This window comes from Denticeps clupeoides, chromosome 4 (assembly GCF_900700375.1).
Source record: "Denticeps clupeoides chromosome 4, fDenClu1.1, whole genome shotgun sequence".
Lineage (NCBI taxonomy): Eukaryota > Metazoa > Chordata > Actinopteri > Clupeiformes > Denticipitidae > Denticeps > Denticeps clupeoides.
Window position 1 is genome coordinate 23,400,425 of NC_041710.1, and position 110,997 is coordinate 23,511,421.

A 110,997-nucleotide genomic window follows, 5' to 3' on the forward strand; every position below is an offset into this window, starting at 1 on the left:
TAAAATATCTGCTGCTTTGAAGGTCCTAATGAGCACAGTGGCCTCTATCATCCATAAGAGGATGACGTTCAGTGAAGCCTGTATGGTAGAGTGGCCAGATGGAAGCCACTCCTTAGTAAAAGGCACCTGAAAGACTTTCAGATCATGAGAATACTGAGCTGAAATAAATATAATTTCTGTATGTCAATGAGTCCACTGTTAATAAAATACATTTTATTAATAAAATGTATTAATAAAATGTGCTCTGGCACATCAAGCAAGGCTGTACTAAAGAACGCAATTACAATTACCAATACATATCTGCTACCGTTTTGGAACATGTAAATCAGCTTTCTTCTTCTCAGAAAATGCAACATGCTTTAATGTTACTGCATTGTAAAATAATACAAGAGAGATTAAATGAACTTTTTTATTGTTTTTCATTCCATAAAGCCAATGAATCAGTTTTCTGCAGTTGAGTGACAATAATGGTTATCATTATTCATAACAAAATACTATAAAATTCATTCCCTTTATAAAAAAAATTATAATAAATAAATAAATATATGAATGAAAAATTCTAAATGAAATGTTTCTTTTGTTTTCTCTCTGGATCAAATTATGGTTGAAAGGTGTTGGAGACAGGAAAAAAGGAAGGACTTTCTTCTCCAGACACTTCCTGTCTCTTCCGGCAAACTATTCTTCATCTACACTAATCCATTTTATCCAGATACTTTACAAACATTCCAAAGAAGAGCAATACTACATAGTCACAACAGCATCAGGCAGAACCAATGAACAAACCATTACAAAAGCAACAATAATGAACAAACATGTACAACGGTGAAAGTAAACATCTTGTGTTCCTGTGTTGCTAAGTAAAAAAAAAACACTGTGGTGCCTTTATGTGGAAAACACATTCAAACTCAAGTCAGAGCAGCAAGTACTGCAGATGGTTATTCCATTTGACCTAATGCATATCATCAGATTTCCAATGATAATCAATTTCTTCTGGGAGCAGCTGACCTTTATGAAGCTAAACAAAATGCAAATTTTGAAAAAGCAATGAATGATGAAATTTGTTCACAGAGAATGTGTAAGGAAATTATGCTTGCTTTTTCTTATCTTGCCTCTGTATATCCTACATCAAAAACCTGCTCATCCTAATAAGTCACTTAACAGTAAATTCAGCCTCATTATCTAGCAAATCTGGGGATCTTTTTCTTCCACTGTACAGCGTGAAGAGGACTAAAATCAGGATGATAACATGAGTAAACCATGTGCCTTGTAAGAAGAATACAGAAGCAAATAAATGGCAACAGAAGCTGTTTGAGTTTTTGTATTAACCAGAGCAAAATACCAGTTTGTAGTTATGAGGACATGGTGCAAGCATTTCAAAGTTGGACTTGGTAAGATCTCATTTGGTCTCTTCCCCTTCCTCACTATGATTGTCACTGCCTTCCAAACTATGCTCATTTCTTCCACTAACTTCCATCCAACTTCTCCCCCCCCAGAGCCCATTTCTGTTCTCCAAAACAGGTTCTTCTTCTTCACTTGCCCTTTAAGACATTCTTCAAACCTTCCCTATACCCTGCCCCTACCCCCCCATTACCACTTTTCACTCCCAGAAGATATTGGTGATGTCTGAATCAAGACTGTAGATCCAGATCAGCAAGGGGGCGGAGATAAAGATGAAGGCCCAGGACACACCCCTCAGAGCCCGTCGCACAAACAAAATGACACTGTTGCCATGCTGCTCCTGCTCCTCCTCTTCCTGCACAAAGTCGTTCCCAGGCTCAATGTAGTTCCTTGCTAAAAACTTCAGAGCCTCATCCATCAAGATGACCGGCAGAGACATCTTCAGCACTGTCACCCACTGAGGCCAGGATAACGGCCGGATCTGGAAAATGACCTAGACAGAGGGAGCAGAAAATCAAAGAAAAAATGCTGATCCGTGTGATAATCTCTTAACCTTTATCTGCTGCATCTAAAATGTTTTTCAGACACTGACATGGATCAATCATTTGAGCATGCAGTTGCTTACAGGTAGTGGATCCACGTATAGAATGAGGAAGTGCAGTGCCATGGAAAGACAGATGGCCCCTACAAGCCAGGGATTGGACCATGGAGGCATTTTCAGAAGAGACTGGTTCTCTGACAAACTAAAGAAAAAGAAAAAATATATATATATATTATGTCAAACAATATATATGAACATTATTCAAATCACTAAAGTGAAGAACAAAGGTGAATTGTGTTAAACAAACTCTAATGTAGTACACCATAACTGAGTAATTGATTACTAAAAGAGGCTGCTCATTATGACCTAAAATACACATATATGAATTTTGTTGGATTACCTGTTTAGGGCATTGCACATTTCTATGGTGACGAGCACAGACAGGGCCATGGTCATAGGGTAGGGTGACTCAAAGACAGAACACTGCACCCCAGCAAAGTCTGCCCTGCCTTCACTGCACTGTAAGTAATGTGACTGAGAGAGGAGGAGGGAGAAAAGAGGAGATAAATACAGATAACTAGCAGTAATAACGAATAACTAGCAGCTCTTTTGTGTTTTCTCACCAGCTGGTAAAAGGACAGTTTGGGTCCATCGTGTGCTGCCATAAACCACCAAGCTGCAGCACCCACTGTAGCAGCACCCACATAACCTGCCAGATGTTATTGTGAGATCTGAATATTTTTTTACATAAGATAACAAAGAGCATAAAGTGCATCAGTTGTTCCAAATCCTGTTCCTTGATCTTTTTTCCCAATACGCCACTTGCCATCTTCGGCTGTTAAAGGTGTAGTTTATAGAAATTAAGGACATTTTTGCAAAAATGACATGATCGTAGATATAAAATTTTATTACTATACACACAGTGAGTGGCGGCAGCCCAATTCAGAAAAAAAACAGGAAGATCGAAACAAAGTTCCAGTGCGTGGGCAGACAACAAAGTTCTGTTCTCTTTGTGATTCTTTATGGTTGCCCGCCAGGTGCAAGGGTATGCTGAATGCTGATTTTTTTAACTCACCACCAATGATGAGGTATCTGAAGAACAGCCAACCAGATATTAAGGGTTCTTTGGGTGAGCGTGGGGGGCGGGCCATGATGTCTAGGTCAGGAGGATTGAATCCCAGGGCAGTGGCTGGGAAGCCATCGGTCACAAGGTTAACCCATAATAACTGTACTGGGATCAGAGCCTCCGGCATACCAAGAGCTGCTGTCAGGAAAATGCTGTGAGACAAATCCCAAGAAAGATATGTGGGAACGAGTGGAAGACACAACAAGGTCCATAATGAAGTTATAAATGCTGCATATGTTAGTAAAAAAGCAGCAGAAGGCTAATTTGTAGCTCTTACCAGACAACTTCCCCAATATTGGAAGAGATGAGGTATCGAATGAATTGTTTCATGTTGTTGTAGATGGCTCTGCCCTCTTCCACAGCAGCAACAATGGTGGAAAAATTGTCATCTGCAAGGATCATTTCAGAGGCCGACTTAGCGACGGCAGTGCCGGAGCCCATGGCAATGCCAATCTCTGCCTTCTTCAGTGCAGGAGCATCATTCACTCCATCACCAGTCTATCAAAGAGTTAGAGCACTATTATCTCCAAGAAAATGTGTTTGGACTTTCTGAGGCATTACTGTAACATAACATTGTGAGAGCTGATACAAGACATGTTCGCTATCATCACAGAAAGCACAGTTACCACACCAGGGCTGAGGGAAAACCAGAAGCCCCGCTAACTGCCAACGATCCGAAGCCCTGAGTTCTAACCACTGCAGCACCTCATAGTTAGCACAGCCCCAGGAGTGGAAAAAAATGTTTTTTAAGGGCAGAATTGTGTTTTGGGGGATCACACTGTACTGATCACATTAATGGACATTAATTTTGGAAGATTTTCAAATTGAGAAGTTACTCAGGAAAGCTTTGGACATACAAAATAAGTTACAAAATTCTGATGAACATTTTCTCAATAAACGCGTCAAAAATTGTAAAATTGCAAAATTGCATTGTAAAATTAGTGAACTCTCACACTCGCACATTCACTCGCTCACCATTGCAGTAATGTCACTCAGACTCTGTAGGTATTCCACAATGCGGCTTTTATGTGTGGGCTCCACACGAGCGAAGCAGCGGGCAGTGCGGCAGGCCTGCCTCTGGAGGTGAGGGGGCAACTCATCAAACTCCCGACCCGTCAAGCCGCCCCCGAATGGGCCGCCCTGACCATCCTCCTCCTCCTGCTCTGTAATGATGCCTACTTGACGACAGATGGAAAGGGCTGTGGCTTTGTTGTCCCCTGGAAGCAAAAAAAACTATTAGAACCTATTACCCTGGTAAGTACACCTTGAAAACATAAATGAAATGAAAAACACATTATGTAAATTACACACCAACATAATATAGATTCACACTTTCACAAGGAATACAAAGATGCCTGGCATCACCCAGCATCTGGCATCCAGTAGGATTTGAACATACAGTATCTATATTTTAGTGGAAAATCTAGATCCAGATCTAAAATTTAGGCACCACAGAAACTTAAATAGCATAAGCAATTGGCAGGTAGACATTTCTTCCTCAACCAGCGTCCTTAGTGGTACAACAGTGGTACTATGAAGGTTGGCATAACCCACCAGTTATCATGATGACTCGTATACCAGCTTGTCTGCACATGCGGACAGCGTTCAGCACCTCCTTCCGTGGCGGATCCAACATCCCAACACAGCCCACAAACGTCAGTTGTGACTATGGAGGAAGACCGTACTATGAGAAAACACTGGTTTAAGCTGCTTTTTTGTTTGCTGGAAATGTTGACATTGCATGAAGTGATTCTGTAATGATGGTCAACACAACCTAGAGGCAAGAATTTCTGAACATAATGAAATTCTCCCATTTTCTAAATGAGGATGACAGAACCCTACATATTACGATGCAACAAAAAATGTCCTACATAAATATTTAGTATATTTTAATGTAATCACCTCATATTCAGAAAAGCAGGAGCTGTTTTCCAAGTTGAGGGTCCTGGGTTCAGGTGGCGAGTCACGGGTGGCCATTGCAAGGCATCGCAGGGTGTCTCTTCCAGAGCCCCACTCCCGCACTGTGCCCAACAATTGCTCTCGTAACACCCCTGTCATGGGCACCCGGACACCTCCACTCACCCGGATCCAGTTGCAACGCTCCAGGACACTCTCTGGAGCACCCTGAAGGAAGAGGTTTTGAAGATGACTACAAAGGTCCTAATTTTATTGTTATACAATAGGACAATTTAAAACAATTCAGAAATAGATCAATATTTTAGAATATAATCAACTGGTGAACTTTCATGCATCTTACTCTAATTAATGTTCATTAATGTTCTTAACTTTCTCCTGTACCCCAAAAGATCTCTAAAATCTATATTTCACTTCCAACCTGAAAACATTCCGCATAACTTTTGACCAGAAGGTTGCCAACTCTCATGAGTTTGAGACACATGCATCTGACACAGGCTCTCACGCTGAAAATCTACTTTATCTATCTGATCGAGGCTTCCCATTGCGTTACGCCAATGAAATACACATTGAAAGACAGTACATTTTATAAGTGCTTTATTTAAATGAAAGTAAACAGCGAGAGCATTGGCTGTTTTGGATCGCCCTTGCTTCTGATGTTAGCGACCGCCTATGACCACACTTTCTGTCTCACCTCTGATGCTTGATCTGCCCCTGAAACTACCCAAGCTGATTACAGCCAACTACTGATTGTGGATAAGGGCGTCTGTAAATGTAAATGTAAATAATAGTATAGACTACTACACCCTCCCACCCCAATACTGGAAAAGTTGTCAGCCCTGTAAAAGAGAGAACAGCCAGAGCAGCTAACCTTCACAAACATCTTTGCTCCAGAGGCCGATCTGGTCAGCTTGTTGGATGAGCAGAAGACAGACATGGACTTTCTGTCTCTTGAGAACTCCAATGTCAGTTCCTTCCTCATCAACTGCTTAATGACCTGAGGGAGGGGAATCAGGCAAAATAATCTACTCACATACTGATACAGGAACGTAAATGCAGCACATATATAGAATAATAGTATGTCCTGTTACTTATTTTATATTCACGTACCGCGCAACATGCAGTTGCCCTCTCCACAGGGGTCAGGCCCCTCAGGTCAGTGTCAAACACATTCATCTTCTCCACTAGGCAACATAAAGCTGTCTCTGTGGCCTCCCCAACCTTCTCATAAACTCCTTTAGACTGCACAGAAAGAGTGAGAGCAGGATGGTTTGGAACGTAAGCGATTACGAAGATCTGCCCATAGGGACCTCTAGAGGATGCAGAGTGTAACACAGTGACAAGAACTTGGGTCTTTAAAAAGTACAAAGAGAAAATGTTTGTAGCTAATGCATACCTTTTGATGACAAAAATATCTGATCTCTGACCACTGATCTCAATAACAATTTTTGTTATTTATATGCAGTGATGGGAATAATGGTGTTACAATAATGGCATTACTGAAAAAAATGCATTTTTCAGTAATGGGTAATCTAATCAATTACTATTTGCATCATTACAATGCTGTTACCATTAATGACATGAACATGAGGCACATTACTGTGATTAAACTTTCCGACCAGCCACAGGAATGCCTTTTTCTTTTCTTTGGTGAGACAAGTGAGATAAGTGACAATAATTGGCTAAGAGTGAGTTAACCAAAGGCAGAGGTGGGCATATAATAATAATATGTAATAAACAGGTAATAATGTATATGTTAAATGTACATTATGCCCTGGAATTAAGTCTTTATCCATATCAGTAACAAGCAATTCAAATATGATGAAGCTTCTCTCATGCTTTATCAAAACTAGTAGCCCAGAATGTGGAAGTTGATAGCAACACAAACCCATGTGCAGCTAACATGAGCTCCGCTAATAAAGGTGGAGACAGAGCCGCACCACCACAAAACTAAAAGCCATACAATGCAATAAAAAACATATTAAATACAAAAATATTTACCATGAATATTGAAAAATAAATAAAATATCTTACAAGTGCATGCTCCAGTAACCTTCTACTGTAAATTTAAAACATTGCAGTAGCACATGGTGAATAATACAACTATAAAGCACTTTTGGCAAATGCGCCTGTCCACATTCATCTGGTGGAAATCTGAAATATTTCCAGACAGTGCTTTTGCTGTTTACATTTTTAGCAAGCTTGGTGCTGCAGAATCAAGGATGGAGCTGCTTTTTGGAGATTCCATGTTTAAAGCGTGACTCTCATATAAACATTTGGTCACGGGGAGGGGCTGCGTGCTGCAATGCCTGTTAAAAATTGCTGTAGTCTGCTGGTGATTTCTGTGAACCTTTAAGTATCGATACCAGTGCTAAGTGATATCGAAATCAACACTAAATTGTATTAACAATAAGTATCTGAAAAGCCATTTTTTGACATTACCAGGCAGTACAGAAAATGAAGCATGATTACAGAAAACCAAGTCTGAGAAATTAGGTTTTCATTCTCTGTAGTGAAGTAAGTCTCTTACACAACTCAAACCCATGCAAACCCACACACCAGCTCTCCGTCTCACCTCATTGAAGTCCAGAGAGGAGTCATTACACAGGGCACAAATGGTGGCCATTTCCACCAAGCCATCAAACTGACTGCAGCGCACCGGTACACCATCCTTATAGCTGAAATAAAGACAGGGAGTGAGAGAGAAATATATGAGAGGAAGACATTTTTCAAAAATTTCAGAACATGCTTCTCCAAGAAAAGATACACTGAGAGGCACTTTGCAAATTAGTTCATTAGCCATTCCTGTTATTAGTTAGGTTCAGATTAAGAGTAATGAGCAATCAAGCTTTCATGGGGTCAAATCTAAATGAGAATGTGTTTGACTGACTTTAGTGCTTGTTCTTGTTTATCTGGATGCGTGTACACAATTTCAGGAAGAACACATTAAAGGTCCTCTTTTATGAAAATTTCACTAGTGAAGTGACAGTGAAGTGATTGTCATTGTGGGTCACACCACAGCACAGAACACTAAGACACAATAAAATGTGTCCTCTGCTTTTAACCATCACCCTTGGTGAGCAGTGGGCAGCCATGACAAGCGCCCGGGGAGTAATGTGTGGGGACGGTGCTTTGCTCCGTGGCACCTCATGACACGCGAACCAGGACCAGAACGAGAGAGACGTGTAGGAGGAAACGAGAGACCTCGGTGCGGCGGGACGCAGGGAGGCAGGTAAGTTCGCGTTAATCAGCGAACGTGGACGGCGCGAGCTGCAACACCACACTGATGTTGTCGTTCGCGTTTTAAGACACAAGACAGGGCAGGACAGGGCGACAGGAAGGAGTTCGTGGATCAGGTGAACAGAGAGGACAGGTACGGTCTTACTGGGTTGAAGGTTTTCGGGGCCGAGTCGAATGGCGTGCGTCATTCAATGAACCTCGTTTCCGTGTTACTCCCGGTCACATGATGGAATCATGCGGCACCTAAGTGGCACTTTGGGATTTGAACTGGCAACCTTCCAATTACGGGTTTGTTACCTTACCTGCTACGCCACCACTGCCCACTGTGACATTATTTAACATTAATACAAGGTCCCCTAGCATGTCAATGGTCCTGCAGAGGATAGAAATTGTGATATGTATGAAAAGTGCTTTGGTCATTCTGCTTCACTGTTCAGAGAGCAGCAGCTCAGAGAGTCAAATCTGGAATTTGGAATTATGTTGTCATAAGGGGAAAGGTTACCTCCCCCTTCTCATGTTTTATCCGGCCAGAGAATTTCCCACCCCTCCCCTTAAAAAAGATATTCTACTGACCGACATGACTTCCAAACGTTTGGAGCATTGTAGTTGCTTGGTGATTGGACGTGAAAATGAGAATCAAATGTTTTTTAGTTCTGTCACATGAGAAGATGTAGAAACAGTGGGTTAATTTTTTTTTTATGGAAAAACAGAGACAAAACTTCCTGGTTGCACCAAACATTGTGGTTCCACAAATGCCTGCTCACCTCCTCATCCTGCCTGTTCCCCTCATTATCATTTATCTGATTTCGGGGCAGTGGTGGCCTAACGGTTAAGGAAGTGGCCCCGTAATCAGAAGGTTGCGTTTCGAATCTTGAGCCACCAAGTTGCCACTGAGCAAAGCATCATCCCCACACACTGCTCCCCGGGCGCCTTTCATGGCTGCTCACCAAGGGTGTTGGTTAAAAGCAGAGGACACATTTCGTTGTGTGCAACGTGTGCTGTGCTGCAGAGTATCACAATCACCTAACTTTAGCTTTTAACTTTTTAAAGTGACACACCGAAATGGCACATCCTGGGGAAATCTCATTGTGTGACAGGCTAAATGTGGCTGTAATTCTGCTCTACGGAAAGAGACTTTGGATATAGCATTAGGGGACCTATATAAAGCAGAAATGTACATTTCTTTATAGCTGGATATGCGATAATAAAAAGCACTCACACTTCACCCTCAGGGGCGTAAGTAGATCCAGTCACGTTAAATTCATTCAGGATGCAGCTTTCACTGGACACATTGTCCACAACAAACAGCTAAATACACACAGACACACACCAGGTTAGACCTGCACTGCATCTCTCAGTCCAGGATGCAAAGTTAACTTTTTAGGATTAGTACATTTTTAATTCTTTAAGCTATTTATGCAGTCATACAGCTCTGTTGTTTTCAGAGTTATTATCAGAGTCCAGTTTTTATGTTAGTAATCTAGACAAATATTAGTATTGTTATGTCGATTTTGCATTTCTTATCCAATCCCTTTTTCACTTGATACTGAGTGCTACAGATAGGAGATATTCTGATTGTACACTAGATCAAATCCAAAACATTGCTTTATTTCATAAGAATAACATCAATGATTCAAGTGATTCATTGCTGAATTTTTATGGTGTGAGTGTTATGAAGCACACCATTCAGTATGACAGAGGAACTGTGAAGCAATCTCCATATTTTTCAAAACCATTAGTGTTATTAAATATTTCAATCTTCCTCTCACAGAATCCCTCTCTTCATCCTATCTAACCTTCCACTGTGCTCCTTTCCTCTTTACCCAACTCTTACCCGGCAGACAGACATCTGGTTTGTGGTGAGGGTGCCTGTCTTGTCAGAGCAGATGACAGAAGTACAGCCGAGGGTCTCCACTGAGGGCAGCGAGCGCACAATGGCATTCTTGCGTGCCATGCGGCGGGTGCCCAGTGCCAAGCACGTGGTGATCACAGCCGGCAGGCCTGAAATTAGAGAAAAGATTTGAGAAATTAGGAGAGCCCAAACACCATCCAATCATATTGTGGCAGCACTTTGTTAATTATAATCAACATTAAATTCCCCACTAAAAGTCTCCAAAAGTTATTACTGCAGACTTAACTTTTACACTGCACATGGGCATCAAGGACACAACGTCTGAATGTATGTTAATAGGGTTGTGGGGTTGTGTGATCATAACCTACTGGTCAGACGGCCTCCAACAGCAAGACAAACCACTGTGATAATTCACAGGCAGAAATTATGTTCTTTAGCCCAACCTAAGACTGAAAGCACAAGGGTGTGATTTGAAATGAAACTTTTACAGTATGCAAACAGCATCTGAAAATATCAAAATGTGGTCCTTTTTTGATGCCCATGTTTTATTTGTTTTGTGCATCTTCTCTGTTTGTTGACGACACGCAAGAGCATGTTCTACAAGACCATTTATCATTGCTGAATATACAGTTTCAGATCATCATACCTTCTGGGATAGCAGCCACAGCCAGAGCCACGGCTATCTTAAAGTAGTAGACAGCCCCTCTCAGCCAACTCCCGCCATGCACAGGATCATTGAAATGGCCGATGTTTATACCCCACACTGCCACACAGATCACTGTGATAACCTACAGAAAGAGAGAAAGTAATGAGATCTAGATAGATCTAAAGCAGCATCTAAGATTTTTATCTCCCAACTCTGTCTGGAGGTCACTTTGGCACTATAAACAGTTGTGGATAGGGTATCAGCACCATTGTTTTTTTTACAAAATGGACCAGTGATGTGGACTGATGAATTACACTTGGCAAATGTAGGGAGAGCACCAGAGTAAAAAAAAACAAGAAAATAAATGTGAAAAAGTCTAGAACTGAATTCTGAGACAAGTAAGTAGGTGGGGTCATACCTTTGAGAGCTGCTCACCAAACTGGTCAAGTTTCTGTTGTAAAGGTGTCCTCTCAGGGTCAGTGGCTGCCATCTCATCTCTGATCTTGCCAATCTCTGTATGCACCCCTGTAGCTACAACCACACCAATAGCCCTGCCTGCAGCAATGTTGGTTCCCTTAGAATTGAAAATAGAAAGCCAGTCAGTATAGTCAAAAGAACAAGCCATTACTGGCTAATGAGCAAATGCCCAATTAATGTGCTCTGTCTTTGTGGGTATAATTAGTACCACCTTTGCTTCACACAAACACACTTACTGCAAACAGCATATTCTTCTTGTCCTGGTTGACAGCCCGTGGATCAGGCACTGGATCCGTATGCTTTAGCACAGACACAGACTCCCCTGTCAGAATGGACTGGTCCACTCGCAGTGTAGTGGAGCGGATTGAAGTTAGGCGGATGTCTGCTGGCACCTTATCACCAACTTGGTGAAACGGGGTGTAAATGTAAGAAACATTAGGCAGGTAAACTTCAGTCAGATTTATTTTTTTAATGGTTCACAGTATTTCAGAAGTACTACATATGAGCTGTTTCAACAAATATTATTTTATGTTTTTTGGCACAGAAAAAACATATTACCATGTTGACCCAAATACATGACAAAATAAAACGACCCCTTTTTCTCAAGACTAATTTTTGAGAAAACAGCTTTTTGTAGACCATGTCTTATTTCTTACAGAAAATTGTTTTAATTGAAGATAATGGTAATAATGTAGTCTTTTGTTTTTAACATGATTTACTGGAAATAATCTGACCAGTTTCATTTACATTTCTGATGTACTTTTTACATTTTGTTTATGTAAATAAAAAGTGCACACAAGCAGAATAATCCATTTTATTCCTGCCAGACAGTGGCCAGTTTATAGCAACACTTGCTACAAGATATTGTATTTGGCACAATCAACCAGTCTAAGCATCACACCACAAACTTCAACAGATCTCAGCTGTAGAGCATAGCTTTGACACAAGATTTAGGCAGGTATAGGCCACAACACTGTTTAAACACACATATTTGTAATATTACAAAACTAAATCACAATTAATATGTGACTCAATTATCAACAGTATTGATTAAAAGAATTTTACCTGCCACCTCCACTATGTCTCCAGGTACAATGTCCTTTGCTCGAACCCGCTGAACACTCTTCCTGTCCTGCCGATATACCTTTCCCATCTCTGGCTCATATTCCTTAAGTGCCTCAATGGCATTCTCAGCATTTCTCTCCTGTATATTCACATCCAACCACACAAACACACAGCAAGACATATGGACATAATGGACCATAATTAGAAACCTTTCATTCTAAAGCATAAAAAGTATCAATATATCTCAAAGCACACACAGACACTTTCCATTCCTCCATTGGCCAATTCTGTAATATGTTGTCCATTTATTGTATTGTCTTGTAACAATTTGCACTTTGTTGTATCATATGCGGCATTTCTGAATGGTGAAATCATTGTACCTCCTTATTGCACTGTGCACTAGGGCTGCAACTAACAATAATTTTGATAGTCACTGACTAGTCAGATTATAAAGTGCATGAACTTAAAATAGCTCCTATTCAGGTACCAGCTTTTTTGTGGAAAATAATTTTGCCGGCAAATAAAAGACAATAAAAAATACTTTTTCCCCAAAAAAAATTAAATCAAGAACTTTTTTTCTGTAAGCCAAGGACAGCACATTAGCAGCAGTAAAACATTGAAAACATTCTGTAACAAGTTAGAACATAAAGCTATTTCAATTACAGTATATGGAACAGTATAAATAAATAACATAATATTCACTGACAAATATCTTTACTTATGAGTAGTGAGATCAGCACCCTGCTTCTGGAACGTCCTAAACATCGGTGGCTTCAGAAAAATATATTGAGTTTGAGAAAAAATCGTATCTTGTGCTAAGTATCAGTGTGAAAAGTGTATTTTTTCATGCATTACATAATTACACAACTGGCCTGGTGATTATGGTGTCACCTGTTTGGAGCCAGAAGTAGTAAATGGGTGATGGGTACAGCGTACCATTGCTGACTGCTAGAATTTAGCAACTGATTTTTAAAGTTGGAATTTTGTTCACTTTGTTGGAAAGAGGTCACTTACAGTAACTGGGTGGTAGTAGCCTAGTGGGTAACACACTCGCCTATGAACCAGAAGACCCGGGTTCGAATCCCACTTACTACCATTGTGTCCCTGAGCAAGACACTTAACCCTAAGTTGCTCCAGGGAGACTGTCCCTGTAACTACTGACTGTAAGTCGCTCTGGATAAGGGCGTCTGATAAATGCTGTAAATGTAAATGTAAATGAAACTGACATGAACTACTCCTTTACAATCGAATGCATTGGGCAGGTCCATTTCCCCTATTCAGCCTACTCTGTGACTTCAAGGAAGATGATTTGTTCCAGAAAAACGAATTATGCAGTGTATTGCAGCCAATAGGGCTGGGAGAGTAGCATTCATTACTTCGTAGTTCGGGAATCTCGGAAAAGGGGGGGTTACCAGGGGTTCGGCTGATGGGCCAGTGATTGTGTGCTGGTTGAGATTAAGATAGGGTTGCTGCTGTTATCAATGTGACAGTTCACTCCTGTTCAACTAGTAATAGTCTATGGCTGACAAATGATTTGCCTTTCTTCGTACTTTATACCCCTACGCTACAACAGGTCTAGTGGCATTTATCGGCAATCAAATTAATCTGCAGCTATTTTATTTGTCGGTTCAAACTGACAAAGTCTAGACATTATTACACCCCCATTTTGCACCTTATGGTGTTTTTTTGAAGTTCAGTGTCATTATGAGCACCACAGAGAAACGGTGCCTCATCACACTTTGTACCATCATAAAGCTGTTGAACACCGTACCTGCCAAACCCCAACGATAGCATTGGCAATGAGGATCAGGAGGATGACAAAGGGCTCCACAAAGGCAGTGATGGTGCCCTCGCCTTCCTCAAACCAGGCCAGGGTCTGAAGAGATGAGATTTAGAGATGAGAATAGTCCAAGTTAATTAGAATGTGTAATATAAATATGACAAGGGGATCCAAGTGCTCACAAAGGAGATGCAGGCAGCCAGCAGCAGAATCCGCACCAGCAAATCTTCAAACTGTTCCAATACCAGCTCCCACAGTGACTTCCCTAAACACACGACACGGGAGATTCAAGGACACAGAAACTGGTCTTCTTCAGTGCACGTGATTCCATTTTCATGGAGGTTTTGGAGGTCCTTCGTGAGAGTCTTACCTTCCTCAGCTGGCAACTCTGCGCCATCATGCCGCCACATGGAAAAAAAAAACATTAAAACCCATCATCACGCGTACGTTACCACACTGCACCAGTAATTCTCATGCGACTGCAAGCTTTACCATTTGTGCCCCATCTCTCCCGACTCTTCCTCAGTTGCTCGGAGCTCAGTCCCGTCGACTCGTTCACGCAGAAGTACCCCAGCACCTCCTCCACGGTTTTAGTGTGGGCATTGTCCATCCCTGAGATCGGACGATCCAGACGGACTTCGATCACCAACAGTATCTGCAGATACGTGTATATATGTATGTGTAGGGTGTGCAAAGGCAGCAAACCCACAAGAGGGCCACAGCATAGACAGAGAGGGCCCTTCCCAAAATCCTCAGGCTTCTTTTTATTTCGAAAGACGTTTCTGTTTGTCACATCTTGATTACATCATATCTTGAATCATTATGTAAAACCAACTAAAGGAAAGGACGGAATAACGCGTTGTTGTATAAGGGGCGAGGAGACGGACGCGTCCTGAGGTAAATTACATCAGAACCTTTCTCTCCACAGGCTGCAGCTTATCGCCCCCAATAATCTTACTGTAGCAGGCTGCTAGTAAAAGTAGGTTACTTACCAGTGCAATCAATATTCCCTCGCTGTGCGAAAACCGCGGCGACCGTGTCGGAGGGAGGGTGCGAAATAAAAACCAAAGCCCGATGGCGGTCTAAAACGTGTGCTCGAAAGGGATCTAAAAACTTTATGGAATCCCGGAGAACACTACTGGTTTAGAGCTATGAACCTGATTCCCACGGAATTGTGCATGACCTGGATGAAATGTATAGCAAACTCGTGCAAAATGGGCGTTATCGCTTGAAAGTGTCCGCCGCTTCGGCTCAGCCAGACGCGCTCTCCTTTATTTAAAAATAACTAATCCGCGCCGACGCCGCGCTGTCTCCTATTCCGCTACCTACGATCCGCAATAGCTGCCGCACAGTTAATACTAGGCCACGGAATGATATTATCGTAGGACTGCAGTCGAAGGGATCGATGGGGTGCGGCTGGGCCAATGGGTGACTGCTGATTTGAAATGGCACCCGATTCGTCCAATCGGATGGCTTGGTTGTGTAAGACCCGCCCACGGACGCTTGTCGCAGGCGGGTGGGACGCAAAGTCCGCTGCTGTCGCCTTCGCCCGTCCAGTCACGGCGCCGTGCGACGGCGGTCCCTGCGATGACTGGCATCCGTATAAATCAACAGGCGCCGGGTAGCTGGTGACTGGCACAGCGCTTAACCAGTCGAGCGTGTGGTGCCGAACTGTAAACACAGAAGCCTCGTAACGTAATCAGAAGGAGAGAATTCTCTCCAGCTCTCGCCATCTGGCATTGTCGTAATGTAAGCAAGCTGCAGTGCTGCATACCCGGCCGATTAGGTCAGGCCAGTGGATGTAAAATGTGGCTTTCATCTTAAAGAATCTGTCCACAGGCCCCGCTTTCACTATCACAACTCGGGTTATTTTTATGATCTGCTTGTGCGTGGAGGGAGAGCTGGTGGCAAACTGACCCAGTTACAATTACATAAATATCTTTGTCCCCAATAATGATTCCTAATTAGGTAATAACCCTCAGGCCAGTTTGTCACTTTCTGGCACTTTCTGTATGTTACGTGTCTCTTTGCTTCATGCCGTTTAAATAACAAACGTACAAATGATCTATTATCAATCAATATCAATCAATAAATATTATCAATCAAATCATTCATATTATGTTTTTGCATTACATAAATTTGCAATATACATAGGTTGACATAAAGAATGAACACACAACACTATTCCTTGAAAAAAGCTTTTAATAATAAACATTATGTAGTGTCACAACAAAAGGTATTAAGGTATCAAAGAACTATGTACGATCATTGTACGTTCTGTTATTCATCACAGGGGATAGTCACGCCACAAGCTGAAATAGAGAAGGAAAAAAACAGTTCTATGTACTAGATTAACCAATAAACATAAACTTATGTACAGTGGGTTTCAAAAGTATTCGGCCCCATATTTTGTCACATTACAGCCACAAACATAAATCTATTTTATTGGAATTCCACGTGAAATACCAATACAAAGTGGTGAACACTTGAGAAGTGGAACAAAAATCATACATGATTCCAAACATTTTTTACAAATAAATAACTGAAAAGTGGGGTGTGCGTATTTATTCAGCTCACTTTGAGTCAGTTGCCCATAGACATGCCTGATGAGTTCTGATGACTAAACAGAGCACACCTGTGTGTAATGTCAGTACAAATACAGCTGCTCTGTGACGGCCTCAGAGGTTGTTTAAGAGAATATTGGGAGCAACAACACCATGAAGTCCAAAGAACACACGAGACAGGTCAGGGATAAAGAAATTTAAAGCAGGTTTAGGCTACAAAAAGATTTCCCAAGCCTTGAACATCCCATGGAGCACTGGTCAAGCGATCATTCAGAAATGGAAGGAGTATGGCACGACTGTAAACCTACCAAGACAAGGCCGTCCACCTAAACTCACAGGCCGAACAAGGACAGCGCTGATCAGAACTGCAGCCAAGAGGCCCGTGGTGACTCTGAATGAGCTGCAGAGACCTACAGCTCAGGTGGGGAAATCTGTCCATAGGACAACTATTAATTGTGCACTGCACAAAGTTGGCCATTATGGAAGAGTGGCAAGAAGAAAGCCATTGTTAAAAGAAAACCATATTAAGTCCCATTTGCAGTTTGCCACAAGCCATGTGGGCAAACATGTGGAAGAAGGTGCTCTGGTCAGATGAGACCAAAATGGAACTTTTTGGCCAAAATGCAAAATGCTATGTGTGGCGGAAAACTAACACCGCACATCACTCTGAACACACCATCCCCACCATCAAATATGGTGATGGCAGCATCATGTTCTGGGGGTGCTTCTCTTCAGCAGGGACAGGGAAGCTGGTCAGAGTTGATGGGAAGATGGATGGAGCCAAATACAGGGCAATCTTGGAAGAAAACCTCTTGGAGACTTGAGACTATGGCGGAGGTTCACCTTCCAGCAGTACAATGACCCTAAACATAAATCCAGGGCAACAATGTAATAGTTTAAAACAAAACATATCCATGTGTTAGAAGGGCCTAGTCAAAGTCCAGATCTAAATCCAATCAAGAATCTGTGACAGGATCTGAAAACCGCTGTTCACAAATGCTGTCCATCTAATCTGGCTGAGCTGAAGCTGTTTTGCAAAAGAAGAATGGGCAATTTCAGTCTCTAGATGTCCAAAGCTAGTAGAGACATACTCCAAAAGACTGGCAGCTGTATTTGCAGCAAAAGGTGGTTCTACAAAGTATTGACTCAGGGGGCTGAATAAATATGCACACCCCTCTTTTCAGTTATTTATTTGTAAAAAATGTTTGGAATCGTGTATGATTTTCCTTCCAATTCTCAAGAGTACACCACTTTGTATCTATCTTTCACGTGGAATTCCAATAAAACAGATTCATGTTTGTGGTTGTATGTGGAAAAGTTCAAGGGGGCCAAATACTTTTGCAACCCACTGTATTGTAGACATAAGTATATTTTGCCATGGACAATATTATTGGGGGAACGGTATGTACAGTGGAAAGTATTTTGCAGCCACCGATTGTGCAAGTTGTACAGCTTAACAAGATGAAGGAGGTCTGTCATTTTCATCATGGGCACACTTCAACGGTGAAATCACATTGTAGGTATGGCAATGTGATTGCTACTGACCAAATACTTATTTTCTGCACCATATACAAGTTCTTAAAATATCTTACAATATGATGTCCTGGATTTTCTACATTCTGTCTCACAGTTGAAGTGATAAAAATTACAGACTTTTATTCCACTTAAAAATTGAAGTGGAACAACTTGCACAATCGGTGGCTGACAAATACTTTTTTGACCCATGTATGGGTGGACACATTACCACTGGGTGTACTCAGGGTCATCCTCGTTGCTCTGCAGCAGCTCTTTGATCTCCCGAGGAGGGTCTAATCCATGCAGTGCTGCTCTTTCCCATCGCTGCAGCCGGCTTATGCCTAACAGACACAAACAAACTCTCAAAGACATGCAGAGGTCAGGTCAGGCCATTTACTCCCCAGGACATCAGTACAAGCACAAATACAAAGTAAAAACATCTGACCATCTAAATGAACAGACTGCCACAAATGTTGCAGGAATATTTGGTGAGCGTGACTCTTTTTGTCATTGTGATACACACCATAGCACAGCACCCGGTGCACACAGTGAAATGTGTCCTCTGCATTTAACCCATCACTCTTAGTAAGCAGTGGGCAGCCATGACAGGCGCTCGAGGAGCAGTGTGTGGGCATGGTACCTTGCTCAAGGGAACCTCTGTGGAATTCAATTCCATCTTTCCAAAAGCTCTGGTGGATAACAGTACCTATGCACGGTCCAAAGTGCCAGTCCAGGTCAAACGTCTTCAGCTCCTGTAGATCCCTTTCTCTTTCTGATATAACTGGGATTTCAGGCTCTGTTCAGAATAAGTAAAGTATAGTGTAAGCACACACCATGTGTATATTATTATACAAACAGTGAACTTATTATAACAATCTTGCACATAACATAGTTAACATTTCAGGGGTAACATTATTTCTCAATTATCAATGTTTGAACTACATGGTGTAATTATCCTAGCACTGCCATAATTACATAATAATTATCCGCACACAATTTGAAATTTATTTAGAATCACTTTACTTTTTACAGATTAGAAATACAGACTGCAAATGCATCTCCATGGAAACAATGTGACTGTAACCTAATGACATGTAATGACATGGTGTCTATGAAGACTGGATTCCCCAGCGTAGTCAGTGAAGCGCCTGATATCTGCATTTCGATTAGTAGGGTGGTTCTGACCTGACTCTGGCGGTGACGGGGGTTTTTGGTCTCGTGTACGTGCTCTTTTGACCACTTTAAAAGTGTCGGTAATCAAACCACGTTTTGCTGGCATGGCTGAAAAGCAAGACAAAAATATCAATATCAAACCATCCATTATCATCCACATAATTACATCATCATATTTTCTATTTTTATAGCATATGCCAACATTATGATTACTATGACGCATAATGAGGGAGACATCTGTAACAACTATGCACAGTTGTATTAACAGTTAATTACTTTTTTTTTAATGACAAGGTTTGTTTATTGATTTATTGTCGTGATTCTCTGAACGTTCAGAAGTAATATCACGCCCTATGTTAACCGTGGATGCCAAGTTTACCCTTCTTTACGGATTCGTTTGACTCTGTACACGACCGAAATTAATCGCATGGTTTCTGCACAACCCCCCAGCAGGAAACGCAGAACAGGACATCTGGTGTACAGGAAGCTTCACACCGCAACTTTGCCCGAAATAATGACAATCAACCCGACTACGACCGCAATCGGTCACGTTGGATGAGATATGCACAATGTATCCGCGCTGTATGCAATGTGCAACAAAACGTTCGAATGCAATTGTGCCCGACAAAAAACGTGCTTACGATATTAAGTCCAACACGCCCCGCGCGTCCCTGCAACTCAAAACACACAACGAGAATCCTATTTGCCTCCATACCTTATGGTCACAGTCAGATTAAAACAAGTGACAGCACAAACGGTCCGTATTTCGGACTCCGATCGACGACAAGACAACAAAAACAACACACTACCTACGCGGTGGGCGTGGCTACTGCGGGCTGCGTGATTACATCACGGGCTGCGCACTAATAACAGGCAGCGGACACGAAGACCTTCTAAAGAGCAACAGGACAAGATCAACAACACGACCTAATTTCCCTTTCAGTCACGTGATGTCGACCGAGCGTCCCAAGGGGGACAATTATTTTGTCTGTTTAGCGTTTTAAGGCAAGTAAGCTTTCATTCGAAAATGCGAATTGAGCAAAGCACAAAAACGAAACAGAAGAACCAAGGAAGTATCCACCCTTCAGCCATTCAACAATAAGGGCTCCATACGCAGATGCCGTTTGCTTTACTCCTTACTACCGTCGTATTGCATTGTCCTGCGACTGCATTTGCCAGTTTTTTTAATCAGAAAAAAAACTGTCTGCCTTTAAGTTGAAGTTGTTGCACCGTGAGGGCACCTTTAAACCCGTGGAGCGGTGGTCGTGACAGAGAGTCGTCCGTCTTGTACGGAGAGCGGCCCGGGCCAGTCGGCCAGTCTGCCTGACGGCCATCCTGACCACCAGTCCTCCTCCGGGCGCAGAAATGCTGTGTAACTCCGTCTGTAGTTAGGGTCCGTTGCCGCTGGCCATAATATTCTGATATCTAATGGTAATCCATGTCATGGCACGCATCCCGCGAATATCGACATGGAATATGCGTTTTGGAACGATATTTGTTTGTGCTATGCTACGTCCAGGGACTAGCAGGCACTAACTCGTAGGCTGCTACTGTTTGTATCTGTGACATATCTTGTGTATTATCCTTTATCTCCCTTTATGTTATTCCTTCAGCAAGTGAGGTGTTTCCATATCGGTTTTTATATCAGTGGTGTAAACTTTGTTTTGAAGGGATTGTCTCTGTAATTTTGTCCAGCGTCCAGTAAGCTGGTGAGTGTCTGCCATGACGGACACCCTCGAGTTTAATGACATTTACCAGGAGGTCAAAGGGTCTTGGGTGAGTGGCACTGTCTCATACGCATAAATCTCGGAGAGATTAAATTTCACACATGGTCTAGCAGCGCTTTATATATTCTACATATTGCCTAGCTGTGTATGATGTACTTTATAACCAAACTGACCAGGTTGCATTGCACAGCACATATTTTGGACAGGTTGCAGGCTTGTCGTGTTGTGGCTTCTTTCCGGGCTGGTGGTTGGTCTTAAATTAATGCTGGTGATGTTCGACTTGATTGTGCAGAACGATGGACGCTTGCGTTTCAGCAAGCAGACTGTGGTGTATAAGAGCAATAAGACTGGGAAGGTGGACAGCATCCCAGTCGCTGAGCTGACCCAAGCCCAGTGGAGGCGCGTGTGTCTGGGCCACGGCATCAAACTCGCCACCAGCACCAGCCATATCTTCAAGTATGATGGCTTCAAGGACTCTGTAAGTCGGGGATGGGGCTGTGGAGGGAAAAAACAATATATATATTTTTTATTATGTATTACCTCTTCTTTTTATGTTCAACACCCCAGGACTTTGAGAAGATCTCAGAGTACTTCAAAGCCAACTACAAAGTGGAGCTGACAGAGAAAGACATGTGTGTAAAAGGCTGGAACTGGGGAACAGCTAAGTTTGGTGGTAAGGCTGAAAGATCTGTGATGAGGATTATCAGTTCTTAGTAGCCATATTATTAGAGTTTCCTTTATGTTGTCTTGTAAATAAAATATATGGTAATTAGTTATTTATTGTGTAATTATTATTGTTGCTGTATTATAATTACTTAATACAGGTTGTTAATGTACTGATTATATAGATATTATAAATATTATAAAACATCACAACAGTTAATTGTTATGAAATATTTTCAGAAATTTAAGTGGCCATGCAAGGGTCAAACAAGCCAGTGAAAGAGTGGATTTTCTCATAGAGGATACCTTATAAGTACTACATGTACTACATCTATTAATAAATCTCAAATTAATTATTTTTGGATGACAGCAATCATCTATAGATAAAAGTTCAACAGGAGCAGCCGTAGTGGTTATGGATCGTCTAGATCTCTGACTTATGTTCGCTGCTACTTTGAGGCCCATGATCCTACAGAAGGCAGCAGCAGCAGGGTCAGTATAGTTGTTTTTTGCGACCTGTCTTAAGTTCTAGTCTAGGCTTTGCATCAAGCTGTCATTTTAGTCTTTATTAGTCACGTCCAGACTCATTTTACTCCAGTCAAGTTTCAGTTTCACTGTGTGTTCAAGAAACATTTCGACCAAAACAAGATCTAGAAAAACTGAACTGTCTGCATAAGGACTTTCTTGGTGAATCTACCACTGACCGGATCTCCAGAATATTTTGATGCAGAATACCCTATGGTGTTGCTGTTTTTTGGCACAAAAATATGATCTGCTGGTTAATGTGGTCAGACTGAATGTTGACTGGGCTATAGGAATTGAATTTAGGGGTAAAGATGAACATTTCTTGCTCTTCAATAGCTACACTTCTTATAAGTGTCCCGGGAATGAAGATTGGCTTATATTATGTCCTTTATCCTGGACAATACTTCCACCTGTGTCTATGTTGTGGGTGACATGAACGCGGATGTATCTGGTGGTAACACTTTTTATTTTTAAATCATTTATCGCAGTGCTGTTCTGACAATGGTCTGTTTCTGTGCAGTAAAACGCTCTTGCCTGACAACAGCTACACTTATATTAGTGAAGCATGGCACACAACATCATGGCTGGACCTGGTCACTTTCCATAGAGTCCATGAGGATTAATGATGATTATGTCAGGAACGACCATGTACCTCTAAATTGGGGTTATTTACCTGCAGTTATGTCGGTGAACACTGACATGTGTGGCGAAAATAGACTGGTCTAATTTATCTGATGTGGACTTTTTGGCATATCAAACGCACTGACAACCTGCTGGGTAAGACTGCACTACCAAAACAGGCAGCTGCCTGTTATCACATTCATTGCTAAAATCCCCAACATGGGGCTGAGCTGTGCTCAATGTATGAGGATGTAGTGGAGTCTTGTCTTGTCCCTGTGTAAGAGGTATAAAAGAAAAAAGTGAAAGTGAAGTGATTTTCATACACAGCACAGCATACGGTGACGCAACAAAATGTGTCCTCTATTTTTGACCCTTAGTGAGCAGTGGGCAGCCATGACAGGCGCCCGGGGAGCAGTGTGTGGGTACGGTACTTGGCTCAGTGGCACTAGAGGACACTGGGGCAGCGGTGGCCTAGCGGTTAAGGAAGTGGCCCCGTAATCAGAAAGTCGCCGGTTCGAATCCCGATCTGCCAAGCTGCCACTGAGCAAAGCACCATCCCCACACACTGCACACACTGATGGTTAAAAGCACTGATGTGCTGCAGTGTATCACACTGACAATCACTTCACTTCACTCGGTGGCACCTTGTTGAATCAGGATTCGAACGGGTAACCTTCTGATTATGGGGCCGCTTCTTTAACCGCTAGGCCACCACTACCCCTAAAAGCTAAACCAGGGTGGAATGATACATGGAATAGCTTGATGCTGAGGCTAGAGGGGCTTGATGTTTGATCATAAACGTTAAATTTTAAATGTTACATCTGCCGTACACTTTATTGAAAGGAATGAAGACACACTGAGGTCAAATGCAAGGAAGCTGCAAAATGACTGTGTAAATGTTTTCTGGGAGGAAATCAAAAGAGTGAGTAATTCTAAAACAGCCTTGCCAGCAAACATTAATGGTACAATTGGTTCCGAGAACATCACATTATTATGAGCTATTCAACTGTGTGAAAAGTAACCCCTTTGTAGTGGATAATATTAATGAGGAAGATGTGATGGTCTCTTCACAAGAGATCAATAATGCAGTTAAGAGCATAAAGGACAATAAGGCATGTGGTATGGATAATATTTCTGCAGAGCACTTAAAACACGTGATTAGGATACTCTTCCCTCTGCTTGCCATCTGTTTTACAGGGTTTTTAACTCATGCCATTTCACCTGACTCCATTTTATCTGTTATATTGGTGCCCATATTAAAGCTGGCAAAATAAGTAGTAGAGATAACTACCAGCCTACAGATCTGGCCAGTATTCTATGAAAGGTTCTGGAAATAACTTTCTCAAATAGAATAGAATGGACCGCTGTCAATCTGTTTGGTTATAAATCAAAGCATGGCACAGGCATGGACACAGATTTTAGATCTGTATAACTTACTTTCATAAGTTACAGTACAGTGGTTTCCTTCATTATGATCTTGTCCTTTTGGTACACTCACCAGTCTGTGTATGTTAATTGGAGTAATTGTGAACATGATGTGTCGGACAATAATCAACCACATGACGTATGCGGATGATTTAGGGCTCTTCTGTCCATACAGTGCTGGCCTTCAGCAGTTATTGAGGGTCTGCTCTGAGTACGGTTCAGAGTTTATAATGCTAGGAAGAGCCATCTTTTAATTCTAAGAAGTAAACTGGTATTTCCTGTCTTCTTTTTATCAGGTGGTATTCTTCAAGAAGTGTGTGGACAGTGTTGCTTACTGTATACATAAGCTAACATGCTGATACACAGATTTGGTATTTTCTTAAGCGTACTGTACCATTTACGGGAATGCTCCGAACAAAGCAGTATGAAGAAACTGACTGTGGCATACAGTGATGGATTGAGGTTGATGCTTAAAATGCCAAGATGGTGCAGTTTAATGTTTGTTAGTGTTGGTGTGCCCACAGGTAATTCTGTATTATGGAATCTCCGGTACAGTTTTATGTGGAGGGTAATGGACTCTAAAAACAGCATACCGGAAATCACAAAGCTCTGTCGTGTTTTATTCTGATATGAGGAATTACTGGTGTTCTAACCTCTATATAAGCCTGTAACACTTCCTTTTTTTACCACGCTTCTTCTAAACCTTTAGAAGAAACCTGTTAGTAAAGTATGTTTTAGATTAATTTGCATCCTGATTTTCTCTTCAGGACCTCTTTTATCCTTTGAGGTGAATGACAGCCCAGCATTTGAAATTCCTCTGTCCAGTGTCTCCCAGTGCGCCACTGGTAAAAATGAAGTAACAGTAGAGTTCCACCAGAATGATGACATGGAGGTCTCACTAATGGAAGTGCGTTTTTATGTGCCACCCAGCACAGGTGACGAGGGTGCAGACCCAGTGGAGGTAAAAAGAAATACAAGCCTGAATTGTTTGTTTTACTTTTATCCAGCAGGTGGCAGCAGATAAATGCAGAAGATAAAAGCACAGTACCTATAATATAATAAATGGGCATGACGACTTATTCTGGTCACTGTTCTATGCTCAAGATGTAAAATGCATTTTTATTGTACCTCAACTCATATCACCAAGCAAACATGTACGATGTGATCAACAGGCCTTTGCTCAGAATGTGCTGTCCAAGGCAGATGTGATTCAGGCAACTGGTGATGCTATCTGCATCTTCAGAGAACTGCAGTGTCTTACGCCTAGAGGGAGGTAAAATAATGTTTTGGGGTTTTTTTTTGGATTGCACATGATTTAGTTTAATGTCACACTGTCATTTTCTGTCTCATGGCGTTGTTGTTTTCTTAGGTATGACATTCGCATTTATCCCACCTTCCTTCATTTGCATGGCAAGACATTTGACTACAAGATCCCCTATACGACTGTGCTGCGCCTTTTCCTACTCCCTCACAAAGACCAGAGGCAGATGTTCTTTGTGGTAAGCTTTTTAGCTGACTCAGGCTACAATGACAATTAATTAAAATCGTTCATGCACTTTTATTTAAAAAAATACATTGAGCAATTTGTGCAATTCTCTTACTGGGCAATGGAACATGCCAGCGGTTCCCCGCCTTTCTACCCATGGTACTCACCTTCAATTTTCATCTGTCTTATTTTAATTCACTCTATTTGAATTTTTTTTATTACAGTATTACACACAGCTCCTCTTCTGTTTTGTTCCATTTGAGGGAAAATCCCAGTATGGCCAGCCCAGGACAATCTGTTCAATTACAGACAGCGAGTCTTTGTTTGTTTCATTAATCAGCATTTTCTGGCTTTTTCTTATAAGTTGTTTGTAACTCTTCAGCAGTCACTTTGGCATAAATGTATAACTCTGCAGACTCTAACGTGATCGTAAACATAAAATAACCTGTGCTTTTCCTTGTTCCATCATAGATCAGCCTGGATCCCCCCATTAAGCAGGGCCAGACCCGCTACCACTTCCTCATCCTCCTATTCTCCAAGGAGGAGGACATCAACCTCACTCTCAACATGAGCGAGTGAGTGCAGGGGTGGGGGTAATGCTCAAGGGAGAGGTAAATGAGAGACGAGAGAGGCAATGTATGAGGGAATGTTGCCATTAGGGACATGACTGAGTGCCCAGTATGATCGACTGAGAGAAATGAGACCTAGACTGCTAGTGCTGGTGAGATATTTCAAATGATTGAGATAAAAGAAAGGTGTAAATATTTGCAGTGGTAACAATGATTACTCTTAATCTATGTTTTCTTTTCATTTACACCATCTATCCTTTCACTCTTTTATTTCTATCATTTCTTTTATTCATTGCTTTGTCTACCCATGTACCCATTTCTTTCTGCACCTCATCTGTCTTTAACTCTAGGGAGGAGGTGGAGAAGCGTTTTGAAGGGAAGCTCAGTAAGAACATGTCAGGCTCCCTCTATGAAATGGTCAGCAGAGTCATGAAAGCTCTGGTCAACAGAAAAATAACAGTGCCTGGAAACTTCCAGGGGTAAAAAGCACAAGAACCCCCTACACTTTTTCCATCCAGTACTGTAGTAAAATTCACAGCTGCATTTCAGAATCACCTCTGTCTTTTTGTGTCTCTTATCAACATGATCTGCAGTCATTCTGGTTCCCAGTGCATCACCTGTTCATACAAGGCCAGCTCAGGTCTGCTGTATCCGCTAGAGAGGGGCTTCATCTATGTGCACAAGCCCCCTGTGCACCTGCGATTTGAAGAGATCACTTGTGTGAACTTTGCCCGTGGGACCACCACCACACGCTCATTTGACTTTGAGATTGAGGCCAAGCAGGGTTCACAATACACATTCAGCAGCATTGAAAGGTACGATTACATACAAGTCACTGTATCTACTCTATACCGATTACATGCTGTACAATCTCTGCATCACACTCATCACACACACAAGGCATTCCACAGCTCAAATGCAGCATTGACAAACCTTCATTGCCATGCTTCACATGCCACAAAGCTTAAAATGTAACTCTTTCAGGGAGGAATATGGCAAGCTGTTTGACTTTGTCAATGCTAAGAAGCTAAGCATTAAGAACAGAGGATTCAAGGAGGTAAAACTTTCTCTTGTTCTGATTTACAACATATTGCTAATCGTATTATTCTTCATGATTTCTGTACACTGTCGGTATTGTGACAATAACAAGAACCATGTTCTGTCTCTTTGTGTTGTCATCCTGTAGAAGAAGGTTGGTAATAGAGTGTGTGTGGTTTGGAGTGCCTTTGCTTTTTATTGGATTGCATGTATTGTCTGGGGGTCTGTGTGATGATTTCCCATTGAACAATACATTCACGCAGGAATCTGTCAGCTATGTGTGTTGATAAAACTGGACAATTTACTGCTGTTGAGATGACATTGGGCTGGAACTAAGAAAAATTAGCATATGATCTAATAAGCACATTTTTAAATGAATTGGAAAAGCATGCTTGCGTGTTGGTGAAATGATGGTGAATGTTCTAAAGGTTGTATGTACGAATCTCACTAACCACAGAGTGAAGTTCTGTTAAAAAAAAAACTTTTACAATACGCAAAGTCACAGAGCAACAAATATTTGTATGCCATATTTTGAATTATAATGTTTTTATGATTTACGGCACCCGCAGGGCATAAAATCAAATGATGACGTGTATAGTGACTCAGATGATGATCAACACGATGCCTACTTGGAACGCATGAAGCAAGAGGGGAAAATTCGTGAGGAGGCCAACAACAGCGACTCTGAGGGCGATAGCGGTTAGTTTGATTAAAGCACTTTTTACCATCAAAACCTGTTCCATCAGGTTTTGTATTTTGTAATCTGTATTAAATGTACATTTTGTATATAATATAAAAAAGAAAATACCTTTTCCCCTCAGATGAGTCCTTTAACCCTGGAGAAGAGGACGACGACATTGCTGAAGAGTTAGTTTTTGTCTTCTGTCCTCTCAGAATGTTCTCTTATTTATATTCAGCTTTTCTCCCATGCAATACTAAAATGGCCCTAAAAGTTTGTGTGGTTCATGTTATGGTCATATCTATAATGTGTGGGACAAGGGTTGGCCAGATAAATTAAATAAAGATGTGTGGCATTAATACCTTATTTACAACTCTTTTCACAAGTAAAATGTTAATTTGAAATCTGGTTTGTTTTCCAAAGATATGACAGTAAGGCTTCAGACAGTGAGAGCAGCAGAGATGGTGAAGATAGTGATGAGGAGAACAAGAAGAAATCTGCTAAGAGAGGAAAAATTGTGAAGGAGAAGAAAAGACGCAAGAAAGAGGTAAAAGACATGATTCAGCTACAGTGCATCTGTGCATCTTAATTTTATTTTTCCTCAGAATTCTACAAACAACACAAAAGCAAGTCTGGGCTCTGGCTGGGCCACCGAAGAACATTCACAGAGTTGTCCTGAAGCCACTGCCTTGATATCTTGGCTGTGTGTTTAGGGTCGTTGTCCTGCTGAAAGATGAACCGTCACCCCAGTCTGAGTTTAAGAGCGCTCTGGAGCAGGTTTTCACCCAGGATGTCTCTGCACATTGCTGCAGTCATCTTTCCTTCTATCCTGACTAGTCTCCCAGTTTGTGCAGCTGAAAAACATCCCCACAGCTGCCACCACCATGCTTTACTGTAGGGATGGTATTGGCCTGGTGATGAGCGGTGCCTGGTTTCCTCCGACCATGATCCTTGTGATTCACACCAGAGAGTTCAGTCTTTGTCTCATCAAACAAGAGAATTTCTTAGGTGCCTTTTGGCAAACTCCACGCGGGAGTTCATGTTAGCCAGTACGGAAACTGGTGCTACATGTAACATTTTAACAAAGTTACATACTGACATAAAGTGCATGTCTGCGTCATTGACAAGTCTGTAACACAACAAAATTTGGAAAAAGTGATGTACAGTGATTTCTTTCCAGATGCACTGTATATGCTTTATTGACAGGCAAAAAAAGAGATTGTATTAACTGTTGATGAAAAGCAGCAATATTCAATTTTTCCATGTACAAATAGTTGCACTGTTATCAGATCTTATTCATTCCTTATTTATGGGTGCTGACATCTTTAGAGTATGCAAACTTGTGTTTATCTTCAGAAGAAGTCCAAGAACAGCAGCGCTCCAAAGAGGCCGATGAGTGCGTACATGTTGTGGCTAAACTCTAGCCGTGAACACATTAAAGCAGAGAACCCTGGGATATCTGTCACTGAGATCTCAAAGAAGGCTGGTGAGATGTGGAAGCATTTGGGCAAGGACAAGAAAGAGGTTATTTTTCTCACCTTATTAGTCTCATTTGTTTTTTTCCTCTCCAGTTATTGGTACGGACAATTTTAGCTTGATGTTAGATATGCTTTAACTTGGAACTGTTTTATTCACTCTCAGGAGTGGGAAAGCAAAGCAGAACAAGCTAAGAAGGACTATGAGAAAGCAATGAAAGAATACAAAGAGCGTGGAGGGGGATCTTCTGGCTCTTCTAAAAAGTAATTCAGCCACACCACTGCTAATAAATTTAAAGCCAAATGCATATTATGTTTACCTCTAAAGCTGAGAATAGGTAGAATGGGTAGAATAGGTAGAATGGATACATTATTGTTTTTCGTCTTTCCCAGGAAGAGGAAGAGAAATCGTGATGAGAAGAAAAAGCGAAAGTCTACTGGCCGGGAGAGAGAATCTGAAAAGGCAACAGGCAATGACAGTTTCAAGAGCCGTGAGTTCATCTCTAGTGAGGAGAGCTCATCTCAGTCAGACCATGGCAAGAAGGGTCGGAAGCGCAAGGTAAGACTAACTCATCATTACAGCTGTGGAATCAGAATAGTCCTTTTATTGGCCAAGAATGTTCTCAATCGTAGCTAAATGACATGCCCTGCCTTCAAATCGTTACAAATCTGCATAACATATTCTGAATGACTGAACTCAATGTAACATACTTCTCTGTCTCTGTTTCATAGTTAAGCTTTTGTGTTCTCTCAGCTTCCATCAGCAGACCATGTCTACTTATTCATGGAATTCATTCTCATTCATGCTTTTCTCTTCTTTTTTTTCGTCTCATTCCACTCTCTCTGTCTATACCTTTCACAGAAGGGTTCAGATGATGAAGAGGAGGAGGTGGCCAGCACCCCTCTGAGCTCGGAAGAGCCTGGGTCTGACTGAAACACAGACGTGAGACAAATGAACAGAAAGACAAGAAGGAATGTCCTGTCTACATATGTTTGTGTAAAAGTTGTTTCCTTCATTAACGCTACCATTAACTGAATTGTGGAATGTGTTGTTCTTGCCTTTGCCTTTGTACTCTTGAGTGCAGTTTATAAAGAAATGGATTACAATAAATTGCTTCCATGGTTTTAAACACATGTCTTGGAATTATTCAAAATTTTATTTTACATTGATTTTTTTTTTTTTTCATTTTGAACATACAATAAAGTACAGATCTAAAGAAGGTCTTCTTCCATATGAAAGATCTAATTATCATGCAGACTGTGCATAGGACTGTGACTATCTGGATTGCCATATGTTTGATAGTGGGTTCCTCTGTAATAAAAATTTATAATAGGTATTTTGGTGATCTCACGCATCATTCTGTTCCTGTTGTCTGTAGTCACTCTCCACTTTGTACCAATTATGTTGTGATGATACTATTATAGATAAATAAAACATATAAATTATGGCTAATTGGTTTTTCCACACTTCTTCTATGTTTTCACATTAATGTATCAACTGAAACAGTGGACCGTTTTTGTAATTAGCTGAACATTGTGCACATTCTGAGTGCATGTGCCTTTAACCTGTCAATTTGTTTGTGGTGAAGTTATTATAATGAGAAGAAGGAGAATGTGATGGGGGATGGTTTCTCGGAGTGAATGATGGTAATTGTACACCAGAAGGACACATATTCGCAAAATACATTAACTCATCTGACTGCATACCCACTTTAGCAAGACAGTCAATTATGGCCTGTCTGTCTCCCCACCCTCTGGCTCTGTGGCTCTTAAAGTAGGGTCAGCAACATGGGGTGGCACGCAGTTCCACAAAAACAAAAAATATGAATACGATAACAAAATAAATAACATTAACACAAAAATAGAGTAATATTTTATGTTAACAATTTTAAGCCTGCAGTTTCAGTTTAGTATATACACACACACACTACCAGCTCAGGCAGTCGTGAACTAGTGAGGAATAAGCAGTGACGAAAATCGAGTGTATTTTGTGAGGTTGACCCAGTCAGAACAGATCAACGATGGATCCAAATTTTCTTTTCAAACAAGTACACAAGGTTGCAGTGAGCTAAACAAAATGGCTCCTCCCGTCTCCCTCGATTGGATCAAGAGTGCACAACTATCTTCCTCTAATGAGAAGTTTGTTTTCTAATTGAATGTGGCTTAAAAATGTCAGGTTCTAGACTTATAAAGTGAAGTCATTGTCACATGTGATAAACAGCAGCACAGCACATGGTGCACACAGTGAAATGTGTCCTCTGCTTTTAACCCATCACCCTGAGTGAGCAGTGGGCAGCCATGACAGGCGCCCGGGGAGCAGTGTGTTGCTCAGTGGCACCTTGATAGATCGGGATTCGAACCGGCAACCTTCTGATTACGGGGACCGCTAGGCCACCACTGCCTAGTTCATGACTGCCTGAGCTGGTAGACTTTTGCAGTATTGTACTAATTAATGCTTGTTGCTCATGGACAATAAAAAAAAAATTCCCCCAATAGCTTTCCCCCTTTACTTAGTAGTTATGTGCCGTCTTTTCATGACCTTTCACCTTCATAAGTCTTCATAACTGTGAGCATTTTTTTCTTTGCCATGAGGTGCTTAAACAGAAGGCAAGTAAGTGGAACCTTTAGAAGGGTCTACTTTAGACGGCCACAAATAGGCTCAGCTTAGAACAGCCGTGGTCTACATTTGTGAGACAATGTCTAGGACCCGAACATCTGATATACATGAGTTAGTATGCAACTGCAAAAAAAAAAAAAAAGAAGCGTTCTAATGCATATCCAAAAGCAATTAATTCATTGCACCAAAGTCGCAATCAGCATACAAGCGGAACCGCCTCAGTTCACGTTTTGGAGAACAATTCTGGCGCGCTCAGGATCAGGCGGGTTTTAATAAGGTGCTAATGGAAAGACAAGCTGCACCTGACACTCGTTCCATCAGGAGGATCACTATTCGTGTTGAAGGGCCCTACGAAGAGGACATGACAAGGAACCCACAACCCGGCAGTGAGAGAATTGTTACCGCCAAGTGTACACTCTGGAAGAAAACCCAGGGCACAACGGAATGCAATTCAGTGAATTGTTATTCTATTTTTTTTATTCAAAATACTTTGATATGAACCAAGGATTGGCCAATTGCCAATTGCAAAATGCAATATCAAATTACATTCTTGGAGTGAGTATTGAATTGACAATTGCCAAATGAATTTCTATTTGAATATTTGTGCTTAAACCAGGACTTACCGGGTCGGTGGAGGCCACACGACACGACACGACACGCAGACACGGACCCTGATACTCAGGAGAGGTGGCGCCGGCGCCGGCGTGACAACAGCATGTTAGCAATGAAAGAATACAAAGAGCGTGGCCATTGAGGCAAAATGAGAATGTTGCAGGTGGTGTCTCTATGGCCTCACCGAAATAGAGAAGAAGATACAACAACAGATGTCAAACATTCTTTTGCATCAGGATTTGCCCGCGGCTTCCACTGTTCCTTTTCCATCCACATTTTCCCGAGGGGCATCAGAGCCACTTTGTAGATGCTTACGTTCTGAGTGTGGATAATTTTATTTTATTAGTTGCAGCTATCTCCATCAATCCCACTATCTCTTTTTCTTTTCCGGGCTCTTGTTTCAAGCGGAATCTAATAAGACTTGAGACATGCCGTCTACACTCTCTAAGCACTTAGCTATTGAGTTTGGAGGTCACTTGGCTTAGACCTCCATTTTGTGTTTTAGTGGCCAGAGTTTGGACCACAGGCTCCATGGTTATGTTATCCTGCATTTTGTACAAGCGACCACAAATCCATACCGTCTACCTTCATTTAGGTTTAAAACACTTCTGCTTATGTTTGTGTGGTTAAAATTCGATTCAGGTAATCTGTGTACTTGTTGTTCATTGTGTGTCCCAATTCCTGAGCCCTTCAGTACACCTCTTTCATTGATCAGACATTGAGTCTTATATTGTATGTGTTTCCTGCATTGATTGACTTCTTGGACCAGATTAGTGGTCGGTCATGACTTCCTGTAATAAGTGTCCTCTGCCAACCAAGCAAGTCAATTGATTGAAAATGGGGATGTAAAATCTCTACTGACAGAGAAGAGAATTGGAGAACTGATGCTGGTTTAATTCATAATGTAATTTGTTATGAAAGAATTGTTCATCGTTTTAAATATTTGTATAATTATAGTTTTTATTTGTCCCTCTGTGCATGGTGAGCCTCTGTTTGCATCTTATTGGTTCGTGTGGTGCCATCAGAAGTGTCCACCGTTAAAAGGATGGAGAGAGCGAGGGGGCAGGGGGTGGAGCAATCTCTTGAAAGGGAATAAATGGAAGCGGGAAAATGTTTCATAATGCCTTGAAAAACACAACAACTACAGTACCTTCCTACTGATGGAACTAAGCAAGAAATCTCTCTACTTTGTTTTTGAGCAATTATCTTCTTTTTTTTTTTTTTTCAACTTTTTGAAGCTTTAAAAACATCATATTTTTTCAAATATACAAAGACTAGAAACATCTGAGCGCTTGGAACATTCGGCCGTGAATTTTAATTTTTGGATCTTTTTTGGACGCTGAATCAATTGATCTCGCAAAATGATGAACTGTATCACAGACTTCTTCACCTATGAGACCACCAAATCAGTTGTGGTCAAGAGTTGGACAATCGGCATCATTAATCGGGTCGTCCAGCTCCTCATCATTACCTACTTCATTGGGTCTGTATCAGCTGCTGCTCTATGAATTGAATGTTTTATGTACATATATTCTCTACTTCAGTAAATAGTATATAAATCTACTAACATCCCCCTGTCTCTTACTGTCTCACTTCTCCATCTCTCTCTTTGCCTAGCTGGGTGTTTGTGCATGAGAAGGCTTATCAGGTGAGAGACACTGCCATCGAATCATCGGTCATGACAAAGGTCAAGGGTTTTGGCGTGTACAATGACCGGATTATGGATGTGGCAGATTATGTCACCCCCACCCAGGTAATGCACAATATAAAGTAATGACATTATTTCTACTTAAATTATTATATAATCACTTGAATGCATGTTGTCTAAAACTGAGTGACTGTAATGTCACACTAGACATAATTTCATCATAGTATTTTTTTATTACTATTATTCAATTAGTAGGGCTAGTAGATTCAGCAAAAATCTGTCAGATAACAATCTAAAGATTGACTAATGGAGTTATAATTGATCATAGTTCTATAATGGCTAAAACACATTTTCATCCCCTCTCCTAGGGTGCTTCAGTGTTCTGCATCATCACCAAACTCATTACAACAGAGAACCAGATACAGAGCTCCTGCCCAGAGGTCAGTTCTGTGTTTGTTCATCTCGGAGTGAACCAAATATTTCTACTATCACTTTCTCTCCAAACTTGAGCCAATGGCAGGTTAAAAATTAATATGTTAATATGTATACACCGAATACTGTATCATTTTTGGGTGGTAGTAGCCTAGTGGGTAACACACTCGCCTATGAACCAGAAGACCCGGGTTCGAATCCCGCTTACTACCATTGTGTCCCTGAGCAAGACACTTAACCCTAACTTGCTCCAGGGAGACTGTCCCTGTAACTACTGATTGTAAGTCGCTCTGGATAAGGGCATCTGATAAATGCTGTAAATGTAATGTAAATGTAAATTTTTAAATTAACTGCTTTTAAGGATTATTAATTGCTATTAAGGATTAGTTACAGATTTTCTATGAATGACCATAATAAATTTCAGATAAATTATGACATTGAGTGTGTTATTTTTCTCAGAGTGAGCTGAAGTTTCAGTGCAAGTCTGATGATAGCTGCAAAGATATGATTGAGAGGCAAAAGCCAGGAGGAAATGGTAAGTGTGTGTGTGTATTCTCTTTCTCATTGTCTCATTTTTCTGCAGATTTTTTTTCGAGCAAGCTCTCTGTACTCCTTTGAGACCTCCACTCATGCTCCCTAATGGACATTAAGTGAATATCTGTGTTCAGTGTGTGTGTTTCAGCACATGACACTATATGTAATTATCCACCCTTGTGGTTGTGACACACGAAGCCAGGAAGGAGAGGACATTTCATGCTAATTGATGCAAATAAAATTCTAAGCAGATTCTATATCTTTCAAATTGTGTGTATATACAGGTCTCATGACAGGTAAATGTGTGCCTTTCAACGCAACTCTGAAGACATGTGAGATCAAAGGCTGGTGCCCTGCAGAAATCGATTCAATCAAGATGTGAGTAGTGTATGCTCGATTAATTACTTTAATTATCCCCTGTTTTAACATACAGATGACTGAGAGTAGATCAGGATATTGTCCTTTTTATTGTATTGTTTTATTTTTAACAAGTTTCTTACAGATCATTCATGAATTGACCATGAAACAAAGATGTTTGTATCATTGGTGTGTATATTAATAAACTTGCAATGCTCTATGTCTTACAGGAATCCTATGATGGAAGTGGAGAACTTCACTATTTTCATCAAAAACAGCATTCGATTCCCCCTCTTCAATTTCACCAAGTAAATGATTTACAGACTAACAATCTGGTTTATTCACACAATCTGCATTCACTGTTGTCATATGTCATATGGTTTCATATATTTCTGTCACTGATGGTCTTAGTTTTTGATACCCAGGGGAAACTTCTTACCCACAATCACCAGTGACTACATCAAAAAATGTAACTTTAACCCAGTGAGCGACAGATACTGCCCTATATTCAAGGTGGGGGATGTGCTCAAATTTGCTCATCAGAACTTCTCCACCCTGGCCAACAAAGTAAGCATTCTCTTTAAAATACCATTCTTCCTGCTTTCAAACTTCTTCTTGACTATGTGAGAGAACTGGACTGACTTTTTCACTGCTAGGGAAGAGATGACTGAGTAAACATTCAGAGGAGAAAGAAGCAATGTTTAGATGTTCGATGCAATTGCCTTGTCTTGTATGTCTCTTACTTCTTGAAATTAAAAGCAACTTGAATATCCTATTGTTACAGAAATGTGTACTTTTTATCAACTTTGGTTCAGGGGGGAGTTATTGGTATAAAGATTGGTTGGGTGTGTGACCTGGACAAGTCAGAAGATGAGTGTAACCCATCCTACTCCTTCACTCGTCTGGATGCTGTATCAGAGAAGAACAGTGTGTCTCCAGGTTACAACTTCAGGTACAGTCCAATGTTCTGTTCCCTTAAATCAACACTCTCTATTGTCCATTCTTAAGGAGATTTATCAAAATGTTTTCCATTTCATACTTTTAGGTATTCACTGCCCTTACCTTTTCACTGATCCTATTTGAGGACTGTGTTAAAGCTTATAGTACATCAATATAATAAATAAATGAATTTAATTACATTTCCTGTACGATAAGGTATGCTAAGTATTACAAAATGGAAAATGGGACGGAGTACCGCACCCTGCTGAAGGCCTACGCAATCAGATTTGATGTGCTGGTCAATGGAAATGTGAGTTATTACATGCAGAATAAAAGAGCCAGTCGCAGGGATAGAATATGGATTTTTAACTCTTATGTTCACTCTTGCAGGCTGGAAAGTTTGACATGATCCCAACACTCATTAACATGGTGGCCGCATTTACATCTGTTGGTGTGGTAAGTGCAGTATGCTTTCTAGTTTTTGAGATATTTTAGTACTTATATTTAGTAAGAGCTGTTTTGCCTCCCATTGTCATTTATCGTATATTAATTTCTGTGTCATTCTGATTTGTTGTAGGGAACAGTTCTTTGTGACATTATTCTTTTGAACTTCCTGAAGGGTGCTGATCAATATAAGGCAAAGAAATTTGAAGAGGTAAGTTTTACCTCTTGTGATTTATCGGAAACATTTTTTCATAACATGCCATTCAAATTGCAATGAATATTGAACAACTGGAACAATTGGACAAGCCCCAGGAGTGAAAAAACTTGTGCTGGGCTGTATAGTGGAGTGGTGGTCAGCGATCCAACATCCAGCTTTGTTTGTGGGGAGCTTACATTCTCTCCTTGTGTGGGAGCATCACTAAATTGTCCATAAGTATGGGTATGTGAGTATTCATTGTGTGCCCCCTGTGGTGGCCTGGTCCCCTGCCCTGTGCCTAATGTCCCAAGATGTGCTCCGGCAGTTGCAAATACTGATTAGGAATAGATGGTTATTGAAAGTGAGTGAACACGGATGAATATTTAGTGACATTATTAGAGGATGTTACTGGCTGATACAGAGAAAAAAATGATATGGTGATTATTTGGATAAAGCGAACTATTCATTAGCATCACCTATTTACCGTCTTTCCTTATAGTATTTTCTCTCAATGGTCTTTTTATGTGCTTTCTCTGTTATACAGGTGTCTGAAGTACAGGTTGACAAGTCTACCTCTTACTTCAATGGAATGTACAGGAGCAGAGACCACAGCCAGACATCAATTAAACATGATGAGAAGCAGTCCAGCGACTCTGGGGCCTTTTCCATGGGGCAGTATGGCTAATATTGAGATAATATTGAGGGGTATGGATACAGTTCAGCTTATGCTCACATTAATAAATTTGAATGGAGGAGCAACCACTATCAACGCCGTATCACATTGACAATTGGTTTGTATTAAGTAAAATGTAGGATTACATTAATTCAGCTGTCAAGTCTGTATTTAGGCCAGAACAATAAATATAAATGCCTCATACACTGGTAGCAATAAACATAATTAAAATATTTATTTTTTAGTTTTGCATGCACTGCATAGTGCATTGCATTGTGTGCATGTAGGCTTGTGGCTCTAACACATATTATTTATAATCCATTGCATGCTATCTTTATAATTGCTCTCGATGTATATTAAGCATCAACAGCAATATGTTAGTGCTGTGTAATGCTGTACGTGTTTACAAAAGACCGGCATTATACATAACTTTATTGGTTTGAAAAAAATCACCCTGTAGTTCAGCATAATATTTCTTCATTTGCATATGAGTTCAGACTCATATAAAAAAACCTGAGAAAAAATGTACAAATTGTCGTCAACCAATAAATCTGGCTATAATATGTATTTCTTCAGATTCGAAGACAATTTACACGTAAATAAACCAATAAACAAAAGAAACTATAACTAATGCTTTCTTTCGCGCAGATTTTTTCTAGATGGGTCACGTCTTCCAATGTTCATACTGCGACCGCTCGCTGTCACCTGTGCGGACCAATGAAATACGCCGCACATTGTCACGTGACCGATCTGACCCGGAAGAGCGTGTTGTAAACAGCGCGTAGCGTCGCGGCGTCCTTTGCCGGCCTTTAGTTCGTCAGCGAGTCCCCTCCTGCGCCGCCGCGATGCAGTCCGCGGCGCTGCACGTCCTCCTCCCGGCGTGTCTGTGCGCCGCGGTCGCGAACAGCGCGCTGTTTGACGAGGTTTCGGTGGACCTGACCTACGAGCACTACGCGGAGGCCAGAGACGAGCGGCTCCCCGCGTTCCTGGCCATGCCGTTCAACTGCCTCGTCAACCTGGGATACGTCGTTCTCGGCGTCGCGTGGCTGCTGAAGGACCGGGACCGACGTGGAACGGCGGCCGGTTATTCGAAGGACGTGTTCGCCTCGATGGCCGTCGCCTACGGGCCGGTGCAGTGGCTCCGCCTCGCGTCCCTGCGACGCGCGCCCGGCGTCCTGGACCAGTGGTTCACGCTGCCCATCTTCGCGTGGGTGCCGGCTTGGTGCCGCGTGGTGGAGCGCGGCTGGCGGACGCGCTACGCGCTGCTGGTGGAGGGCGCGTCCCTGCTCAGCTACGCCCTGGCCCTCCTGCACCGCCGCGGCTTCGAGGCCGCCCTGGCCGGCCACGTGGCCTTCGCGGTGGCGGAGGGATTCGCGCTCCAGCGGAGGCGCGGCGACGGACGCTCGCTGCGCTACCTGCTGCTGGCCGTGCTGTGCTGCGGCGGCTTCGTGCTTCTGAAGGTGCTGGACCACGCGTTGGCGCGCCACTGGGCCTTCCAGCATCTCACAGGCCATTTCTGGTCCAAGGTGTGTGACATCCTGCAGTTCCACTACAGCCTCAGCTTCCTGTCCTACCTGCACCAGAAAAAGACTGAGGACGAAGGGAAGGACTCCTGAGGTTCCCGGGACACATTTTACATTTACAGCATTTATCAGACGCCCTTATCCAGAGGGACTTACAATCAGTAGTTACAGGGACAGTCCCCCCCTGGAGCAAATTAAGTGTCCTGCTCAGGGACACAATGGTAGGAAGTGGGGTTGGAACTTTTGGTTCATAGGCGAGTCTGTTACCCACTAGGCTACTAAACACCACAATCTTGTTAACCAAGGGCGACTTTTATTCAAACGTCAGCAGAATTTGACCTCATTTTTAGTCTAACAATTGATTACTAGATTTTTTTCGCTGTTTAACACCTGATTTCATTGTGCTAAAGATTAATACTAGTTTGTAATCTTGAATCAGTCTTGTTGCATTGACGCCGTGGTGTTTAATTTCAATATAATTTACGACACGCCGTGCATCGCCGTCTTCACGCTTCCAGCTTTCTGATGTTTGTCAGCACGGGCTCAGACGGGCTCAACTGCCGACGGCTCCACAGAAGTGTGAGCGCTGCCTGCCGAAAGTCCTGGTTGGTGCAGTAAATGAGAGGGTTCAAACCACAGTTCATGTATGCCATCATCGATGCCAGCGTACGGAGCCATTCAGGAGACGGTGACATGTCCACCTTGCCAAGCAGAAGCAGCTGGCGGGACGAGACGGGTTGAAAGGCTTCATTATTGTACGCACCTATTTAATCCGTGTCTGTCCAAATCTAGGAAGCAAACTTACCTCAGATGCTGCAAAAGGGCTGTAACAGAGCAGGTAGAAAAAAACCAGCAGTGGAGCTACAGAGGACAAGTCATCTTGGCTGAAGGCAAAAAAGAAAGATTCATATTTTCTCAGAAATGATTTGTAGTGCGTGTCCTTAAATATGAATGCCTACTTGTTGCACTTGCGTCCATAACCCGCAACGAAGAGGAGCGAGCACAGAAGGATGAGCAGGAAGGGTGGGAATATGGTGACCGAGAAGGCGCACAGGATGTAGGTAAGCATGTCGGAGTAGGTGCTCTCCCAAAACACCGCACACAGCATCTCTGCGTGGTCGTACCTGGGGATGGAGCGTTGCTGTTCACATCCTTGGTCATTTCACCACTAGCGCCGTTCCTCAGCACGTTACCGTCTACGCAGACACCGTGCTCTTTGGCGTCACTTAACCGTTGATCGGTGGACGTGTACAATTACACTCGATTTGTTGGCACGTTAAAGGAAGGAAAGCGTCACGGGACTCACTTGATCCAGTAGTGAGCCACTGGCACAATCCCGAAGACCACGCCCGTGATCCAGGAAGCCAGGCAAGCGAGTGCCGTGACGACGGACCAGGAACTTCCACTGGACGCTATGCCAGTGACCCGCTGAACACAGAGAACAGCTGACATACAAAGAAATGCAATGTCATTACAAAACGCGCCTTTCATCTCTTCATTTCAGATGTGTTTTTTTTTTATTACGTTTTGTCCTCTGAATGATCACATTTAGAGAGAACAAAGAATGAACGACTGATTCTCCCATTTGCACTTAAACGGTCCAATGAAACCTTACAATCAACATCAAAATCATTTTAACGTTTCATTGAAATCTTACATGCCAAATAATCTATTTAAATGGCATCTGAACATTATTAAAAACGTGCGTCATGCATATCATTTCTGTATTAAACCAGCCGGCAGGTCTGTTATTTCCAGCTCATGCGTGGCCTGTGGTTAATAGGATCAGGTTTATTTTGTCCATAAAGAATTTCCCTATGCAACTTTGATAAACCGGTTAATCTCATCATAGTGTTACTTTCATGGGCAGACCAGGCATAGGCTGAGCGAGAGAGAGAGAGAGCTGCTGGTTTTAGGTGCATGATGAGAGACTCGGGGTAATTTTTGTATACAATATTCACCCAAAATAAAGGACCTACTTTATAAGCTCCTACCTATACTTCCAAGGGATGAAGTGATGAAGGCAAATTTGAGCAAGCTGACCACTTCACACCATGGCGATTGCTGACCCTCTGTCACCATGGCAAACAGTGAGCCGGAGATGATGAGGGCAGAGCAGCAGAGGTCCGACAGAGTGAGGCTCACCAGGGGGATCCAGTGAACACACTGAAAATGAGCCTTGCACTACAAACACAGTGGATTCCGATCAGAAATGTCTGCCTGTGACCATTTTGGACTGAAGGGGGACAAATAGCTTAGAATGAATTACTGTACTCACCATGGCTTTCACGGTGAGAACCAGACTGTTTCCTGTAATTCCTAAAACCATTTCAATGCTGAGAATAGTCATTATCAGGGACTTCTCAGTGCTGGACTGCAGACTTGACTCCAAATTTGTAGTGTTTTCTGTCTCATTCACTGATTTAAAAAAAAAAAAAAACTGCTGCAGTCATAGAAAATTGTGTGCTTTTTAAAAAATAAAAACACCTATTAACCTTGTTCATTAATATACTTAAGCTGTTTTGTTATAAGGAATTACACATTTAACTGAAATGCACTTGTAAATGTAGTCTTGATTTCATGATAATTCTGTTTAACCACGACATTATTTTTGTGTAGAAAGTAAAGTTTTACTCACTGTTAAGATCTGTGATCTAGAGTAGAATCCACATCCTGGAGATCAGACTCAATGTAAGAATCAGGTTGAGCTCATTTACTGCTCTTCCAGTGCAGATGCGTCACTGCCTTCGTAATTAAATGTACTCTGCTTCAATGATTCTTAATTAGTAAGACCTTAGTAAGCAGTGGCTAATGATGAAGCACAAATAGATTAAATGCGCACTTAAGGGTTAACAAACGTAAGCATTGTACATGCATATTTGATTGTGATTGCAAAGACAATCTATAAATGTATTCACAGTTATTCCGATCAAGCTAATTTCATTGTTAAGTCATGCGAATGTTTCGTGGGTGGTCATCACTCTGTCTCCTCCAGTGGTGCCCATTACCTTTTTAACTACCTGTGGCTTTGGTGAGTATTTATTTATTTATTTATTAATGCTTTGACTACTGACCTATAACTGCGCAGCTATGTACGTCTCAAATCAACTGTGCGCAACTGTGGTGGGTTTACTCAGCGGAAACAACAAGGCAGCATGCAGAAAGGAGGTGCAATGGATGACGGACTGGTACAGGACCCTCACGTGGACCCCCAACACAAGCTCCATCACCACTTGTCTTGTTTAGTTGGATCGTGGGTTTTGTTTTCTTCTGTCCCACTTGTGTTCCGTTTTGTGCTGTTCTCTTGTGCTCTTGTCCTACTTTTGTTCTATTCTGTTCTTGTGTTCACCATCACGTCACCATCTAGGGGTTGGGAGATGTGACAACAAAGGAGAGGGATGTGTGAGGCGGGAATACACACATGCCAGGCCGAGGTGAAGTATTGTGCTTTTATTTACAGTGAGGAGTGAACAACCAAAACCTAGAGTGCTGTACACAATAACAACAACAACAACCAACAGGAGGAACAACACATCATAAAAAGAGAGACTATACAGTTAACACAACAAAAACACTTAAACAGGCAACAAAGGCTTTTCTCTAATTCTTCAACACTCCAAAACTCCTCTCCATCCTCCTCCAGCTCCAGTTGGTGATTTGATTGGCTGACTGATGATGAGGGAATAGGTAGGCAGAACCATCAATTCCAATCTGCACCCAGCAAACAGCCTAAAAGGGAAACACACACCAAACACAGAGCACCCCCAAAACCACTCTCCGGCCCAAAGGACATAACATCACCCATGGCCTCGGAGGAACGTTGTTTCTCTATGTACTGTGTACATGGGATAGAATATAGAAGAACTACTTCTACTTTCACATTTAGCATTCCATTCATAATGTAGCATTGCATTGGATATGGATTGGATTTGAATTTACTGCACATAAATGAAGGTATTATGTGCTGCCTTTGCACATATTTTTATGCTACTCAACAGGACTCGAGTGGTGCCTTTATTGACCGACAACAACATTTATGACAAGACAAAATGTCTCAGTGGGTTTTGACAGATCCTACATCTGACACATTTTAACACTTAACACTTGGGAAGGAGTGAGTGAGAAAGGGACCCTCCTCCAGGGCATGCTGTTAAATAACCTTATAACATTCTGGAATATTGCAAAACAAATCAACAAGAACGGTCCGATCACAAGACACAAATGCAGACATACGAACAAAACTATTTACTATTGACGCTAGAATTGGAAACATCATTACTCCAGCCTGTTGGCGGCGACAACGCATCGTCAGGCAGTGGGCGCTGCACAAGACCCAAAACGTCACTTCCGGTCGGTGAAACGCGAATTTCCTAAACCGTCCGCTGTTGTGGTTCAGAAGGCCGGGCGGCGTAAGTCAGGTGAGTCGAGGCATTTTATTATTTTTTACGAGATTGTAAACCTCTATACGTCGAGTGAGCGTGTGTGACCACTTGTCTTTCGTGCAGCCCGAAAGACCGCTTCGTTAAAAATGTCCGAATGAGCGGCGCCGCGCCGGTCGTTGAAAGTCCTTGAGAAACTGGCTAGCCGGAAAAAGGCTAATGCGGCGCCGTCCTCCGCCTTGACTCCACGCTGGTGGTAGTATCTTAGTGGGTAACACACTCGCCTATGAACCAGAAGACCCAGGTTCAAATCCCACTTACTTCCATTGTGTCCCTGAGCAAGACACTTAACCCAGGGACTGTCCCTGTAACTACTGTTTGTAAGTCGCTCTGGATAAGGACGGCTGATACATGCTGCAAATGTGAAATGTAATCGTGTAAATATACCTTTTCGAAACGCATCACTGTGGTTTAGGTGGATTTTGTGGAGTCAGTCATCTTTGCGTTGAGCTTCTTTGCAATTTTTTGTACTGTACTTTTTAAGACCTGCACACGTTCTTGTGAGGTCTGTTGCCTGTTTTGTTCTGTAAGAGGATCTTTCAGGACCTTCTTCAGCTCCTCCTGCTTTATTTGGCGTATTTCATGCATGTGCATCATCTTGTTTACCACTCTTTTTATTTTATGGTGCTTTTCAGGTGTGATGTCTGCAGCATTACGTGTTCTATATTCTGCATCTAGGTCAGGTAAGGTACTAGATTTAAAAGCAAGAGAGGAAAGATGATTTTTTTTAATATAATCTAATTTAATTATAATATGAAATTGGACCAGTAATTACATTTCATTGTCATCTTTGCTGCTTGCTTTCAGGCTCTTTTGGAGCCAGCCACTGCCTGGTGCGTCCCATCAGCTTATCTGCACAAAGAGATGGATTCAGTAAGTGTGGTTTTGTTCATTAAATTTCACGTTGTCCCCTTTAGCCAGATGTGCTGAAATGAGATCTTTTCCGTTGTAGAGTATGTCAATGCTCAGGAGTTGCCCACAGACATGAAGTCCATCACAGACCGAGCTGCCCAGACACTTCTTTGGACTGAGCTCTTCAGGGGTCTGGGTATGACTATGAGCTACCTCTTCAGAGAGCCAGCTACAATAAACTACCCATTTGAGAAAGGCCCTCTTTCGCCACGTTTCCGTGGTGAGCATGCCCTCCGCAGGTATCCCTCCGGGGAGGAGCGCTGCATTGCCTGCAAGCTCTGTGAAGCCATCTGCCCTGCACAGGTAACTAACGTTGTCAGAATGTTTTCTTTAAGCTCTCGTGTGTGAAGTGCATATTTATTGGTTTTCTCCACCCCAAGGCAATCACAATTGAGGCAGAGCCCCGTGCAGATGGCAGCCGCCGAACAACACGTTATGACATTGACATGACTAAATGCATCTACTGCGGCTTCTGCCAGGAAGCTTGTCCAGTGGATGCCATTGTGGAGGTAAGTCATTATTTGATAAATGTGATTATTTGTTGAAACAGCTGCTAAGATCTGTGTGTGTGTGTGTATATAATTTTTTAGTGTTATAATTTTGTCCTCGCAAACCTTTTCTTTCTTGCAATGAAAACGCTATCTTTCCAATCATACACAGTAATTAATTCTTACACACTGCCCCCCGGGCGCCTTTCATGGCTGCCCACTGCTCACCAAGAGTGATGGTTAAAAGCAGAGGGCACATTTTTTATGTCACTGTGTGCTGTGCTGCAGTGTATCATAATGACAATCAATTCACTTTCACTTTTCAGCACACATACACACGTGTTGCCCTAAAGAAGTACTTATTCATCTCATTAGTGTAACCTGTTACTCTAATGAAAAGTGCACTGTGTTTAGGTGGAGCTGTTAGAGCTTTGAATCCATGGTATAGTAGTCTTGCTTGAGGGAGTCTTGTTTTTCTTTTTTTCTCTTTTAAATGATTGAATTTCAGTTTTTACTCATTTTCTTTTTGTCAGGGCCCAAACTTTGAATTCTCTACAGAAACGCATGAAGAATTGCTCTACAACAAGGAAAAGTTGCTCAACAACGGAGACAAGTGGGAAGCAGAAATTGCTGCCAACATCCAGGCTGACTACCTTTACAGATAGACCAGGTCACACCGGAACACCTGCAGGCTGCCTTGACGTATGGACTAAACATTCAGGAAAGGAGTCTTGATTTTGAATCTGATTGTGTAAAGTTTGGATTACACCCTGATTGAGAAAGGTGCACAGATCGGTTGTCAGATCAGAATGTTGACAATACAAGCACTTAATATTTAGGTGCACATGTTATACACATTTAAATAAAGTGAGTCACAGTTAATGCTCTGTGCACCGATTATGTAAAGACTATTAGGTTTATTTAACTCTCATTGGTGAACTTTCATCCATAAAGACTTACTAAAAAGGAACCAAAACTGCCCTCGTGTATCTTAACTGTACAAACTGGTGAGTTGTCCATCACATCAAGGCAGCCAGATCTCCCAAGCCTGTACTGATCATTTTTATTATTTCGCTCTCAGCCTGTCTGGAAATTGTATTATTGTACATTGCATCACAGTTGGTGGTGTTCTTAAAACCCTGCAGGTAAGCAAAGCTGGTTTGTCATAAGTGTATAAAGTGTAAGTACTTGTGGGCCATAATAAATTAATGAAACAATGCTCTGCCTTAAGTATATTGTCAATGATTTCTGCCTGTTTAAAAATGACAGGTGTCTGTGTGTCCTTAGTTTATAACTGATGATCGTTCTTTTCAAAATGCAAAACGGTATCAATGTTATGGAAAACCCTTGGCACCCTGGTGGCGCATGTGAGAAGAAGGCCACAGCATGGAGATATATTGGGTGTTTTCATGGACCTGGAATTTCCCATCCTACACTCGTGTTTTTTTTTTTTTTTTTTTTAATGATTGAATTAAGGCAGAATTGATCTGAAATGTTTCTCCACACCTATCTCTATAACCAGAAAAAAGTAATTAACTGTATCAGGGGACGCTACCACTAATGCTCCACTGATGAAAAAGACAGTAAAGTTGTAATATGAGAATAAATTCATGACGAGCTCTAATAGGCGACAGTGGGGTGAGTTGTGTAACTTGTTACTGTAAAGCGAGACCATGACCGTAATGCTTACAATGGAAAATGGTACAAATAAAACTCCCCTGAGGACCCTGAAACTGCAAGAACCACATCCCCCAGTTCAAAAGGCTGCCAATCCGGGTACAGATAATGGGCATGACAGGAAAATGCAGATATTCCTGTGCAGCGACCACTTGGACCAAAACACAGGAAAGAAAACTTTAATGTATAGAATCATGGTGGAGTATAGAATAAATAAAGTGGCCCAGTGACCCAATAATTACATCATAATATTTTTAAATAAATATTTTATCATTATAATACATATTTGAATTATATTATTATTGTTAATGCTGTTATTGTAACAAAAATTTAACCTATTTGCATGTAGGATAAACTAGATGAAGTTGTCAACCATGGGTTGACCAAGGAGATCTTGGAGGACGCCCAGTTCTGATGTTCTGTGTGCCGCATTTATATGATGCAGGTGAAGACCAACTCAAACCTATTGTCCCAGAAGAGGTGGTTATATGCAGAGTGGATTGTACCCCAACATTCTGGTACCCCTGCAATGAAACTTCAACTTTGTGCCTTTCTTATAGATGAAAATGGCTGGGATGCTCCTGCCAATGCATATTATGCAGGCCTCGGCTCGCGGTACAAGTTCTTCAGTACTGAAAGGGATCTCCCTCCATGTTATTTCCCTGCAGTGATTAGTGACAAATATTGTTTTGTCTGCAGTTTCATCAGAAGCTCTACTCTGGCATTCACTGGAATTAAGAATTTCCAAAAGATTTTCACAGTACTGTATTCATCCAATGCCTGTCTTAGGCCATCCGTTCACTACACACACTGTGAGTTACGGGCCCTGCCTGTGTGCTGGCGCGGCCGCGGTCTGCCCTGTGTGTCATTCTTGCCGTACGGCTGCACGGTGGAGTCTGTCAAGCCATCTGCGTTTGCCTGTGCATGTTAACCCTTGTCACTTTTTGGCCATGTCCCATTGTCTGTGTCTAGCCCCCCCCCCCTTCTCGAAGCACTGACCCCTCAAAGATGATTTTTTCATAATTTCCCTGCTTATACAGGGAGTGCAGAATTATTAGGCAAATGAGTATTTTGTCCACATCATCCTCTTCATGCATGTTGTCTTACTCCAAGCTGGAGTCAAGCTCAACTCCCAGTCCTACTGCCAGTTTCTGGAAGACACCTTCTTCAAGCAGTGGTCTGCATCCTTCAAGAAAAACATGATTTTCATGCAGGACAATGCTCCATCACACGCGTCCAAGTACTCCACAGCATGGCTGGCAAGAAAGGGTATAAAAGAAGAAAGATTAATGACATGGCCTCCTTGTTCACCTGATCTGAACCCCATTGAGAACCTGTGGTCCATCATCAAATGTGAGATTTACAAGGAGGGAAAACAGTACACCTCTCTGAACAGTGTCTGGGAGGCTGTGGTTGCTGCTGCACGCAATGTTGATGGTGAACAGATCAAAACACTGACAGAATCCATGGATGGCAGGCTTTTGAGTGTCCTTGCAAAGAAAGGTGGCTATATTGGTCGCTGATTTGTTTTGTTTTTGAATGTCAGAAATGTATATTTGTGAATGTGGAGATGTTATATTGGTTTCACTGGTAAAAATAAATAATTGAAATGGGTATATATTTGTTTTTTGTTAAGTTGCCTAATAATTATGCACAGTAATAGTCACCTGCACACACAGATATCCCCCTAAAATAGCTAAAAATAAAACAAACTAAAAACTACTTCCAAAAACATTCAGCTTTGATATGAATGAGTTTTTTGGGTTCATTGAGAACATGGTTGTTGTTCAATAATAAAATTGTTCCTCAAAAATACAACTTGCCTAATAATTCTGCACTCCCTGTATTGTCAAGTTTCCCTGGAATTACATCTGTGCCTGGATGGTAACCCTCCTGTCGTGTTGCGAGGTTACGTTTAGTCGATGGCATCTTTCTCCTACAGTATTTTTATAATATGAAGGAAGGCAGTTAGTTGAGTTTGAGGACATTACTGTCATGTTGGGAAAAGTAGACAAACTGTTTGTTTTGAGCAAACTACATAACGTGTCTGATAGGTCTCCTTAGGAATATGTTTACTATTGTTTTAAATCTTTATGAAATCTTTAAAAAACATAATTCGTGAACATATTTAGACACGAGGTCATTCAAATAAATTATCTGAAGAATGTTTAATCAGCCTCAAAATAAAACCGCTGATCACGAGGTTAAACGCCACACTATTACGAGAATAAAGTCGTAAAATTGCCAGGTTAAATTCATTCGAAGGAAAGTCATGTTTCTGTGCGCTGGTTTAGATTGTCGCGTATTAAAACGGAGTCATGCGAGCAAAACCTTCATCCCGAAGTGGTTTCCCAAATTCAGTAATCAGCATGAATACGATCCAGTGTGAGAGAGAGAGAGAGAGAGAGAGAGAGAGAGAGAGATTAACCGAGCCGCACACAACTGTTGTTTTAATCTACTTGAGAGGATGAGCTTAGTAAAACTCCAGGTCCGAATTGGCGCAGCCATATTGCACGACCGTTATGATGAAGAGCGCCATTAACACGTTCATTTGGCGGCCTTGCAGACCGTGACCCGTGGCGCCGTCGGTTTCGGTGATCGTGCTGATCTTCCACGGGCTTCGCCGTTCGGACCCTGCAGCCAGGTTCAGCCTGGTTCCTTCTGCCGACTTTGAACAGGCGACGACCCAGACTCGACCATGAAGGATCGGCTGGAACAGCTCAAGGCGGTAAGAACGCGTTTTTTTTTTTTTTTTTTTACCGTAAAACGCACCTGAAATGTTCGTCCTCGGCCCTGTGCCGAGTTAAATCGAGTTAAAAACTGCACGCGCATAACGGGACTTATTTCTGCATCTGAAGCAATGGCGCTGTCACCTTCAAAACGATCCCAGGGGCCCTGAAGGATGCCCACCGCCAGGCTGGGGAGTGGCATTCTTATTAATACGATTTTAATCAATTCAGTTCCACCACGCAGTTAAATCCAGGACACACACACACACACACACTCATGTTGTGCAGTCAGAGGTTGTCATATTGTTACTTTTTATATTCAGCTGCAAAGATGCACATAAATGAATGAATGGACACATTGATCTGTGGAGTTCACCATAGTCTGGGATCGATAACTGTCTTGGGCTTTTGCATCTGCATTTTAAACAGCATTTTTAACAATATGATGGTGACATATCTTTTCATATGTAATTATTTTACCATTTTACCACCTTTGATTAATATGCTATAATTAGAAAAGCTTGAAGTAACATAATGTTGTTGTAGTTGTTATATTAAAGCTAATACTGCAAATTGTAATGACCAACCTTTGACAAGGTGGCATTTGTGTTGAATAACACAAAAACAGACAAAATGTCTGATTTATTAAGCTTTATTGAGTTTGTAGACAGTCAATATTCCTTTCTTTAGTATTTTATTTTATATTTTAAGATAGATTGTTATGAATAATATTTTACAATGGTGACTCTCACAACTCTCTGCAGAAAGCCGATCAGGGCCCCGATGATGTCGAGGTTCCTGTAGAAAACCAAGAGTTTATGGATGAATTTTTTGCCCAGGTAACCCCTTCAGAATGGAATTGGCTTACAGACGTCCATGTGATCATAAACATTCACTGTAAACCATTCGGACATTTTGTCTGTTTTTGCCATTTTCATTCATGATCTGTGTCACCTTGTGTCACCCAGATTGAGGACATCCGCACCAGTATTGATAAAATAGATGAGAACGTGGTGGAGATTAAGAAGCTGTATTCAGTCATCCTCTCAGCTCCCACATCTGACCAGAGTAAACGCTACTGTGACCTTGCGTTCTTCTTTCCGTCTCCTCCTTTACTTCATTCCTCTTCTCTCTCACCTGTCATCATCACATCATATTTTGTTCTTTCATCATCCTATATCATTCTCAGATTCCTGCCTATTAAGTATTATTTTCTCTTTCCCCTACAGAGACACAAGATGATATAGAAGCTGTAACCAACGAGATCAAGAAGTTGGCAAACAATGCTCGCAACAAACTTAAGAGTAAGCGTTTTACATTTACATTTAAGGCCTGTTTAGCTCTGGTCTTATTTCATCCTCTGCATCTGAAAAAAACAACTAGTAGATTTCTTGACATATGTGGCAATTGCATCTATAACTAGATGCAATTTTTGTTCTAACCACAAGATGCCCCAATTCTCTTCTCTTATGGCAAGTGGGGTTGAGCATTTTTATGTCTGATAAGCCCTTTTCATAATCACTATGTATTGTCATGTAAGTCTGCATTAATGAATGAATCTTTCATGTTTTCTCTTAAAGGCATTGAACGGAGCCTGGAGTCAAACCCAGACGAGAGAGTGTCAGCTGATTTGCGGATCAAAAAGTCACAGGTAATGTGCACTGAAGATATCATTTCAGGTACAGTTCACCCTCCTGCTTGAACCAACAAATTATGAGCAATGCAGTACGTTTTCAGCATGCAATTTTGGCCAAGAAATTTGTGGAGGTGATGACCAAGTACAACGAGGCCCAGATGGATTTCAGAGACAAAAGCAAAGGACGCATCGCCAGGCAGCTGGAAATCAGTGAGTAGTCAATTCTGTCTTCTGACTTGCAGTCTGTAAACTCGATCAACTTAACAACGGAACAAATATTTTAAGTATCACACATAAATCAACGCAGATTTATGTGAACTGTGCCGACACTCACCTCTAACTCCTCAACACAGCTGGCAAAGCTACAACTGATGAGGAGCTGGAAGAAATGCTGGAAGGAGGAAATGCAGCAGTCTTTACAGCCGGGGTAATTACTTATATACAGTACAGGCCAAAAGTTTGGACACACCTTCTCATTCAATGCGTTTCAATGCGTTTTCTCTATTTTCATGACCATTTACATTCTCACTGAAGGCATCAAAACTATGAATTAACACATGTGTAGTTATGTACTTAACAAAAAAAAGGTGAAATAACTGAAAACATGTTTTATATTCTAGTTTCTTCAAAATAGCCGCTGCCCTTTGCTCTATTTACTGCTTTACACACTCTTGGCATTCTCTCGATGAGCTGCAATGGTTTTCCAACAGTCTTGAAGGAGTTCCCAGAGGTGTTTAGCACTCGATTGAGTTCAGGTCCGGTGACTGTGGAGGCCAGGTCTCCACTTTTTGTTAAGTACATAACTCCACATGTGTTCATTAATAGTTTTGATGCCTTCAGTGAGAATCTACCAACGTAAATGGTCATGAAAATAAAGAAAACACATTGAATGAGAAGGTGTGTCCAAACCTTTGGCCTGTACTGTTCATATATTATTTATGAGAGCATGTGTTTTGTATTTAATATAATCCTCTCTTTTGTGCAATGGTAGATCATGGACTCTGGCATCTCAAAAGAGCAGCTGGGAGAGATTGAGGCACGGCACAAAGATATCATGCGCTTGGAGAGCAGCATCAAAGAGCTGCATGACATGTTCGTTGACATTGCCATGCTGGTGGAGAACCAGGTAACACTATGAGAATTTAGTTTTATATTTCTCTGCAAGATTTCTCCTTCTGCATCACCTCTTTACACACTGTGCTTTCTAACAGGGCAGCATGATTGATAGGATCGAGAGCAACATGGACCAGTCAGTCGGTTTTGTAGAAAGGGCAGTTGCTGACACCAAGAAAGCAGCCAAGTTTCAGCAGGAAGCACGCAGGGTGAGTTCAAGTGTAATAATAATAATAATAATTAATCTAGGGACATGGCTTCTTATTCCCTCCTTTCATTGTTTACCTTCTGTTCTGTCTTTCTGTATATGTTTATATCATACATGCCTTTTCCTCTCTTTGTTTCCTTCTCTTTGGCTCTGCAGAAGAAAATGATGATTGTGTTGTGCTGCACAATTCTTGCAGTTATTGGAGGCTCTCTTGTGTATAGCTGGTTAACATAGGAATAACTGAAATTGAACTTGTTATATGTGCTTTTTGTTATGACAGTATTTTACAGTTTTTATTTTAGGACTTCATAGATTTAGGTAATAATCTAAATTTTGTCATTATCTGGTAGTGTTTGTGTATAATTATTAGGTTTTGATGCTGTATTACTGTAATGATTCGTTATGCGTGTAAAGAGAAGATACATTTAAGATGTGTTCATGATCGTTTGATAATTTGGGGGATTATTAGTCCAAATCTGTTGGTTTACTGTGTAATAAACTGTAGATGTATAACTAGGAAACTAGAAAACATCCCAGAAGTATCTTTAGTAAAATAAGCCAAAAATTTATTTGAAAAAAAAGAAACGTGGGTATTATTGTTTCATGCATTGTATTTTGTATAAAAATGTAAAAAAAAAAAAAATTATCCCCCAAATTTAGATTCCAATGTTTGCCTTGTGTTACCTGTATTTTTATCAATTTTTAATAACTTTGTTTTCCATGTAATCTAATGAAGTACATGAATAGCACGACTATAGCTTTATATTTATTACAATAAAATGTATTAATGTATGGTGGTTTTGTTGTTTATTATTACCCCTAATAGTACAACCAATATACTAACTTATGGAGATGTGATTTCTGAATTTACAGGTGGACGTTGCGCTGTTCAGTTGTTAAAAAATCATTTTCATGATTTTTATCGACTCTTGTGTAATGAAAATATGTTCAGGCGGGTTATTATTTGGCGCTGCAGGGTTTTGACATTGCAGAGAAGCTGCAACATTCGCAAATCATTGGTGGTTTATCCTGTCCTTCCTGGACTGGCCAACTGGGTTGGTCGTTTTTTTTTTTTTTTTTTGATTGCCTATCGAGTCCACCAATAATACATATCCTGAATAAATAATCGGCGCTCCAATTGGTTCATTCTTTTCTATGCCAGTTTTCCGGTCTCCCCAATCGTCCACAGTCGAGGCACGGGCAGATTGACATGGCTTGCGACCAATGGGAACATTGATCCTTGGTTACAGCTTCTAGCTATTGGTGGAAGCGGCCTCTGTAGGCGGGTCGTGGTGAGAGGCCCAGTGGTGTTTTGTGACGAGATGAAAATGGCGGCGCATGGTCGATTATATTAACTTTATCGGATATTAACACACAGAAGAGCGGTTCGAGAAATCCCGGGCTGCATTTTAAGGCGTCCTTCCTATTCTGAAGAGTCTAAGAGCTATAATTAGGATTTCCGGAGTGCATTTAGGTGACTACATGGCGGAAGTTTACCACTGGACACGGGAAAGTTCTTTGAATATAATAGCCACCTTTCAGTCTTAAACTTGGGTGTTTTGTCGGCGAACAGTTGCGCGAGTGGAAACGGAAACGCTCCGTCGGCCTCCAGTTTGGCACGGGGACGTTCGTGCCTTTCGCGAACTTGGCGGGCGTCGCGACAACCGGAGCGGCCACGCTTGCGTGAACGGTGCGCGTTGCCGCTCCGCGGAGCTAGCCAGCCAGCCAGCCAGCTAGCGCGCTCCCTCGCTAGCTGCGTTACGGCGCGATCGGGCTTCCCTTCTGGACACAGGATGCTGCTGTTCAGTGGCGGCTAGCTGCATGTGCTAGCCGCCAGTGGTCTAGGGGGTTAAATGGTCCTTATCGGGAGAGAGTGCATTCATTATGTACATAAATAATAATAATAATAAGGAAGGAAAGTTGGAAGAAATTGGCAGCCAAGCCTTTGTTCGTTAAAAGCAGTTTTCTTTTGTAGCCGTACAGTGTCGCGTGTAATTTCCCCGCGTAGAACCGCGGGACACGGATTTTGCGCGGCGTCGCGTTGTCGCACTTGTGCCCCAAGTTTCCCGTGTGAGCCGCAGCGCCCGTTCGCGACCGTCTGGGAAACATGGATGATTCTCGGCCACGATACAGCAAGCGGCTGGTAAGTTGTCACTACGCCCCCGTACAGTTGAACTCTCGATTCTTGTAGGTTTTGCCGCGATGTTGGCCAAATGTCCGCTAGCGCGACTTACCTCCCTGGCGTGATGCGTTATTGTGGCGACACTTCTGTCACTACATGAAAACGAATGCAATGCAGTTTTATTATTTTTTTTTAGATGAAATGGACTTCCGTTAAAGAACATTTAGTATTTAAGACGTATGTACCTCAACCCGTATATGCTCTTTTTATATTTAAATATAAATGTTGGCTTTTTCATAATGTAACTTCCCATGCAACTCTGTATGGTCTTTGATTATTGCTTGTAGTGGTGGTGGAGATGGATAGTATGGCCATCATGTGTAACACCTTCCCAACTTTCTTTTCCGTTCTCCTGCTGAGGAAGTAGCCGAACATTACTTATGGTATTTGGAAAAAGGCGGAACGGAACATCTATGCAATCTGTCTGCCAAAAGTATCATTGTATCGGTTTGCGAGAGATGTAATACCTAAATTAAACATAGATAGGTTGTACAGAGGTATTTTCAGGACCTTGATGGTGAATGAATGGAGATTCCTTCTATAGATCGGTTCATTTTTGATGCCGAGTGTTTATCAGTAATTTGCTTCCAGGTTGGGTTCGCCGAATTGTAGATGGAAAATGTTTTTGTTTTTTTTTCCCCCCATGAAACAATGTTCCAGACAATTAGATGCTTTATAACAGACAAGATACAAATTATACATTTTAATATATAATGTGTATCTTTTCATTTGAGTTTGGGTGTAATTTGAATGGTCAGCAGGCAGACGGAGGGTAGATATGAGGAGAATGAAGCGATGCCAGCATAGATGTGGTTTGGTGGGGGCTGAGAGCGAGGGGAAACGGAGCGAGCCGGGAGGGGCGGAGCCACTGCAGTGCCATCAGGAATGACAGCAGTGGGAAGGGAGCAGTGCTTCCCGTTTTCTTTTTGTAATGAGAACGGAACAAGGGAAGGATGCAGAGTGGTGGAGGTCTGGTACCGCTGCGACCAAGGCATGGAGAGCCCTGGATGTGGAGGAAAGAGAAAAAGGAGAGCATAAGAGGGAGAGATGGAGTTTTGACACTGAAGGTGCGAGGTGTGTAGTGTCTCTTCTTCTCTCTCCACAGGGATGCTGCAGGCTCTTCAAGGGAAAGGCTGAATGATAATGTGTGAATTAGTGAGCTATTGTGGTACCTCTGCATAGAGAGAGTAAGAGCTGTCCTGTGACCTTCCACTGCTTCTTGTTTTTTTTATATATATATATATATATATATATATATATATATGTATGTGTGTGTGTGTGTGTGTGTGTGTGTGTATATATATGTATAATCTACCTGCTCCCATATTGTCAATGTTGTATCGTACAATTTTGATGATTGTTGATTTAATTTCTGTAAAATTGTGATCAATTTAGGTAAAGACAGACTATAGTTTGCTATTGTGAAGGATGTTTTCATTGCAGCTGTCTCGGTTGCATTTTGTATGTTGAGTTGTGCAGAGTGTCTGTGCTTCATGCTGTGTCACGGCTTGTGCACAGGCCCAGGGTTTGGGATGACTGGCGCACCACCAAGTGCGCTCTCCTCAGCTGCCCCCTCCCCATGAAGGATGTTAGATATGTAGTTCATGTAAAGGGGTATAAAGTTAATCTTTTTGGCTGCATTGTGGAATTATTATCAAATTGTAACGGAATGGTGCTGTCACTGAAGATGGTGCCTAGTCACGCTGAGCATTTAACATTGATTTTCTCCTCACCCCACCTCTGCATTGTAGGCTGATAGATGTGCAGTCTTGTCATTGGCTCTGGGTCGAGGAAAGTAAATGAAGGATTTGTGAAGACACTGGCTAAGAAAGGCAATATGTTTTAGGGTTTGTTTTAAGATGTTTGTAAGTCCTCCAAGGCAGCATGTGTTTGTTTTTCTTTGTCCTTCTCTCTCTCTCTCTCTCCCCCCTCCATTTCTTCCACCTTGAATTGTGTGGGTCAGTCCATTGCTATGGCAACAGTGTGGTCCAGTGCCTGTAAGGAAGGAATTGCCCTGTGGTGATGCTGAAATGAACAGGCTGTTCAGCATGATGCTTATCAAATTTCACCAGGGGGGATAGTATGTCTGTGCCCGTATTCTACATATAAACCATTCTTAAAGCAATAATGGAAAACAATTGGTATGCTGTTAATTCCATACAGGAAAAGCCATTATCTTATTTTTTTTTTTTCAGCCATCTTGTTCTCTGCAAATAATATTTGTACAAGATTGTGTTTGTTCACCTTTTCATTTAATGTGACATTCTTTCAATTCAAATATCTATCTCCTGTTTTCTTTTGATTTAGCGCTCTGGTACACGGCGGAGGTATCACGATGATGGCATCTCTGATGATGAGATTGATGGGAAGAGAACATTTGACCTGGAAGATAAACTACATTGTGAGCGGTTCAGCTCAGACCGTGTCAAACGCATGGAAGGCAAAGGTAATTTTGTCAGACAAATTAGACAGCACGTCAGTACATTCTGTGTTGAAATGTGTGTCTTTGTGTCTGTTTGTAGACTTTAATTTTGAGTACATTCAGAGAGAAGGACTACGAGACCCCATAATTTTTGAGAGGCCAGAAGGACTAGACATCACGTAAGTTATTTCTGTTGCATTCACCCTTTTCGTTCTCTTTTTATTTATTATTTATATTTTTATTGGTCAAGAGATTCATTGCAGTGAATATGGGGTGCTGTGTGTACATTAATGAGTACAAAAATGAACTTGATTATTTTAGCAAATGGCTGCAATATAACAAAAAGTGAAAATTTTAAGGGGGTCTGAATACTTTCCGTACCCACCCTATGTCTAATTATAAGCAGTGGCTTTCTAATATTATTGTTTGATCTTGGAGAATGAGATTGGCGATTGGGTAGTATCTTTTCAATTCTACGTGACAATATTGCTGTGAACAATTTATAATCCACATTTAATACTTTAATAGTGAGGCATTTACTGCATTCTAATTTCACTTTCACTTCCTTTAAAATGACTGATATTATCGCTTCTCTCCGAGAGGGAGGAAGTTCATTTTTCTGTAGTGTCCAGTTGCATGCTGTAATATTGGAGACAAATGATCTCTTAGACGCTCATACCATTCACCGGTAAAGCCATCTGCACCCGGAGACTTGTTTACTCTTAATCTTGAAATTGCTGAGTGCAGTTCATCTATTGTTGTAGCTACTAGTTCTTTATTCTGTTTATTTGGGGTAGAAGGTCATTTAAGGGAGGAAAGAAATGAGTCAATCTGGAGGTTATCTGTTGGTGAGTTTGGGAATACATTGTTGTATAATACTACTTCTGGATTTAATTTCTTTTACATTGGATTTTCTCTTGTGTCTCTCTTGCTTCTCTGGATTTCTTCCTTAATCTATATGATAAAAAATTCATCAAATTTCCTCCTCCTTCACAATATCGTTGTTTAAAAAAAACTAAATCTTCGCCTAAATCTTCGTACTGTAGACTTTGCTTTTGTACATAGACTTTCGGACACATAGATAGGACTATTATCTGACAAGGTGATTGGTCCAATATCACATCTCTCTATTCTATGCAGATTTTGATTGTAAGAAAGAAATTGTCTATCCTTGAGTATACTGCGTGTGGAGGGGAGGGGAGTAATAGATGTAATCTCGACTGCATTGGTACTGTTCTCTCCAGACATCTGTTACGCTCATTTTCTTCATTAGTGTATTTATCTTTTTGATTATAGATTTTTATTCTGGGTTTTCCACCAGACTAGTCAAATTTTATTTAACTGTACATTAAAATCACCACCACATTGGTTGCCATTAAATCAAAAATATCTCCATAAACCTCCAGTCACTACCTGGGGGAGCATTAAAACTGATTCCTTGTTAATGATATGGCTCTGATATGTGTTCAGAGCCTTTCACAACAGTAACAGTAACTCTCCTTCTGTGCCCAGATTTCTGTAAGATGATGAATACACAGATTTGAATCCCATTTTGTTTAGTTTTGCATGTTGTTTTCCTTGTTTTTGATAGGATCTTCCATTTACATTACATTTACATTGCAGCATTTATCAGACTCCCTTATCCAGAGTGACTTACAATCAGTAGTCACAGCGTATTCTTTCCGCTTTTGTAAAATGTGTGGCTCATAATCATTATCCATGTTAAGTATCCATGTTAAGTAAGTCGCTCTGGATAAGGGCGTCTGATAAATGCTGATAAATGCTGTAAATGTAAATGTGTTTACTTTGATAAATGAATCCTTTCTTTTTCCAAGATGTGTGAAGTGTCTTGTCTTTGATGTGAAACCATAGGAAATTTACCAGGATGTGAGGCTGCTGGCAGTTGTGGACCCAGCATGGTGGGCTCAGGCCCTAGATCAGGAGTGTTGAGAATTTCTCAAAGTAACTTTTTCATGAACACTCACATGGATGGAGAGTCCTGTTCTGTCCCCTCTGGGATTCCATGAACTTTTTACATTGTCCTATCTGGAGCAACCTTCTAAAGTTATGTCTTCTGAATTTCTGTGCTTTAATTCTGCCTCCCGCCTCTTCCAATCTAGTATTTGTTTTTACAATCTCTGTTTTATTGTCTTCGAGTCTTGTGGTGTTGTCGCGTTGGAATTCTCTCAGCTCTTTGAGGATCAGACTCAGCTTGACTGTATCGTTCTCCGTCTGCATTGCTGGGCTATCTTCATGGCGTGGTGTTGTCATACATGGGGGGGGGTTTGTACCTTTTTTATTTTTTTACCCTCACAGACATCTCTTCCCCTTATTCTTCTTGGTTTAAAAAAAAAAAAAAAAAAAAAAGAACGAGAATGAAATTCGGGTCTTTTCAAGATCTAGCCTATTGGGAGAACTTTCTCTATGCCGCCATCTTGTCGGTGTTCCAGATGGATGTCCGCATTCACCCTTTTCAAACACGTTTACCTGTTTTTAACCCTTTTTACTAAAGTTTTCAACTAAGTACCAATGTGAACTGAAAGATTGTTCTCTTATCTAAGGATGCCAGATCCTGACTTCACTGTGAATGATGTCAAGAGTTTCGTTGGTGAGGTCACCCTTCTGCTTATTTTCCTTCTTTCATTTGTGATTTATTCTGCAATTTTTCATCTGTGATTGACTTTCCTTCCTTTAACCCCTTTGACCTCTTTGATCATTCTCCACTCATAGGCAGCAGAAGAATGATTGATGTGATGGACGTGGCTACTCAGAAAAACATTGAGATGTCCATGGCACAGTGGAGGCGCTATTATGAGACCCCTCCAGCTCAAAGAGAGAAGCTGTACAATGTAATTAGCCTTGAGTTTAGTCACACTAGACTGGAGAACCTGGTCAAAAGACCTGCAACGGTAAGCCTTAAAATGTTCTCAAAGCAGATTGAGTCTTCTTTAAGCTTGATTACAGCTGTGTGTCCTGAAGTTGTTGTCACCACCATGCTTGATACATTTTAGGTGGACATGATTGACTGGGTGGACAACATGTGGCCCCGGCACCTAAAGGAAAGGCAGAGAGATGCCACCAACGCTATTTTAGACATGCAGTACCCCAAAGTTCAAAAGTGAGCTGCTAGACCCTGAACTCTCAAGATCAGATTTCCCTGAGCACGTTTTGTGTTGCCATTTCTAGCATATTACATATGCATAGCACATTATTTTTGATGATGTACGTTTCTTACTCTCTTTTTTCCCCCCTTCTCCCTGCATTAGGTACTGCTTGATGAGTGTTCAAGGCTGTTACACAGATTTCCACATAGACTTTGGGGGCACGTCTGTTTGGTATCACATACTGAGGGGGGGCAAAGTAAGAAAACCTTGCCCTTTTTTGCCCTTTCCACATACCCCTTATCCCCTAAAGTTACATTATACACACAATTGTAATCATTTTCCTTCTTTACAGATCTTCTGGTTAATCCCACCCACACTGCAGAACCTAGAACTGTATGAGAACTGGGTTTTGTCAGGAAAACAGGGTGACATCTTTTTGGGTGACAAGGCCACTGACTGCCAGCGTATTGAGCTGAAGCAAGGATACACATTAATCATACCATCAGGTAAGCAAACTTAAATCATTATACAGATTTACCAGGTTATATATAATTTCTTTATTTCACCGTCTGGTTATGTTGTATAAACTTTGCATTTGACAAAATGTACGGTTGAAGTCACTGCATCCACTAATTGGCAGCGTGAGTAGTTGCAATGGCAATACTAGTTGCAGTGGCAATACTAACATAAAATTTGAATGCCATGGGATAAAAAAACAACCACATCTACATTGTGTCCATTTGACTGTCCGAAAAAGCCCTTTGTACAAACAATTTGTTTCACTATTATTATATTATTGTGATGTATGAGAGCGGAACTGTTTAAGTAACTGTGACATAGTAAGTAACTCATCACAAGTTGAATTATAGATCTTTTTTCTTGCTTCCAGTTACAACACCCATGAAAAAGTTACACTTTTACGATCCCTTCCCATCCCCTCCTCACTTAGTAGTGTAGTGTAGTGTAAATCTGATTGGTGTGTGTGTGTGTATTTGTGCTCAGGGTGGATACATGCAGTTTACACCCCAGTGGACACCCTGGTCTTTGGGGGAAACTTTTTGCATAGTTTCAACATCCCCATGCAGCTTAACATCTACGGCATAGAGGACCGCACACGAGTAAGTTGCAGCCATTGTTTAGAACAAATGTCAACAACTCTCACTTATTTTTTTCTTTCTTCTTTCTTTGATTACATGCTCAGGTACCTACAAAGTTTCGCTACCCTTTCTACTATGAGATGTGCTGGTATGTGTTGGAGAGGTACCTATACAGTCTGACCAACGTCTCCTACCTGACACCTGAGTTCCAAAAGTACTCGCTGGGAATAGGTCAGTAAGTCCTTTTTCTGAATTGAAACACTAATACATTTCATATAATTGACAATTGCTTAGTTAAAGGGGTGGTAGTATTCTATGAACCAGAAGACCAATCAATTACAGGTTCAAGCCCCACTTACTACCCTTGTGTCCTTGAGCAAAACACTTAACCCTGAGTGTCTCCAGGGGGACTGTCCCTGTCACTACTGATTGTAAGGCGCTCTGGATAAGGGCGTCTGATAAATGTCATAAATGACTACACTGCTGCTATGAACTCTATGAATGATTGTCGTCTTTTTTTTTTCTTATATAAGGACTATCTCAAGATGCATCCAGACTTGGGAGTGAAACTCTAAATGGTCACACCAAAGATGAGGTGGATGATGAAGATGAAAAGCCACCCTCTCCTCCCACTAAACCTGGGGTCAAAGTTCATCTTACAACATTTGAATTAGAAGGGCTGTCTAACCTATTGGGAAAACTGGAATCTTTGCCTTCACACAAAAAATGTATGCCAAATGGCATCCAAAATGCCCCTGCCTTGCTGCATGACATGAAGGTAATAAGTTGTCTTAATCTTTCAAACTGGTGGTTTAATTGAAATCATATTATGGCAAATATGGCATTGCAAGTCTTACTAAGCTAAAGGAGTGTAAAAGAAAAAAAGTTATATTTCAGTATAAGACATTTCATTTTTATGGGTATATTTCTTAAGAACACACTTTACATTTTCCCCCTGTGTTGCATTATTTTCATAGGCACTACTCCGAGAGCATGCCAGTGATATCCCCAAATTGTCCTACACTGGAAAGCCTATTGTAAAGTGGCCAAAAAGGGTAAGCGCTCTTACTCATGCTCAGTAGCTACATTTTTAATGCTTTTCTCTTTTTGTAATGTAAATCTAAATTCAAGCTTATTGTGCATTTCCATAGCCATCGTGGTACCAGCCTCCACCTCCCCCCACTCCAGTGGGTCGTCCTCGCCTTGCCACCACTGTGGTGATACCACGTCCTGTAAAGCCACCATCCTCCATGTCTGTTTTGCGGCGAAGGCGAGTTCGCTGCAAACGCTGTGAAGCCTGTGTACGTACTGAATGTGGAGACTGCAACTTCTGCCGTGATATGAAGAAGTTTGGTGGCCCTGGAAAGCTCAAGCAGACCTGTGTCCTCCGTCAGTGCCTAGCAGTGAGTGAGCAGTAGAATTTAAGAGGGTAATAAACAGGCCGGGTTTAGACTGTTGCTTGAATCTTGTTTTCTTTTCCAGCCTGGCTTGCCCCTCTCTGCAGTATGTGAATTGTGTGGGGAGGGCAACCCAGATCCCAATGAGTCCATACCCTTCTCCCTCACTCTCATGGAGTGTTCCAATTGTGCTGAGATTGCACATCCTGGCTGCCTGAAGGTAAACCTTTACACAGCTTCTGTGCTGCTCTTGTCATGCAAACTTGATCTGAAATGTCATCATCCAAAATGCATTTTTTTCTCTCTGCAGGTTTCAGGAGATGGGGTGGTGAATAAAGATTTGCCCAGTTGTTGGGAGTGTCCAAAGTGTGTTAATGGAAAGGGTGCTGATTCTGAGGTAACTCCTAGTCAGTGATTTTGAAGCTTGAAAACAAGATACTTCAGCATAGGTTTTTAAGAATTAGTCACTATCACCCTATATTTATTTATTTTGCCCATGTCCAATAAGCATTGACTTCTGGTTGCCTGTAGGGTCTGATCAGTTCCTGTTCATTACTGACTTATTTCTTGTCCCACAGTTGAAACTGGACAGAAAGAAAATGCATATTGTAAGTATAATAAATTATTTTAGCTGTACATTTTACTACAATTTTAACACCACTTAATCAAATTCTTGTTTTCTACCCTACTTTTTTTTTCTATAAATATATTCAGAAACGCAAGTCTTCCTCTTTTGATGGTCGTCCAGCCAAGTTATACCATCGTCATGGCCATGAGGACTACATGGATGACTCTGGTAGTGATGATGATGATGACGACGACGACGATGAGGATGATGATGACGATGAGGATGATGATGACGACGATGATGATGATGAGGAGGAGGAGGAGATGCAGTCAGGTGGTAGGAAGGTGTCTCTTCATTCACGTAGTGGAAGTACTGCTGGTCGACGCAGCTATAGTACTGGGAGGAGGGGTGTATTTAAAGGATCCTCCCAGCATGGGGTGGGTCGACTTGGTGGCCTGACCCCCAATTTGAAGATGCGGCGTGTCCATAGTGTTCGAGAGCGTGGAGGCCGTGTCCGACTTAGGGGAGGAACCAAAATGCAAAGGAGGCGTTATGAATCAGATGATGACGACGACGACGATGATGATGATGATGATGATGAAGATGATGATGATGACGACGACGATGAAGATGACAGTGATGAGGAGTATCATGTGGACCAAACAGAAAAGGAGCACAGGCATCGGCGGCAAAGGAGGAGCAGAAGAGGAGAGGAGGAGGACGACGATGAAGATGACAGTGAAGACCAGGAACTGGATGGGGAAGACGAGGAAATGGAAGACCTGGATGAAGATGGTGATGATGATGATTTTAACAACCAGTCAGATTCTGAACCTGAGCCTCCAGTGTTACTTGTGTCAGATTTGAATGATGACCTCCTCAATGGTTCCTATCTGACAGTGACCCTGCAGCGACCCCCTAAGGCCAAACGTGACACTTGCTCCATTGTCCCAAAGCTTGAGGCTGCCATGTCCCCCAGGACACAAGGCAGCAGCCCAGGCTACGTCCAGCGCAAGACGCTGCATAAGATGCAGCAGAAGAATGCTGGTGGTGACATGACTACTGGCAATGGAAATATGGCAACACCAGGCCATCACAGGCGACACCGCACCTCTAACCACCACCGTCATCACCACGCCTATGCTGAAAGAGACACTGCCTCACCTTCTAGCTCTGGCTCTTCACACTCCTCCGCATCTCCAACGCCAGAGGCCCTTGCCAGCTCAGACTCGCCACCTTCCCTCCTCTCGCATCCCTCTTTCCGGGAAGTGGGCAATGAGCCAGGTGGTGAGAAGGAGGTGTGGGTGTCAGTGTTCCATTACCTGACCCAGGCTGAGCTCAGTGTCTGCATGACTGTCTGCAAGGCCTGGTACAAGTGGTAAGTGTTATGAATTTTACAATTTTTAAAACTAGCTCAGGTCTATAGAATCTTTGCTAGATTTTCATAGTGAACCACGTCAAATGATACCGAGTGCGCTGCTTCCGTGTTCCAAGACCTCTGCTTCCGCACGTCTCCTTTGTAAATTATGTAAATTACAGCTGATTTATCTATGCCCAAACCTCAGGACCTGCTATGTGCCTAGCAGGTCAGCCCCACGTACCAAGTGCACAATGTCACCAACTGTGATCACACTTGCATGTATATATATTTATATATGCGTTGATTCATTCTGTTCTTAAGGGGCTGTGATAAGCGACTCTGGACTCGGATCGACCTCAGTCGCCGGCGATCTCTCAGTGCTCAGGCTTTATCATGCATCATAAAGCGTCAGCCCGTCACCCTTGACCTGTCCTGGACTTCTGTTTCCAAGAAACAGCTCAGCTGGCTGACACACCGGTTGCCAGGTACCACAGTCCTTTCCGTTTTCGCCGGCTTAATCACCTGCAGTGTTCATGATATTATTTTGCAAAAGTATCAATTCTTTAATGAACTGATTTTTATTCGTCATCTCTCTTTCCGTCTCAGGACTGAAAGACCTGTACTTGTCTGGCTGCTCTTGGTCCTCTTTGTCATCCCTCAGCACTCCTAACTGTCCATGTTTGCGAACACTGGATCTGTGCTGGGCGGAAGGTGTCCGTGATGGCCAGATTAGAGACCTTGTCACACCACCCGGTAATTTCCTTTCCTTGACCGTGTATGTTCTTTTACAGGAACAGTGCAATAATATTCACATTTGTACATGTTACATCTCATCTGTGTTCAGGCATGGAAAATCGTAGTCGTCTGAGGACCATGTTGACGCTACGTCTTTCTGGCATAGACATCAGTGACTCCACGCTGCGCCTTATCCTCAGGCACATGCCCGTGCTGGAACGGCTGGACTTGGCTCACTGTCGTACCCTCACAGACCAGTCTGTTAATCTGCTTACTGCCACTGGCTCACCCACACGTCACACACTCACTGACCTCAACCTTGCAGGTAAACAAACATTTGGACCAAGGCAGATACACACTACTCACAATAAGTTAGGGATATTGTTATTTACATGAGTGCTTTTCCTATTTGCTGAATTTTAGCTTTTCGTTGTGAACCATGTCAAATGATACTGAGTGCGTTGCTTCTGTGTTCTAAGACCTCTGCTTCTGCATAAGTAAAAATTAAGTAAAAGTTGATGAGAAGAAACAACATTTTCATTAGTTTAATATTTACTACCCCCAAAATTTAGACATTAACAGGGAAGGCCCCAAATAACAAAAATTGACCATGTCAGCAGCGGGAGTTTCCATCATTTGCTGCAATGACAGCTTGACAGCGACGCATCATGCTTCCCACTAGCCTCATGATGTTCTGAGGCAATGCGTTCCACTCTTCCACAAGTGCTACACACAGTTCTGCCAGGTCACGTGGGGGTGGGGTACGATAATTCAGTCTCTGGTTCAACTGGTCCCAGACGTGCTCTATGGGGTTCAGGTTAGGGGACATTGATAGCCATATCATATGAGGCACTCCAGGCACTTTGTGAACAGAAAGTTGGGGGTGTGCTGGTGGAATTGGGGGATGATGATGGGTTCTACGATGTCTCTGAGGTAAGAACATGCAGTGACTGAGCCACGTACAATGTTTTGTCCTGACTGGTGATACCTGCCCAGACTATTGCACCTTCTCCACCAAACAAAACCCTGGGGACCATGTTGACCTCAGTGTATCGCTCACCTCGCCTTCTCCAGCAACGCTGACACCATTATTTTTATGCAAGTTGACCCGACACCCGACAGTAGACCACTGCTGCATTGTCCAGGTGACAGGTCTTGTGCCCACTGCAAACGTTCACGGCACTGTCTTGGTGTCAGTGGGGTCACCTGCAAATGGTCATCTGGCAGTCAAGCCAAAGCGGTGGAATCAAATGGTTTATCGAATGGTTGTCTATTGGTATTGGCCCCAGTATAAGGCACACCACAAAATGAGGTGTGTATCACCCCAATACAATTGCCTCCCTATACCAAAAATGTCTGAAGAGAAACAAACACTGTGTCCACTATGTCTCTAACAATATCCCCAATTTATTGTGAGTAGTGTATGGTCAATAATATGTAGGATTGGTGATGGCATAATGGCTTTTATGATGTACAATTTTACCAGTTCTGTAATCTGCTTAAAGAGACTAACCATTTCTGTTCAAACACTTGTTAATGTTTTCTTTACACTGTTTTAGGCTGTAATAAGCTGACTGATGCCTGCCTGCAGTACCTGAAGCGAGCGTCACGGCTGATCCTGCTGGACCTACGTGGCTGCAAGGGAATCACACGGTGTGCCTGTGAGAACTTCATCTCAGACCTCTCATACAAAACCTACTTCTGTCTGACTGAGGACAAGCTCATCCAGAGGATATCCTAACAGCATACCGCTGTGTACTCACTAATGCTCCCACACCTACCCCACAGCAGTAGACACGTACACAGGCCTCGTGAACGTCGGGAGACAGGCCGAGGGAAGAGAAACGTAGGCCCTCAAAACACAATGCTGGGTCCCCTCACAGCATGGCAGGATGTTGTTATAGCAAAGATGGTGGGAGGAACAGGTCAGACATGATGGACAGCAGGATCTGCCCGTTACATGGAGCGAAATGAAGAGTGGAGTTAAGTGCTGGATACGTTCACACGGAGTTCCTCTGACGGGGGAGGAGTAGCTCCTCATGCCCCTATCAGGGCCCCAGCTGACCTGAGCGAGTGCTGACACAGCTCATGTGTACATTGTGTGTGTCTATCCATGCCAAGTCTGGCTGTCAAAGGCGTGGATTTTTTTTACTTTCCTCATTTCAAAGCTGCAGAGGGCAGAATTTGACTTTTTTTTTTTTTTTTTTTTTTTTTATGTATGTTTAATAAGGGGCATTATAAATACACTGCAGTGTATTTATCAGTCTGCCACTATTAGTGCAGCGGAGTGTAGAATGTTAGCAATGCCTAGTGCAGGCTATGCCACAGACTCTCTGGCAACCTCCATTTTTGCACTGGCTGAAAAGGCACAGCCTAATAAAATGAAAAACTGACTCTCAACCAGCAGCCCAAATGCACTCAACCAGCTGCATGTTCTCCAAACTTTTTTTTCTTTTGTTGTTACGTGCACATCGAAGCGGGTGGACATACAAGTTACCTTTCCATTCTTTAGGCTTTATTTGCTTACTCATCATTTAAATATGTTTACTGAAGTCTACCGCAGTCTTTCCTAACTTCATCATAGACGATATTAGTTTGCTGTCTTCCCCATCAAGCTTTCTAAATTTTGGCCCTGTTTTTATTCCATCTACCATGCTGTCCTGATGTTACCCAATGTAAACTGTCTTGCACAAGCAAACACACGATTCTTATGACAATGAATGATTCTGCTTGTAGCAACACAGTGGTTCTCAAAATCCTGTTTTCCCATTTTTTTTCAAAAATAAATATTTCTAATTACCAAGCATAATGGCCATTGTGCTATGATGTTCTTTGATGTTTAGTATTCAGACGTGCAAATTGTCATCTCTCATCCAGGACTAAGGAGCCTAAAGTTGTGTGACTATCATAACCATTTTTAAAGGTCCCCTATTATGAATATATTTTTTAATTTTATATACATCCCCAAACCCAAGTCTCTTTCCAAAATTCAGCCATGGTGCAGAATTACAGCCACTTTTAGGCAGTCACACAACGAAGAAATTATGTCATGAACACTTCCTGTTTGGCGCAAACAGGACGTCGTGTCAGCGTTTGACTGAACTAATAAAAAAATTTATTTGTTCAAATATTTTACAGCCAATCACTGAGCAACTGTAATGCATTGCATGTTTGGAAGCAATGACGGTCTGTGGAGATTTTTTTTTAGGGGAGTGTTTTTCTCTGGGCAGACAAAGCATGAGAAAGGGGGGGGGGGGCTTTCCCCATATGATGTCATAAGGGGAGACATTCTAGATCAGACTGTCTGAGCTGCAGCTCTCTGAACGGTGAAGCAAAATGACCAAAGTACACTTTATACATATTGCCATTTCGAGCCACTGCAGGACCATAGACAGGCTAGGAGAACTTGTTAATGTTACATAATCTTAGTCAAATTTTCATAATTGTTCAACAAAACATCTGAGAATGTTTGTTTGACATCTACTAATGATTAAGATGACTACTAGTTTTAATTTTGTTCACACATCCCATCCAATTACATGAAAAATGTAACAACTGCCCTACTGTATAAGTTACATAATGTTGTGGGTAAGTGTAGGTGAAATTAATAGATTAATAAATTAATAGCAAAAAAACTAGATACAAATAGCAATTTATTGCAGGATGGGGGGGGGGGACAAAACCTCTTTCTAATCTAAGCAGTGATGAGATCATAAATATCAAATACAGTATCACAGTATAAGAATAATTTAAAACCATGGGCTTTCAAGCGGTGAATACAAACACAGCATGGTATTTTGCTAAACAGAGTTGATGCTGTCAAATGAAAAAGGGTTAAACTGATATCCTGTGCCACTGTAGAATTTATTTTGAAACTCCACCCTAGGAGAAAAAGAACAGGTTTTTAATTGTGATGCAATACTTGAATGAGGTATTTGTGCTTAAACCCAGAAGTAAAATTAAAATGTATGTCATTTTAATTTAAAATATTTTTTATTAAATAATAAAAATACTAAATGTTAGATGGTAGTAGCCTAGTTGGTAACACACTCGCCTATGAACCAGAAAAAACAGGTTCAAATCCCACTTACTACCATTGTGTCCCTGAGCAAGACACTTAACCGTAAGTTGCTCCAGGGGGACTGTCCCTGCAACAACTGATTGTAAGTCACTCTGGATAAGGGTGTCTGATAAGTGTTTATTAAATAAAAGATTATTATTTAGGTTTTTATTTTATTCAGATGGGTTCTGAGAATGTAACGGACTTGAAAAAACAGGTACCCTATAAAATGGACGAGAGAAACTTATATAAGTAATTTCTTAACTTTTTTTTTTCCTGGAGGATTAAACTGTACATAAAGTGGTTGCATATGTAAATGTTTGATTTGTCAGTGGGGGTGTACACAGGTCATTTTGATTCTCACCAGTGGAGACGGAGTGCATGCAGAAAGGCAGAGAGTCCCTCCATGATGAGTAAAACAGAAACTGTCAGCATAGCAAAAATGGAGAATATGAGGGCAATAACCACAGATCCCATGAAGCCTTCCAGTGAGAGAGAGAACCTCAGCATCATTACCCACAGCACTTCTGATAGCTCTGCAACAACCACACAGACAAAGCTGGTTAAATATTCAAAGCAATCCTCAGTACTGCAAAATCATCATGTTACTCATGTTTAATTATCTTTCACCAAAGGCACTGCAACAAAACAGGCGTACTACTCACGTGTGTGGGCAAGGCTCAGTGCCCATAGCCGGAGGTAAGATGCAGTGTTGGAGATGCAGCCCAAGCAGAACTCTATAGTATGAATGACCTGATGCACCAAGGCCTCAGCTATGTCAAACCTCTACACATAAACATGGAGAGCATGAATGGTTATAAACTAAAACTTGAAGTAAACCATTGCGTTGTTATTTACACATATGTACAAGTAGGGAGGCACACAGGAGGGCAATGACCTGTAGACATTTTCCATTCAGATTCATGAATGAAAGTTTGTCTCAATTAAAACTATTTTGTTTAAACATATTTGGAACCCTGAACAAGGCAAGAAAGATTGTGGCTCACCATGAACACAAACACAGTGTGCACAATAACATTAATGTCTACTGCACTTCTGCAGGTCTGTTAAATCATGTAATTCTTCTCATTCCGTGAACTCCTTAATGATTAAACTTGAGCCTAAACCCTGTCTTACCTACTCTTGGTTCTGGTTTGCACCAGGCTTTCTGTTCAAGTGCTTACCACTGTGGTTGGGGATGAAGTAAAAAACAGTTTTTGCCCCTTACCTTCTCCTCGCCCAAACCATTTCTCTCTTGGTCTCCTAGCTGGGCATTGATGGAGCTTGTGTCTGACACAGGAGGGCACTGCTCTCCCTGTAAGGTTGTGTAATGTTACTTGTGTAATTCCCGATCTGTGGTCATCCCTATGTATCCACATGCCACACACACGCTGACACACTCACCAGGGTCCTTCGCAGTCCCTTCCTCTGTCTGAAGTAGAGGTATAGTGGCTTTCCTAATAACAACACTGGCACTGAGCTCAGAGCCAAAACCACCAGTACTTTCTGCACTATCATCTACTAAGAGAAAGACGTTTTGAATCAAGTTTGACAATGAAGAATATCCTCTAAATCATCCTTGACAAAAGACATTTTGGGCATATAGTCCACATTTGCAATATGTTCACATTTATTGCAACTTAGGTGTCCTGCTCAGGACACAATGGCACTAAGTGGTTGATGTGCAGGCTACTCGCACATATTAGAAATATCCATAAATTGCCTTTCATCATTACTCAAATGAACAAGGGCATTTGTTAAACTTGCCTGTCCTGAGTACAGTGGAGGGTTGGCCTTGTTCTGTGCAAACAGGAACATGTCTATGAAGTGGATGAGAATGCTGGGGGCATGGTCCGAGTGCTGTGGTCCAAAGACTATCCACTTATACAACACCATAAAGACCAGATACCCGAAAAGACTCAACATAAAAACTACTTCCGGCAATAGTACAAGGAATACACTGCTCATGTCCCCAAAGTGCCTAGTAAAAAACAAAAATATATAATAATGAATAATATGTACATCTGCTGGCATTGATATTATGTTTCAAAGAACAATATGTATATATTAGACCTGAATGTGCCAAAAAGGGAACTATGTTGGGGAAAGGGAACTACAGTAAAGAATCAACTCACGTGTAGTTAAATAAAGACAGGCACATTCCAAAAGTCATATGAATGACACCAATGATGACTGACATCTTCATCTTGTAGGAATTAAGGAAGGTAAGATGGTTGTTTGCAAGCTGCCAGATCTGTATTAGATGGAAACACACAACCAAACCTTCAAAATTGAGTCAGGGTTGGTGAAATCTGAAAAATAACTAGCTTTAACTGGACAGGATTGGACTACCGGGTCAATGCCAAATGGGTATGGCCCCTGGAAAACTCCAGTTACATTAGGGTCCAAGGAAAGATACCGGTTCATTCGTAGAACATCTTCACTGAGATAAAAAAACATCAGACATGTTTGCTGTGAGGACATTATGCTGTAAATCATATAGTGCTGTAAAAAACATACTTGCTGATATCCAATATCTGTGTGAGGTTAGAAGTGTAGTCTATGTGTTGATGTGTATGTACCTCCAATTGTAATGGTGGATCATTGGTTTCAGGTGCCAACTGGAAGAGAACGGACTGAGACCTTTACTGAAACATTCATTGTACACTGCTCCAGTGTAGATCGAGAACAATCCCATCAACAGAATTACATAGCGTCCTCCAAACAGCATCTTCCAAATCTTGGACAAACACAAACCACCCACACAGTGAGAAGCAGTCATTCAGATGTTGTCAACCTGCTAAATGTTTCACATATGTCATTTGTGATATTAGTTCCACATAATTCCAAACACAGATACCCCACAGCCCATGCATTCCCTGCCCTTCACCTCAGAGGAGCTGTTCCTCATTGTGGGGTCTCTTTCTTTCCACACCATCCACAGGGCAGCTAATGTCACGAGGAAGCCATGTCCCACATCCCCAAACATTATCGCAAAAAGGAAAGGGAAAGTAATAATGGTGTACACCGCTGAAAAATAAATGGAGATTTGTTGATTTTAAATCATTTTAAAGGTCCCCAATTATGAAAATTTCACTTTGTGAGATTATTTAACATTAATACAAGTTCCACTAGCCTGTCTATGGTGCTGCAGGGGCAAGAAAGGGTGATGTGTGTAAAGCGTGTTTAGGCCATTCTGCTTCGCCGTTCAGAGTGCGGCATTTCTCCCGTTACGTTGTCATAAGCAGAACGGTTACCTCCCGTTTCTCATGCTTTGTCCGCCAGAGAATTTCCCACCCCTCCCCTAAAATAGAAACCCCACCAACAGTCACAGATTGAAAAAGTGTGAACAGTTGCTTGTGATTGGATTTAAAAATGAGCACAAATGTTTTTTTTTTAGTTCTGTTTGCACAAAACATTGTGGTTAGTGAATGGTGTTGATGTAATTTCTTTGATCCAGATCTCCCCAGGACGTGCCGTTTCACTTCTATATATTGCTCTCCTCCCCGCCCCTCCTCATTAGTATTTAAAGCTACAGACGGTGAAACGGCATGTCCTGGGGAGATCTGGATCAAAGTGGCTGTAATTCTGCACCATGGCTGAATTTTGGAAAGAGACTTCCGATACAGTATTAGGGGAACGCTAAATCTAACATAAAAGCAAAAAAAACTTTAATGTTCACAGTGCGCAAACAATAATACGCAGAAATGTCAGATATGCCATCATTTCTGTTTTCTGAATCTGTGTAAGTGTTGTTTGGGTGTGTTACCAGGGTTGACTTCCTGATATCTAGCCACTCCATAAGTGTCCACTATGCCTTGAAATCCTGCAGTAAATGAGTTGGTGTTGAAAAGGGTTGGAGGAGAACACGGTGGCTGAAGAAGGTTATAGAATGAATTTACTCCACTGCCACTTTTCCTCTAAAAAGAGAGAAAATATGTAAGGATAAATGTAAATCAGGTCTGATACAGTACAGTTTTGACTTTTTCTTTGACATTATCTTCAGCAAACCATGCGCTAAAATACTGACTAATCATTCTTGTCTCCACTGTAACCTCCATCATCCCTCACCGTGCCCTCGATGAGCGCACTCTGGAGTAGCTGCAGTTTCTGGACTGGGCACCAGGCCTCTGCAATCAGGCACTTGTCCGTGACCGAGGGGCTACAGAGGTTGAGTACCATCTGCATGGCTTTGCACTTCAGCACCTGAACACGCCACTTTGGGAGCAAAGCCACAGAGCGAACCAGCAGCTGCTGCAGATACCGCTCGGTCTGAGACAGAACCTAGGTGAGAAAATGTAAGGTGAGTTATGCTGACAGCTTTGTGTTCATTTAGTTTCGAATGACATTGGTTGGAACAGGTATGGGCCCTTATCCACCAATAGTTTTCGATTAAGTGTTAAGTAATATTTGTATAATATCCATCAACTATTCACTAATTTACACATTATAGTAAATCACAGGGGAAATTGAAATTGAAAGAACTGTGTTTCACTTCTAATTTTAAAGCAAAGTATTTTAATGTGAAAGAAAAGTGTTTCTTAAATGTTTCTCATCCAGAGCCAGGAAAATAGATTTGTACAGTCTTATCTCTATGGAATGTGTGAGATCATGTTCTGTGCTGGTACCACGGACACAAAGATAAACATCAGTGCTTCACTGACTATATATATACACGTCACTGTGTTCAGACCTTTGGAGATTCTTGTAGAGTCTTCCCATGTGCGCATGTAAATAAAGCCTGACTAAATGTATTTAACTGTTTCTCATTGTGGCTCCTCAGACGCTCAGTGATGGAAATTATTTCCACGACACATCCACATGGGATTTTGGTCCAACACCTCTAGTCAAATGCGTGATTAAACAAAACAAATCCTAACCCCAACATATCTCTAAGACAACAACCATAACCATGAGGATTCTCTCACCGTTGTGATGTCCATTATTCTTCTCTGCAATCCATGCATAATGCCCTCCCTCTCTTCTGCGCTTTCAGGGTAAGCAAAGGTGTGTGTATGGAAGCTTAATTGAAAGACCAGTTTAAAATGAGATAAATGACACACGGAGGCTTTTAAATTCTGATGAATGAAATTGCAGTCAGTTTAAACATACCAGTCACATATCTTTTTAACCTTCTGGCCAACCTGCTCACCCCAAAATGATATGAGGAAAACAGTCCATTGGACCAATTCACCCTAGAAAACATCATGACAGGTTGTTATAGGCATATAACAATTTGATTGGTTTGTTTTGAGTTGTTGTGCTTCCTTATTTCCTTCCTTCCTTCCTTACACTGTCAGACAACTCCATTGTTTCCTCCATCTCCCTGAAGTCCACAATGATATAACCACAACATGCACGCCAGAGTAATCGCTCAAATGCTGGAGCCTTCCAAGGGGGTATCACACCTGCCACAAAGCTGAAATTCATTTGAAAAACATTTCATCAAAGCTAAAACCGAACCAGGATTAGTTTCAAAAGCCTAAGAAGATAACATTTCTATTTACCTCAGTCGGACATCTTGCCTACTGTCCAAAAGGCAAGCAGTCTCAAGAGAAAAGGGTCGTACCTGACTAAACTATTATCCCAGAGAACAGATTTAAAAAAATATGAATGCATGAATAATGTTTATGTGGTAAAATAAATAACGGGCAAATTCAGGTTTGAGTCACACCTGTGAGGTGGTGAGAGAGTGAGTGTGGATCAGAACACCCCTGTACTGGGTCAGCTGACTCAGCTGACTTCTTAAGCTGTCCCTGTTTCTGGAGACCTGAAGGTAAATAATATAGTTTATAGCAGGTTAAAACCAAGTTTAAATGGACTCTGTATAATGTAAGTCCAAATATTGTGCACAATCTGAGAACAGCTTACTTTGGACACAAATGACTACATCAACATTGCCTCTGCAACTTTAATATCACACTGACTTTGCCCTCATGTGCACACACACACACACACACACACACACCTCTCTAAGTTCCCTAGCCAGTCTCTCACTCTCTTCCTCAATGGCCAGCAGTTCTCTTGGCTGGGGTGCTAAAGGTACAGGGCCTGGGGGATGCAGAAAACTGGTCACTGCAGGAGATAGGGAGCGTTTGATCTCCTGCTCCAAGAAGACTGGGAGAATGGAGAAGCACAGGCCAAGCAAATGAAAAAGTAGGAAAAAAACATGATCCTGTTACCACAGTTTAGCATACACATTCAAGTCTGAAGACAAATTAAAGTCAAATCAACTAAATGTTACTGCTGATGCTATGCGGATGAGTCTAACTCACCAAATGTTTTTTCCATTTCCTCACACCTCCTCACTTCATTTACAAACTTCCTCTGAAAAGCATTCACATTTGGGTTGAGCTGTAAAGACGAGACAGGGCATGAACAAGAAAGCTTGACCTCAGCTTCAGAATTTGGCATGGCTTTAAATCACATACATCTCTAAATTCAATCAGTCCCAGCTCTCCCAGCTCACTGACACAGTTGTAGGCTGATCCTGACTGCAGGAAGACCTGGACCAGGCACATCTCCTCGCTGCGGAAAAGAGACCCCATGATAGCCTGTGATGAGAAACAGTGGCTTGTTTAAGAGCAACACTGCTGTTCATCATGCACAGAGCTGCTTCTCACGATGTGGCTTTCGCCCCTGCAGGGTTGTGGGTTTGAATCCTGGCTCGGACTGTGCGGAGTACCAGGTGAGTTATTTGGAAAGAGTGGTGTATGTATGGTAGCCTGCTCTGGTTCCCAGGATGGGCTCCAGCAACCGCGACCCTGAGTAGGACCAAGTGGTTATGAAAAGTGAACCAGCAACCAAGAATCAGCAACCAAGAGCTGCTTCAAAGAGCAATTTGTGAATATGCGTTGCCTTTATTTGACAATGTGCTATTCAAAAAACAGATGGCCTTCATCTAATCCAATCAATAAATATATAATCTTTATGAAGACGTGATAATAATAATAATAAATAAATAAAAGCAGCATAAACAACGAAGTTTTACAGAAGTGACGTATTTAAAACCGGGTAAATTTGGTTCATGTGACATGCATTCAGATCATGTAATTGAGTTTTCCTTAATGGGAGTCAGATGAGACCGGAGGTCCTTCATCCAGCCACAGATTTGAAGGAACACAAAAAACCCGGCACAACAGAAAATGTTACTGAAAACCACATTTTAACAAAAAGTAAAACTGACACTGGAAATTTTTTCAGATTGGTCTTTAATTTGAAGACCAATTTGTCTTCACATTCAGTACAATTTTCTTCATATATAGTTTCAGGTCACTACAGTTTTCAGAAATTTCCTTTACAAAATGGAAAGAATTACCTTTTGTTCGTTAGAAGCCGCTTTCCGAAGTTATAAGCTCTTCACAGAGCCGACGGGGAGCACACGCCGCCCCCCTGCACCGGTTTGGGTCATGCAGAAAAATACAACCTCCTCGGCTTCCCTCCGTCATCACGCTCCCGCAGCCCCGCCCCGAAGGCGGAGTCTCTCCGTCATCACACTCCCGCAGCCCCGCCCCGAAGGCGGAGTCTCTCCGTCATCACGCTTCCGCAGTCCCCGCCCCGAAGGCGGAGTCTCTCCGTCATCACACTCCCGCAGCCCCGCCCCGAAGGCGGAGTCTCTCCGTCATCACGCTTCCGCAGTCCCCGCCCCGAAGGCGGAGTCTCTCCGTCATCACGCTCCCGCAGTCCCCGCCCCAAAGGCGGAGTCTCTCCGTCACACGCTCCCGCAGTCCCCGCCCCAAAGGCGGAGTCGCTCCGTCATCACTCTCCTGCAGCCCCGCCCGGAAGGCGGATTCCATCAGTCATCACGACCGCGGGATCCACAGCCACAAATCCTATTTTAGTTATTCATCTGTCAATCTATTTTTTTTAGATTGTATTAAATGGGCAACGTCAAGTAAAAACAAGCTGTTACATAAACATGTACTTGGAGGCAGTAAAACAGTCAATACGAATTATTATAGACTTTTTTTTTTTTTTAAACGAGTAACAAAATAAAATACAAGTCAATGATGGCAGTAAGAAAAAACATTTAATAGAAAAGTTAGCAAAGATTGGGGTTCTAAGCATTTGCCTTTAGAATTTCTTCACAAAAATGTGGGAAGGAATGCATGTAGAAAATCCTTTAAAATGCAGGGGAATTAGGCCAGTTGATGTCCATCAAGAAGATACTACACACAGTTAATTCCCTAAATCTTTCACAGACTGTAGAACTTGAGACTTCTGTCCATGCCAGATGAAGCGAGAAACTGGGCGTGCTCCCCAAATGCAACGCCAGTTACCACTCCAGTGTGCTCTGTGAAAAGAAAAATGGGGAGAAAATATTAGAATATGTATTTCCCTTCAGTGCTAGAGGCTCAAAAAGAATTCCAAGCGATGTTTAAACCAGCAATGTTATTCGGTAAATCTTACATGACATGTAGATGAATAAACCAAACAATCGCTACTCACCTGTAAAGTTGAGCACTTCAGACCACTGCTTGCAGATATAAACTCTTATGTCTGATCCACCCACGGCCAAGTAGGTACCACTCTGGTCGAACACCAGAGACTTCACCTCATAGCTGTTATCCAGGGCGATGGTCTTGAAGTTCTTCAGCTTCCTCAGATCCCACAGCTTCAATGAGCTGTCCTGAGCACCTGAGTGGAAAATGTACATTCAAAATCAGCACTAAACATTTTCTTCTTCCACTACCACCAATGAGACAGAATGATATACATGATATTTATGTAATACCTTTTTTTATTTACATACACATAAATTTTTAGGGAAATTGCAGTGATTTAGTACAGTATAAACATTAATAAGGTTAAACAAAATCACTCAAACAGAATTACTAAAGTACACACCAGTGGCCAAGTAGTATCCATTCTCAGAGAAAGCAATAGCTGTGATTGGGCCAGAGTGACCAGGGAAATTGGCCACATTGGTGCGTTCTTTCAGATCCCAGATCTTAATCTGTGAGTCAGCAGTACCAGTGCCAAAGATGAGCCCATCAGGATGGAACTGGGCACAAGTAAGTGCTTAAAGGGAAAAGGGAAAACACAAATCAAATGCTGCTGCAGCAAAAATCTTTAAAAATATGTTAGGTCATATTTTTACAACATTAATAGAATAGTAATAGAGCCTTGACGAGTGTGGACATAAACATATTCTGAAATACTGACTACTTCTGATACTCACCACTTCCTGTCGTCTCATCAGTGACTTTTGTGAGCACTCTTCCCGTCTGTATATCAGAGAAGGCCCAAAACTACGGAAAGCAGATGAGTTTTACTTCTCAGATTCATTAGATACACGTCCATTACTGATTACCAGCAGGATCTTATCAAACACTTCCAAACACAAATTACTATAAAATACATTGCTTTTGAAGACAAAGTTATTCCAGACATTATTTAAAAGTAAATTAGAATGATATGATCTCTCCTCCACAATAATACATCATAATCTGTCTGCATCTGTATTTGTTGAGGTGGTGGCTACCTGATCTTCAGAGGAGCTGAGAAGGTAGTCTCCAGTGGCATGGAGTGATAAGCCGGTCACACCTGCCTCATGGGCTCGAACCACCTGCACACAACTGCCCCCAGAAACCGACCACACCCTGATTGTGCTGTCAGTTGAGGCTGAGAAGACAACAGACTGAAAGAAAGGAGGATGATTTCAATGAACTAAAGGGGAAAAGGCACATAAACTGAGAAAAACAAAACTGCAGAGGAATGAGAAGTGCTTCACCTGGGAAGGATGGTAAATGACAGACGTAACCTTCTTTGTGTGACCCTTTAGTGTGGCCAAAATTTGCTCCTCCCGCTTGTCGAACACAACTACATTTTTATCAGAGCCTCCTGAAGGAAAAAAAAAAAAAAAAACCCACAATGCTTTTGTGTTACTGCCAGTAACTGCTGTACTACGGTGAATTCCTGGCATATAATATCAGCTAAGACAGCCTGAAAGTTCCTGTCTTTCATACCATGGCATGATCATTTATCACATACTCCACCTACGTAAACTGTCAACAGCACTCCATTCACTGCAAAGAAGTGCGACCAATTCCTTTTGATGGGGAGAAAATAAAGAAAACAAGAAGAAAGAGAGAGAGAGAGAGAGAAAGATCCAAGCATGGGGCCTGTACAAGCCTGCTTTCTTGTAGATCCAGAAAAGGGGAAACCATTTCTAAAGACTAACATGGTTAGATTATGGTTGCTTCATATATGAAAATACCGAATCAGAAGCACAACAGGCTTTACAGTAGGATCATCCCAATTTGACAGTCACCACATACACTATTAGTGCAAAGCCCCTTGGTTAACATGCAGATCTTACATCAACGGTCTGATTAAAACACAAAGATTCTGTCTGTATTATTAAATTGCCATATTTCTTTGTTACAACGCAGCAACGTATGAGGAGAGTAGATCGTACGTTAAATAATTCAGCTGTATTTCAGAAAGAACCAACATGTGGGTCCCTTATCTGTGACCATAATATATGCAACACGCATTGCACATTTCATGAACCCCGCTTTGAGAACCACAGCAAAACACAATATGAAAGCGATAACACCACATCGGGGTGGAGCAATGAACTGCAAAGATACAGACCCGTAAGTACTTTGTTGGTGTCTGACGGGCACAGGTCCAGAGACAGAATGCCAGGTATACTGGCACTGTGGAGGCCCTGAAAGAGGAAATGTGTATGAAACCTTTACACAAAATTGAAAAATATGTGTAGGCACAACACAAAATAAGAGATTTGTTAAAAGAAAGCTGTTTGACTTAAGATGGGCATACACTGTATGATGTCTGGCCCATTTTGAGCAGATTATACCTGAAATTGGGTCTAATCTCATCTTGATCGTATAGCATACATGACGTAAAGCACACTGATTCACCCCTACAGACTGGGTCCTGGCCAGGAATCGGAAGATTGTGACAAAACCAAACCTCTTTGAAATTTTGGTGGCCCCTCAAGAGGATATTGCACCGTGGAAGCATAGCCACGAGCCGACTCACTGTGTTCTCACTGTGTAAGTGCGAATACAGAACTGAAATACAGTCATGGTGGCAGAGCATGTGTTGTAGATGCAGCAAAAGGAGTCTTGGTTCATTGAGCGGTGTTTGACAAACACATGCATTTTTGATGTGGCCTTGCCCAATGGAAAATAGGGAGAAATGATTTTTATTCACCTTTCTTAACCACAAAAGTGTATCCATACACACCAGTGCCTCTTTTTGGATTTTTCTGAACACAGAAAAGCAGCGTGTTTCACTTTGGTGAAATTTGCTACTGATGCAGGTCCTCCTTCTGCTGCTGCTCCTTATTCGACGTCTACGCTACCGGGTACAGCAATTTGTTCATATTGCTTGTGCAGCGTGAGCAGGCAGTCTGCATTAGAGTATCAGACCATTTGGCAGTGTGTGTGATTTGGTCGTTTACCAAGTGACTGGAAAAATCGTACAGCGAATGACCAGCTTCACAAAACACAATCACTTACGACATGAGATGCCATATGTCTGTACTTGCTGAGGTCTTCGGCTCGGACCAGCTCTTCTGGAACAGTCTTGCCCCTCTGCATAATAGGAACAAGGTTAGCATATTTTCATCCATGTCTCAATATAGTTCATTTAACTGGATTTGACCACCAACCTTCTTTCTCTCTGTTGTAAGAACCGTTGCTTTATCTTGCAGCTATATGAAGAAACAGATTAATGAAGACTGACAGAAAAAACACAAAACACGTCAAAGCCTCTGAGCTCAACTCTCACCTTCTGTATGATGTCTGGAGTCATTCCCACCTGCTCACTGACGTCCATTGCTTCTCCAGCAGCCTGTGAGACAAGCACAACCAAAAATGAAAAAATAAGTTCCTGAACTGAAAACTTTGAGTATGACAACTGACAAAGATTATTTCAAATGGTTACTGACCACAATAGACGGCTGAGTTGGTCCTGTCTGGGGGGCCACCAACCCAGCTTGGGGTTTCAGAGTAGCCAGGGCTGCAGAAAAAGAAGTTGTAAATAATTTTTAAAATATAAAAAAAAATGTTTTGACTAAAGCACAATAACCAATTATTGAATGGAAAAGGCAGCCAAATAACATTCTGTTAATATTAACCTTCACGGGCGGCTGTAACCTCTTTAGTGAGGCGAGCAATAACCCTGCAAGCAGCATCGTGCTGGTACAGCGCATGAGAGAGCTCCTGGCGTGTGGTCTGCAACTGCTGTCTCAGAGTGAAGCTGTGCAGCATCACGGCATCCTGAGGGCAAACAAACAAAAAGAAATATATAAAGAGAAAGTTGGAAACTGGAGCTAGAAATCATGTAATCCAGTAGAATCAGGTGGAGCCCCTCCACCACCACACACGCATATTTAGAGCACAGGCTTCACTACTTTTTCCTTCTTGTTGGGCAGTGTTGCCCTAGCGGGTAAGGAAACGTATCAGAAGGTTGCCGGTTCAAATCCTGAACCGCCAAGGTGCCACTGAGCAGAGTACCGTCCCCACACACTGCTCCCCAAGGGTGATGGTTAAAAGCAGAGGACACATTTTGTTATGTCACTGTGCACTGTTTCATAATGACAGTCACTTCACATATCACTTAACTCACCCATTCGTCCTGTAGTGATTTAAGGATGGCTGGGATGCTGGTGGCTGAGGGAGCCTTGGGTCTGATGGGGTGAGACACTGCAAAAAAAGTGATAGACCTTCATGTACATGTGAAAAGCTGCTTAATCTTGTATTGCCATGGCATCAAAACTGTTGTCTTCATCGTGGGCTAATAATAATGATGATTGGTATCTGCTATTTTAACTCAGAGAACAGCAGTGGTATTTACATTTAATATCAATGAGCTGTTCCTCTGATAATGGCTGTCCAGTGATTGGGTCCACTCCATTTTCAGCAATGTATTTCTCAATCAGCCGTCGCTCGTACACTTGATTAGACACTGGGGACACACACGGATGCTCTGGGACCTCGTTGGAAACTAAGAGAGGATAAATTCAACATTACAAGACCATTTTAATGGACGAATTTAAATACAGGTTGCTACTGAATATATATATACACTCAATAAAACAGTGTTATCTTAGAAAATGCAAGGCTATATTATTTTCTTGAATTTCTGAAGCCGGCTGCCCTTTCTTTGTATTGAATTGTTTCGTATTAAACCGTGATCCGAATACATACGTTTTTACAAAGTTCTGCGCATTGAACACGTCTAATCAAGAGTAAGAATTTTTATCAAAAACACTTAATACAGCCTTAAATCAAAGTTGGTCAAAAACGAAACACTTTCTCCATTCATTCCAGCCCCACTTAGCATTAGCATTATATCTTACTTGCACAAACCAGAGACATTCTGAATTACGATCAAGCCTCCGGACTGCAAATTAAAATGATTGCTTTCACAAGAACAAAAAAATAAAAACGTTCAGTGTGGCGGTCACCAAATCGATTTCCGTTCTTTAATCAACGTTTCTTCTACGAAACCGAACCAGCTGTACAAAGAACTGTTGCATGCTGGGATGTCCCAGGTCCTCCAGTGCTCCTGCGGCAATGTCCACTCGTGTCCACTGCAACCCAACCTGCTTTACTAATTTAATTTCTCAGGCTTATGTTGATAAATTATCCGGTCCGTGTTGCGGGTGCTATACTGACGTAATGGTTAATGCTTGGAAAATATAAAGCTGAGAAGGCAAAGCGGAGAAAAAAACATAAAAACTTTAAATATATATATATATATAAACACTGTATATATATATGTATATATATATATCATACATGATCGTAACATGTTTTTCTTCCTCTGAAACATTGTTTTTGTCAGTCATCCACCAGGCGTCACACTCTTACATTATCCACGGGAGGGTCACCTCTGCTCCTTTTCCATCAGAAACTCCCGCTTTCTCGTTGCAGTGTGCAACAAAGTACCCTTTTCACGATTAAATCATTTTAAATCGTGTTTATTGGACGCGCTGGCGGGTAATGTGAGACCCTTCATTCTGGCCACCGCGGAAATGTGACGGTACTAATCACGGGAGTTCCCGCACCTCCAGACCTTCTTTCCTCCGACCGCTCATTTGGACTTTGGAGAAGCAAATCTTATTTAAAACGCGACGAGAGCAAAGATCTAAAACTTCAATTAAGTAACAAAACACCGACTCCCCTCCGATTACTTTGTCTTTTCTTTACCCGCAGGGAAAGCGATGGGCCCCACCCTTCGAATCGAGATGCCCCCCATCCCCCCGAGATTTACTCCAACTATCCACATTCCACGCGTTGTGTTGGGTGGTGTGGACCTCCAGACCAGACGCCCTCTTTTCTAATTCAATTTACCCGGAGGACACCCCGCGCCGAGAGAAGTGGATCCGCAGCATAAAAATGCAAAACGTGAGTATTTCCTTCATGGAAAACACCGAACTGTGTAAAATGTCCAATGGCTTGAACATACAGGTCCGAGCGCCTGGAATAATAAAAAATACTCCAGACTGGGAAATATTAAGCACGACGGTCGAGAAGCGGTCGCGCTGTGGGCGGAGGTTTGCGACAGATCGAGATGTTCGTGATGAAAGTCCTGTTGATACCTTCTGAGTAGTAACACATCTACATTGTAGTTACGCCGTAACGCGGCCGTGACATGGCGAGCAAAGGCGAAGCGAAGAAACAAGATCCTCTCCGGCCAGAAAAACGCGCCTGTTTCTGATCGAGAGCAGAGCGCCTACGGGACTGTGACTGAATGAAAAGAACGAAAAAAAAAATAAAATAAAAATAATCAATAGCACTTCTTCATCATACGGAGAAACGCATTTTAGTTTTACTAGAACTGCAACATCTCAGAGACAATGCAAAGGTGCAATTACAGACCAAAATAAAAAAAATAATTCACCGAGCTCCATTTAATTGTTCTGTCTGTTCCGTTATTCTTATATTGTATTCTTATAGCAAACAGAAATTATGACCTTGGAGGAATCGGTGCAGAATTCCAGTTTTCCTCCAGTTTTTTTATTTCCTGAACAATAAACAGGAAGAGGGGTAATTAGTGGGAGGAATGTTCTCTCAATGGTTCCCTTTTGTCAGTTCTCACCGCCGAAATTGACTTGGTTGACAATTGTTATAAACGCACGGATTTTTAGTTTATAGAACTATTGTCGGCGCACACGTAATAAACTTATTTAACCATTGCCATGTGCAGCCATACAGCAGAATTGCGTGAATGGCAAAAACAACATTTTCACTAATCTACTATCAAATATTACGTCCATCAGTCAAAGGTCAGAGGTCAGTCCATATGTCCATATTCCACTCATTCCTCAGTAAACAAAGCCTTTATCTTTATTTATTACGTCTGTCCAAATAGCCACTGATGGTGTGAATTGAAATTGGTTTTGCTTATAGAGTTGATCCTATTTTATCTTGTAGGGAACATGGACCCTGCTGATCCTAATGGGATTCGTTCTTAGTGTGGGTAAGTATGCATCCATTTTCATGGTGAATAAAACAAATAGATTTTCACACAGGGACCTGATTAGACCTTTTATGACTTTTCTGTAGTAAAGCACTTTGTGTTCATTAATACACGACCATACCTTTGACCATTCCTGGACTGTGGCATTTTATTAAAATGAATAAAGAATGGCCTTTGTCATAACAGCAGCTATTTTTTTAAAATAGGCTTGTACCTATTTTAGGGCCTTCCATTTTGAGCTTGCTGGCATGGCGGCTCAAGTAGCATGTTGGGGGAGAAAGACAGATTGATAGGATAGCATGTTCAGGAAGGCATCTGGCATGACAACATTTATTAGTGAGGAGTTCATGTGTGTCAGGTTTGGAGTTATTTTTGGGAGGAAATTTTAAGGGACTGGGGCAGATGGTGGGTCTCTGAGAAAATGTGATGGCGAGAAGGAGGACATGGAATTTCAGGATCACAAAGAATCTATGTTGTTAATTCATTCAGGGCAGTGGAGGCCTAGCGGTTAAAGAATTGGCCCCGTAATCAGAAAGTTACCGGTTCAAATTCCGATCAGCCAAGGTGCCACTGACCACTGTCCTCATACATTGCTCCCTGGGCGCCTGTCATGGCTGCCCACTGCTCACCAAGGGTGATGGTTAAAAGCAGAGGACACATTTCGCTGTGTCACCGTGTGCTGGGCTGCAGTGTTTCACAATGTCAATCACTTCATTTTCATTTTAAAGTCATTCTTTGCTTCTCTCATATCAACCTTATACAGAGTGTTCTACGTTTCGTGAGAAGTTGGCACATGGTAGTCGCCTGACAGTTGAGTTACCAACAGAAACAGAAAGCCTGGAGTTCGTGCCTGCCGATGGATCCCCAGGTTACACCATATGGAAGCGTCTTCAACATTCACCATCTAAGGGAAGACTGACAGGAAGCATTCAGAATGATCATCGCTGGGAGCTTCCGCAGGTCACGTTTGATGACGAGGGATCTTACAATGTGCTGAATTACTGGAATAAGAAGAGCAAATCGGTTTTGTTGTTCGTCCAAAGTGAGCAAATTTTATTGATTTTGAAAAACATTAGTTGAGTAAGCAAAGCGTGTCTCCCAACTGATTGATGTTCATTCTTTCAAATGCATTTCCTTCATAAGTGAAAGAGGTTGGTTGTTGGTTGGTTGTTTAACTGTTATAATGTCCCGTCAATGTCTCACAAAACCGAATGAATGAAGAGGCCCATCTCGTCATGACTTTTGGTTTCACCAAATCTCGACTACAACCACAGCATAATTCAAGCATATTTCTTAGTGCACTTAGTACATGTTACTCAACACTTTTTAACCCAAACATTAGGAGCAATTTACAATACTGGAACATTTAGAAATTGAGATAAAAGACCACATTTTCGAATTAGAAACTTATTGAAACTTATTGATTTACAAGGTTGTTTGAAAAAGATAAATTTTACACTTTTTGGTGCTCATCATGTTTCCCTTGTTTTATTCTTTCTCTTACTTTTCTTAAGCTGCATATAAATACATCGATAGGGTGGCAGGAGAGGACCTCATAATCTATCTGGAAGGTAGCCGATATCAAGAAGCCAACTTGTTCTTCTCTGGAGAGTATGGGAATTTGACCCTTGTAAGGGACGGGAGCCCGGCAGCGGAGAACAATCCGGACTACGATGGGCGTGTGAAAGTGAGATCCAGTGGAATCGCCCTGTCACATGTCAACGTGTCTGATGTGGGTAGATACAACCTTACTGATAGGAGGGGACGAGTGGTTTCTATCACCAAGATGACACTAGTGGGTAAGGGCAACTGTCTTTGTTTCATGATGCCAGACAGCACTATGTATCCACTGGAGGCACATTGTTCTTTGTGACCAGTTCCGTTCTATTCATAATAATTCACAGGCCTCAGACCGTTATTCCAGATACAGAACTGTGCAAAGGTTTTAGGTAGGAATGAAGAATAATATAACCATAAATAATGTGTATTTTTTAAGGCAAAGTGAAGAAACAAGGAAAATCTAAATCAAATTATTATCTGGTGTTAATACCATTTGTACCGAGCGTTCCCCCTGTTTGAACTTCTGGGCTTCTGGTCTTTGGGTCAGGGCCCTCCAGACTGGGGTCCATCTCGTTCGTTGAGGCTCCACCTGGTGAATGAGAAGAGGGGATGGGGGTTCCACACGGACATTTAACAAATACACACACATAAACACAATATCATACAAAACACGTGGTTCTCCTGCTCCAGTCCTGGACTCTCTGTTGCCTCATCCGGAGGTGGAGTCATGGCTGATGTTGCCTCCCTCTCCTCAGTTGACACCTTGTTGGACTTGGAGAGGGTGCTGACGTCTTCCTCGGACTCTCTGTTGTCTTCATCCCGTGGGACTTGGGTGTTCCAGCTGCCGTGGGCGTGGCTTCACTGACAATTCCCAGGGAAACTGTTCCCCAAGCTCAGAACAAGGCCTACTTAAATAAATCACCGCACAGAAGGCGGCTAAAATGAGACTGATACAAGTTAACATGGGCGTGTCCCGACAGAACATAACCAGCAGGTAAATGCACAGCAGGAACTCTCCCAAATGAGGCAGAATTGCTTAGGTGCCAGTCTGTGGCATAGCGGGTCACGCTGCATTTTAAATAACCATAAATCGCACCTAGACACCTAGAACTTCAGAAATTCTCTTACTGTTGAAACACTGTTCTAATGCAGTTTCTTGATTCAGCACATCTGCTCACTGTTTAAGCTCTTTATTTGTTTGCTGTTCATGTAAGTGTTCTGCTAACTTCTGTTATGTTGTGTGAAAATGAAAAATGGATTTTGTCATTTTTGACAACTTAATGCAGTTATTCATAGCGTCAATCAAGGAGGACAGTATGCTATAGGCAGTCCTGTATAATAAGATAGTATAGTCACAATTTATCCTGCCGCAGGACATGACCACAAATGTACAGTTAATGTCATCTTCATCATAAAGAAAAACGAGGAGTACTGGAAGTGATGGTATGGCCCCCCTGGGATTACATGAAAATAGAGAAGGATTTGGAGAAGCCTCCTGAAGATCTGTGGTTAGCTCTCCAAGATGTTTTGGAATAACCTACATGTCACGGCCAGCCCCATAGGGCCCCTCTGCCGCCTCACTCCACTCCAAGCGGCCACGCCCGGCGCTCCCCAGCCCTCCCGCCTTTTCTCCCTGTCTGCGCCCCTCAGCTCCTCCAATGACACTAGCAGTTCTTTTAAGTTCTTTTTAAATCTGTGTGCAAGCTTACTATAAGAATTGAAGTTGTTTTGAAGGCAAAGGGTGGTCACACCAAATCTTGATTTGATTTTAGATTTCTCAATTTAAACAATTTTTGAAAGCATTTTCAATTTATATAATTTCTCACCTGCCTAAAACCTTTGCACTGTACTGTAGCTCAAAGTTCTGTATTCTCACACCAGATCCACAGGATCTCATCTCATACCTCATCTCCATCCATCTCTGAAATGTTTTTAAAGTTGCCTTATTAGTGTTATGCATCTTTGAATCCGTTTAAGCTGGCTTTCCATATTTTTTGCATATGTGCATAAAGATAATTGATACATATATACACAGAATTCTCACAGAATCAAAACTATGAATGAACACATGTGGAGTTATGTACTTAACAAAAAGTGGCCTCCACAGCCACCGGACCTGAACCCAGTCGAGATGGTTTGGGGTGAGCTGGACCGCAGAGTGAAGGCAAAGGGGCCAACAAGTGCTAAACACCTCTGGGAACTCCTTCAAGACTGTTGGAAAACCATCTCAGGTGACGACCTCTTGAAGCTCATCGAGAGAATGCCAAGAGTGTGCAAAGCAGTAATCAGAGCAAAGGGCGGCTATTTTGAAGAAACTTGTTTTGTTAAGTATATAACTCCACATGTGTTCGTTCATAGTTTTGATGCCTTCAGTGAGATTCTACCAATGTAAATGGTCATGAAAATAAGGAAAACACAGTGAATGAGGTGTGTCCAAACCTTTGGCCTGTACTGTATGTTAGATGCTGTTTGAACTCTGTTCTCATATCTTTATTTACACTTCTAGATGCCCATGACTTCTCAGCTGGCAGGAGTTTGCTGAGCTTGCTTGCATTATTGGGTATTCCAGTTGGCATATGTTATTGCTGCAAGAAGAGGGGAAATTGTTGTAAGAAATCAAGCAACTGTGACAGACCTGTTCACAACACCAGCCCCTCTAATACCCCAACTGTGCCCCCTCCCTCCTACAATGATCCTTCTAATACCAGTGGCCTGGTAATAAAATTAATCTTAAAATTCTGCAATGTAATGCTTATGTTGTTTCATATAACAATTCAGCCATCTCAACATGCATTTTTTATTTTTAATTGCTTGCAGCATTTTCATGAAATGTGTCAGATATAAAACAATGCATATAGTGCATGCAATTGTGTTTTCCTAAACTTTCTTTACAGCATTTGTCACCAGTAAGTATAAGGCCCTAATTTTATGGCATTATATGATATCACACAAAGAACAAAAGGTTTATTATTTCTCATCATGTTATTGCCAATGAAGTTATAAGTTACAATTTCTTACCTGCAATATATCTAAAAATGTAAAAGCTGATCCTGTATTATCTTTAGCTGACTTTTGTACAAAATTGTGTTTTATTATACAGAATTACACTCCAGTCTTTACAGGGGACGCTGGCTACCCACCTCAGCCTGCTATGCCTCCTGGCCCAGTATGACAGTATTTTTTACACATAAAACCTACATTAAAACAATGTGTTTAACTGACTAGTTTTTGCTGGATGTTCATAATGCTCCTCATCTAGTTGACTAAATTAGGACTATTACACTGTTAATTTCTTTGAGGATTCATGTTTTTATTTTCCCAATGAAGTTATACGTTACAATTTATTACCTGCAATATTTCTAAAAAATTTAAGGGGTGATCCTGTATTATCTTTAGCTGAATTTTGAGTTAATATGCTAAAATTGCATTCATCAGCAACAGTTTTGTACAAAATTGTGTTTTATTATACAGAATTACACTCCAGTCTTTACGGGGGACGCTGGGTACCCACCTCAGCCTGCTATGCCTCCTGGTCCAGTATGACAGTATTTTTTTTACACATATACACATATTTCATTAAAACAATGTGTTTAACTGACTAGTTTTTGCTGGATGTTCATAATGTTCCTCATCTAGTTGACTAAATTAGGACTATTGCACTGCTAAATTTCTTTGAGAATTCATGTTTTTATTTTCCCGTTGTTCTCAGGGTTTTAACACAGGTGATAACCCGATCTACCCACCTGTCTATCCACCCACACATCCTCCTCAGTGGACCAGTGATCAATACAATCCAACAGTATGTTTATATGCTGCTGTCACTCTTATACATCCACTTGTAAAATGTCCTTTTTCCTAATGTTTCTTGTAAATGGACTTGTCCAAATTGTATTTTGTCATGTATTTAGAGCTACACCCCAATGATGACTTCTAACCCTACACCTGCCTCAGCCGTGAACATCGAGATGAAGAGCACATTGCCTGCAGACCCCCTTTCTGTGCCACAGGTTTGTACATTTCTGTTTACAGCTATGGTTACAACTCAAAATAAAATTCTACTATTCTACTGATACTACATAATTATCATAATAATAATTACATAATGTCTTTATGAAACTGATTAAACTGTACTTCATGTCATCATCCATCTCAGGGACAACAGGCTTTAGGACCCACATCTGATCCCCTCCAGATCACTAATACTCCTAATCAGTTCCAGATTGATATGGGAAAAAACAACTTTCTTTAGAGAATTACAGTGGGACATTTATCAAATGTCTTCTTTTTTTTTTTTTTTTTTTGAGAAAATGGCACTCAAGAATAAAAAATATTGAAATGAGCATATCTTTATTGAATTAAGTAGTAAAGTACATTTATGCCATTTACCAGATGCCTTTATCCAGAGCAACTTACAATGAGTAGTTAGAGGGACTGTCCCCCTGTCTTGCTCAGGGAATCAGTGGTAGTAAGATGAATCTGAATCTATGACTTCTGGTGGTCTTCTGGTTCATAGGCAAGTGTGTTACACACTAGGCTCGTTCCACGCCAGTTTTCAAACTGGTTATTGAAATAATTCCACACTTTTCTGATTGGAAATTGGTAACATATCTTTTATTAAATCATCACTAGAACCATTAAAAGCTGAGTCACATAGCTGCCATTGCCTCTGAATCTTGCTGTGACTGACCGACCAGTAACTGTGATGCCATTTTAAAATCCAGGGTTAACCTGCATCTTAGGGATTTGTGGTGGTGAGGTGGGGTGAGAGGTAGGAAGGTTAGTGTTTATCCCAAATAGTTAAGCTTTCAAACAAGTCATTGTAAAAACACTTATATTATAGAAAGTAGAATTACACTTTCTGTGTACCCATGTCTGAAGATATTTGGTAAAGTACTTTTATGCATGTCTTTTTTTCTGTTCACATGATGTCATAGTACGTAGTACATTGTGTGACTGAACGCAAGGACGTGTACCATGAAACACACCTGATATGACAGGTAGTTCAGTCGATAAAAATATGCATATTTTGTCACCATATTAGATCAGCAAGTCTTTAATAATGTAATAATAATGACTGCTAATATGTGTATATGTACTGTTACTGACCATAGCTACCTCTGTATTCAAGTACTTTAGAATAATATATTCTTGCTGTGTGTACTGTATAAATACTGCAGTTATTATGAGAATGTCTGAAAGTGGAGTCATGGCAACTGGACTTTCTTTCTTTAATGTAGAGACGTTTCATTCTGCATCCACAGAACTTTGTTATTCTTGATGAAGTTCTGAGGATGCAGAATGAAACGTCTCTACATTAAAGAAAGTCCAGTTGCCATGACTCCACTTTCAGACAAATTCACCTGGGTGACTGAGAATCTTCACAGACTTATGAGTAGGTGTTCTTTGCATGAAATGTATAGCCTTATATGACAATGTGAGCAAGACAATAATTCAGACAAAGAACATAAGAAAAAAGGTTTATTTTTCTCATCATGTTATTGCCAATGAAGTTTCAGTCCTGTTCTAATTTTTAACCTGCAATACATTAAAAAAAATCTCAAATGTATTTATTTCATAATGTGGCCTCAAATTTGCTTTGCATGTTAAAATAGTCAAATATTAGAGATGGTCCATTTTTGAATAACCATTTTGAATTTCAACAAACTTTTTGTTTATTTCAGTGGCAGTGAATAATTCTGTTGTTGAAAGTAGTTATACGTACAAGGTTACATGCAACCTTGGGTGCATGTAAAAGCAGTGACGCACATTCTTAGATGCTAGTGACATAACCTGTGAATAAAATATCCTTTGCCATATCGAAAAGCTCATAAGTTGAAGTGTAATGTAGTGCCTGCTGTACATGGGTTTTTAAAACACGCAAAAGGAATATACACTTTTATTAAATATCAAGAATGTCTAAAGGGCACTTGTTTGTGTACGAGCCGTTTTTCACGTTTAAACATTTACTCCGCTTTCCTCTTGAGCTCCAAATCCCCGAGCCGCTTCTCCAGCCGCCTGACCTGCTCCTCCAGGTGGGCCGTGTGGTCTTCCTTGCTGTATGCCGGCCTTACGCCCAGGAGCGCACAGGCGGCCACCAGTCCTGCCAGCCTCGCTGCTGTGGTTTCAGCACTAGCGTCCGCATCGCTCAGAATCAGCGCGAACAAGGCCACGGCCCCACACAGCTTCAGTAGCCACAGGGTTTGCCTCAGCACCCTGACCACCAGCCGCACCAAGCAAGAAAGCAGCCAGTAGCAGAGCACGGCCAGGAGGGTCCACTGGACAACGTAGACCACACCCTCCGGAGTGACCCTTTCGAAGGGCAGCTGGACTGAGGTCAAAAGAACAAAGCGGAGCCCGGTCACTAGTGTCCAGGCCATGCAGACTGACACATGCACGCCAGGCGGGACACGTACCTCTGATACCCGTAACATCCAGGAACTCTCTGATGTGGCCTGTGAACACAGTCAGGATGCTGGCAGCTCCTTCTGACAGAAACCTGACCGCTCCTGTAACACACTGAGGGGGTCAAAGGTTAAAAAACAACAACAACAACAACAACAGTGATGACGTCAGCGTCATGCAATATACACGTACACGCGCATACCTGAAGTGACGTTTTCACCGCCTGCTCTCCGATTAAACCGACCAAAAATCCGTGTGCTTCTTTGTGCAGGCCAGTCAAAACCGACCGGAAATTCTGCTGTGTCCCCGGAGGTACAGAAAAGTCCTCCGAAGTTGAGGAATGTCCAGACGAAAGTGGCACAATAGTACAGGAAAATGTCAAGAGTATCAGAGAGACAACGTAACCAACCATATTGTTTGCTAAGCTGCCAAGCCCCACGATTATACGAGAGCCGCTATAGAAATGTCGTGTATTCACAGTGGCGTCACTCTGCACCCGTACGATAATACCATCACTTTTACAAAAGGAGCGAGAAAAACCGAATCATTTCAAACAGTAGATCCCGCACTTCAGCAAAGCCGAACAGAGTAAAGAGCGCGAATCCGGCTGCCTCGTCCACCTCATGCAGGCTGGGGCAGGGAGCTGCGATGCATTGTGGGAATTTGTGGGGAAAAAAACGTGGACACTTTCAATTACAGATCTCTGCACAACACCCACAGGCTAATGGGCGTTTCTTCTCCAAAGCTGGGCGTTTCTTGTCCAGAGGCAATTCTGGATGGCTGTGTGTTTTATGCGCTACCTGATTGGTTGTGTGTGCAGTAGGCGTGTTGTATGCGCTACCTGATTGGCTGTGTGTGAAGGGGGCGTTTTATTCGCTATCTGATTGGCTGTGTGTGAAGTGGGCGTGTTTTATGCGCTACCTGATTAGCTGGATGGTAGCCATGTCCCATAAAATAAACAGACATCGCGCGAAAGCGAATAGGCGGAACGATGGCGGCAGCCGTGGTTGCTCCGAATAAAAAAAAATATATTAACAACATTCATTACAAAACATTATATACAAACTCTCGTGGAGGACGTAAAAACTCTCAAAATAAGTTAGGACATAAACTGTCAATAAGTAAAATAAATAAACAAAATCCTCGTGAATGTTGGAAAAAAAAGTTTCTTGAAGGAATTCCTGTTGACGTCATAGTAAATCCTTTGCCGCATACCATTGTAGAATCAAGTATGGTGCAGTCGTCCACCTTTAAACTGAGCATTGAAGCAGCCACTGTTGAATATACAATTTTGTTTAGGATTAATTGGATCAACATAATATTTATAACAACAATGTAAATCAAATTTGACAGTAAAAATGAGAAGTTAAAAAGCTTCCCCTGTCTGTCTAGAAGATCCTTTACAAAAATAATACCATTGTCCTACCAATTCTGAATAAATATTGACTTCTTGCCAACTAAAATGGCCATGCTATTCTGCAGAATTAACTCATGAGGGGAGGTAGGTTATGATGGAAAATAATTTTCCAACACTGGACAACTTTTTTGTGGAAACTAGAAACTTTTACTGAAATGTTGACGCTCCGGGTTACACAAAATGACAGAGGACAGGAGTGATTTCCACCGACATTCAGTACAGGCCAAAAGTTTGGACAAATCTTCTCATTCAATGTGTTTTCTTTATTTTCATGACCATTTACATTGGTAGATTCTTACTGAAGGTATCACAACTATGAATGAACACATGTGGAGTTACATGGCCTCCACAGTCACCGGAACTGAACCAAATCGAGATGGTTTGGGGTTGAGCTGGACCGCAGTGTGAAGGAGCCAACAAGAGCTAAACACCTCTGGGAACTCCTTCAAGACTGTTGGAAAACCATTTCAGGTGACGACCTCTTGAAGCTCATTGAGAGAATGCCAAGAGTGTGCAAAGCAGCAATCAGAGCAAAGGGCTCTGATTACTGAAGAAACTGTAGAAACTAGAATATAAAACATGTTTTCAGTTATTTACACATGTGGAGTTATTTCACGATTAAATAATGTTTTTGGCGGGTAATTGCGTGAAACGTCAGACCCTTCAAATCTGACGGTACTAATCACAGGAGTCCCCGCACCTCCAGACTCTCTTTCTCCGACCGCTCAGTTGGACTTTAGAGAATCAAATCTTATTTAAAACGCGACGAGAGCAAAAATCTAAAACTTCAATTAAGTAACAAAACACCGACTCCCCTCCGATTACTTTGTCTTTTTTTTGCCCGCAGAGTAAGCGATGGGCCCCACCCTTCGAATCGAGATGCTTTTTTTTTTTACTCCAACTATCCACCTTCCACGCGTTGTGTTGGGTGGTGTGGACCTCCAGACCAGACGCCCTCTTTTCTAATTCAATTTACCCGGAGGACACCCCGCGCCGAGAGAAGTGGATCCGCAGCATAAAAATGCAAAACGTGAGTATTTCCTTCATGGAAAACACCGAACTGTGTAAAATGTCCAATGGCTTGAACATACAGGTCCGAGCGCCTGGAATAATAAAAAATACTCCAGACTGGGAAATATTAAGCACGACGGTCGAGATGTTCCGCGATGAAAGTTACTACTGAATAGTAACGCATCTGCATTGTAGTTACGCGGCGGTGACATGGCGAGCAAAGCGAAGAACCAAAAACAACGCAAACGAACCGGCATTTCTTGAACGTCCGGATCCTCTCCGGCCAGAAAAACGCGCCTGTTTCTGATCGAGAGCAGAGCGCCTACGGGACTGTGGCTGAATGAAAAAGAAAAAGAAATTCATAATCAATAGCACTACTTCATCATACGAAGACACGCATTTTAGTTTTTCTAGAAGTGCAACATCTCAGAGACAATGCAAAGGTGCAATTACTGACCAAAATATATCACCAAACTTCATTTAATTGTTCTGTCTATTCTGTTATTCTTATGTTCTGATCTTATAGCAAACAGCAATTATGAGCTTGGAGGAATCGGTGCAGAATTCCAGTTCAGTATTGTAGTTATATGTTAGTTTATTCAGAAGCCTCCGGCACCCTTAGCAACACGCTGACCAAAGAGTCCTTCTCATGAAAGTAATAGTGAATAGTTTTTTACAAAATAGTTGAATACCCCCTGCCTTCCGGTCATGTATTGTTCTGTATTTGATGCACTATTCATGTATTTGATGCAACGCTTCGAAGTATTTCGTGAAAAGAACATATCAGTGTTGTCATCACGCCTGTAGGGCTTGCCACCCACACACGACTTTTGGACTACTACACAACACACACACACACATACCAAAGGCAGAAGGGGATATGTGACAATGTCAGAGGAAACGGGGAAGGGAGGGGTGTGTGAGAGAGGTTGACAGGTCATCAATCATTTTGACATAATGTGTCTGATACTACTACTACCCTTTATCTTACTTCTGTCCAAATAGCCACTGATGGTGTGAATTGAAATCGGTTTTGCTTATGGAGTTGATCCTATTTTATCTTGTAGGGAAAGTGGACACTGCTGATTCTAATGGGATCCGTTTTTAGTGTGGGTAAGTATGCATCCATTTTCATGGTGAATAAAACAAATAGATTTTCACACAGGGACCCGTTTATACCTTTTATGACTTTTCTGTAGTAAAGCACTTTGTGTACACGACCATACCTAAGACAGATTGATAGGACCATGTTCAGGAAGGCATCTGGCATCACGCCATTTACTAGTAAGGAGTTAATGTGTGTCAGATTTGGAGTTACTGTTAATTCATTTGGGGCAGTGGTGGCCTAGCAGTTAAGGAAGCAGCCTTGTAATCAGAAAGTTGCCGGTTCAAATCCCGACCCACAAGGTGCCACTGAGCAAAAGCACTGTCCCCACTCACTGCTCCCCGGGCGCCTGTCATGGCTGCCAACTGCTCACCAAGGGTGATGGTTAAAAGCAGAGGACACATTTCGCTGTGTCACCGTGTGCTGTGCTGTGTATCACAATGACAATCACTTCATTTTCATTCTAAAGTCATTCTTTTCTTCTCTCATATCAACCTTATACAGACTGTTCTACGTTTCGTGAGAAGTTGGCACATGGTAGTCGCCTGACAGTTGAGTTACCAACAGAAACAGAAAGCCTGGAGTTCGTGCCTGCCGATGGATCCCCAGGTTACACCATATGGAAGCGTCTTCAACATTCACCATCTAAGGGAAGACTGACAGGAAGCATTCAGAATGATCATCGCTGGGAGCTTCCGCAGGTCACGTTTGATGACGAGGGATCTTACAATGTGCTGAATTACTGGAATAAGAAGAGCAAAGTGGTTTTGTTGGCTGTACAAAGTGAGCAAATTTTATTGATTTTGAAAACCATGTCTCCCAACTGATTGATGTTCATTCTTTCAAAGGCATTTCCTTCATAAGTGAAAGAGGTTGATAAAACCCTACAATTCCAAATTGTTTAACTGTTATAATGTCCCGTCAATGTCTCACAAAACCGAATGAATGAAGAGGCCCATCTTGTCAGGACTTTTGGTTTCACCAAATCTCGACTACAACCACAGCATATTTCAAGCATATTTCTTAGTGCACTTAGTACATGTTACTCAACACTTTTTAACCCAAACATTAGGAGCAATTTACAATACTGGAAAATTTAGAAATTGAGACCACATTTTCGAATTAGAAACTTATTGAAGCTCAATTTACAAGGTTGTTTGAAAAAGATAAATTTTACACTTTTTGGTGCTCATCATGTTTCCCTTGTTTTATTCTTTCTCTTACTTTTCTTAAGCTGCATATAAATACATCGATAGGGTGGCAGGAGAGGACCTCATAATCTCTCTGGAAGGTAGCCGATATCAAGAAGCCAACTTGTTCTTCTCTGGAGAGTATGGGAATTTGACCCTTGTATGGGACGGGAGCCCGGCAGCGGAGAACAATCCGGACTACGATGGGCGTGTGAAAGTGAGATCCAGTGGAATCGCCCTGTCACATGTCAACGTGTCTGATGTGGGTAGATACAACCTTACTGATAGGAGGGGACGAGTGGTTTCTATCACCAAGATGACACTAGTGGGTAAGGGCAAATGTCTTTGTTTCATGATGCCAGACAGCACTATGTATCCACTGGAGGCACATTGTTCTTTGTGACCAGTTCCGTTCTATTCATAATAATTCACAGGCCTCAGACCGTTATTCCAGATACAGAACTGTGCAAAGGTTTTAGGTAGGAATGAAGAATAATATAACCATAAATAATGTGTATTTTTTAAGGCAAAGTGAAGAAACAAGGAAAATCTAAATCAAATTATTATCTGGTGTTAATACCTGTTTGAACTTCTGGGCTTATGGTCTTTGGGTCAGGGCCCTCCAGACTGGGGTACATCTCGTTCGTTGAGGCTCCACCTGGTGAATGAGAAGAGGGGATGGGGGTTCCACACGGACATTTAACAAATACACACACATAAACACAATATCATACAAAACACGTGGTTCTCCTGCTCCAGTCCTGGACTCTCTGTTGCCTCATCCGGAGGTGGAGTCATGGCTGATGTTGCCTCCCTCTCCTCAGTTGACACCTTGTTGGACTTGGAGAGGGTGCTGACGTCTTCCTCGGACTCTCTGTTGTCTTCATCCCGTGGGACTTGGGTGTTCCAGCTGCCGTGGGCGTGGCTTCACTGACAATTCCCAGGGAAACTGTTCCCCAAGCTCAGAACAAGGCCTACTTAATAAATCACCGCACAGAAGGCGGCTAAAATGAGACTGATACAAGTTAACATGGGCGTGTCCCGACAGAACATAACCAGCAGGTAAATGCACAGCAGGAACTCTCCCAAATGAGGCAGAATTGCTTAGGTGCCAGTCTGTGGCATAGCGGGTCACGCTGCATTTTAAATAACCATAAATCGCACCTAGACACCTAGAACTTCAGAAATTCTCTTACTGTTGAAACACTGTTCTAATGCAGTTTCTTGATTCAGCACATCTGCTCACTGTTTAAGCTCTTTATTTGTTTGCTGTTCATGTAAGTGTTCTGCTAACTTCTGTTATGTGGTGTGAAAATGAAAAATGGATTTTGTCATTTTTGACAACTTAATGCAGTTATTCATAGCATCAATCAAGGAGGACAGTATGCTATAGGCAGTCCTGTATAATAAGATAGTATAGTCACAATTTATCCCCCCGCAGGACATGACCACAAATGTACAGTTAATGTCATCTTCATCATAAAGAAAAACGAGGAGTACTGGAAGTGATGGTATGGCCCCCCTGGGATTACATGAAAATAGAGAAGGATTTGGAGAAGCCTCCTGAAGATCAGTGGTTAGCTCTCCAAGATGTTTTGGAGCAACCTACATGTCACGGCCGGCCCCATAGGGCCCCTCTGCCGCCTCACTCCACTCCAAGCGGCCACGCCCGGCGCTCCCCAGCCCTCCCGCCTTTTCTCCCTGTCTGCGCCCCTCAGCTACTCCAATGACACTAGCAGTTCTTTTAAGTTCTTTTTAAATCTGTGTGCAAGCTTACTATAAGAATTGAAGTTGTTTTGAAGGCAAAGGGTGGTCACACCAAATCTTGATTTGATTTTAGATTTCTCTTTTCGTTAATTCACTGCATTTTGTTAACTTATGAAAATAAACTATAAACACTTTAATTTGGAAATTTTCTCACCTGCCTAAAACATTTGCACTGTACTGTAGCTCACACCAGATCCACAGGATCTCATCTCATACCTCATCTCAATCCTTGCTCCTCTGAAATGTTTCGAAAGTTGCCTTATTAATGTCATGCATGTTTGAATCAATTTAAGATGGCTTTCCATATATTTGCATACGTGCATTAAAATATTTAATACATATATGTGTTAGGTACTGTTTGAACTAACATAAGGTATCCTTATTTACACTTCTAGATGCCCATGACTTCTCAGCTGACAGGAACTTCCTGAGCTTGCTTGCATTATTGGGTATTCCAGTTGGCATATGTTATTGCTGCAAGAAGAGGAGGAGAAGAAATTGTTTTAAGAAATCCAGGAGCTGTGCCAGACCTGTTCCCAACACCAGGCCCTCTAATACCCCAACTGTGCCCCCTCCCTCCTACAATGATCCTTCTAATACCAGTGGCCTGGTAATAAAAATAAAATTAACCTTAAAAATTCAGCTTTGTAATGCTTATGTTTGACATAACAATTTAGCCATCTCAACATGCATCTGAAGATTCAAATGTTTGTAATTGCTGGCAGCATTCTCATGAATTGTGTTTTCATAAACTTTCTTTACAGCATTTGTCACCAGTAAGTATAAGGCCCTAATTTTATGGCATTATATGATATCACACAAAGAACAAAAGGTTTATTATTTCTCATCATGTTATTGCCAATGAAGTTATAAGTTACAATTTCTTACCTGCAATATATCTAAATGTAAAAGCTTATCCTGTATTATCTTTAGCTGACTTTTGTACAAAATTGTGTTTTATTATACAGAATTACACTCCAGTCTTTACGGGGGACGCTGGCTACCCACCTCAGCCTGCTATGCCTCCTGGCCCAGTATGACAGTATTTTTTACACATAAAACCTACATTAAAACAATGTGTTTAACTGACGAGTTTTTGCTGGATGTTCATAATGCTCCTCATCTAGTAGACTAAATTAGGACTATTACACTGCTAAATTTCTTTGAGAATTCATGTTTTTATTTTCCCGTTGTTCTCAGGGTCTTAACACAGGTGATAACCCGATCTACCCACCTGTCTATCCACCCACACATCCTCCTCAGTGGACCAGTGATCAATACAATCCAACAGTATGTTTATATGCTGCTGTCACTCTTATACATCCACTTGTAAAATTTCCTTTTCCTAATGTTTCTTGTAAATGGACTTGTCCAAATTGTATTTTGTCGTGTATTTAGAGCTACACCCCACTGATGCCTTCTAACCCTACACCTGCCTCAGCCGTGAACATCGAGATGAAGAGCACATTGCCTGCAGACCCCCTTTCTGTGCCACAGGTTTGTACATTTCTGTTTACAGCTATGGTTACAACTCAAAATATGAATAAAATTCTACTATTCTACTGCTACTACAATTACATTATCATAATAATAATTACATAATGTCTGATTAAACTGTACTTCATGTCATCATCCATCTCAGGGACAAGAGGCTTTAGGACCCACATCTGATCCCCTGCAGATCTCTAATACTCCTGCTCAGTTCCAGATTGATATGGGAAAAAACAACTTTCTTTAGAGAATTACAGTGGGACATTTATCAAATGTCTTATTTTTTTCACTGGTAGTAAGTGGGGTTTGAATCTATGACTTCTGGTGGTCTTCTGGTTCATAGGCAAGTGTGTTACACACTAGGCTCCTTCCACGCCAGTTTTCAGACTGGTTATTGAAATAATTCCACACTATTCTGATTGGAAATTGCTAACATATCTTTTATTAAATCATCACTAGAACCATTAAAAGCTGAGTCACATAGCTGCCATTGCCTCTGAATCTTGCTGTGACTGACCGACCAGTAACTGTGATGCCATTTTAAAATCCAGGGTTAACCTGCATCTTAGGGATTTGTGGTGGTGAGGTGGGGTGAGAGGTAGGAAGGGTAGTGTTCATCCCAAATAGTTAAGCTTTCAAACAAGTCATTGGAAAAACACTTATATTATTGAATGTAGAATTACACTTTCTGTGTACCCATGTCTGAAGACATTTGGTAAAGCACTTTTATGCATGTCTTTTTTTTCTGTTCACATGATGTCACAGTATGTAGTACATTGTGTGACTGAACGCAAGTACGTGTACCATGAAACACACCTGATATGATAGGTTGTTCAGTTGATAAAAATAATCATATTTTGTCACCATATTAGACCAGCAAGTCTTTAATAATGTGATATTTTAATAATGACTGCTAATATGTGTGTATATACTGTTACTGACCAAAGCTACCTCTGTACTTTAGAATAATATATTCTTGCTGTGTGTACTGTCTAAATACTATTATGAGTTATTATGAGTAGGTGTTCTTTGCATGAAACTCACAATGCCTGTGAGCGAGACAAAGAACATAACAAAAGGTTTATATTTCTCATCATGCCAATTAAGTTTCAGTCCTGTTCTCAGTTTTAACCTGCAATATTAAAAAAATCTGAAATAAAAACATCTCAAATGCATTTATTTCATAATGTGGCCTCAAATTTGTTTTGCATGTTAAAATAGCCAAATATTGGAGATGGTCCATTTTTGAATAACCTGACTAAAAATTCAACAAACTTTTTATTTATTTCAGTGGCAGTGCATGAATAATTCTGTTGAAAATGTTGAAAGTAGTTAGATGCTAGTGATATACCCATATCGAAAAGCTCATAAGTTGAAGTGTAATGTAGTTGAGTGCCTGCTGTACATGGGTTTTTAAAACACGCAATAGGAATATACACTTTAATTAAATATCAAGAAGGTCTAATTGATTGTTCAATCAATTATTTAAATGGCTTTTCATATGTATATGAATCCTGAAACATTAATATATCACAATATGTTGAAGGACTGTTCCTGTCATGGCCAACGCACCTCCAGCCCGCTAGAGGGCGCCTCACCAGCCTGGGAGACGACGACCCGGAAGAGGAAATGGAAGCGGGCGGTGGCAAGTATAAAAGTGAGGTAACCCCAAGGAGACACGCCCGCTCTTTGTATGAGTTGAATGAGTTGTATGAGTTTACTCGCTAGCTCTCTCACCCACGACCTACGATAATAGTGATTTCCTGAAAAACGACCTTCGCCTGCCCACGACTTCGAGAATTGCCTGATCCCCTGGAAACCACGAAAGGAACCCCGACCGGAACTTCCTGGCTACAACCTCTACCTGCCCCTGACCTTGAACCTACCTGACCCATCGGTTAAGACGGGATTCCCTGCTCCCCTACCGTCCTGACGCCCAAGACCTACTCCCGTCCAGTCCAAGATCCCGGACCATCCTGAAACCCACCGTCTTCCGCTTCTCCTCTGCCCCGGTCCTTCCCAAAGATCCCGAACTGACTCCCCGCTGCGTTGCAGCGCGTCCATTGCTTCCTCATTCCTCGCCGGCCAGGTGCCCCCGGTCCTCCTGCCCCGCTCGCCCAGTGTCCTCTACCGGTACGACGGCTTATCCCCACGCCCAAAGTATGTCTGCAAGTACGTCATCGAATTCCCCCTGTGACAGTTCCCTATGATGCAATCCATTCTTTAAACCAAGGGAGAAAATCCTGTGATCATACAATCTTTTTTTAAACAATAGAGTAAAATTCACTTTAAGTAAACCCAAGTTGGACAAGTCTTACAAAGTGTAATCCAGTTACATGACAAAAACAGTTATTCACCCACCCATTTCACTTCACCGCCCCTTATAATTTCTGTCTGTCCCCTCATATATGCCTGCCTAGAACCAGCCCTGGGCGTGATATTGGTAGAGGTTGTGCTCCACTATGGTGACTTGGTGTCAGAACCACGGTGGCATGACGAGGCAGGTGAATAGAGATGATGACGAGATGACAAGGAAGAAGGACGTCACGAAACCAGGGATTAATTGGTGAAGAACAGGACAGGGAAGACATCCAATAACTACCCGACCCGACGGCGAACAGAGATGAACAGGGCAGCTTTATACAATAAGACACAGGTGAAAACGATTAGGAAACATTACACAGGACTAACCTGAAACCCCTTCCGGACAGGGTCATGGTGGCCTAGCAGGCGGCCCTGTAATCAGAAGGTTGCCGGTTTGAATCCCGATCCGCCAAGGTGCCACTGAGGTGCCACTGAGCAAAGCATCGGGTTGGTTAAATGCAGAGGACAAATTTCACTGTGTGCACCATGTGCTGTGCTGCTGTGTATCCCATATGACAATCACTTCACTTCACTTGGCAAATGGGATGTTGGTAGGGGTATGAATTCCATGGCTTTTACACCACCACCGACTTTGCTAGCTTTATTTATAGAGGCCATTTGTAAGTGTAAATGTACAATGACAATGTACTGGTTTCTGTTTATAATAATTTTGTTACTGATCATATATGTTCTGTGACTAGACTCATTCATTATTGGCTAATCCAAGTACAAGTGTGGAACTGTCATAAAATCCTAGCAATATAGATAAGTCATATTTAAGATGGGTAAAATTTGTGTGACATGAATACAGTTTTGGAGGGTTGCTTATTGATGTTGCATTTTGCCTTTGTATGTTACCAATTAATTTTGTTATTTTCAATTTTTTACATCTTATCATTTTATTGTCATCTCACAGCCTAAAGCTAATTACGAAACAACACGATTTTATCCATATGGTTGTGGCATCTTCCAGGTTGTGCTGTCCTGTAATTCAACAATGGCAGCAACGTTAATGGTGATTGGATCACCATTGGTGGATAAGAAAAGCCCATTTTGGATGGAAGGCGATTCTAGTTGTTCTAAAGCCCGTAGACACATACGAGTCCCCGTGGTTTACTAGCTGCACAACAGCGTCGAAGAAATCGCTTCAGCAGATTGTGAAGACTGCCCACGAAATCATTGGCTGTCACTCTTGCTGCCTCAAGAGAGCAAAAAACATCCTAAAGGATTCTTCACACCCTACGCATGACCTGTCCAAACTGATAAAAGATACATGAGCTTTAAAACAAGGACTAACAGCAGTTTGCCTTCAGGGTACTGAATGACATTTAATTTCCACCTCCAGTTCATCCATGTGCAATAAATATTGCACATGTGCAATAAAGTTTTGTGCAGATTGATTTTTTGTCTACCTACCTCACTTTTTAAATGTAAATTTTATATTTTATATTATATTAGTTAATACACTGGCTTTTGCCTTTTTATACTTTATTATATATTTAAATATACCTCTCCGGCTCAGGGACTGCACCTAATTCCATTGTACTCGTTACAATGACAATAAAAATATTGATTCTGAAGTCTTGGCCTCAGACAAGAATTAACTTCTAATTGTGTGTTAACTTATGGTGGTTAGTGGCTCTTATGTTTTGTCAATTGTTATTCACATAATATTACATAACAACTGTGTTAGTTGGTCAGATTTTTCCATGGAATGCTCATATAACTGTGTACATAGTGTAGCCATATATTACGCAATACTGGCAACTAGTGTTACATTTTCTTTATTTAAAATTAGTACAAATTTCAAATACCAAATGAAATATATATACATAAAAAAACAATCAAAATTTTTTTGTACATTTCATACATTTTTCGTACATATTACTGAATGTGGCCACAGTGTGCTTATGAGAATTAACATTGTGGTAGATTATTTTCATTTAAATTGTAAATGCAAACCCTTTATACAGTATTTCAAACGTAATAGAAAATAATCTGAGCTTTCACATTATTTCAGCACCTCAAGAACCACATAGCTGACTGTATTAAAATTAGACAATATTTGTCACAAGTTCTATGCTGCTTGAAGTACATTGTACGAGGAATGGTAACTGATAGATTAGAATGAAACTGAGGAGAGGAAACTCTGCAGACCAGTGGACCTGTGTTAATTGCCGATTCTCTGAAAAAAAAAGAGAGAAAGAAGTAATCATTATTTGTAACATTTAAGTAAGTTTCTACCCATTAGATCTGCCTAGAGCTTTTGTCAGACAATATCTTACAGAGATAAACACTGTAAATACACTGTATGCTGTATGTTTGATTAGCATTTCGTTTTTCAGAGGGCTTTATTGCAAATATTCTTTGCTTACCGCATACATGTGAAAGTGCTTCCTTGCCCTATACAGAATACATGCCAAAGTTGTGGAAACAGTGCCATGGATCAGGGTGAAGACCACGAGAGCAGACTTTACCCCCACACTGAAAGACTGGTTACAAAAGAAAGAAAGTGAATTAGAGGTAAAACGTGCTCAAGTAAGCAAGCCATAATGTTTAGTTATACTGCTGCTCTATTTCCAGAAAGCAATGGGTGCATGTTCAGTTGTATTAATACAATTCTCTCAGCCTTGTAAACCAATCAAGCTAGTAGATTTATTCCTTACTGACAACCTATCGTTGTCCGGTTTGTTTCCGGTAATATGTCTTCATAGAACTGCACTACTGTTATTGAATGCTCCAACCTAAATGCACACATCCTTGGCTCCCGGAATGACAAGGTGTAATAAATAGATTTGGGTGAATGTGAGAATTTGTGAGAAAACGATTTAATTTCAAATGCTAAAGCTACTTTGGATACTGAAGTCACTTTCCAGACATTTTTTTTCAACATGTTGCCTCATTATTATTATGGGAGTAATAATGTTTTTTTTTTGTTGTTCAAAAGATACACAGATTAAGTGTAAAAAAAAAAAACTAACCATGACATAATGCTGTCCATCACACATATTTGTTTGGTCATTGAAGACACATTCTTTCACCGGGTAGTTATAAAAATCAGCGAAGTAAACCAGGAGGGCGATGGCGGATGTTAGTACAGCTGCTGCCGACACCATGACACTGACAGAGATCTAAAACGACAGACAAGCAGATAAGAGAAAGCAACGATACACCACTATCACACTCACTCACCATCCACGACCGCTGAGTCTAGAGCCCGAGACATGAAGCAGTAGGTAAAGAGGTAAATTAAGAACCTAAACTCACAGTTCTCACGTTGCTGTTCTGTTGCACGAATATGGAAAATGATCCTGCACCAACAAACTGTGAACGTAGACAGACGTGGTGAGAAAATGAAAAACCCTTCTAAGTTGTTCCTCAGCCTGTAAAACATGCTCAAAGAGCAAAAACGACTGCATAACTTTAGAGGGAAATTCAGGTTACCACTAGGCCGCTCCACCAGGGAACCCCAGACATCACAACGTCGGTGTAGTCAGTGAGCAGGAGCGGGATCGAATTCGCCAAGATCATCAGGCCCAGCATCAACTGGGATGTCTAATGGAGAAAGAGAAGACCCCTGGAACTCCCATTACGAATTACGCACAAGCACACTTGGACATCAAGGGTGCTTCCAAAAAAGACGCAACGTCCTTTCCATTGAAATGCCACGCCAATTCGTATCAGCGCATTCACCAGTACTCAACAAATCATTCTCCAGCGTCCCACTCACCCCCAGCGCCTTGCACTCGCACTTCTCCACGCTGAAGCGCAGAGCCCGCTGTCGCTCCGCCAGCCGGACCGCCACGGCGTCCGAGTCGACGGTGACGGCCAGGTCGCCGGAGATCAGCACCGCCATGGTGCTCCCGCACGCAAAAGTCGTCGATCGAGGGTTTATATATCTGGAGACCCCGCGACTTTTCACAGAAGGGACCGAGCTGGAGTCTGATCACCCACCGCCCTGCATATTTCGCAACAGGCTGCGCTCCCGTTATGTCCCCGCCCGTCTCTGAATGGCTGCCTCTTTTTTTTTTTTTTTTTACGCATTTTTCTCTCCCACGCGTATCCTGTTTGCGAGCAAAGAAAACTTAAAAAAAAAAAAAAAAACATATATAATTGATACAATTACACCGTCCCTTTGCGGATGCGCTGTGGTTCTTTTGCTCCGAGGCTTCGGTAGTTCGCTACGTGGCTGCGGCGAGGACGGTAAGACCAGACGTCTGACTTTTACTGTGTCTGCTGCTGCGGTCATTTACACCGATTAACACAATGGAATCGAATGTCGGTGCGGTTCGAGCAAAGCGTGCACGTCCTGGGTTCTGGTGGAGGGAACATATTTTCCTGCTCGTGCCGTCATGTTGGCGTGTCTCGATGGTCTGGTGGGAAGTTATGATTTTGGAAATCTCCTGATTGAAAGCCTTGCTTTTGGACCGAGAGTAATACGCTGTAGGTCATTACTCCAGATCTCCTCCATAACTGGGTGGCTGATGGCCCTGGGATCAAACGGTCATGTTTGCAGTTCTGTACTGTTGTCTGCCATGTTCCTGGGTGGATTTGTGGCTGCGAGATCATGGATTTAAGAAGGGTTGTTCAGGATCTGGTGGCACATCAACCGTTGTGACACAGTGTAATGTAACACGGCCACATTCCATTATATCCAAACAGACTAGCCTGCAACATGTGGTTTAAATCATCCCCCCATCCTCTCTGCTTAAACACGTGTGCAACCACCCGCCCATGTGTCCAAATAACTATTTTGTACTCGACCTGCAGCATCTGACGGGAAATTATGTCACCTACTCAAGTTCCGCCGGGATCCGGCAGCCTACATCGGCCGTTCCGACTCTATGATCCAGAAGCTGCAGGGGTAAGGCGTAGCTTGACTTTATTTTCCTCAAGCTTTATTCACCTGACCTGGAACACTCAATCATGAGAATAAGGGCAAAACTTTATTTTGGGAAGATTTTTCATTTTAATTAAAATTAATTACAATTAAAATGTTGTCCACCTACAACTTCTGTATAATATGTCAGTGTTTGTAATAAAAAATATTTAATACCATTTATACCTGATGAAAAGGATGCCCTTTGTGTATACCACTAAAACTTTGTATGACATAAACCCATTTATAAATATGTAAATATGAAAACCTTTACATGTCATAAATTTTTGGAGAATTGGTACAAAACATGTGCACTTCTAAACTTGTCCTGGACAAGAAAACACAGCTATACCATATAAGAATTCATGAATATGGTTAAAAGAGAAACGAGAGCTTTGTCACCTCCGTTCGTACTGAAGATGTCAACTCCATCAGATATTATGGTGACAAAATGTTCAGTTTATTTAGTGAGTAACCTTTTTATTTTTATTTGCTAGTGTTCTTCTAAAGAGGGGCTAATGAGTACATACACATACAAGTATACATACACACACACACACACACACACACACATACATATACACACACGTGTATGTGTATATATTTCTTAGCCCCTCTTTAAGAGAACACTATCAAAAAAATGGCAACTCACTAAAAAAACTGATCATTTTGTCGCCATAAGATGTGATGGAGTTGACATCTTCAGTAATGACAGAGGTGACAAAACTCTAATTTCTCTTTTAACTTCATTAATCTGGGATAGCTGTGTTTTCTTGTATATTTTAATCATAATAGTATTTGTTACACCTTGATCATCAGAAAGATCTGTTTGTTTTGAATGAACCTTCACACTCAAAAAAGTATTATCAAAAAATGTTTAATTATTCAATGTTTTTTGGTTACGAAGTGCTTTGTGAGTGTGAATTCTCAAGAATCAGTGATATATATATATATATATATATATATATATATATATATATATATATATAGATATATATATATATATATATATATATATATATATATATATATATATATATATATATATATATATATATATATATATATATATATATATATATATATATATATATATAAATAAAAAGTATGTGTGTGTGGTGTGTGTGTGTGTATCTATCCATCCATCCATCCATCCATCCGTCTATATGAAAATATAGGTAGATAGAAGCATACTACACATGCATTCAGATTATTATTCAGATTATATTGTAGTGATGGGAAGAGTAAAATAAATACTGATTTAAATATTGATTTAATGTGTAGCATGGTTGCTTAAATGTTTTTTTGCCTTCTCATGCAGGTGGTGTCGGTCTTAATTGGATTGTTCCATATTATCCTGGCCATGCCTGTTTACTACATGGACATTAGTTTATATTCCCTTTTTGTTCTCCCTCTCTGTACTGGTGCACTGGTATGTATTATATTATATTATATTATATTATATTATATTATATTATATTATATTATATATATTTACTAAATGGACATTAGTTTATATTCCCTATTTGTTCTCCCTCTCTGTACTGGTGCACTGGTATGTATTATATTATATTATATTATATTATATTATATTATATTATATTATATTATATTATATTATATTATATATATTTACTAAATGGACATTAGTTTATATTCCCTTTTTGTTCTCCCTCTCTGTACTGGTGCACTGGTATGTATTGTATTATATTATATTATACATTTGTAATATTCTAGACACAAAAACCAAGAAATATGAAGAATAAACAAAGAGATTGATAAAATTGTCTTGTAATGTGACATAACACATATTTTATGTGCATGTCTTGTAACACTGTGTACCTCAGGAGGCAATAGTGATTCAATGTGGAATTAAATCTGGCCAAATACCTGCTTTAGAGGAGAAGTAACACTGACCCTAAAACTTTGACTAGTACAAAATGCACATTGAATAATAACATTGTCGTATTCATCGAGTGCAAATTGAGGAGAGGAACTCTTGCATTATAACAGTCTTACCGGAAAATGCGTATTTAGGACAATAGGGAAGCTTGCACAGAAAACTTCAAATTTAAAATTAGCGGTAAGAATTTTGCACTTTTTGGGCAAGTAAATATAGTAAAGTGCAAAATAGACAATCGTAATCCCAAGAAGTGTCGGGAGAGGGCTTGGACCGTACTCATCCAGGGAAGGGTCAGAACCCTTCCTGAACGAGTCAGTCTCTTAACGAATGAATGCCGAGTCACTTACTCATACCTGAACAAACATGTCGGTTCACCCTAAACTTAACAAATCTCACACAGCCCTTCTTAATGAACGATCACCAACTCACTTTGCGGATGAATCAGTCATGTCCTTGGTTAAGGATAACCCTAACAAAAGAATTGACTCTTGGCCAACCCTAAAAATCGATGAAGGAATCATGTCCAATCCTAACAGTAAACTCAACCTGCCTGTGCATTTCCCTAGAAGTGGGCAGCTTTATTGTAAAATACAGTCCCGTGTTTGAACCTTTAACTTCTCTAAATCTTTCGTGGTGGCTATTTGCATGCTGTGAACCCTCTTTCCCCTCACATTTCAACTTATCCTTTTTGTTCAATAGTTCGTGGCTGGAGGATCATTCACTATAGCATATGAAAAATCTTCAAAAAACCAACTGGTAAGATGTCTTGCCCCATTTGCTACATGGGTTAGCCTTAATAAGATCAAAAGTGATATTTTGCTTTAACCAGTGACCCATTTTGGCCC

General features: G+C 41.5%; 14 protein-coding genes across 32 annotated transcripts; 8 read left to right on the forward strand and 6 right to left on the reverse strand.

Moving 5' to 3' along the window:
- Positions 1–395: 395 nt before the first annotated feature.
- LOC114788970 (sarcoplasmic/endoplasmic reticulum calcium ATPase 2) lies at positions 396–15,882 on the reverse strand. Of its 2 annotated transcripts, none has more exons than XM_028977964.1 (23): positions 15,032–15,882; positions 14,532–14,694; positions 14,410–14,427; positions 14,222–14,304; positions 14,031–14,135; positions 12,260–12,398; positions 11,431–11,597; positions 11,136–11,291; positions 10,718–10,859; positions 10,054–10,220; positions 9,439–9,527; positions 7,555–7,657; positions 6,090–6,221; positions 5,851–5,976; positions 4,968–5,189; positions 4,620–4,731; positions 4,041–4,282; positions 3,343–3,563; positions 3,015–3,217; positions 2,563–2,648; positions 2,340–2,473; positions 2,024–2,141; positions 396–1,891 (listed from the first exon to the last, which is right to left on the reverse strand). In XM_028977964.1, exons 2-23 carry the CDS (start codon positions 14,647–14,649, stop codon positions 1,598–1,600), a joined length of 3,177 nt encoding a protein of 1,058 aa, XP_028833797.1. In that variant the 5' UTR covers positions 14,650–14,694; positions 15,032–15,882; the 3' UTR covers positions 396–1,597. The 2 variants fall into 2 exon arrangements, with proteins under 2 accessions (XP_028833797.1, XP_028833796.1); XM_028977963.1 differs by lacking the exon at positions 15,032–15,882 and adding an exon at positions 14,749–14,982 and having other exon boundaries at positions 14,532–14,651.
- On the forward strand, positions 14,919–30,629 carry ssrp1b (structure specific recognition protein 1b). Of its 7 annotated transcripts, none has more exons than XM_028977969.1 (19): positions 14,919–14,936; positions 20,987–21,067; positions 21,311–21,496; positions 21,586–21,691; positions 25,020–25,213; positions 25,425–25,525; positions 25,622–25,751; positions 26,210–26,313; positions 26,658–26,786; positions 26,901–27,122; positions 27,292–27,364; positions 27,494–27,499; positions 27,915–28,044; positions 28,167–28,212; positions 28,448–28,571; positions 29,381–29,548; positions 29,666–29,763; positions 29,893–30,058; positions 30,362–30,629. In XM_028977969.1, exons 2-19 carry the CDS (start codon positions 21,014–21,016, stop codon positions 30,431–30,433), a joined length of 2,109 nt encoding a protein of 702 aa, XP_028833802.1. In that variant the 5' UTR covers positions 14,919–14,936; positions 20,987–21,013; the 3' UTR covers positions 30,434–30,629. The 7 variants fall into 7 exon arrangements, with proteins under 7 accessions (XP_028833802.1, XP_028833800.1, XP_028833803.1 ...); XM_028977967.1 differs by lacking the exon at positions 14,919–14,936 and adding an exon at positions 19,639–20,296; XM_028977966.1 differs by lacking the exon at positions 14,919–14,936 and adding an exon at positions 20,398–20,722 and having other exon boundaries at positions 20,962–21,067.
- pold4 (DNA polymerase delta 4, accessory subunit) lies at positions 16,224–20,155 on the reverse strand. 4 transcript variants are annotated; one of them, XM_028977975.1, is made up of 5 exons: positions 20,105–20,155; positions 19,304–19,399; positions 18,825–18,914; positions 18,348–18,459; positions 16,224–16,351 (listed from the first exon to the last, which is right to left on the reverse strand). In XM_028977975.1, exons 2-5 carry the CDS (start codon positions 19,395–19,397, stop codon positions 16,327–16,329), a joined length of 321 nt encoding a protein of 106 aa, XP_028833808.1. In that variant the 5' UTR covers positions 19,398–19,399; positions 20,105–20,155; the 3' UTR covers positions 16,224–16,326. The 4 variants fall into 4 exon arrangements, with proteins under 4 accessions (XP_028833808.1, XP_028833806.1, XP_028833807.1 ...); XM_028977973.1 differs by having other exon boundaries at positions 20,007–20,141; XM_028977974.1 differs by having other exon boundaries at positions 20,101–20,130.
- A 3,460-nt stretch (positions 30,630–34,089) lies between the features above and the next one.
- p2rx3b (purinergic receptor P2X, ligand-gated ion channel, 3b) lies at positions 34,090–38,518 on the forward strand. Its single transcript, XM_028978278.1, has 12 exons — positions 34,090–34,211; positions 34,346–34,481; positions 34,745–34,816; positions 35,268–35,343; positions 35,627–35,720; positions 35,930–36,007; positions 36,125–36,266; positions 36,515–36,651; positions 36,855–36,948; positions 37,029–37,094; positions 37,216–37,293; positions 37,823–38,518. Exons 1-12 carry the CDS (start codon positions 34,090–34,092, stop codon positions 37,961–37,963), a joined length of 1,236 nt encoding a protein of 411 aa, XP_028834111.1. The 3' UTR covers positions 37,964–38,518.
- A 179-nt stretch (positions 38,519–38,697) lies between these two features.
- Positions 38,698–40,904, forward strand: tmem187 (transmembrane protein 187). Its single transcript, XM_028978279.1, has one exon. The coding sequence runs from the start codon at positions 38,797–38,799 to the stop codon at positions 39,565–39,567; it is 771 nt and encodes a 256-aa protein (XP_028834112.1). The 5' UTR covers positions 38,698–38,796; the 3' UTR covers positions 39,568–40,904.
- Positions 39,820–42,701, reverse strand: LOC114787866 (C5a anaphylatoxin chemotactic receptor 1). The gene is made up of 7 exons (XM_028975769.1): positions 42,608–42,701; positions 41,753–41,892; positions 41,469–41,658; positions 40,781–40,919; positions 40,434–40,598; positions 40,280–40,358; positions 39,820–40,193 (listed from the first exon to the last, which is right to left on the reverse strand). The coding sequence occupies exons 1-7, from the start codon at positions 42,699–42,701 to the stop codon at positions 39,981–39,983; spliced, it is 1,020 nt and encodes a 339-aa protein (XP_028831602.1). The 3' UTR covers positions 39,820–39,980.
- A 1,088-nt stretch (positions 42,702–43,789) lies between these two features.
- Positions 43,790–46,532, forward strand: ndufs8a (NADH:ubiquinone oxidoreductase core subunit S8a). The gene is made up of 6 exons (XM_028977578.1): positions 43,790–43,892; positions 44,549–44,596; positions 44,721–44,786; positions 44,866–45,128; positions 45,206–45,334; positions 45,847–46,532. Exons 2-6 carry the CDS (start codon positions 44,554–44,556, stop codon positions 45,976–45,978), a joined length of 633 nt encoding a protein of 210 aa, XP_028833411.1. The 5' UTR covers positions 43,790–43,892; positions 44,549–44,553; the 3' UTR covers positions 45,979–46,532.
- A 2,917-nt stretch (positions 46,533–49,449) lies between these two features.
- Positions 49,450–53,261, forward strand: stx3a (syntaxin 3a). Its single transcript, XM_028976127.1, has 10 exons — positions 49,450–49,718; positions 50,484–50,558; positions 50,688–50,787; positions 50,949–51,023; positions 51,300–51,370; positions 51,457–51,565; positions 51,709–51,782; positions 52,347–52,481; positions 52,567–52,677; positions 52,833–53,261. The coding sequence occupies exons 1-10, from the start codon at positions 49,689–49,691 to the stop codon at positions 52,908–52,910; spliced, it is 858 nt and encodes a 285-aa protein (XP_028831960.1). The 5' UTR covers positions 49,450–49,688; the 3' UTR covers positions 52,911–53,261.
- A 707-nt stretch (positions 53,262–53,968) lies between these two features.
- kdm2aa (lysine (K)-specific demethylase 2Aa) lies at positions 53,969–68,345 on the forward strand. Of its 5 annotated transcripts, none has more exons than XM_028976125.1 (21): positions 53,969–54,819; positions 57,166–57,304; positions 57,381–57,459; positions 59,842–59,888; positions 60,011–60,189; positions 60,292–60,398; positions 60,547–60,640; positions 60,737–60,890; positions 61,387–61,502; positions 61,586–61,712; positions 62,015–62,259; positions 62,459–62,536; positions 62,633–62,884; positions 62,964–63,098; positions 63,189–63,275; positions 63,457–63,486; positions 63,593–64,824; positions 65,128–65,291; positions 65,413–65,559; positions 65,651–65,866; positions 67,101–68,345. In XM_028976125.1, exons 1-21 carry the CDS (start codon positions 54,784–54,786, stop codon positions 67,280–67,282), a joined length of 3,846 nt encoding a protein of 1,281 aa, XP_028831958.1. In that variant the 5' UTR covers positions 53,969–54,783; the 3' UTR covers positions 67,283–68,345. The 5 variants fall into 5 exon arrangements, with proteins under 5 accessions (XP_028831958.1, XP_028831955.1, XP_028831956.1 ...); XM_028976122.1 differs by lacking the exon at positions 53,969–54,819 and adding an exon at positions 55,735–55,925 and having other exon boundaries at positions 61,580–61,712; XM_028976123.1 differs by lacking the exon at positions 53,969–54,819 and adding an exon at positions 55,735–55,925.
- An 840-nt stretch (positions 68,346–69,185) lies between these two features.
- On the reverse strand, positions 69,186–77,057 carry tcirg1a (T cell immune regulator 1, ATPase H+ transporting V0 subunit a3a). Of its 3 annotated transcripts, none has more exons than XM_028977137.1 (21): positions 76,920–77,057; positions 76,033–76,155; positions 75,877–75,928; positions 75,570–75,718; positions 75,276–75,371; positions 75,109–75,179; positions 74,894–75,020; positions 74,714–74,796; positions 74,530–74,623; positions 73,673–73,885; positions 73,371–73,521; positions 72,492–72,631; positions 72,184–72,341; positions 71,954–72,044; positions 71,737–71,855; positions 71,369–71,582; positions 71,006–71,119; positions 70,830–70,916; positions 70,267–70,387; positions 69,966–70,137; positions 69,186–69,423 (listed from the first exon to the last, which is right to left on the reverse strand). In XM_028977137.1, the coding sequence occupies exons 2-21, from the start codon at positions 76,147–76,149 to the stop codon at positions 69,342–69,344; spliced, it is 2,451 nt and encodes an 816-aa protein (XP_028832970.1). In that variant the 5' UTR covers positions 76,150–76,155; positions 76,920–77,057; the 3' UTR covers positions 69,186–69,341. The 3 variants fall into 3 exon arrangements, with proteins under 3 accessions (XP_028832970.1, XP_028832967.1, XP_028832969.1); XM_028977134.1 differs by having other exon boundaries at positions 75,877–75,955; XM_028977136.1 differs by having other exon boundaries at positions 75,877–75,955; positions 76,033–76,129; positions 76,920–77,008.
- A 554-nt stretch (positions 77,058–77,611) lies between these two features.
- On the reverse strand, positions 77,612–84,287 carry LOC114788676 (pre-mRNA-processing factor 19-like). 2 transcript variants are annotated; one of them, XM_028977482.1, is made up of 15 exons: positions 84,183–84,287; positions 82,433–82,582; positions 82,205–82,281; positions 81,714–81,855; positions 81,525–81,595; positions 81,365–81,427; positions 81,246–81,287; positions 81,094–81,168; positions 80,201–80,276; positions 79,335–79,444; positions 79,086–79,241; positions 78,783–78,852; positions 78,449–78,622; positions 78,050–78,238; positions 77,612–77,894 (listed from the first exon to the last, which is right to left on the reverse strand). In XM_028977482.1, exons 1-15 carry the CDS (start codon positions 84,199–84,201, stop codon positions 77,797–77,799), a joined length of 1,512 nt encoding a protein of 503 aa, XP_028833315.1. In that variant the 5' UTR covers positions 84,202–84,287; the 3' UTR covers positions 77,612–77,796. The 2 variants fall into 2 exon arrangements, with proteins under 2 accessions (XP_028833315.1, XP_028833313.1); XM_028977480.1 differs by lacking the exon at positions 84,183–84,287 and adding an exon at positions 82,938–83,117.
- LOC114788677 (uncharacterized) lies at positions 83,497–91,856 on the forward strand. 2 transcript variants are annotated; one of them, XM_028977483.1, is made up of 11 exons: positions 83,497–83,623; positions 83,797–83,988; positions 85,018–85,063; positions 85,827–86,105; positions 86,578–86,862; positions 89,130–89,338; positions 89,724–89,789; positions 90,095–90,160; positions 90,333–90,422; positions 90,532–90,630; positions 90,777–91,856. In XM_028977483.1, exons 2-11 carry the CDS (start codon positions 83,980–83,982, stop codon positions 90,870–90,872), a joined length of 1,245 nt encoding a protein of 414 aa, XP_028833316.1. In that variant the 5' UTR covers positions 83,497–83,623; positions 83,797–83,979; the 3' UTR covers positions 90,873–91,856. The 2 variants fall into 2 exon arrangements, with proteins under 2 accessions (XP_028833316.1, XP_028833317.1); XM_028977484.1 differs by lacking the exon at positions 90,095–90,160 and having other exon boundaries at positions 83,502–83,988.
- A 267-nt stretch (positions 91,857–92,123) lies between these two features.
- Positions 92,124–93,701, reverse strand: tmem109 (transmembrane protein 109). The gene is made up of 3 exons (XM_028977486.1): positions 93,228–93,701; positions 93,037–93,139; positions 92,124–92,951 (listed from the first exon to the last, which is right to left on the reverse strand). The coding sequence occupies exons 1-3, from the start codon at positions 93,435–93,437 to the stop codon at positions 92,587–92,589; spliced, it is 678 nt and encodes a 225-aa protein (XP_028833319.1). The 5' UTR covers positions 93,438–93,701; the 3' UTR covers positions 92,124–92,586.
- Positions 93,702–95,351: 1,650 nt separating this feature from the next.
- LOC114788678 (uncharacterized) lies at positions 95,352–102,185 on the forward strand. Its single transcript, XM_028977485.1, has 9 exons — positions 95,352–95,472; positions 96,521–96,566; positions 97,063–97,341; positions 97,793–98,077; positions 99,911–100,125; positions 100,484–100,549; positions 100,716–100,805; positions 100,914–101,012; positions 101,158–102,185. The coding sequence occupies exons 1-9, from the start codon at positions 95,464–95,466 to the stop codon at positions 101,251–101,253; spliced, it is 1,185 nt and encodes a 394-aa protein (XP_028833318.1). The 5' UTR covers positions 95,352–95,463; the 3' UTR covers positions 101,254–102,185.
- Positions 102,186–110,997: the final 8,812 nt, after the last annotated feature.

What these genes read in the sequence shown, in the direction of transcription:
- stx3a (XM_028976127.1), top strand. Translation starts at nt 49,689, where the DNA reads ATGAAGGATCGGCTGGAACAGCTCAAGGCG. An exon ending in GGCTGGAACAGCTCAAGGCG is followed by an intron (nt 49,719 to 50,483) that starts GTAAGAACGCGT and finishes AACTCTCTGCAG; the next exon opens with AAAGCCGATCAGGGCCCCGA. An exon ending in TGGATGAATTTTTTGCCCAG is followed by an intron (nt 50,559 to 50,687) that starts GTAACCCCTTCA and finishes TGTGTCACCCAG; the next exon opens with ATTGAGGACATCCGCACCAG.
- LOC114788677 (XM_028977483.1), top strand. An exon ending in CACCAAGATGACACTAGTGG is followed by an intron (nt 86,863 to 89,129) that starts GTAAGGGCAACT and finishes TTACACTTCTAG; the next exon opens with ATGCCCATGACTTCTCAGCT. An exon ending in CTGCTATGCCTCCTGGCCCA is followed by an intron (nt 89,790 to 90,094) that starts GTATGACAGTAT and finishes TTTATTATACAG; the next exon opens with AATTACACTCCAGTCTTTAC.
- p2rx3b (XM_028978278.1), top strand. Translation starts at nt 34,090, where the DNA reads ATGATGAACTGTATCACAGACTTCTTCACCTATGAGACCACCAAATCA. An exon ending in ATCATTACCTACTTCATTGG is followed by an intron (nt 34,212 to 34,345) that starts GTCTGTATCAGC and finishes CTCTTTGCCTAG; the next exon opens with CTGGGTGTTTGTGCATGAGA. An exon ending in GAAATCGATTCAATCAAGAT is followed by an intron (nt 35,721 to 35,929) that starts GTGAGTAGTGTA and finishes TATGTCTTACAG; the next exon opens with GAATCCTATGATGGAAGTGG.
- LOC114788970 (XM_028977963.1), bottom strand. An exon ending in CTATCGTTGGGGTTTGGCAG is followed by an intron (nt 12,399 to 14,030) that starts GTACGGTGTTCA and finishes GTGAATATACAG; the next exon opens with GAGAGAAATGCTGAGAATGC. An exon ending in TGTGGCTGCTATCCCAGAAG is followed by an intron (nt 10,221 to 10,717) that starts GTATGATGATCT and finishes CTCTAATTTCAG; the next exon opens with GCCTGCCGGCTGTGATCACC.
- tmem109 (XM_028977486.1), bottom strand. Translation starts at nt 93,437, where the DNA reads ATGGTTGGTTACGTTGTCTCTCTGATACTCTTGACATTTTCCTGTACT. An exon ending in CGGTGAAAACGTCACTTCAG is followed by an intron (nt 93,140 to 93,227) that starts GTATGCGCGTGT and finishes TGACCCCCTCAG; the next exon opens with TGTGTTACAGGAGCGGTCAG. An exon ending in GGATGTTACGGGTATCAGAG is followed by an intron (nt 92,952 to 93,036) that starts GTACGTGTCCCG and finishes TTTTGACCTCAG; the next exon opens with TCCAGCTGCCCTTCGAAAGG.
- LOC114788676 (XM_028977482.1), bottom strand. An exon ending in AATCACTACAGGACGAATGG is followed by an intron (nt 81,856 to 82,204) that starts GTGAGTTAAGTG and finishes GTTTGCCCTCAG; the next exon opens with GATGCCGTGATGCTGCACAG. An exon ending in TGAAGTGCTCAACTTTACAG is followed by an intron (nt 77,895 to 78,049) that starts GTGAGTAGCGAT and finishes TTCTTTTCACAG; the next exon opens with AGCACACTGGAGTGGTAACT.
- LOC114787866 (XM_028975769.1), bottom strand. Translation starts at nt 42,701, where the DNA reads ATGGAGCTTGTGTTGGGGGTCCACGTGAGGGTCCTGTACCAGTCCGTC. An exon ending in TTCATCCCTTGGAAGTATAG is followed by an intron (nt 40,920 to 41,468) that starts GTAGGAGCTTAT and finishes TTTGTATGTCAG; the next exon opens with CTGTTCTCTGTGTTCAGCGG. An exon ending in TATGGACGCAAGTGCAACAA is followed by an intron (nt 40,359 to 40,433) that starts GTAGGCATTCAT and finishes TTTTGCCTTCAG; the next exon opens with CCAAGATGACTTGTCCTCTG.
- ssrp1b (XM_028977969.1), top strand. Translation starts at nt 21,014, where the DNA reads ATGACGGACACCCTCGAGTTTAATGACATTTACCAGGAGGTCAAAGGG. An exon ending in ACATTCAGCAGCATTGAAAG is followed by an intron (nt 27,123 to 27,291) that starts GTACGATTACAT and finishes TAACTCTTTCAG; the next exon opens with GGAGGAATATGGCAAGCTGT. An exon ending in TCTTCTGGCTCTTCTAAAAA is followed by an intron (nt 29,764 to 29,892) that starts GTAATTCAGCCA and finishes CGTCTTTCCCAG; the next exon opens with GAAGAGGAAGAGAAATCGTG.
- LOC114788678 (XM_028977485.1), top strand. An exon ending in CACCAAGATGACACTAGTGG is followed by an intron (nt 98,078 to 99,910) that starts GTAAGGGCAAAT and finishes TTACACTTCTAG; the next exon opens with ATGCCCATGACTTCTCAGCT. An exon ending in ACCCCCTTTCTGTGCCACAG is followed by an intron (nt 101,013 to 101,157) that starts GTTTGTACATTT and finishes CATCCATCTCAG; the next exon opens with GGACAAGAGGCTTTAGGACC.
- pold4 (XM_028977975.1), bottom strand. Translation starts at nt 19,397, where the DNA reads ATGCCAGCAAAACGTGGTTTGATTACCGACACTTTTAAAGTGGTCAAA. An exon ending in CCCGTCACCGCCAGAGTCAG is followed by an intron (nt 18,915 to 19,303) that starts GTCAGAACCACC and finishes TATTCTGAACAG; the next exon opens with AGCCTGAAATCCCAGTTATA. An exon ending in GCACTTTGGACCGTGCATAG is followed by an intron (nt 18,460 to 18,824) that starts GTACTGTTATCC and finishes TGTGTCTGTTAG; the next exon opens with GCATAAGCCGGCTGCAGCGA.
- tmem187 (XM_028978279.1), top strand. Translation starts at nt 38,797, where the DNA reads ATGCAGTCCGCGGCGCTGCACGTCCTCCTCCCGGCGTGTCTGTGCGCC.
- ndufs8a (XM_028977578.1), top strand. Translation starts at nt 44,554, where the DNA reads ATGTCTGCAGCATTACGTGTTCTATATTCTGCATCTAGGTCAG. An exon ending in ATATTCTGCATCTAGGTCAG is followed by an intron (nt 44,597 to 44,720) that starts GTAAGGTACTAG and finishes GCTTGCTTTCAG; the next exon opens with GCTCTTTTGGAGCCAGCCAC. An exon ending in AAGCCATCTGCCCTGCACAG is followed by an intron (nt 45,129 to 45,205) that starts GTAACTAACGTT and finishes CTCCACCCCAAG; the next exon opens with GCAATCACAATTGAGGCAGA.
- kdm2aa (XM_028976122.1), top strand. Translation starts at nt 55,812, where the DNA reads ATGCAGAGTGGTGGAGGTCTGGTACCGCTGCGACCAAGGCATGGAGAG. An exon ending in ATGGAGTTTTGACACTGAAG is followed by an intron (nt 55,926 to 57,165) that starts GTGCGAGGTGTG and finishes CTTTTGATTTAG; the next exon opens with CGCTCTGGTACACGGCGGAG. An exon ending in TGGTCAAAAGACCTGCAACG is followed by an intron (nt 60,190 to 60,291) that starts GTAAGCCTTAAA and finishes GATACATTTTAG; the next exon opens with GTGGACATGATTGACTGGGT.
- tcirg1a (XM_028977134.1), bottom strand. Translation starts at nt 76,149, where the DNA reads ATGGGGTCTCTTTTCCGCAGCGAGGAGATGTGCCTGGTCCAGGTCTTC. An exon ending in GACTGATTGAATTTAGAGAT is followed by an intron (nt 75,956 to 76,032) that starts GTATGTGATTTA and finishes TCGTCTTTACAG; the next exon opens with CTCAACCCAAATGTGAATGC. An exon ending in CTCCACTGTACTCAGGACAG is followed by an intron (nt 71,120 to 71,368) that starts GCAAGTTTAACA and finishes TTCTCTTAGTAG; the next exon opens with ATGATAGTGCAGAAAGTACT.